The sequence below is a fragment of the Sander vitreus genome, chromosome 18 (assembly GCF_031162955.1).
Source record: "Sander vitreus isolate 19-12246 chromosome 18, sanVit1, whole genome shotgun sequence".
NCBI classification, from domain to species: Eukaryota; Metazoa; Chordata; class Actinopteri; order Perciformes; family Percidae; genus Sander; species Sander vitreus.
The window spans coordinates 11790573-11934751 of NC_135872.1; the positions used below are offsets into that span (position 1 = coordinate 11790573).

Here is a 144179-nt window from a genome sequence, read left to right on the forward strand (position 1 = left end):
TAGGACTGCTAAATAAAGGTTGAACCAGAATGTGAATATGTGCCATTGTTGGCGACCACGCCGCTCTCCCTCCTCCCAGTGTACTCCCCTAGGCCCAGTTTATGTGGCTGGCTTCTTTCCTCCCTGATTTTGTTATGTCTACAGTCCCCCCCCCCCCAAGTACACTGCACTATTTATGGCCTCCATTCATTTTAATGTACATGTGAAAGGCGCTGCCAAGTGAAAGAGGCATAGGGCAAGAGAAGACGAGTGAGAGCGGATGAGAGTCATGCAGCCTATTAAATGCTAACAAAAATAAAAAGCTGTGGTGAGCATGTTGGCGAATCGCAACAAACAAACTTGTTTAGCTTCGGTATTTAAATAGAGACTAACCAGCTTGCCTTATGCAACCAAAAATATCCCAAATAAATTTAGTTTTAGTCCTCCAGTTGCAAATCAGTTTCCACTCTCTTCCTTGACTGTTGCTGACTGGTGTTATAGCAACAGGCTGAGTTGAGTGAGCAGCTGTATTTGGATGTCGCCAAAGGCTGTACCAACGCAAACATCCACTCAGACCAACTGTCCATACAGGATGGGTGTATGAAGTGTGCCTTGCTGTGTACCCCCTAGCTTGCATACTTGTACATCATTGCTTTGTTTCTTAGAAACAGTCAGGTAACTAGCAACAGGTTGTCAAAGGTAATTGGGCCAATGGAATGAGGATATGTTGTTTTATCACATGTTAATGTCCAAAGCACGAAAACAATAATGATGTAAATTTATGAAGTAACATGTTCCTGAGAATTAGCCTCGAGCACCAATGTGTTAGCTGCCATGATGGGTAAAGGACGACACCGCTTTTCTTATTGACTTGCAAGAGCAAGCGTAATTTAGTTTTATGAATAGATTGAAACAAAGGTGAATAAATAAAAATGCCTATATAGATGTTGACAACCAGTGTGTCGCTAGCAGTGCCCTTTTGGAAGTTTTTGAAGCAATTTTTATGATGATACAAAGAGAAGTTCAATTTATTGATATGCAGCATGCAGCTGTTTTCAGCTAAAAAGCTCTAAAAACCCACTGTAGACTACTACTTACCAAGCAACAAACAACAGATGGACACAGTTAGCGACTAGCTGGTGAACATAGTGGAGCATTTAGCAGCTAAAGAGCCAGATATTTCCCTTAGGTGTTGGTGGAGACCAAAATGAGCTCTTCATTTTTCTCGGTTCATTACCGCCAAAAACTGTTGTATAACACGAAAATAATCTGCAAGAATGTGTATTGTGCCACCTGCATGCTCATGCACTTTCCAGAAGAGCTTAAAATACAAACATAACCGGACCCCCTTAACAAAACCTTGCTCCGTAGCACCACTAGTGGTTAAAAACTCCACGGGGTACCTTTTTAAAGAGCCGGTGTTTCACACGCATAGACTAATTTGTGGGCCATACAATCAACACTGGCTGCCACATTATGCGTTTTTTTTAACGAAATTTAAAACACGCAGAATATTCGTTCAGCTGCAAGAGTAGGACATCACTAATTAAGGAATTTCAAACAGGAATGTGGACGAGGCGTTTCAGGCAGTTGAGAAAAAGTGCTGTCTGTGAGAGAGAAAGCTCCATTTGGAGTGAAATGTGTGTTTTTTTTTAACTTTATACATCTATTACATACACAAAAAACTATAACACACTAAAAGGTTGGGAATATCCCAAAAAAAAGCATAAGGTAATAATGAATAATTAGCTACAGAAATGAAACCTGGATTTAAAACAGGAGTAAATGTTAAAGTCTGACCTGTAGCACCTTGTCACCCACACATACTAACACACACACCTGGCCAGCCTCCAGCTCTTGACTTAACAGTAGCTCCTAGTTGTCATCTCCATTGCTGTGTTTAGCAGGTCTGTCAGCACTCTTCAAGTTCAGCCATGGAGTGAAACACTGGTTCTAATAAGGAAAATTCCTTAGAGACGGAGGGACAGGAGAATCTGTAAAAGTAAGACTTATGGACTGTGAATGTTTGTGTTTGAGTGTGTGCACGTTAGGATGCCAACAGGTCTGTGTGGTAAAGCTTTTTGAGACAAAATGAGCCAATATTGTGGAGAGATATTTATATAGCTATAAACTGTGTCATTGTGCGCTTGTCAATTTGTGTATTCCTAAAGAGACCAGAGGGGGTTCTTACCCTAACGGTAATATAGCCTGAACAGGCCGCAAACATAAAAGTAATTCATTTCACTGAAAGAGAAAAGAGAGACCTTCCCCCTCCTTCCTCCGGCTTTCTTTTTCTCGCGTGTCCTCCCCCTCATTCAACTCTCCCACTCAGCAGCTGTTCCTCTCACTTTCTGCCCTCCTTCCACACGACCCTGCACCCATGCATGCTCCCCCAACATCCCCCACCGGCCCCAGTATAATGGCTTTGTTTCATTGCTGTGCAGCGTATGGCAGGGAAAACCCCCGTCTGGAGTGGGGCAGGGGTCTGACCCCTTCTGAATGCTTGGCTATAGCAGTGTGGGTGCCCAGATAAGCAGAGGATTAGAAGAGATGGTTAGACATTTGCTTTCTGAATGAGCGTCATGATGTTTTTATGCTATTAGTTTTGGCTCTCCCCACCCACACCCACTTCTAACACCTGTTTCAGATGTGAAACTGAATTGAAAACACATTTCTGCGCTGAGGTTGTATTAAAAGTGCAGGTTGATTTGTTTTACTGTGTCAAAAAGTGTTTGAATGTTAAGTTTGTGTTTTTTACACCTGTTCTTTACCCAGAACAATTTGTTCCTGTGTTAATGAGAAAAAAATCTCATAAGCTGTTCTGTAAATATCAGCTCCAGCCTATGTTTTTTTTTGGTTTGCTTGGCTAAGAAAAACATGTATCACATGTCTGCTCCAAGATTTGTCACGGTGCTGCCAAATGGACCGAAAAATCCCCAGTCAAAGACAGGAAACAAACACCATTTATTTGTGGTGTTGACAAACGGCCGTTTCCTGTACAGAGGAGAAAATATGTAGAGAGAGGAAAAATCAGGAGCAGCCTCTATTCTGCATTACCAGCTACATAGTACAGCACCCTCATGAAAGCACGAAGGATGTGTGTTTATCCTCAAACCACCAATCAGCATTAATATGGCCCGAAGGGAGTTAGGAAGAGCCCTGGTGTGTGTTTGTGTTAAAGTGTGTTTACTGAGGAAATGTTATATACACTGCTGTATGGATTATTGTCTCCTCAGATACTTCATTGCTCATTTGTTGTTGATTTAACTTCAGCTTATACAGCAGTCATTTTAAGATATTTCCTGCATAAACCATTGCTGAGATTGTATTTGCTTATTCTGCAAATTTATTTTGAAGGGTTTTGTGTCTTTTTCTGACATTGTCGCTCTATTCCACTTTTTAGACTAACTTTTATCTCAACAATTTTAGAAATAGGCCTATAAGTAAAGTCAAATTTGCTTGCAGTTTAATAACTTGTAGAGGATGTAAACTGTACCTAAACTTGCAGGCTTTTATTACATGTTACTGTGTACCTGGAACTAATTTACGGATATCTATGGTGGTATGGTTGAGTTAGTGGTTTGAGAATGAAACCCATAGTGGTTTCCTGTACCCCTAGTCTGCCCCACCACTGTACCCCTGAGGCCTTCTGGTGGAGAGTTGGGAAGATAATGATCTGATCTGTTTACCCCGCAGGGGCCATTTTGGGCAGCTCCCGTCCTCATAGGAAATAACAAACAGTAAATGGCTAAAAGTGACAGCAAAGTTTTTAGAATTACGCGAATTGAAGGTCATTGCATGTCTTGTGTGTGTTTTTATTAGGAGCTCAGTCGATCCTTCAAGATTTATGCAGCGAACAGACTTGTTGTTTTATGTGTATGTGACATGTGGTCTGATGTGCTGTGCTTGCTCTTCAGCTGTGAGCCGACAGCCTCTGGGCCATGGAGGTTATGAGCTGTCCAGTGGCTTTTTAAAGCCCCTAACTGGTTTCCTGTTGTATTAAAGCAAGACAAGAAACAGACAAGCTGTAATGAGCTGTCATCTCCAGCACTTAGCCAAATGTCTAACTGTGCCAATAGGACTAACATACGTCTGTGCAGGTTTGCAGGCGCGTGTGAATTAATGCATGTGTGGATATGCGTATGTGTGTGTGTGACTTGTGTTTGTTTGTAGGTTGGTGCTCCTATGTGTGTGTGTGTGTGTGTGTGTGTGTGTGTGTGTGTGTGTGTGTGTGTGTGTGTGTGTGTGTGTGTGTGTGTGTGTGTGAGTGTGTGTGTGGGGAGGGTGTGTGTGAGGGGGTGTGGGTGTGCAAGAATGTCAGGCTGTGTAACAGGTGGTATCAGCTTTTGGAGTTTGTCTCTCGGACTAAGAACAAAAGCAGTGGATATTTCTGAATGATGGCTTGTGTCTGACTGCTGCCTTAGTATTTGTGCAACAGGGCCAAACTGTATGTGTGTGTGTGTGTGTGTGTGTGTGTGTGTGTGTGTGTGTGTGTGTGTGTGTGTGTGTGTGTGTGTTCTTGTTTAACTTTATTCGTGGGGTCCAAAAACCGGGAGTCTAGTATACTTGTGGGGTCCCGACAGCTTTGTGGGGCCAAAATGCTGGACCCCACAAGTTTAAAGGGCTGTTTGAGGAATAAGACTTGGTTTTACGGGCTCCCTCCAAAAAGCTTTTAGTAGCTTATTTGGGGTTCCCCATTTCACGCGGCTTATATATGATTATTGTACCTTATGAGATTGTGTTTAATGATACATTGATGACGTGTGAAATAAACGTGGTTGGTTAAATGTTTTAGGATTAGAGTTAGAATTAGGTTATGGTTAGGGTGAGGGTAAGCGTTAAGGTTAGGCATTTAATTGTGATGGTTAAGGTTAGGGTAAAGGGGCTAGGGAATGCATTATGTCAATGATGGGTCCCCACAAAGATAGTGCCACGCACTATGTGTGTGTGTGTGTGTGTGTATGTGTGTGTGTGTTTGTGTGTGTGTGTGTGTGTGTGTGTGTGTGTGTGTGTGTGTGTGTGTGTGTGTGTGTGTGTGTGTGTGGTCAGCTATATGGACTGGCCATTGTGCCCTTGGCCCTCAGCAGATGTGGTCTGAACAATGAGCTGGGTAAATAAAAGGAAGTGATGTATAAATAGCCTCTTACATCTGCATGAGTGGAGTGCTTGTGCTGTGTGTGTGATCCTGTTTGATGTGAATGAATTGTACTTTAAGAAGTTGCACTGTATTGAGCAGTCCACAGGTGCAATTTGGTAAATTATCAGACAGTTGTAAAGTCCCAGCACTGCAAATTTTTTTTTATATGGCTTTGTTTTTGTAACTGGCGTCTCTTAAATTTACAAAGATATTTTTCTTTTGTTGTGAGTTAATCTCAGTTGAGAATATCAGATGATCCAAAGCTGTACTTTCAGAATTTTTCATCTGTATCCGTCAGCAATGCAATGTAAAAAAACTTTACAGTGCTTCATAAGCCTCACGACAGGTCTTTATGAGCAGTGAAGCTCAGCTAGAAATTTGTCTCTAAATCACATCCTCGTGATAAGTGCGCATGGGAACAATGCTTAAAATAAAGAATCCTCCTCCCTCTTCATCCAGCTTTCTCCTTGGCTCTCGTGTATCCAGGCCACATATAGACCCTGGCCATACATTCTCACCAGCGTCATCTCATACATGTTCATACAACCTTTGTTTTCTTGCTTAGTCAGTGTTGACTTTTCCTGGTTTTAAAGGCTGCATTACAGTTAAGTGATGTAATTTTCTGACCTCACCAGACTGTTCTCGCCGTTCTATCATTTGCCTTTACCCACCTAGTCAATGTATCCACATTATGATGATTATTTATCACAAATCTCATTGTGTAAATATTTTGTGAAAGCACCAATAGTCAACCCTACAATATTGTCGCAATATCGATATCGAGGTGTTTGGTCAAAAATATCGTGATATTTGATTTTCTCCATATCGCCCAGCCCTAGACTTAATGACCAATTAATTAACTGTAACACAATTAGAAATAACCATCAGTTGAAACCCTATATCAAGAATAATCCATAATATATATAGACGGTTAATTGATAAACTTTATAGTTTTAAATACAGTGTATTAAGCTGTGTTTAAGTTGTAAACTATTGTAAGTAATGTAAGTATTGTAAGTTGTAATCTATTTTAATTGAGTCATTTTAATATCAAATATTGCAGACTTGATGTGATGGTTTTCATTTCAAGCCATTTCTTTCTCTCTCTCTCTCTCTCTCTCTCTCTCTCTCTCTCTCTCTCTCTCTCTCTCGCTCTCTGTCATATCTTAGATCTGGAGTTCTGTTACAGCTGTGTGTGTGTGTGTGTGTGTGTGTGTGTGTGTGTGTGTGTGTGTGTGTGTGTGTGTGTGTGTGTGTGTGTGTGTGTGTGTGTGTGTGTGTGTGTTGGGGGGCCGGGCTCGGGGCGGCTGGGTGTTGACTAAAGTCACTGATGGCCTATATCAGCAGCACACTTCAGCTGAAACATAATACAGGTGGCGAACACTGCAGCAAACCTAAAGACAGATAGCAACAGAAAGAGTTGGAGGTAGATAAAGAGAGGTAGAGTTACAGTGGAATGCAAAAGATGTCAATATCTCAGGCTTTATTTATAATTGTTAGACTTGGACCTGTGTGACTTTTCATGTGTTGAGTAATTATGCAGATCAGCTTCAGCTTTAGATCCAGCACAATTTCAAAAGCACATAGAGAACAGTTGTTTGTATCAGTTTCAGCAGCTGATTTTGACCTGTCGCAAATAAATTGATAAAAACATTTTTTGGTACTTTGCAAATATTTGGACCGCTTCTGCACTTGTGCAATAAAACTGCATCAAATGTTGCTGTGTGCACTCGTTACCATTTAAATGCAGAAAACTCCAAATATAGGAATGTAGTTCTCCAAAAGTTTCCAAATGACCACAGCTATAATACTCTATTATCTCTAATTCATCTCATTTCATTTTCAGCAATTTGGGTCAGATACTGTGGATGCATACTATCTGCTTTGTTTTCTCCAGGGTGTAAAAAGTGCTGTCTGGGTGTTGAAGTGTTTATGGGGCCCATCTTCCTCTTGGTCCCATCTGGGTCGAGTTAAGACCTGTCACTAACATCTGTATTTTCTGTAAACACAGGGAACTTTTTCCAGTTCCAATTCCCTTTAACAACTTTATTTAGATGGACTGTAGACATATTTCTAGTCTTGGTGTCCAGCTGTTATTACAGTGACGTGTGACCTCATACTTTCTCTGTCAGCTGGAACACAGTTTGGACTCCTGTTTGTACAGTAGCTTGTAGTTGAGAGGCTGCAGATTCTTAAAAAAAACACTGGCCATGGATCATGTTGCTAAGCAACTATTTAAAACCTGTTAATACCTAAAATGAATATACCTCAACAGTTTCTCTTCATGTGTAAGCCAGACTTCATCTGTGAAACATCCACTTTAATGAATATGGATGGATGGTTATGCCTGGGCTCAAACGTGTGTTATCAATTGTCATCTTTCAACACAAATTTCCTTGTAATTTTGATTCATTAATGAGATGTATTCATAACAAACTTCAAAGAGTGCCAGTGAAAAGCAGGGCAACATTTGCTTTTAGGTTATACTGGGTACGGCACATCTAATGCATGCACCTACATTGTAACTGTATGGAAACTTTCAGAGAAATCATTACTTTTGAAGTTTGTAATGGGCCTAATCTCCCCCTGTCTTTAGCCAGATTTATGATGCGTCTTTACTTTGTGCCTAGTTTTAAGTCTATGTTTTTGTGTGCAAATTCCCTGAAGGAAGAAATGTGAGGCTGCTGTGTAAAGCTTTAATTTATTTATATTTGAAGTTCACCAAATGGAGTTTTTCCTCTCAGAGGGATTTATATGATCAGTGTGGATTTTCTGCCTGTTTTGAATGGCTCAATGAAGATAGGCAAAGCCACAGTTTAGGGCTTACTCCTAATTTTGAGCTTACTGGTTACAAAACCCACTGTTTACTTTATTATGGTGGGGCGAGAGAGTCAGAAAGAGAAAGAGACACAAATGGAGGAAAGTGAAACTATGGAGAAAAAGTTAGACAAATGAAAAGAAGGGATTGGAAAAGGGCAAAATAGGGGAAGCATTACAAGGAGACAGACGGCTGACGATCGGAGTAGGGTGGGGGCGTGGGGGGGAGGATACTGTTTGGGAGAAGAGCGATTTTCTTTTGGTACTGTAAATAATAGCCCCTGCTTGAGTTGGACGGCTTTCACAGCTCCTTTTGTGTGCAGTGACATCTTAGGTTCCCTAAAGAGAGGAGAGGGCCCGAGAGGGCTCGGCTTCCAGGGTTTTCACTGGCATGGGAAAGGCAGAGCATTAGCCCAATATGAATATGAGAGAAAATAAAGCCTCCACAGGTCAAAGGGAACCTGCCAACACGCACTCCTGGCTCTTTATCCCAGTCAAACCCACATAAGCAGACATGCAGGCATTTACACACACACACACACACACACACACACACACACACACACACACACACACACACACACACACACACACACACACACACACACCAGCACTCCCCCCCCCTGCTTTATCTTAGTCTGAGTAATAATATGTTTTGGCTCCTACTTCTGACAACAGCAGCCCAGTGGTTGAGTTGTGGCCTCCTCTCTGTTTCTAACTATAATGTAAAGCTTTTAATCTTAATGCCAAACACATGCACTTACTAAGATGCCCCATTCATATTTATAGCAGCGGAGGTAGTATCAGTTACACTTTTAAAACCACACCAAGAAATATTATTTTAATCTAAGTGTGTTTGTATTTCAGAGCTGCGAGTGATGACCTATTCAATAAATCACTTTAATGCTGATGTCAAGGCTTCTCTACACTGCAACACTATCAAAAGTCAGTGCCTCCCACCTTCAATATACTGAATCTAGTCCGTGTTTTAAGATTGCAGTTATTGTTACATTTCTTTTTCCCCTGCTAGATGTTTGGCACAAATAATGCTTGGGGCCTCCGGTGTTGGGCAGTGAGGCATTACTTACTAACATATTACAGTAATGTGATTACTTTTCTCAGGAACAAGAAATATAAGGGATTACAATTTTAAATGTAAGTAATAACATTATAGTTATTGATCTGAGTAACGCTTTTGTTACTTTGACAATTTGGGGTTCAACTTGTTTGCTTTCTTTTCAGGAGTTTGATGGAGGGTTTATCTACATTTCTTCAAATGTGTCCCTGTGTCAATTGTTCAGTTGTTCTTAGTATATGAGAAATCTGTCAAAAAAAAGACTTAAAGGTTATTTATTATTAAAATGTCCCCATTTCCTCTGTAAAACATTAAATATTTGAACATATCTTGAATTCAGGGGTGGTTACATACATTTACCCAAATGTGATTTGAGGTGACTCCTACCCAACACATTACACCTCATCTGATCGTTAGCTAGGTGGTAGTATCTAGCAAAGCAATATCACGGTTTGACATGTGTTTTTTGGAAGAGTGTGGTTGAGATCTAATGTGTTCATTTCTCCCTCTTCCTTCTGATCTAACAATGCAGGTGAGGCAGGTAAAGGTGGAGGAAAACTCTTCTACAGCTAGGTATCTCACTACAGCGCTGAAACTAAACAAAATAATTTGATTTAAACGTGTTGGTATGGAGGCTTTGGAGTTACTTAAAGGCAGAGTAATGAAAAAAAAAGTAATAAGTAATGTCACCAATGAATCCTTTGCTGTTCAGTAATTATTAATAAAGTACTTTTTCAGTGATATATAATAAGTGATTGATTAGCGGTATGAGTAGAACCCTAATGACATCAGAGAAACAAAGATCACTTGAAGAGAATATACAAACAAGAAATAAGTCGCGCTTATAAGAATTTCCGGGTGCTGTCAATTCGATGCTTGGGTGGAGGAGATAAAAGCGGAATGTTTGGTAACGCTGTAATGACAAAGCCATCACATGAGTATGATTCACCTGCCTGATGATGTCACATCCTGTTTCATTCCTTCATCAGTAAACAAGAAGCTAAAGACGGGCAGGAAATGGTGGTGGGGAACGAAGGGGGGGGGGGGGGCTTTCTTTCTTTGGGTTAGTTGGGGAGCTCCTGAGCTGCTATCTAATATCATATTTCCACTTTTATTCGGTTTTCCTGTTGGAGAAAACACACCGTCCAGTCGCTTCAGACAAAAATATGTTGAATATGTTTCCTTTTTCTATTACATACAGCTATTTCATTCTAAATGTCAGACTTTTGTGGAGAGGCAAGTCCCGTTTATTTGGATTAGGATATGACCCGTTTCCTCCTAACGATCACACAGTTGAATGTAGCGTATGACATCAGTGCAGGCTGGATTTTGTAAGACTGCAACTAACAAAATCATTAACGATCAATCAATTTGCAATTTTTTTCCCAATTAGTTGATTCATAATTTGGTCAGAAAATAATGAAAATGGCTCCCAAGAGTCATTACAACTTACAAAATGCAACTAGACTTTTGAAATATTATTTTGAATGCCAGAGCAGATCTTTCTAAGAAAAATGGGAAACTAACTGAAGTGTCAAACTGGCTTTAAATTTGCCTCAAATAGCGTTCATATATCCAGAGCTCTGCAAAATGCGGTTCATCTATCGTTTATAGCCTTACTGTGTATACATAGATTACTCAGTCACAGAATAAACAAGACATTAAGGAATACCTCAGCCATAACGTGTTGTCATAACCGTATTGCATCAGCTTTAGATATTTCAAACAATCACAGGAAACCGTTAAAGTCTAATTTTCTGTGTTTGACATGCTACCTGACACTTGGTGTAAACCCCACTGGTCTTGTCCTTGAAGCATAATTAAAGCATTGATAAGGACCAGTTGGCAGCAGGCTATCAGCTTGTTTTTCCTTAGACACTGTGCTATCGTCCGTCATTGTCATTGAGTGCAAGGTGTGGTGTATGGTTACAAAGGCTTGGCACTGTGTTTGTGGGTTTATCCAGGTTAGGATAATAGCAGCATGTCGCTGACCCACATCATCCCTGTTTGTATGGTCACTGGTCACTGCTACAGTAAGTCAGAGACAGTGGGGTTAAAAAAGTTCCTCAAGTTAAATTATGTATGCTAAAAGTCACTATTTATGTATGTTTTTAAGATGATTTAGGTCATTTATTTTTAGAGTTAAGTGTATCTTAGTTGGTTTCTTATCAAAGGTCAATGTTTGGCACCGCCTGTGATCCAAAGCCACCACGTGCAGTTTTGTTTTCCCTGGAAAAACGTAAGGCAGGTGAAAACGTGGAAGTGAGGAAGTGAGAAAGTTTGTGTGCTGACGGAGCCAGGAGCTACTTTATCAATCCCAGGAAGCCTTGCTACCAGGAGGCAGGAACAACAGCCACTGGCTCAGAGAAAGGGGACTTTCCTCCGTCCTGCTCTGTTAGGATGCAGAACAATGCCAAAATTACTCACATACACAATGACTACTGACTTGGATATTTTCTGTGTGTGCTCATACATACCAGCTCACAGCAGGTTGCACTTTGAGCTCTGAGCCCTGTGATCTCTGCTCGCTGGCTGTCTTTATTGGTAGTCTAACCCTTTACCCTTACCCAACCTTTTTTATTCAAGAAGCTCTGATATTGAAAGTGACACTGGGGAGTCAAGTACAAGAAAGTGGCTGAAAAAGTAGCTCTAAACTAATGCTGCATGTAATGTGACCCACATGTAGTGTTTTTGGGGTTAGACGAGACGGCTCGTCCTTGCGCTGCCCTCTTTTTCTTTCCTATTCTGCATCAGCTTTCTGTCTCAGCCACCCACACCCCCTCTCCTGTTTATCACTATTATCTCACATTAATTCTTGATCGTTGTCTCTCCTCTCCCTTTTCACAATTTTAGGGACCGCTCGCTCTCGCTTCGATTTCTGTCACTTGTGTCGCCTGCAATGCTGGCCACTCTCCAGTTCTTGTGGCGATCCCACACCGCAAAGTGAGAGAGGAGAGAGAGCGAGGGTCCAGTTGGAAAGAGGGAGAGAGACTAGTCTCGCAGCAGTAATTGGTCAGGAAGTGGGCTGCTTGGATGTGCAAGCTCTTCTCTCCCTCTCTCTCCCCCCCTCCCCTCCCAGTGGGCAGTTAGTTCAGTTTTCCTTGCATCTGTTCCCCTCTCTCTCTGCCTCTTTCCTCTCAGTGTCTCTCTTTCTCTCCAAACTGACCTCATAGAGGGGTGGACCACGGACCGGGCCGCCTTTACACGAGCCCTACCTACCTTTCTAAAGCCAGTCTGCGTTTCTAAGACTGTATGTGTGGTGTGAAACTTTTCGAACATGGATCTAACCTGTGACAGGATACTGGGATATCAGCAGCTGAGGAAAGGCTAATCGTGGGAATGGTCTCTCTGAGGTGAGTTGTCATTGTCTTTGTGTGGTGCAGCAAACTGCCATGACAGAGTGTGGCCTCAGTGTTTTTGTTTAATTTACTGTAAATGGTTCTCTCACAACATGCTCAGAGTTGCAGAGTTTTTTCTTTTCTCAACAGCCCAGATCTTTATTTAATCATAATTGTAGAGGTCGACTCCAAAGTCTCAATTTGGCATGACTCTATTGGCACCTTTGCCCGCTTGTCTGATTAGGAGCCGTGTCAGACTGCAGCACTTAAACTACCTGTCTGGGTTTAAGCTTGGGAGTCAGTGGTGGGCATAACAATGATGATGCTTTTTACCTTTGTGTATCTGAGAGGATGATCAATATGGCTTTTGTAAGTGTGTTTGTTATGTCGTGCCTGGTACACTGGTAACCTAATTAAACAATGTTTGCTGTGCAGTTTTAACATATTTTTGGATTAGAAAAACAAAGTTTAAAAAAAAGAGTAGCTTAAGTCTCAGAAATATCATAGCTTTAACAGATGTGCCCTATCTTCACAGGGAAAGTTTGATAATGAACATTGGATACAACAGAAATCACATTAGTCAGTTTTTACCTGACACAGTTATTTTATAGTGTAATTGCAGTACAATATTTGTGGCACTCTTACCCAAGTTTGTGTGTGTGTGTGTGTGTGTGTGTGTGTGTGTGTGTGTGTGTGTGTTCTCCTTTGTGGTGTGTCCTCATTCTGGGAGCTCTAACTGGAGCACCCAGCTTCTGAGGGACACAGATTCTACAGACCAAATGGGATGAACTCATTTATTGTCGTGTGTGACTCATGCAATAAATCTTAATGATTAAGATTTATGGTTTTTAGATGATGGTTGGTCATCTTTTTTACTGTGGCCCTGGTTTCTGGTACTGTATGCTGTTTGTACTGTATGTTAGATAAGACTTTACATATTTTTAGTCTAAGGTATTACTTGCGTGCCACAAATCAGATAGTTGCATTTGGATAATGTTCCAGTATTTCTAATCATAAAACTGGTTCAGATATTCTTGATGATAACCTGATGATATAGTCTTCATAAAATCAGGGATAAACATCCTCTATATACTAACTGTTGTTATACATGACTTTTGTTGTCTTTAGTTCCTTAAAAAACATAAAAAATAAAACAAATATAAGATCCATATGCAGCAGATCAGAAATATGTGTGGATATACAGTTTATTTCAAATATACCCCTAAATCAAGTTTATGTTTTTCTATTCGTTTGCTCTTAAAAAGACCATAAGTGTGCATATTAAACACATTCCTACTCCCTCAAGAAACATATTATTTTGTATTCTCATATAAATTGTAAATATAGTATAAGTATATATATACAGTAGTAGCTTAGTGTATGTCACGTGTTTCCCTAATGGGACAAAAGTCCCTATGTCTGCGCTCTGCTGGTCTCCTTTCCTGGAGCGGGACCCTCGTCCTGCATTTTAATCTGAGGCCAAACACAGCTTCCTCCGTACATCCGCCACACATGCTCACATACTCACTCAACACACACTAACACACACGCAAACACACACACACACACACACACACACACACACACACACACACACACACACACACACACACACATACATGACTAAAGAAACGAAGCACAATAATTTCTTTTCAGTCTCACTCAACTCAAATCTACTATATGCTGCACAAAGTCAATAAAAAGAAAGAAAAGGAACAGTAAACATTAACAATGTATTGTCTGTGTTGATGTGTAAAGAAATATCTATCCCCCCAGCCAAATAATATTCACTTCTAGGAAATGAAAGTTATAGTTTCTGTAAACCACCTGTTTTTCTCCTCCTCCTCCCGGTGATTTACTTTTTGTCGTTTATCTGCATCTGTTAATGTGAATAACAACTCGCTGCATAGTTGAATACTGACATTATTTCCCATCGTAAATTCTTTTCCTGGGTTCTGCTATGGTTGTGGTGCCACCCTGCTCTATCATTAGCTGCGGCTGTTGACCTTGTTGTTGTTGACGTAGCAGCTGTAGTTATTTCTGTGTCGCTGTGTTGTTTAGTCTGCTGGAGTGGTGAATACGCTCCTTGTTTTCCTTGACGGTGATATGGTCAAATTTTGAGGGATTCCTACTCTTATATAAACTCAATCTGGTGCCTCAGTCGAATTTCTGGCTGGCAATAGTCAGAAATTCCTGGACTTGTCCTGGCACTGGCAGCAGACTGCTGTGGCCCGAGGGAATATCGGCCGTGAATCTGGAAACCTCATAAATCTGGGAAAGGGAAAATCAATACAGGATATTGCTGAGTTAATCAGGATTGTAGATTTTACCAACCCGTTCTCACTCCCATCTCGTCAAATACTGACGCTTGGTCAGTGGCTCTCAGCGTTGGATACTGACGCAAAAATCACCCTTTAGCAGCAGCTCGACCACAGCGCTGTAAGATGACGTAGTATTAAGAGCGACAATGGTAGTGTGTAGTATAAAAGACCTAAAATTTGCATAATGAGGTTGGTTTGGGTGGTGGATAGGTCAAACAATACAGGACTTTCACCCAAGAGACCAGGGTTTGTGTCCTGTTCTTGTCCCGCGTGTCACTGAAACGTACATTTTGCAACCCCACCCACGATCTTTTCCTAAACCTAACTGTCCCGTTCTCTTGCCGCATGTCAATTAAACGTGCATCCTGACCCAGAGTGCCAAAAAGTGTTGCCAATAGTCCCGACCCAGAGCGCCAAAAAGTGATGCCAATAGTCCCGACCATGCACGTCTAAATATGACGCTAAATTAGACTTTTTGCATCAACAACATACGCCAAAGGCACCTGACCAAGCGTTGCTTTTTGACGCGATGGGAGTGAGAATGTCCATCCATCTTCATCCGCTGAGAATGTGTTGAATTTAAATTAGGGCTGTCAAACGATTAATTTTTTTTAATCGCAATTAATCGCTGAAGTTCTATAGTTAATCGCGATTAATCGCATATTTTATCACATGATTAAAATTCTATTATTTTGGATTTCAGAAAAGTTTTTAAGTACATATTAACAATCGAAAGCAATTCTTACCAGTGTATCTTGATTGGGAATCAAATGAATGCAAAGAAAGTTACTTTATGAACTTGATTTTAAGATTTGTAATTATTTATTTACTGTAAACAAAAGAAAAATGTGTGAATCTGTCATTATTGCACAATTCCTCCAAGTACCTAACTAAAAAACAAAAAAATCCCTATCCTTACTAGAGTCAATATAGTGTTTAGTAACTCCTAAATAATGTTGATTACTCACTGACGTCCAGTGATCACCGGTTAATGAGCAGCTCATTTCTGCACAAGTCTGTGTTAACACAGCCCATCTCCACTCTTACCCGGCGACAGAGAAACAGGCTGGATAGTCTATTGTCTACACTATTGTTTCCACAACAACAAAAACACAGCAGTCTCTGAACTCGTTGGGAGTTTCGTTGAAGTTGGATGTAGTCCAGTTTGTTGTCTAATGAGCGGACACTTGCAAGCAGGATTGATGGAACAGGTGGCCGGCTAGCGTTAGCTTTCCACCTAGCTAGGTTATACTCCAGGCCTCGTTCGCATTTCACCGCTGAGGATGTCCCCCTGTGATCGCCCGCTCCGACCGCTGCCCGCTACGGCCACTGCAGCTGCCCGCTGGTCAAATTAACCTGTAAGGCCACAGCAACCTCTTATTTCCGAACATTCATCTCTCCCCCGCCCCCCGAGGGCCGGTGGTCTAGCATCACGTTAACTGCACTACTATGCTTAGCTCCGTAGGTGGTAGCTCAAGCTTGATGTGCTTCGGTGATATTTTAATTCGGCTTTACACAATGTGCATATGGCTTTTGACTTGTCTACGAGCCGTTCGGGAGTTTTGGAAAATAAAAAGCGCCATTCAGGATTTCATTGCTGCTGTCTTTCTCCATCATGCCTGCACCAGCTCGATGTGTTAGGAGGAAGTGGCAGCTTGATGATAAGTAACAGTGCTGCAAAGGGTCAAAATAGTAGCCTGTTAGGCACGACGCAAAGCAGAGTGAAGTGTAAAATAAATTAATAAATGCCGGCATGCGAAAAATGCGATTTAAAAAAATTAATCGCATTGCGTCGGCCCTTAATCGCATCGCGATTAACGCGTTAATGCTGACAGCCCTAATTTAAATACGGTAGAAGTAATTAGCCGTGGCACAGAGAATGTTAAAAGTTTCTCACTGGTTGTTGTTGTTGGCCAGAAATCTGCTCATGATTTATGGACTCTAATAATCTAATAAGACAAATGTGCTGTACCTCATTACTAACTGGACAACAAACGGCCACTTTCTAACATCAGCCGGAAGTGAAATCTGATGTCGATATGTCACTAAAAAGAGGGAAATAAACCTCTTGAACCTCCCTGACCTGTCGTGAATACAAACTCACGCTGTGTGGCCAACATTTTTTCAAATTCACAGAACTAATTTTAAATACTTGAGAGATATCACCATTTACCAAGATGTCAAATGTTAGGGTGAATATTAAGCAAATGTGTATTAAATAATAGCCTGGATGCTCTTTTTTTACAGCAGCCATTTTGACTTTTAGCACAGATGTTACAAATATTCTTAAATACACCTTAGTCTATTTAAGTGTTCCAGTGAGCCATGACAGTGAGTCCCCATGGCAGACATGAGGGTGGTATCAATCTTCTTATGAAACACTCTGCCAGAAAGCGAATAAGCATATTTCCCAAAATGTTTGGGAATGTTGCGTCATTTGCTACTGATTAGTTGGGGTGAAACAAAGCAAAATATACTTCCATAACATTAACCATGTGATTTTTACTGTAACCATGACATAGAAGGTCCCCTAAACCATAATGAAGTAATCACTTCAAACCAAACCTTTAAGAAGTGCTTATTTCAACCCAAGACACAATCTCTCCCTAAATCTGAAAAAGTCGTAAACTAAACCTTAACCATAGTGTTGTCACATCATAAAACTGATTTATTTTTCAACAGTGATTATTAATGATTTGGGAGGAAACAAATGATGACAAATGATGTTGTGCTGCCGATAGGGGCGTCAGATCACAACACACTGTGTGATTTTGCCGTTTAATTTGGAGGACTTGCAGAATATGTCAGACTTTCAGACAGTGATGAATGAATTTTCAAACCTTAAAGTTAATTAATGGGGAAAATGGAGAAAAAAAAACCTGTGTGTTAAGGGGTAAATGAAGAGCTCAGGCGGCAAGAACAAAGAGTCTGTAGATGATCCATCTCACCAGTGACAAAGACAGACAGGGTCACAGAGGGAGGGGGGAAACTGTATATGAATGACTCCTCCACCCACAAACGCCTGTCATTAGTCACAGTCTCTCTGAGTCTGAATCTATTCCCCCAGTTTAGTCCACCTATGCACTGTATGCGTTACCACAGAAACAGACTACACTTTAAATTGTGGACAGCTGAGAAAATGAAGAAGCTGTCAGGCTGTCTGAGCAAGAGAGTCAACCTTAAATACACACACACACACACACACACACACACACACACACACACACACACACTGCCCACTGCAATAACAATCATCAAAAAAGTTCTCCGTCTGCCCTCGTCCCTCCAGGACATGCTTAACTGAATGGGGACAGTTTTTATTTTTGATTACACACACACACATACACACACACACTCTAAAACATTTTCAAAAGGCTGTGGTCTTTTAAGTTTGAGTTTACAATGCTGTTGATTGTGTGTGTGTGTACCAGTAAAAGTTGAATAGAGTGAGTATGAACCCTGTGACTTGTTTCACTGTTTGCAGTGTTTTGAGGAATGGAGTGGTTTATTGACAATAAGTATTTTCTTCCCTCTCTCCCGCCCTCTCTCTCTCTCTCTCTCTCTCTCTCTCTCTCTCTCTCTCTCTCTCTCTCTCTCTCTGTCTTTCCACATGCCACTCTGTCTTGGAGATAAATGCCTTGCTGTCGTCATAGTGACCACCACGGCGCTATGGCTCCCAATCATCTTGGCAACAACACAACTCTAAAACCATCAATTCTGACTCTGGGTGCATGGAGGAAGTTTGAGAGAGTGTTTGTATGCATGTAGCTTGTTGTCAGCCTTGAAAAGAAGGGAAATCTGTTGGGAAATCTGCCCTCTGAGTGGATAGGCACTCTAAAGAGACATCGGAGCCAAGCCTATAATAATTGACTTGACTGCAAGTAGTGCAGAAACTATTAGTTGATTTAAATAAAAAAAATGTTTTTAAATTAATCATTTAATGGACTACCCCAGCAATTTAGCAATGCACCTACATAGTCTGGGAACTTGCCAGGGACAGATTTTTTTTAAAAAACAGAGTCGGTAAAATTGATGCAGTGGAGGCAGAGATATCCTAAAAACATTGGATCCTACATTTCCCATAATGACACTTTGTGGTGTCTTTCGCTAATTGTTAATTTTACATTTCTTGATACAATGTGTTATCTAGTAAGCTTTAGAGGTGCTGGTGTGCAGATGTTTTTACCACTGGAAGAGCCAGGCTGTTTCCCGTTTCTAGTCTTTATGCTAAGATAGGCTAACCACCTCCTGGCTTTAGCCTCATATTATCAATCTTCTCATCTAACTCTTTGCAAAAAAGTGAATAGGCTTATTTCACAAAATGTTGATAAATGACAATCCTCAGATGATATAAATAATGAAAATTATCAGTAGTGAACCAAACGCTGCTGCAATCTTTGTTTCTTCAAGGGAAAGATGCTTAAGACTTCTTTTGCTGGATCAAATCTGCAGCCAGAACATAAAGTAGAGCTAATCTTTCATCCTCTTCTTACTGTGTCTACACGTGTTGCAGCATATACTGATTGTCATATCCAGTAAAAGAGGAACAATATTGTATCTCTCTGGTCGATCTCCTGCAGTGAGGCAGTCCGAGCATACAAGGGGCATCAGATAAGCCGGACTGCTGCTGTAGGTTGCTGTCATCAACAGGTCGTGCATGGCTGAACCGAGTTGTGTGTGTGTGTGTGTGTGTGTGTGTCAGTATATAGATTGGGAATGGAGGTTTAGGGGCTTCGTGGGTCAACGGAGCCTTAGACCATTAGAGAGAGGGGTCGTGCTTCTTGGGCTCTGGTCCTTATGTGTGTGTATGTGTGAGGATAGTCCAGGGGGTCTCTATTATTGTATTGGTGAGGAGAAGGGGGTGGTGTTAGCAGGACCCCATGCTGCTGGGACCAGTCCCTGTCTTTTAAAAGAGGGACGACAAATAGTCGACACATTTGCTTTAGTGCTTGAGACTGAGGGCCTATTGTCTCATGTGTGTCTTCCTTATGGGACCCATGAGCGGTCCTGAACTATAACTGCTTTCTCAAATTATACACCTTTTTAGAGCAGAAGTTCCCAACCTGGGGAATCGTGACACCTATGCGGGGTCACAAGATGAATCTGAGGGGTCCTAAGATAAGAACAAAAAGGACTCATTTCTGCTAGACAAATTTTCCTTTCATCTTTTTTCTTCTTGTATATTATTGGATAATTTTAGTTCCTCAGGCCTTTAAAAATAATTCAATTAAAACAAGGAAAACAGAATACATAGGCCTTGGTATTAAACCTTTATTGTTATTGAGTACCAACCAAAAATGCATACTCCGTAGAATTTAGCAAACTGTCAAGTGTCGAAAGTTGGCATTGAAACATGGTCAGATTCTTATTTTGAGTCTTTGCTCAAATATTTATAGTTATAGTATAGTATAGTTATAAATCATAAGTAAAGTGCTCTCTTTTATTAAGGTAAAGTTATTGTTCAGCTCCTTTTGTTAAGGCAACGTTAAAGGGATTTAGTATTGCACTTCCATAAAGGTCGGGGGCTTAAAAGAGACACATTGAAATTTAAGGAATGGTCACAATCGAAGCAGCAGAGATAGACATATCCTGACTTTAACTACGTAGTATTAGTACAACTCCAAAAAATAACCTATAATTACAACAATACAACTCAGTAGTGTCTTTTATTAAAATGCCTCACACGTCCATTTTGTACTGCTCAGTTATTTTTTCAAATGTTGGAAAGCTCCCCCAAAGCCAGAGAAAGCATTATACGACTGTTGACTGTGATGAATTTGTAAAAACTGTGTAGTGTGCCTTTAAACACAGACGCGCTGAAAAACTTTGTAGAAAAACAGTTTATTCCTCAAAGGGAACTACTATGTTAGTATAATTAATCCATTTCAACTGATGTTCATGTAGGTACGTCTTGAATCCCACTTTTGACATTTTGTGCGCTCTTTCTGTCCAGCCTTTCTCTGATGTGGGACACAATGAGCGGTGCAGTGTCTCGCAGTGGACGAGGAGCTTTTGTTTGAGCTGGCTCCCGGCCCTATTGATCAGCCGTAACACCCTCCGCCCCTCTCTCTCTCCTCCTTGTAAAGTATGTATACGTGTGTGATCTCTGGAGCTGTGCAGTTCAGCTGCCTGCTGAGCATGCAGCAGACGCACACACACAAAAGGTGTCGCCAGACCTACAAGCGCTTACAGACCGAGCTTAAAAGTTTTGATTTTGGAACGAGAGAAGAAGAGGCTGAAATGAAATGGGGTGGGGGTGGGGGGGGGTAAAAGAAGGGAAAGAAAGAGAGGAAAATGGAGAGGAGGAACTCCCAGCTCCTTGTAATTTGCTGTGGGAGAGAGGGAGGAGGAGTCTATGGGAGGGGAATACCCAGCAGGGAGGGAGCAGTAGAGAGCAGAGGCCATTCACTCTGACACACACACACACACACACACACACTCTCTCACACTCGCATGCAAACACACATATGAACACTTTTAGACACACACATGCAGGCAGTGGATGTGTTGCCATAGGAAAGAGGGAGGGAGAGAGATATTCAGACAGAGGAGATCCTTAGCAAACTGAAGTGAGAGAAAGAAAAGACATCAGCCAGAGGAGTGTATTTGAGTGTCTGTTTTGAGAAGAAAACCTGAGAGTGCATGTTCCTGTGTATATTTTGAATGAGCGGACTGCACATTTGCTCCCAGGAGAAAGGATCCACAATGATTTTGGAAATCTAAGGGAATTTTTCCAGGCTTTTGCTGGGAATACTGTTTGGAATACTCTGGATATGTGACCTGCTCGGGGAAGTCTGTTTTCCTTTAAACCTGGGCCTCACTTTTTTCTTTTCATATACTCATTCACTCTAATTTCTGTTGAATTGGAGCCAAGCCACAATGCCTACCGGTAAGCAGCAGCTTTTTTTAATTCTTCAAATATGCTCAATGATGTTTCCCAGCATGTTTAAATTATAGACACTAACAAGTTTTTTTCCAGAGATGAAGTGGTTCTCTGATGTGGTGGGACTAGGTTTTGCTGTCAAAGGTGTTGCATGTCTGCAAGCCTCATCAAATGGTATTAAACCATCTTCATGTAGAATACGATACACAATACATGTCTCTTTGGTGAAATGAGGAAGCTATTGATGATCAGAATAAGATATCATGTGTGGCAACACAAAAAAAAATATAGAAAGTGGATCTTTTCAAGTAGTCAAACTTCAGATAGCAACTTATAAATACAAGGTCCATTTACTAGCCATTGATGGTTTGGCTGTTTGTCTTAGTGGCTCTTTTGTGTGTGGTGTGTGTGTGATTTTTTTTCCTCAGCTGACAGCGCTGTGTGAAGTGCCTCTGCAGCGTCCGTTTCTCTGCAGTACTGTTGTATGAAAGTCTTCTGGTTGTTTTCTCACCCCTGGTGTTGAATGGAGCGTGTTTGCTATCTCGCAGACATCGCGGGTTAAAATCCTAATGATGCGGAGATGATGGTGCACACAGCTTTCTGTTGTCCTTTCACGATCCGAGTGGTTATACAATATACTTTGATGTTAGTTACAGATATAATTTTTAATGCAGTCACTGCAGAAAACTAAAAAAACTTTATGATGTGTTTCAGCTACATGTGGCACAAAGCATCCCATTTACTTCGTACATGGTCCCTGAATACATTTAAGAAAATAACTCTTTTTCACTTAAGGACAGCACATGTCAGTTTCCTCTTGCTGGGTGTAGGTTTGACCAAGTGTTGAGATGCCATTCTGCAGCCTGTGACCCAAATTAGAGCCTTAAGGGCAGCGGTTGGGGGTGGCTACAAATGGGTATAGGGGAGAGCAAGAGACAGAAAAGAGGAGGAGGAGGGGGGTATAATTACTGTTTAGAGCAAACTCTTTGGTTTAGAGGTGCTGGAGACAATGGACCCCTCCGTTCTTCTCCTCCCACCCTGCTATCCCAGTCCTCTGGGAGGACATCTGCCCCCCATCATGAGCACTCACGTGCTAGGAACCTCAGCCCAGTGAAGGCTGGATGGGTGGAGGGGAAAGCAGGGTGCAGAGTTGGGGGGGGGTAGATCCCTTCGGAGTAATCCATCTAATATAGAAAATAAATCAATAGTTTTCCAATCTCATGGTTCAGTGTCCACCCAAGTGTGTGTGTATCGCTATAGGAGCTGCAGGACTTCACAGAGTGTAACTGAAATGAATGCAGAAAGTCCAGTGGCGAGGTTTTTTCCCACTGGGCTGCAATCCAATCGGGTCAGAGAATGAGGCTAGTGTGTCACACTCTGAGGGAGGCCAAGGGTGTGTGCAGCCAGGGTCGCATGGGTATCCCGAGGGTGGGTGTGAGAGTGTGTGTCTGAAAATAGGGGGTTTAAGTTTGCAGGTGGACATTTTTTTCCCACAGAGTTTAAACACCGGTGCGGTCAGCTCAAACTACGCTTCACATTCTTCGCTGATGTCCACAGTGTCAATAACAAACAAAGAATCTCTACTAGACTCTTGGATTTAACTCTCATCTCATAAACACAACCTGAAGATAAGGGGGTGTTAATCTGCGTGTATACAGTGAAATGTGTGAATGCAACCGTGCAATGTTTATTTGTTTTAGTGGTTTTACTTTATCGTTAGAAAAAGCCATTTGTTGCTAATTAGCCTCCCAGCTGTGTGCGTGTTAGCTTAAACCATGTTTTGTGAGGCAATGAAAGTCAGAGGAGTCTATTAGGTCGCACCTCAAGTTTAAACTCCTGTCTTTACCAGCCATGACGTGTGTCCATGTTGAGATGTTTGAAATACTGTCTTGAGATCGTTGGAGCTTGTGCAGCTTGTTCTGCGCCAACGCAGTAAAGAAGGAATGCTTATTCTCTCTTCTTCTCTTTTTCCACCCATCTCCCAAAACATCTGCATTATAATATATGTCCTGGCCTGCGCAGCTCTTTGTTGGTCCAGTGATAAGTCGTTCAGTGGAAAACGCCTCCCGTCTCCAATCCTATCCTTTGCCTCTCTCCGATTCTCCCACCTCTGCCCTCTCTCTTCTTCTTCTTCTTCCCTTGGCTCCAGTCGTTTGGCTGTTGTGTTAAATCCTGAGTGACACTTTAAGGTCCTTAGCGTCAGTTGAGATCAGGCCTGCGTCTCTATCACAAACAGAGACGGACCTTTAAGTGGACGCGGCGGAAGATGTGAGGCCGTAACTAAACAGACAGTAGAGACTTAGGTGCTTCATTGTGCTGTTGTGTCACCGCTCAGACTGCAGGGAACAAAAACTCTAAGTAGTTTGCATTTGAAGATATTTTAAAAGTTGAAGATGGTAAGAGAATTTGGTAGATTAGTTTGAAATAGACAAAAACTCTTTAAGAATGAATTTACTACAAAAGGCAGAATTTAAAATGAGACCGAGCGAGTGGGATATAGAAAAGAGAAAAAGCAAGGGAGTGGGTGGTGTTTGACCTCAGACCTTTCTTCTCATCTTCCTACTTTCATTCCTTTGGGTCCTCTACTCTTCATTTCTCACTCTCTCACAGTCACATATGTCCTCTTCCCACCATGTTTTCCCATTACATTGTCTTTTTAAATCGTGTTAAGATGTTGCCAAAGTAAAGACAAAAGCTAATGGGCTATAACTCCATGAGTTGCTTTCACTTTCAACTTGTACTTGCATGAAAACAATCTATCCTTATGCTTGTCGTGCCATAAGACTGCATAAGCATTGAACTCAGCTGCCATCTGGTAGGCCTGTTGTAGCATAAACAAGAACACACACGGACAAACAAGGTTGATTAAAGGACCCATGAGCTGTACAAAGTGTGTGGTCAACTTACTCCTCTCTGGGACAAAAGCTTCAGTCTTTGTCCTCAAGTTCTGGTCATTTCCAGATAAATTAAACTGGGCACTTGTGTTGTTAGGGTTGGGTATCGTTTGGGTTTTTTCCAATACCGGTGCTAAAACGATACTTTTAAAACGGTGCCGGTGCCTGAACCGATACTTTTGAAAAGATTTTTTAATAATATGTATATAGTTAAAAAAGAAAAAAGGAGCACAAAACGACAGTCGGAGACATTTAAGAACAGCTTGTTTATTACTAAGGCCATATGGTCAAAATTAAATGATTTATTAAAAATGTAATAACAATAACTTATAACAATAACTTATTTCACCAGTAAATTGCTGGTAAACGACAAACACAACCACTAGATGATAAAAGGGTATTTTACAATAACTTTGAATGCACCACGAGGCTGGTGAGGCAAGTTTCAAGTGAACGCACCATCTGTGTTGTTTTTCCAACAACGGCAGCTGCCGACTATGTCTATGTGTTGGAATCCTCTACAGTGAAATACAGTCACACCGCGTTAGCTGTCAGCATTTTAACCATTCTGTTAATACATCCATGGTTTACTCAAGGGGGTAAGCTTCTCCTTACAACACGTACCTCCTAGGGATGGGCGATATGGCCTAAAATCCATATTGCGATATACATTGCAGCCTCTTGCGATAACGATATATATCGCGATATATAAATTATAATAGAACCATTTCAGACCAGGTTACATAGACCCTAAGGAAAACCAAACTGCTAAATGAATTTTTTTTTTAAAGAGAAAGAAACGTAGTATGTAGTTTTGAGAACATTTATTGTTCAAAACTGTAATTATACAACATAATGTTGCAGATAAATAAAATTCAAGTACACTAGTTGCAGAGACTTTGATAAAGAAAAAGCTTAAAGTATTGGGTGTCTTCTCTTTAGTGCAAACCATTCTAAAAGGCACTACACTTTAGTTTAAGTCCTTGGTTCTTAAATGCCACCCAAGATGCAGAGAACAGGAAAAACTGGTGTCTGTTTAGTTAAGGAACAGACACTGTACTGAAAATACTTTAAGTATTAGGTAAAGATGCACAGATACTTTAAATAAAAACATATTTCAAACAAAGTTTCTTACCTGCAGCCTAATGTAACGCATTTGAGCACACACACACACACACACACACACACACACACACACACACACACACACACACACAAACACACAAACACACAAACACACAGGACAGTCGGGACCTTTCCCGGTGGGCCGGTCTGATAATAGTTATACATTGCAAGTTGTTAGCAACACCATCCGGCGGCCTGGCACCGCTGCCTGCTGGTCAAACTGTGCAGCCTCTACTCAACCCGTACGGCGGGCGCCGTAAACTTCCCGGTACATTTTTTGGTCCCACTCCACCGCTGCACACACACACGCGCGCACACACACACACGGCCGTATGTTCAGCGGGAAAGTATGACGTCTGCAAACACCGGCTGCCAAGATTCCAATCATCCGTTATATAGGCTCCGTGAAAGGCTCCATGGTACGGCTCGACCACAGGTCCGTTGTAGCAGCTTAAATCCAAACCAAGTCCAAATAACGGATGTTGCACCGGTCTTTTTCACCAGCTGCTTGTTTCGCTTTCAGCCATGTTTACTCAAGATGACGATGACGCGTTGCAGCCGGTTGCAGCTCGTGGCTCTAAACTTCGTGGGTAGATTGCGTCATCAACATGAATTATCGCGATAGTGCAATATAATTAAAATCTCTATCGTAGGCCAATTTTGTATCGTTTATATTGCATATCGTCTCTATCGCCCATCCCTAGTACCGCCTATGGCGCCATTTTGATGCTAACAAGCACTCACCCCCCGTTAGCATCCCATTGACTACCATTCATTTTGACGTCACTTTGACAGCGACTAACTTTACATCTGAAGCGTTTAAAGACTTTATTTGTCCATTGTTTATTTCTAAATGTTTATTTCTTTTTTTTCTAAAAAAGGCTCCATTACCTTGTATCTCACGTTATGGCTCCGTAGCAGACATTTTTGTAAAAATAGACTAACGATTGTGTTATAACCACGGGACTTACTGTCGCATAGTAGAGGAATTACTGTATAGTACAGGAGAAGCTCGCAGGCAGTTTCGACTTACATTAGCTGTTTAAGTTACTAATGTTAACTAGCATTTTAGTTAGCAATAATTAGCCGGTGTCCATGTTATCTCCTTACAAAGAACGTAGAACATCATTTGCCCAAACTGCATTTTCAGTAAAAGGGGCAAAATTATGGAACTTTCTGCCAGACCACTTGAAATGTATCCCAATATTAGCCACTTTAAAAAAAAAAAAAATAATGTAAATCTGTATTTTTATTTGTAACCAAAAGCCCTACTAGGGACAAGTGTCGAGAATTAGCTTCGGCTAACAACACTATGATACATACATCAGATGACTGTTGAAGTTTATCAATGTTTTTTTGTATCTGTCCCTATCTAAATAAACCTTTAAAAACTACGCTCTCCGTTTCTCTGCAAGATTGGGAATGATTGAGATTTCTCTTGGCACAGCTACCAGAAGACTTACAACTTTCAGACAGGTTGCTCACGTCGTCTCTCTCAGTTGGAGGCTGCACAGTAATGCTCGGCGCTCACCGGAAAAGTGCTTCTAATAGCCTTCACTGGTCTCCGTCCAGAGCAACGGGATCTGTTGGTCCATTCTATGGGTTTACTCTAGCCGCTAGCTAACAGTAGGCTAACATTACCTGCTGCCAAGTGCATTGTGCTAACTAGCGTCACATGCAGCGATGTTTCAGTTGCCTCTAACGTCCGTTTCGGAGCATCAGAGGGCAGCGCTGGCATTTCAGTGGCACCGAAATCCGCGTTACAGTTTTTCTTGATTGCTTTGACACAGCAGTCAACTCAAACTCCACATTTTTCAAAACAGTTAACACACAGACCGATGGCACTCATGGTCAAAATGACACATTTTGTTTGCAAAAGGCTCTAACCGTGCCAAAACATTTAAAATATGCAACAAAAGCTAATTTTGCCTTCAAACAACACAACTTGCAAACAAGTGTATGAGCTCTTCCAATCAACCATTACACAGTAGACAACAAAATACTAAATACAGCACTCAGTGTGAATCAGTGCACCATTGCTTGTCACTGTAGCCTATTACTCTACGTAGCTTTCATGCCAGTGACATTTGTTGTCAAATTTGCCTTCTTGCAAAGAATTGGATCCAGAATCAGAAATGCTTTGATGCACATTTTATTGATTCCATTGATTCTTATTTTCAAACTGTGGCTGAAAACTGAAATACTGTAAATATTACACAAAATACATGTAAACCAAAATAAAATATATTAGAGTATAAGAAATTAAGAAAATAAAAATTAAAATCTGTTACAGTAAAGTATAAACATCTATTACTGTAGAGTATAAGAAGTAGCCACTATTGATAATCAGTCTCTTCTGTGTGATCAATAACAGTTGCCCGAATTTCATCAGAAACCTGAGCCCTTCCAACTATACCTCCACCTCGCACTCGGACTCCTCTTTCTTGGACCCCTCTACCTCTTCCTCTCACTCTCATCTGTCTTAGACCTCTTCCATCCATGTTGGCAAAGAAAAACACAGACGCTGCACCTTTAAGGCCTGCAGACTGATTGCTAATTGAAGATTTGTGTGAAGGAATGTCAAACAGGTGCTTCAGTGATGTCATACTGATGTAGGTAGTTTCTAATAGTTAGGAACATATGGTTTCTGTTTGGTTACCATAGCTAAAACAATGGAGTTTGGACTGCTTGAATGACATCCGTGTTAACTGTTCTGCAAAAGGGTGGGGAAAATGTGTCAATCCAATGAGAAAGGGTTAACACATTTGCAAGAGGTGTCATCTGCTCTGCTGAGACAGTGATGATGAAAACCGAGTGGATCCCAGTTTCTTTAAGCAGGTCAAAGCAATCAAGAAAAACTGTAATATTCGGTCCGGTATACCGGTTGTGAAGGCACCGGTGCCGTATTAGCACTGGATGTCGGTACCCAACCCTAGTCCCAGGTGGTGTTTAGCTTAGCTTAGCATGAAGACTAAAGCAGGGGGTGAAAGCTAGCCTGGTTCTGTTCAAAAGTATGCCTACTAACACCTCTAAAGCTCACTAATGAACATGTTGCATCTCGTTTTTTTAACCGGTACACAAATGGAAGTGTAGTAACGACAAGCTGTGGTTGTACAGGGAGTTGTGTGCTGGAACTATTTCCAAGGTATTAACTGAGCTTTAGAGGTGCTGGTAGGCGTACTTTTGGGCTTTAGTCAGAGCCAGGCTAGCTGTTTCCTGCATCTAGACTAAGCTAAGCGTATCCCCCAGCCACTGACCTAATCACAGATGTTTGAATGAGCATATTTCCCAAAATGCTGCTTAGACTTTAAAGTATAATATACACTCTCCTTTTAGTGCTGTATTGGTCCCCACTAATTCCTTAGGAAAATATTTGGCTTTTTAGCTGCTAAATGCTCTACTTTCTTTACTAGCTAGTTGCTAATGTTGTAGTATTGTTTGGCTTAAAAGGCTGGATAGCAACTGCAAAGTTTCCACAATTCCTTGTGGTTTGTCTCTACGAGTGGCACCTTTCACATTACAGATAGTCATTTGATCCATTGTTAAGTATTGATTGGAAGATTGATTGGTGCAGCTAACTGCTAAGTCTAAGTCCAAAAATCCTACAGAGCCCTCAAGTCCCTCTTCACTGCAACATTACGTACATGTTTTTATTTTTACAGGAATATCAAATGAAGTTAATTCCTGGTTACCTAGTTCCTAAAAAGGCAACAAAACAAAAACAAATTTGAAATACAAGCTGAAAAACACGAATGAGAGAGGAGTCTTATGTTCTGAATCACATCTTTCTCTTATTTTAATTCTGCTCCACTGCCGTGCCAAGGAAAGCAGGAAGGAATTAGAGCGTCCAAAAACTGAAGTGGCATGAAACTGTATTTTTCTCAGACAAGTTTGGAACTGATTCACCGTGCGTGTGTCCATCCAAATGTTTGTACTCCAAAGCCTGACCCAATTTTTAACAATTACAGATCAGAAAGGAGAAGGAATCTGGTGGGTGAAAACACACACACACACACACACACACACACACACACACACACAAACACACACCCTTGGCTTTTGGATAAGCAACATACTGCTTTCAAGTTACCGTACACAATGCACAAAGGGTTATATTATATTACATACCATGACACTAATAGGTAACTGACCATTTTCTTTGCCCTTTGACAAATCTATAATATATCTTTCCTTATCACAGTAAGTGATATATGTAAATCTATATTGTGTGTGTATGTTCCACACAAAGTGTATTAGGTTTATCACTCCAAAGATAACACTAACTGAGCTAATAACTTAATGGTCCTCACACCAGCTATTGCGGCTAGATATGGGCAGGCAGAGTGTGCACACATGCAACCTGTCCTGCACGCGCGTGCACACACACACACACACACACACACACACACAAACATACAAGGAGAGCTAATACAGAGAAACCATGTTTCCGTTTGCCGTGAAACCCAAACACCACAGAGAGAGATTGCTCGATCTTGTGTTTGTCCAGCCCCTCCTTCCTACCTTCCAGCTTCATGTTTGGGGCACACCCTGGCTGTTTCCTGGGTGAACTGGCTCTTGTACACACACAGACAACCAGCACCCCCACCCCTCTCCTACACACACACACACACACACACACACACACACACACACACACACACACACACACACACACACACACACACACACACACACACACACACACACACACACACACACACACACACACACACACAAGATGGCTGAGCTTTAGTTACCTCCTGTCCTGATTATGTTCAACCTTATCCTTGTAAATTATCTCTAATTATGCTCCTAAACATGCAGGTTGGGACTGTTTCCTGCCAGACTAGAGAGAGAGTAAATCAGAGTGTCTCAACAACCTGGCTTCTATCTCTGGCTTTCATTTAACTTGAAAAAGACAAAGGGCTGGGGCGCTTTATCATTTTAGCCCAAGTTTAATAAATTGAACATCAGGCCTGTCTGGAAGGCAAACCAGACTGAAGACTGAGCAGACAATGTACACAGAGGGTACAAAACACTCTTTAGGTTACAAGTAAACAGTAACATAAAAAAAAGGTTGAGATTGACTATTGACTAAGTATCCTTATTAATGGTAATGAAGATGCAAATATAGCTAACAATGATTTAACAAACACTTATATGTCAAACTGGATCGACTTGACCATCAGAACACTGTTCATGTTCATTCGTACCTGCGCATGTATATGACAATGTGCTTAAACTGATAACTTCCCTCCATTTGTGCAGTCAGTCCGACACGCAAGTCCAGCCAGGTTTAATGACTCCTGCTACACTTCGGTTACACTCTTTATGGTCACCTGAAGTGCTCTTTATTCTGGAGTGGTCAGCAAACAGCTGTCAGTCCTCTTTACGGCCCTGATGATCTTCACAAGTAGCTCAAACAGCACTAACAGCTCTGTGAGTGTTTTGTAATAGGCATGTGAAAATGTGGATGTTTAAGCCATAAACAAGTTCAAAATATTTCAAAGTATTATGTCGTATGCAGATGGATACAGAACAGCTACAAAAGAAGCCTGTGTTTATTTTAAGTTGCTTGTTATCCCTAATCATTGGGTTTAAAAACCAAGTGACAATGTGTAGTATGCCGGTTTCAGCAACAAAGCCTTCAGTACAAGCGACTTCCAGGGAGTATCCCTTAGCAATAAAAAAAGCAATAAAAAAAATAAATAAATCAAAGAGGGGATTTCGTACTGAAAAGACTCACTTTAGAAAATACCCACTTGGTTTGGCTACCTCTAAAAGCTCACATTAGATTTGGCTGAAGTTTGAAAGGCATTTATGCAAAGTGTAAAGACTGTGTCGTGCAAGAGAGGGAACAGGTGATGAGTTTTGAAAGGAGGAATGATTACAGTGACAATGAAGGGACAGATACGCTGTGGATCAGGCCACGCAGACCGCAGACTTGCATGCAGTTCTACTAATGCTAGGTTGGGTGTCTGCGTTTGGGTGTCAGCATGCAAAGTCCATTCAGTCATGAATTTTGGGCTGCATTGGGACAAAATTTATGTCATGCAAATTAAATTAACACTTTCTGGTGTGAGCAGACATTAAGAAAGAGGATGTTAAAAGAGACATTAACATCATCATTTACAACCTGATATCAGCGAGAAGAGACCAGGACAACAGGCCTGCATGTCAGCCAGCTGAAATAATGTGCCCCTTCTCACCCTCTTTATTTTTCATTAATGTCAGTTACATCGTGCCTGTCTGTCTTGATTCCTGACATTCTTTTCTTCCTTCTTCCTATTATACATCCAAACTCAGAATATGTTTTGGCAGGTCATAAAGTAACGTCAAGTTCACTGTGTCATATGAGCTCCACAGGACATTCCTATGGGCTCAGACCAAGCCTCTCCAAGCATATACTTTACTATGTAAAAATACACATTGACCAGCCTGTGTATATGGCTACAGACCACCAGGGCTCATATTTGCATTTGGAGCATATGTGTTCATAACACTCCCTATTCACACTAAAATTACTGAGTCTCATCTAAAGGGACCATGTAAGAGGATGTCACTAAGGCCGTTGTGTCTCATTACTTTTGGAGTTACAGGGAGAGTTCCAGACCTTTAAATTGCCTTAAGTGTTCATGTGTGGACATATTTTAATTAAATTCTAAATGTAGATTCAGGAAAGCCAGCTCCTCAGACTTTTTCTGAAACAGAAAGTTGAATCAAAATAGAAGATCCACTGAAGAATAAACACATTTAAGACAAAAGGAAAGCAAAGCCAGGAAATGTCAAACTGAAACAGGCAGAATAAGAAATGTTGCCAAGAAATGGTTTAGTGTTAAAATATCTTTATCCCAAGTGGGTGTAAAGCAGGTAGAATGTACTTTTGTGACAGGTTTGCACTCTCAAAAGCACAATTAGGTAGTAAAAGGTGCAAAGCTGGTCTCACAGGGACAAGAGGACATTTAATACAACATCTAGGGTTGGGTACCGACATCCGGTGCTAATACGGCACCGGTGCCTTAACAATCGCTATCTACCGGACCGAATAATAACGCAGATTTCGGTGCCTGATTTCGGTGCCACTGAAATGCCAGCGCTGCCCTCTGATGCTCCAAAACGGACGTTAGAGGCAACCGAAACAGCATGTGACACTAGTTAGCATAATACACTTGGCAGCAGGTAACGTTAGCCTACCGTTTAAACCATGGAGGTATTAAAAGAACAGTTAAAATGCTGACAGCTAACGCGGTGTGACTGTATTTTACTGTAGAGGATTCCAACACAGACGTAGTCTGCATCTGCCGTTGTTGGAAAAACAACACAGATGGTGCGTTCACTTGAAACTTGCCTCGCCAGCCTCATGGTGCATTCAAAGTTATTGTAAAATACCCTTTTATCATCTAGTGGTTGTTTTTGTCGTTTACCAGCAATTTACTGGTGAAATAAGTTATTGTTATTACATTTTTAATAAATCATTTCATTTTGACCATATGGCCTTAGCAATAAACAAGCCGTTCTTAAATCGTCGTTTTGCGCTCCTTTTTTTTTTTTTTTTTATCTTGTCACAAGTATCGGTTCAGGCACCGGCACCGTTTTAAAAGTATCGTTTTGGCACCACTATCGTAAAAAACCCAAACGATACCCAACCCTACCTGGGACTAGCTCTGACATGACAGTGTTATCAACTTTTTTTTCCCAAAATGTTAAACAAATTAAAAGTTAGATAAATATCTAGAGCAGGAACATGCGGGTTCTATTTCTTAACTTGGTATCAGTACAGTCATGGTTGCCAGAATCAAACCTGTGATCTCTCCATCACAGACCAGTCTAACAAGCATGCCTGCTGCTAAAGTGCTTTCAAAAGAGGTGTCACCATAGCAAAAAGACCTCCAAGGTACCTATTTGAAAGGTGAGAGAGCAGGATTCTTTGAGCTTGTTCTCAGTTTCACATTCCATGTTTTTGAATGCCAGTCTGTGATCTACGATGCTTTGAAGTGAGACGTGTTTAGGCTGAGCCTGTGCTGCTGGCAGAGAGAGAGCGACACTGTCCTATAGAGCATTGGATCTCAATGTTGCCACAATACCTGTGCTGCCGGGTCACTGGTGTATCAAGCTTTGGTGATAAAGACTGGTGTCAAACTCCCACTGAGCTGGTATGAGGCCGTCTCATGCCGTCCTTCCCTTGCTTGTCTGCTCTCTTTATTTGCCCCTTGTTCTTACCGTCAAAGCTGGCCTTTCTATGAAGCGAGTCCTTGGAAAACATTGAGGGGAAACTTGGAAGGCTTCTATTTGATATGCTGCATATGTGGTTTCACTTCAGCTGGCCTGGCTGTGGGGCCTTGGGAGCCGGTAATCATGTCTTAACAGATCTCTTTACACAAGGTTGTGGGGCAGCTTGGCATCAGCCTGACGCCAAATAGACCCCTGTAGCTGCACACACTACACAAACACACAAGCTTGTCTCTCTTCAATAGAAATAGGGCTTTCATTCATTGCCTCAGAGTGGAGGGTTCTCAGCATTACACTCCTAATCTTGTCATTAAACTCACACTAAAATCGTTTTTTCTGTCTTGCTGCAAAAACACTCACACATGCACATTTATCAAATACGTTAGAAATCAAACGTTTCTGTTTCTTGTGTTTGTGTGTTTCTTTGGGTGGAACTCAGGACAAATCTGGGAGGGCTAGTGGTCCGCGTATGGCGGGTGGTCAGTCAGACTGTGGTCAGTTGGAATGTCAGGAATTGGGATGCTAAACAGAAAGAGACTGTAAGAATATGAAACTGTTAAAAAGTTACTTACAGTGAGTCTTTTTAGCACTTAGTTTGAGAGAGGGAAATACAAGTCGGTGGCTGTCGAATATGTGAATTGAATTTGAATTTTTTTTTTTCAAGATTATTTTTTTGGGGCGTTTCCCTTTTATTTGAAAGTGGATAGATATGAAAGGGGGAGAGAGATGGGGTATGACACAACTCAGCCAACATGGGGCGAACGCTCTTACTGGGTGAGCTAGAGGCCGCCCCAATTTAATTAGAATTTTAAGGGCTCTGCGTGTGACTTTCCAGCATCAGTGAATCATTAGACCATTCATTTTGGGAGTCATGTCATTTCTGTAAACAATGACATTTTACACTTTGCCTGAAATACTTTAACTTATTACACTTAATATGTATGTCCGATGTTGTGCGCTGTGCTTTATAGCAGAAAGGAAAATAAAAATAGGAACGAGGGTGGTGGTGGTTCTTGTAGTTTTTACAAATCTAAAACTTTGAGTTTAGTTTTTAGCTTAGGTTCTTCCAAAGGTAGATATGAAAGGCCAACGTCATCTCAGTGCTTGCAAAGTAACCAGTAAATTAGACCAAGGCATATAGGCTTATGCACTTGACAGTGCTCTGCAGTACAACTTGAGCCATGAAGAACCTTGCCTCGCTGGAGCTCTCACAAGCCAGTGGTTTCATTTAAATACATGAAAGTGTGTGCAATTGTTGGTCTGAAAGAGAAATTAGAATACAATTGAATTGAATTGAAATTGAATCTCTTCCCTTCTCTCATTTCCCTCTCTAGACGATTATAACTACCTGCCTGATGCGTTACCTCCTCTTCCTGAAGTCCCGGACTCCGGCGCAGCCCTGAGCTCCGTTGACATACCGGCCCGCTGCCTCCGCAACCCGGCTTTCCGCCACACCTCCTCGCGCTACTGCTCTGCCCTCAGCATGGACTCCTCTCCCGACAGTGCCGAAAGGCCGATCAGCTACAGCTCCACGTCTTCCTCTGCTTCCTCCCGCGACAGTCATTGCTCGCTGGGCAGCCGCTCCACCCTCGTCCCTGCCCCTCACTGTAACCCGGTGACCTCAGACCGGGACTCCGGGGCGATTCGGTTGGAACTGGTTCCGGCCCGGCAGCTGGGATGCCGAGAGGAAGATGACAAAAATGATGGCGGGGTGGACACAGGGAGGGGACAAGGGAGACAGGGCAGTGGACAGACTGTGACAGAACATTCAGAGCCTGAGGTGGGCCCAGATGGAGGAGAGCGGACAGGTCCGGTGCAGGGACCCAGGTCGTATGTGGACCGGGTGGTGCAGGAGATACTAGACACAGAGAGAACCTACGTCCAGGACCTGCACAGCATTGTAGAGGTAAGGAACACTCAACCACAATAATATGTTAAATAAAAACAAGCTGTGTAAGAAATCCTACATTTGGCAGGACATCAAATGTAGAGTGAGGCCTTGAACACATTTGTGTTCATTGTGACGTGTATGTGAATTTAAAATGATGATTTAAAATTGAATGAGAAATAATCCAGATTCCTTCTTTGTTTTTCTTGTTTTATCGGCATGATTTAAATGATTAGACCTAAAGAGACAACATTTTTCAATATAATTCAAAGAGGAAAAAGCAAACATGAGAGTAAAGTCAGAAAAACAGTGTTGATTTTGTGTTGCACAAATATATATATATATCTTTTATATATATATATATATCTTTTTTATATATATATATATATATATATATATATCTTTTTTATGCTTTTCTGTTAATCATGTCTCGACCCCTGATGAAGCTTATCTGGTGACCCCCAGTTTAGGAACCACTGTTCTAATTCAATAAATAGAGGCAGAAACTGAAATGGGGGGGCATACAGTTTTATATCTTTTGAACGTCCCATCTTTGAACTAAAATGATTTCCTGATGACCCAGTTTAGACCCAAGCAGCAGAGGAACGCCAGGAGCAATACAGGGCTTTAAATCAACAGATAACACACATCCTTTATGTCTTTGTGGTTTTCCTCACACATAACACACAGCTCCTGTCCTGCTGGGAACTTCCAATACAATAAGGTCACCTGCACTTGCAGGTGGGGTTTGGCCGAGTTACACGACACCGGTGCCTTTGTGCTGCAGGCACAGGCACACATTCAAAACTATAGACGTTTTTAAACACACACACACGCACAAAATACTGTATGCACACACTCAGATAAATACACTCTTTTGTAAAGTTGGCTTTGAACTGCAAGGATACACATTGCCTCTTGTCAGTGCTTTAGTGGCTTTGTTAAGGAATGGGTGTAGTGGTTTGTATCAAAGGTTGCTCTCCTTTCTCTTCCCCTCTTTGTTTCCCTGTTCAGCTCTTTTTGGTTCTCTGTGAACGTTAAAATTCATATCCTCTGTGCTCAAATGTGGTGCGCACATGTGATGTGTGTTTTTCATTTGCATTCTGCAGTTTGATTTTTGATTGTGGTGTAAATTGACGAAAACTTGTGTATGGAAATTGTTGCATGTGTTGGAGCTTTTCCCACCTTTTCTCATGTTCTCCCTCTTAACAGTGCTTCCTCCCCCACTCTAGGCTGCCGGTCAAGGGCCATTATGTGTATTTGTGTGTGCATGTGTCTGTGTGGGGTTAGAAAGGTGTATGGCTGTTGTCAAAAGAGAGCAGGAAACTCATATTCCCAAGAGACGGGATAAGAAGTGGGAGTGAGGTTTAGTTTTTGTGATTTTGGCCTGTCACCCCTGATCAATGTCCTCCCCTCTCCTGCTCCTCCTTTCCTCATCTCTTCAGGACTCAGAGGTGAGGGAAAGGGGGAGAGAGAAGAGGAAGGTAGGGAGAGGGATTTAGCTCTGAGATAACAATACCCAAAGTAGGTTAGGACAACACTGAACAGAGCTTAGGAGCTGAACTTAATAACCCTCTACTGCCTCTACTCTGCAGACCACATATTGCCATTAGAGAAGCAGACCACCCAGTCCTGCAAGACCACACTTACATGGCAAAACAGCTAATTCTTCACCAGTACTTTGGAAAAAGTACGTGCATTTAGCCTTTCTTCACCCCTTTAATGACAGTTCCAGTGAGTGCACAGGGGATGGATTACACTGATTGTATCTTGTTTGAATAGAGCTTTTAACATGACAGTTTACCTATACTGAGGAAAAGACTCAAGCTGCTGGACAGCATTGACCCATCTATTATCAGCACCGTCCTTCATCCTTTATGAGCTGGTCCTGCAACTCCCGTTTCAATAATCCCTTTGCCCATGCTGCTTCCTGCAATGGAAGAGGGTGTGACAGCCTTAACACAAATATTTATCCAGACTCCCCTGGGCTCACCTGTGATTCATCTGTCAGCGGCGGTGTTATGGTCCACACACACTCATACTCTGCCTGCCTGTGTGTGAACTGTATGTGTGGATTTAGACTACTCACAGTACATGTGTAAGTATCGCATGGTTTGTCGGTTGGTGCAAGAATGAATGTGTTTTTACTGGGGCCCTGAAAGCTCAGCGTACTGCAACTTAGGAAAACACATACGACTAGACAAAAGACAAACAAATAAAGAAAATATCTTCACCAAATACAGAATTGTGTTGCCAAAACAGAAAACACAACTAAATGCAGAAAACACATCGAAAGACAGAAGACACAACCAAAATCAAAAATGATTGCAAAAACAGGAAACCCAACCAAATACAGAAATGCTGCAAGTTGCAGAGAACACAATGGACATTAGTTAGAAAACAACAGAAGTTTCCAGGGGAACTAAACATATTACACCTGCCATGTTGAGTGTCCCATGGAAACATCTGTTGTTTTGTAACTGTCTGTCATGTTCAGTGCAATTTGCAACGTTTGTGTGTTTTGGTGAAGATTTTTTCTATATTTTCTTTGTCTATCTATTTGCATGTCTTTCCTTGAGTTGCACTGTGTTGAGCTCTCTGGGCCACCGTACACATCTGTGTGTGAACATTGTTTGGGTGTTTGTTAGTTCTGCTTGATCACTCCTCCTCGGCTCCAACAGTGTGTGTGTAATGAGGCCAAATCCGTCATCCACAAACAACCTCAAAGACAAAGCTCTGATCTTTCTTCCCTCCTCCTCCTCTTCATCTCTTTTTCCCTTATCCTGCTCTGAGACCTGGAACGCATTTGCCATTTGAAGTTGACCAGGAATTTGGAAATAAACTGGGAACATCACTTGCAGAAACATTGAAAGTAATCAGATATGGATGTTTGCAGTCGTCTTTCTCTGGAGGAATGACTTCCTTCTGGGGTGCAGAGTGAGGGATATGTTTGGTTTGTAGGAAAATAGTGTGTACTTGAGAAGGTTAATTGTTAACATGAAAAAATATCAAGTTTGTACATGTTATGTCTGATGCTTTATAGGTAGTGAACCTGAAGGGGTGTGTGTGTGTGTGTGTGTGTGTGTGTGTGTGTGTGTGTGTGTGTGTGTGTGTGTGTGTGTGTGTGTGTGTGTGTGTGTGTGTGTGTGTGTGTGTGTGTGTATGTTGCCCATTGTTGAGCTCAGTCAGGCTTTGGCTGAGTGTGATGAGTGAAAGGGGTCAGGCCAGGTCAGATCCATGACCCCGTGGCTAATAAAGCATCACATTACACATCAACTCCGATAGTCAACAAAATCTAAACATGACCCTTTGCAGTGACCCCAAACACAACCACCAACATGCCAGTTAGTCTTATTCTGTAACTCAAATTCAAAATCTTGGCCTAAAGTGCTTGTATAACCTTTAAACCCCAAACATCCAACAGTTGGAGTTAACTCTCCAGACTTTAGCTGAGATCATTTTGTCTTTGCATCCCTCCGTTTGCCTAACCAAACACAATTTAATGGCTCAGGCTCAGCTATTATAATAATAATGATAATGATGGCTAAATACATAAAACATTACCAGGAACCGAAACCACCAGGGCAGACTGGAAATTAGGCAAACAGTCTAAAGGGAGTAAGCAGGGAGAGTCTCTCTCTCCTCTTTGGTCTCTTAAAACACAAGTGTTGTGTGTGTGCTGAAATGATCAGTGTGGGTGTGCGTTCAGGGCAGCCTGGTACTTTTCTCAGTGTTGTAATGTCTGTCCTGCCCAGTTGCAGACTGTGGTCTGGTTTGAAAACTGTTACTGTGCTGCTGCCACCATGATGCTTCCTGCATTGATGGTTGAGATCATTTTGTGGATGTGTGTGCACTGGTGTTTCAAGTGTTCTTTCCTGTGTAACTGTGTTGTCTGATGTATTGACTGGAGACTGTGACGACATAGTATGGAGTGCAAAGGACATATGTGACACAATAATAACAAAATAATTGCACCTGGAAGGAATGAAGTGCAACAAAAATGACTTCCAGCCTGCGGCAGGAGATGTGAATTTCTTACAAAGACTATCAGTGCATAAGAAGAAACTTGCAAATGAGAAACGTGGAGTTATAATCAGTGCCTACTGGCCACTGGTCCATCTGTCTCTCTCTCCCCATCTCTCACTTTCTTTCTGAGACATGAGGCTGGTGTTTAATCAGCACTGCTCACTGACAGCAGTGATGGAGTCAATGATAAGAGCCAGACAGTAAATTCCTCTTGAAAAGACTTTTAACGGTTTTCCAACATGTTAAACCTGCTGTCTCTTAGCTTTCACCTGACCCAGGAATTAATTTACACTAAACCAGATAACCTTTGTTGTTTCCTTATCAAGCTGTTTACACTAAACAACAACACAGTCATTGTCAAAAGAGAGTCGGCATAAATTGTATTGTGTTTTATGCGTTGTGTGAGTTGCATATTTTATGTCTTTCATTTATTCATTGTACAGCACTTTGACACACTGGTTGTTTTAAAGTGCCCTACAAATAAGGTTTTAATTGATTAATGTATTCATTTATAAAGGCTCTGACAAATGGAGTGAAAGTATAAAATCTTCTATGCAACCACAGCATAATGCTTCCTTCAGCTGTGTATCTGGAAGCTATCGTATCGTACAGCTAGAGGATTAAGCTTCAAGACTTTGTGTAATTTATTAATTGATGACAAATGTTCCACATTTTGTAGCTGGGACTGAGACACATTAGCCTGACATCGTCAGACCAAATCACAAATGCCAATTATCTGCCAGAACAAATAAAACATGAGCTTGCAGATTTGTCTAGTTCCCAGGCAAGAGTTGCATAGAAGAATGATATTAACAATTCAGCCTCTCTTTAGACCAGCATTAGAAAAGAATTCCCTTGCTAGACAGAAATTGTCAAAAACTACTAATGCTTTATAAAAGGAAAATGTAATTTCCCCTTGCAGGATCACTAAAGTATGTCTTAATCATATTGCTATTAAATGGTACTTAAGCAGCTAAAACAATGTAGGTATTTGTACATTAACATACAGACAACTCACAGAGCCTAATTATGGAAGAGTCTTTGTCACACCATGCCAAAGTGGTGCAGAGTCAAGTAGCACAAGAGATTCATGGGCTTTGAAAGCTACTGAGGTGAAGTCTGTAGGAGTCACAGTGTGAGTGGTCTGTCAAAATTGCGGTGTGTGTGTACCAAGGGTGGTGCCAATCAAAATGTCAGCCATAAAGCTCTAACACGAATACGTTCTGTCTGTTTCTCTCTGCAGGACTACTTGGAGTGTATCAGCAATCAGTCTCGGCTGGCCTTGAGCTCTGAGGATAAAGGCTCTCTGTTCGGCAACATCCAGGACATCTACCACTTTAACAGGTACAACACACTCACAGAGCTGGAGACTTGAGACTTGGGCTTGTGTCAGACAGACTTAATGCAGCGTTCACTTCATACCAGATGGATCAAAGAGATGGTAAAGATTCACATTTTTATGACTTGTGAGCGTTCACATCACAGGACGATTACAGCGCTGGTCGAGTGAGGGTTCAAAGTACTGTGCTTTGACAATTACATCTTGGAAGTTGATGTGAACATTATTTAAAAGTTTGAATATCGCACTCACGATAACTCCGATACAAAATGTATTCGACATTTGACTCGAAGACTTGAATGTATTTAAGGCTTAAAAGAAAAAAATATTCAAGTTTTGAATAAACAAAAACAAGATATCAACAGGCAGAACTTACATTGCCTCATAGTTTCAATATTTAATTATTAGGCCTCATCATTTAAAGGACATAATCTCAGTTAGTCAGTCAGTAAATGTTCAAAACAGACATGTTTAGTAAAAAACCTTGATCTTGACTCTGCTAATAAAGACTGGAGTCTCAAAACAGCTCTGGTTGCACATAAATATACAGACAGACTTTAGTCTCTCTCGTGTTCAACAAACAATGTCCTGCAAATAGTGAAACTGGGCTGAGCCATATGTTAATTTCTGGAAAGGGCGTTGTTGTTGTTTGTGTGTGTGTGTGTGTGTGTGTGTGTGTGTGTGTGTGTGTGTGCGCGTCTGTGCGTCTGTGAGACTGTGAGTCTGTGAGTGTGTGTGTGTTTTAAATAAGTCCCCGTCTGCATATTTGTCTCCTCTGGCACCGTTCTTAACAGTGTGTTTCTGTGTGTGTTGTGTATTCAGACGAGATGGCTAGTTTAGCATCAGCCATGGTGGTCTGGAGACACAAAAATGCACACTCTTTCCCCGCACCTATTCATTTCTCAGCTGTCACGCGCAGACAAGCTGGCTAGTAAACGGAAGCGTAAAAGCAGTTTGAAGCGGTCACAATGACCTCATGCTTCAGCCATGAAACAATAACTCCATCAGTGTGTGCACTTACACACACATAACACAGCTACAAACGGGAGCTGCCTGTTTTGAATTCATGGAAGTTTTGTCATTTGTTCGGAGCCAGGTGCCCTAAGACCTAATTTCTGTACCCAGGGTGACTCTTGCTCCTGAAACACTGTTTGGAACAATGTATCGTGGGAGAGTAGTTTATATTCTTGTGTAATAAAAACGTAGGAAATTATGGGTGCACATTTTCACATCAAATACTGATTTCTTTGAGCTCTGTGTTTGTTTCAGGGATCTTCTACATCATCTTGAGAAGTGCAACGCTGACCCTGTGGCCATCGCAGAGTGCTTTGTATCCAAGGTAAAGATAGTCACCTCCTCTGCCCCATTTTGTTCTACACCTTATACACGCTCCTCTATTGCTCGTTAAAACGTGTCCAAACAGCTGGTTCAGACACACGCACACAAGCATGCACGTACACACGCACGCACACACCCACACACACAGGACAGAAAATGAATAACAGGCAATGCGCTTTACAAGAAATAAGTTGACAAAATTCAGGTGAGGACGCTGCATGAAGTCATTTAGGTTTATTGAGGCCAGTAGCATTATTTTGGTGGTTGGAATGTGAGTTGTAAGTGCAATAGGACGGCATGGAGGAAGGACAACTCCCAAGGAATTTTAAAAACCATCCAAATACATAATCACCTTTTTTACTGGAGGGTGATAATAGCAGTGCTTCAAAAAGAAAAAGTAGACTCAGCAACTCTTGGCAAAGTATCACTGGTCCCTCTGTCTGTGTGTGTCAGCTTTTATTTTACTCCTGCTCCTCGACCCATCCATGCCCTAAAAAAGAAAAGATTGCATGATTATGTCCCATGATAATGTGCTGCATTCCAGCACTTCCTCTAAAACGCTTTACATTCCATCCCTCTCCGACTGCAATTACACCCAATACCACAGAGCAACTGTCTGACCATATATATACGTATATATATAAAAAATGAGTCCCAGTCAGCGTCAGAGACTCCCTACAGTAAATACAGCAGCTGTTGTTTAGACGAACCAGTTTTATAGCAGCCCACAGCACCACTCTTCATAATTAACTGAGATCCATAAACAAAACAGCGTGATGACATCTTGTTACCGACTGATTAATGTTACAGCATGATGAATTTATTTCAGATAATCCCCTAATCTGAAATACGGACAACCTACAGTTGATTTCTATTCTGTAGCTAGTACAGCATTTATTATAAAAACAGTTTAACATCCTTAAAGCCAGGGGTTAAATTGGGTCAAAACAAGCTGAAAGTAAGGCTCCACCTCTTAAAGTCCAAATCACATCCTGCCTGGAGCCTCCTGTCTCTGCTAACCTCTGTCTCATGAGTATGGTACTCATACTGCAGATGTCCATTAAAACTCTTAAAGTATAATTTTCTACCGTAAGAGCTTCTGATTTGCTGCTCCAGGTCCTATCCAACACATACACACACACCTCTGTTGTGTTTCTACCTGTTCATGTTATGCATAAATACAGTTTAGCTACAGTACACAGGTTTAATACATGCTGGCCAGGATTAAACCCAAAAATAGTGAATTAGATTTTGTCAAATTTAACTGAAAACAGATGTATTATAGCCCATACATATTTGACCAAACCACTATTACACAACCAGAGGCCTGTACTACGAAGCGAGATTTGGCGTTAACGAGCTAACTTCAGGTTCAACCCAGGGTTTTCTGTACTACGAAGGTGGATCACTTGTGATCGGGTTCAATCGCCGTGGTAACTTATGCTGAACGCCTAACCTGGTCGGGAGCAGGTTAAGTTGGAGATCAGAGATCAACCGGTGTAAAAGCACCGCCTACTGACCAATCAATACTCGATTGATAACGGCGTCACCGCTCTTAGAAGATCAGGCGGAGCTCGGTGGGTGGAGAGAGAGAGCGAGAGAGAGAGGGAGAGAGAGAGAGAGAGAGAGAGAGAGAGAGAGAGAGAGAGAGAGAGAGAGAGGGAGAAAGGGGTGCGCACATAAAAGTTAAAACATTTAGAGACCGACAACCCCGTTAGCATTCCCTGATGTGTATACTTATGAAATATATAGATTGTAATGGGAGGGAATTACATATCGGCTCGGCTTCTTGAGCCGTGTGTTGCCAATACGCCCATCAGTTTGAATTTTGTTTTTATATATTTTATTTGCTCTCACGATGGCTTCCCACTGCCTGGGCTGCAACTGAAATACTAGGCTAAAGCAACAACAGTTTATGCAAAGTGCACAAGTGTAATTATGGTCAGATCTTGGTCCTGACTGATGAGGAAGTGATATTAATAAGCGTTGTGATTTAAGCATCTACAGCGTCGGCTATTTTTTTGCCAGCTTTCCTTCCTGTTTTAGGAAGCAGCGACTGTATTGTGTTTGCCTGCAAAACCATGTCTGTGTTCTTCATATTTATGTGGAATTATAATTTCCTCTTCTTGTATAAAATATGCGGCTCTGGTAGATGTTTGCGATTGGTCGTGCTGTGCAAACACCGCCTCTTTTATGTGAACGCGCGCGCCGCTGGACTGGGAAACCCTGGGTTGACTGAACTAGTTGATAACCAGCGTCGTGATACAGCTTATGTGGGACCGCGGGTGTTAGGTTAGGTGAAGCCGGGTAACTGAAAGAAATCCAGGACATGTTGATCTCGCTTCGTAGTACAGGCCTCTGAAGTTTACCTTACAAAAACATATTTCCACTGAGTTAAAAATGAATTATTGACCTTTGAAATAGTTTGCAAAATAATCTCACCACAAGGTCTAGTAGCTTTGGAGCTTTCTGGAGCATCTACAGATGACGTTTTGCCAGTTTCTTGTGAGATTTTAGATATCTGAGCACTTTAAAGGCTTCTCGTCCATGTTGGCTTAAAAGCTGGGATTTAAAGTGCATTTTTGACCTTGGACATAGCACAAGAAGTTCTTTAAACGGTAAGAAAAAAGGGATATCTAGACAACTACAATCGTACTACAACTTCATCTGCTGAGGAAGATTGTCTGATACGAACTAAAGCTCAAGAGCAGCTGCTAATGTCTCCATGCTTTAATTTCCAAAATAATTTATTAGATTTCCTTATATATTCATATCCAATTCATATAAGAAATAGTTGAGATGAACAAACAGTAGTTGTTGATGGTGAGAGCTGTCTTTAGGCTTCTATAGATTTGTCAGTGAGTAGGTTTAATAGAGTTACATAAAAAGTACGAGTGCTCGGTCTACTTCCAGACCAACACCTAGAAATATTTAGTCACCACTGACCATTACGCCCCCTTTACATTGAGACATGTATGTGTGTGTGTGTGTGTGTGTGTGTGTGTGTGTGTGTGTGTGTGGCTTCATCATTTCACAGGGTGACTTCTGGTAAAAGGGTTGTAACCAGAATAGTTATTACTACAGAATAGAGTTCTTTTGAATTGCTGAGTGTTAGTTTTAGTTGCTAAGACCCAGAAAACCCCCAAAAACATTTCTTTCACTATCAGCTGTGAGATGCACGCACGCACGCGTGCTCACACACACACACACACACACACAGCTAATGCTTTTCTAGTCTTAGCAGCCAAGAATCACAACCCAGCACTGTTTGAAGAGACAGATCTAGATGTAAATCTCCGCCTCTCTCTCAGATAATTGTCTATCTATCCTCATGTTCCTCTCCGTTCGACTAAATCTTAACTGTGCTATGTGATGAGTAAGCCTTTAACACGTTTTATGGGTTGCTACATGCTGACTGAAGCACAGAGAGCACATAAACAAGATCCTAAGCTTCTTTTTTCTTCGTCCCTAGTAATTGTGTTGTGTTTAGTGCTGAGCTGATGACTCACTGTGACCTGTCCAGTCTCAACAAATCAATAAAAAAACTGCAGATTCATGACTTGCTCATTAAAAACGATCAGTGGGTGCTGATACAAATCAACCTTTTTTTATAGGTCCGTAGAGTAGTGATTAGCAGCCACCGCTGAAGAAAGTACAAATCTTTCTAAATAATTTGTATCGTGATACTCTAAAAAGGGATCATTTTCATCATGTATAGATGCCAAAACTCTCACATGCAGCATTTGGATATGATGATTATATGATTGAGCATAGCTTGTATATATTTCTAAAATGGAGGTATATTATAAATCTGAGCTATTTCAGGGTCTGCTGGTTTCCTGGTTGGCTTCACAGAGTGTGTGCAGACATGTCAACTTTAATAACAAAGTCCATGTGTGCAGGCGTGCATGCTCTGCACAAATTTGTACTCCATAGAAGCATTTATGTATCTTGTGGTCTTGAGTCCACGGTCAAGAGGCGTATTAAGAGTGTGTATTAGGAGTGTGTATTGGTTCGTGTCTTCAGAAACTGATGGTGGCACATCTGGTTGTGTTTAGGCCTGGAGACGAGCTCTGCTCTTCAATTTAGGACGGTTCCCACGGAGCACCTCAGGCTATTATTCAGAACAAATTCTGAGAGTCTTGTCTGCGTGCATTTTTGTGTGTGTGTGTGTGTGTGTGTGTTCTTCTGTTCAGTATATTTTGATGGGATGTTTGTGTCGTAAGCTTGAATTGTTCGCTGTGGCTTACATAGGAATGTATATGTACCTACAGCAAGAACCATAACGTACTGTAAGTTTACTATGAAGTGTGTGTGTGTGTGTGTGTGAGATGAACCAGGACAGACTTCTGTCATCTGCCCTGTGCTTATGTCGCTTCCTGATGGTCGTGAACATCCTGCGACCCCCAAATGTTTATGGACACAAATAGAGTTCAATTAGACTCTCACGTTATGAAACAGAAAGAGGTTCATTTTCAGGCCTCCAGGAGAGCACGATGAGAGGGAGAGATGAACAGAAAGGAGGAGGAATGTAAGATTATATAGGAGAGGGAAATATCCATAGAAGATTGATAAATAGATGACATGGAAAATGAAATGGAGATCAGTAGAAAGGGTGAACGAGAAGATTTCTGGGAGCAGAGAGAAAGAGGTTTATTCAACCTCTGATAAGTCATGCTGTCTCTGATGTCTTTGATGTTCAGAGAGGCATGCAAGGTGGGAATAGCCTCAATTAAAGGGGTGGCGATGATGTATGAGGGGATATATAATCTGAGCGCTCATGGCCATTGGGATAAACAGAGACTCAAAGGCCAGGACGCAGGCTAATCATAAGCTACACGGTTGACTTTCAATTAGTAGCAATTTATGGAGGAGAGAGGATGCCTTGTCTGTGAGCTTCGTGTGTGTGGAGCTGTAAACATGAAATAACCGGGCCAGTCATGAAAACTGCACCGGTCCACTGCAGATACAGTAGAACCAGTGAGGCAGAAAGGACGTTAAATCTTAACCTTAAAAGCATCGTTCAGTACCAGTGGTTTTCTATGTTTGAGTCCATTTATTAAAAGGCACTTTAGATTGCAACTCCATCATTTTCCAAACTGTGCTGCTGTGTTTCAGATATTTAAATCAAATTCTCTTGTTCCAGGCATCCATTGTGTTCAAATCATTTTCATATGATGTGGAGATGTATTAGTAGACTCTTGCTTTGGTTGTGTATTACAGCTTTGTGAACAGCAAGTCTGCATAAATGAGGAAACAGAGAAGACTTTTCCAATTAATTAAACTGTGTTACAGGGGAACAATAGTGTAACACTGACAAAAACTAAATGTAGACCTGATGTTCACTGGGATGTAATCAGTCGTGAGTCTGCTGATAGAATTTCTTCTTAATTTCTTACCATATGGTAAGAAATTACGGTACGGTATATACGGTAATCTGACCATACGGTAAGAAATTAATGGAAACCAGTCTAGAATGGTAAGAAAAAACCTGTTGCTGTCACGGTTTGTCAGGAAAGGATTGGACCCAAATGCAGTTTAGATGATTTATTAAACAAAAATGAGTCTTACACAAAGTCCTCAGGAAGGTAGCCAGGCAGGAACAAACAAAAAAAAAAAAAAACAGAATCCACAACAGGAAAGATCAGCACGGTACACAAAAACAGAATCCACGACAGCACAGAGACAGCATCCAACAGAAACCACAGCAACAGAATAAAATGATCCGACAAAAGACAAGGGAGACACAGAGACTAAATACAAGAGGTAACGAGGACTAACAAGGGACAGGTGATACAACAGGTGAAACAAATAAGACAATCACAAGGGCAGGAAACTAAAGACAGGAAGTAAACTAGACAAGACAAGGGAGACAAGACACAGAAGACTATAAAATAAAACAGGAAACAGAAAATCACAATCATGACAGTTGCATGGTCAGCGATAATAATTATAATAAAATGTATTCATATAACACTTATCAAAACCAAAGTTAGAAAGTTCTTTTTAAAGAACAAAAATACACATACAGTCAACACACACATGACAATATAAACCATAAACACATTTGATCAATTCATACATTCATGTACTACATATATTAATATACCAACCTGTGCACACTCATAAATACACACATGCAAACAAATGACCCAAATAAAGTTACTTAAAGCCTTATGATAAAAATACTTTTTTTCGTAACAATTTAAAAAAGGATACTGACTTTACAAATCTGAGGCAGGTTGTTCGACTTGAGGTGCAAGAGCAAAAACTTGCAAACATGCTTCATAGGCCTTTGATTAGTGTTATGCTTTAATTATATTGAGCCAAAAATCACATCAAAATGCTGTCAGAAATGCTTTCTTATGATGGTGAACATGGTAAACATTGTACCTGCTAGCATTGTGACTGTGAGCTTAACATTACATGACATCATCTTCTCTTGACTCTTGAGTTAGTCTTGTGTCCTGTCACTAAACTAATGTCAACTAATTTCTCCTTGGTGTTTTTCACAGAGTGAAGAATTCCACATTTATACTCAGTACTGCACCAACTACCCACGGTAAGACAGCATCCAAAGTGTGTATGTTTATGTCCGCTTATCAACCGCCTACTGTCCTATTGTACAAAACCCATCTTCTTGTTGTCATCTTATCTTGATCTCACCTCTGCATACCATCTTCCCAGCGTCTCAGGTAGCTCTATTGTGAATGTCGATCAATGCATTACCCTTTTCCCCTTCCTGACAAACTGACACGCTCCATAGAAGTCACCTCAGCAGGAGTCAAAGTGTCTACCTTCAGTTATGCCTCAGGGTCTCTCTACCTCCCTCCCTCCTTTGTGCCCCATTTTTTTTTCTTCCATTCTTTTATTAGCTGCCTATTGACAGAGTTACAGCTCATACTGACAGATTGGGCATTATAGTTGTCACCTTATCATATCTAACGCTGTTAATGTTTTAGTAAGCTTTGTGTGAGTGGGGTCCTATGGGAGGAATAATGTGGAGATTTTTGTGTCAGTGTGTATATTGTGTGTGAAACATGAGGCTATTCTTCATGCCAAGTTACACTGCACCTACCGACACACCTACTCCTCTGGCTACCATTTTTCTTTCACGTTGCATGATAAGAAAGGCACGTGGGGAAAAAACTATTTACAAGCTAATGATGACTAATTGAATGCTGATGTGTGTGTGACAGTGTGTGTGTGAAGGGGCTATTGTCAGCTGTTTGAGATAGACCTTCTCCCACATCCACAGCACAGCTGGTGACCCCAACCAAGGTCACACACACACACACACACACACGGGAGACACAACACAAACACACACACACACACACACAGAGGCTGCAGATGTATCATGGTCATGGTGCGCTCTAAGGTCGGGTTTCCTCCAGAACAATGTGAAGCCTGTGTGGAGCTTCACTGGAATTTAGACATGCAGACATACATGTGCGTGCGTGCGTGCGCACACACACACACACACACACACACACACACACACACACACACACACACACACACACTTCTTTCGTTTGTTAAAAAGGCTCTTTCTTCCCCAGTAGGTCACACAGCAAACTAGCTTCAGTAACCAGTAAATGCAGGTCAATTCATGCTGCCTCGAAAAAAATAAAAGCATAAAATGTCAATTGAGATTGTGATTTGAGGCTGAAATAGGACAATATTTTACTATCACCATTTATCGACCTTCAGTGGCATAAAAACAAAATTGAACGCCAACTGTAATTCAAAATTAATAGAATGTTTATTTTTTTGCATGTTTGTGTCTGATGTAATACACCCAACATTAGTCAGGGAAGCATGTTTAGGAAGAGATATTTTAATGGTCAGTATGAACAGGATGAATGATTACATCACTGTTTCAATGCACATATGGGCATGTGAGTATTGTTTTAAGGCAGACTTGAAAAAATGTGAACCTATCTTTTAATTGAAATTCCTCATGTGATTTTACCTTTGAAATTCAGGCTGTATAGACATACACTTTGATAATGTATTATTTTGCATTCATTTGTCATATATGTATCATAAACACAAAATGTGATGTTAATTTCAGCAAAAGACAGATATACAGACGGAGATCTTCAATCTTTACACACCATGCTGAAATCTCTGTTTTTTCCTTTTCTTTAGTATTATCTGTCAGGACATACATTACAACTCATCATCACTGTCAAATTATGGTTTACTACTCATCCCTGATATCTTATTCGCTGTGTTTTGTCTCCACAGGTCGGTGGCTGTGTTAACAGAGTGCATGAGGAACAAGGCGTTGGCCAAGTTTATACGCGAGCGCCAGGAATCTCTGAGGCACTCCTTGCCCCTGGGCTCCTACCTGCTCAAGCCAGTGCAAAGGATCCTCAAGTACCACCTACTGCTGCACGTATGTCTGTATCTGTCTCGCTCAAAAACACACTTACACGCAAACAATTATTCTTTACCCACAGAAATGCAAGTACAGGCACACCCTTGTAAGTGTATAGGACACTTAATGTTTTTTTGCTATACCAATACAAATGGATGTGTACGGTTGAATAACAGCATCACTGACTCAGCTCTCAGTGATTATCTCCATAGGAGAAGCCAAATGTTTAGACATATGGTGCTCAGTATGTATGTTCCTGTGTTTGTACGCCCTGTATGTGCTTGCGTTAGAGTGCATGTATACGTGTGTGTTTATGTGCAGGAACACACACGGAGGCCTGTATGAGTGCACCTCTGTGCATGTGCATATACAGAATGTGCATGTGCTGACTCCCAGCGTTTTGTGTGTCGTCCATGCAGGAGATAGCCAACCACATGGAGAAGGACACAGAGACCTACGAGGTTGTGCAGGAAGCCATAGACACCATGCAGAGAGTGGCCTGGCACATCAACGACATGAAGAGGAAACACGAGCACGCCGTTAGGTTGCAGGTACGACAAGCACAAAAGCACAAATTGAGAAAGATGCTATCAGTCTACAAACAAGTCTCCTGAATCCATGTTATGTAAAAAAATAAATGTTGAGCGTGTGATCTCCTCAATGACTGATCCTGCACACTTTTCACGTCTCTCATTACTCCAATAACTAAAACGGACGTGGTAGCTTTGAGCCTTTTCAAGGAGCCAATTCTTTTATTGTTCTGCACAACAGTTATGTGAAGTCTAGCTTTGAATCAGCCAAGGCTCTGATCCTCCCCACGTCTTACACAAGTCGCTTCGTTTTCCACTGGGCTAATGATGGCCTTGCATAAGGAGGGCACATAAAAGGGAAGCTTGTTTCTTTTATCAGCCGGGAGCCAGAAGGGTCAGATGAATGCAGAATGCAGGAATGTGTGTGGAAGCGTTCACTAGTCTGGAGAAAGGATTGCCTTGATAGAAATCTTCAGTTTTTGTTGTTTTGTTCTCTATATTATCTTTTTTTTTTTTGCTAACCTGTATGCATTTCTGTTTTTTTAGTTTTTTTAAGTGTTATTATTATCATCATCAATCTTTGAACACTTGCACTCATGCACACCCCCACTCACTATTTTCTGCATTTTCTTTTTTAACATTTTTTATCAGCTCAGCTTTATTTTTTGTGCGGTACCAGGTCAAATGTTTATTTTTTTGCAACAGGTTTTTAAATAAAATCATATGACTCTCCTCACTCTCTGTATTTCTGTGCTTTCTGCAGGAAATCCAGAGCCTGCTGACCAACTGGAAGGGCCCTGATCTGATTGGCTACGGAGAGTTGGTTCTCGAAGGAACGTTTCGTCTGCAGCGTGCCAAAAACGAAAGAACTCTCTTCCTGTTTGACAAGCTTCTGCTAATTACCAAGAAACGAGAAGAAACCTTCACATACAAGGCTCACATACTGGTCAGTTATTCTACTACAAGTATGACATTTCCCAAAGAGACACAAAAATATACAAACGTTTCTGCTCAGTAACTATATTTTTAACACGTCTTCCTTCCATACCTTTTGTATGTCTTTTCTGCAGTGCTGTAACCTGATGCTGGTGGAAGTTATTCCTAAAGAACCACTGAGTTTTAGTGTGTTTCACTACAAGAATCCCAAACTTCAGCACACGGTCCAGGTATAGCAACATTGCATAAGAGAGCGCACATCATCACAAAAGTCAAAAGTGTGAACGTAATTACATGTTTCGTTTGAACTGCACAGTTACCAGCAGCATTGAGCAAGAGTTCAATCAGAAAGTGTTAAGGTTATTGTGCAGGTGTCAAAGCTCACCTCGCTGAGTTGCTCAGACATGTTGAGTGTTTAGAGGCTAATGGCAGCCATTGTTGTTACCCAACCACTGTGTTTTGGACAAGCACTAAAAAATGAAAGAATCTGTGTGATGTAAGAAAGCCATGTTGCAAATGTTTAAAAGGTTTATCCCAACCCTCTCAGCTGCCTTTTAAAGGGCATGTCTGATATTATCTTCTCTCTGATGGTTTGCCCTCTGCCCTCAGGCCAAATCACAGCCTGACAAGCGCATGTGGATCTTACACCTCAAGAGACTCATACTTGAAAACCATCCAGCCAAAATCCCTGCCAAGGTAAGAGCAGCTTGTCTCCTTATAGCTCCCTCTCTGTTCATTGATGGCGTAAACACAGACTCCTTCATCTCCATCTTTCTTTCCCCCCCGCTTTTTCTCCTCACTTCCCTTTTATGTGCGCTGATGATCTTCCTCTCATTTATTTTCATTCGACCACAATCACTTTTCTGTGTCTTCACTGCCTTTGGCCATGTGCAAGTGGAAACTGACGATTCCTCTGCAGGGGTGAAGGTCATTGAGAAAGTTCACTGTGATTACACAAAGGCGTTACTTGTTAAGTGTCAAACTTGAGCACAATTGTTTGTAATGTGGCGCCACCTAGTGTCAAAGTTTATGTTCACCCATTATCCAACCTTGAACTCACCCTCATTTTTTTTATCTGAATTCTAGGCTAAGCAAGCAATTTTAGAGATGGATGCAATGCGTAAGTGCCAATTTATATATTTATAATTTAACAAAGCCACATTTTACAATATTTCTTCTGCCACAGCTTTAGCCATATTTATTGCATTTAATCATCATGTTTTTCACATCTTTTCTGTCACTTCTCCAGATCATCCCGGGTTTCATTACAGCCCTGATGGAGACAAGAAGGATTCATCTCAGACCAAGGAGGGTCCAACCCCTCGTAGAGGACGCAGGAAAGGTACCAAATTAAAGAAATTTACTGTATTTAACAATTACAGACATTGCAAGGCTAAACTTTAAGAATGAATCAATAATTTTTGACTTATAATATTTGACTTTCCAGAACCTCTATCCAAATTGTTGAAGAATGCCAAGCAGAATGCTGCCACAGACGGCGAAAAGGTAAGTGATAGCCAGAGATGATAAACAGTTTTCGGTTGAGAAGCATGAGTACACACACTCCCACTAAGGTTGGTTAATCCAAAAAATTGAAAAAACGTTAAATTCTTCTCTCCAGCGAATAAGTCTGGGTGCCACCCTGCTCTCGCCAATGTCCCAGCTGGCTTTGGGCACCATCGGTCGCAGCCGCAGCCTCATCAACCAATCACAGGAGTCCCTGGACCCCGGCGATCACTATGACCACAGTGATCGAGAAGAGGAGCCACATCAGCAAGATGCTGATGATGAAGATGACAGTGGCCTGGTGAGTTTAACCAGTGATGTTCATTACATATACACTTGTATGATTCCACTTTCATCTCTAGTCCTTCAAACATGTTGTTAATGCTGAAAACTCTGCATTCAGGGAGGCGGAAAGCGGCTGCGAGTCCCTGGCAAAAGCAGTAGAAAGAGGCTGAACCCTCAGGCATCTGTCGACAGTATAGAACAATGGAAGTCCTTCAACATGAGCACTTCGGACCTGCAGGTATTAATCAGAAATACACCATGGTAATTTAGTCTACTGTTTTTAGACTGCCTCAACTACGTGTAAAACAACAACTTCTGCTTTCCTTTTCCGCAGAGAGCCAGAGAAACCCTAGTAAGGGAAGGAAGTCGCCACCCACCGCTTCTCAGGACACCTAGAGTGACGGAGGAGCCTCCAGACACCCCCATCCCCTCTGTAATAGTCACAGAAAGTGACCATTCTGTGAGGAACATCTGGGCAGACCACCGTGCTCGCAGGGCCATGTTCCCCACCCGCCAGCGAACCATGCAGCCTGATGACGAGGATGAGGACATCTACCAAATGTTTGTCCCAACAGAGCAGAGCGCACCAGAACCAGAGGTACCCTCGGAGAGGTCAGAGGCCACCTCGTCGCCCAAGACAGCTCGACCCTGCAGCTGGCACGTTGAACAGGTGCCCACTGTGCAGATTGACCCTCCACCCAATGGGAGTAGAGTCCTGCGGAGGGCGAGCAGCGCAGGGGAGAAGGCTACAGAGGCTCGACAGAGTCCTGATGATGACTCGGCCGGTCACAGCAACTTGGAAGTGATCCACACTGAATCCTCCAGCAATGACCTATCTGGATCATCCTCAGCTGAGCAGCTGACGATAGACGATATTGAAAATGTGTATGACAACATCAGCTATGAGGACCTTAAGAGCATGGGCCTGGTCAGAAGAGACCCAGAGGAGTCACAGAGAGAAACTTCTACAGATGCACAGGGTTCCCAGGGCCAGGCAGCAAGGGTACTAAAAGCTCCAGAGGCTGCTGTGGTCACAGAGCCTATGATTGAACCAGACAGTTCCTTGGATAGCAATCGGCCCTCCACGCAGGAGGAGAGGCCATCTGGGACATGCGAGCTCAAGATAGTGGAGGAGAGCATCTATGACACCATCTGTTTCCGGGAGCCCCCATCAACAGAACTTAAAGGAATGAATGAATGCAACCAACTACAACAAAAGAGGGACAGTCTGCCGGCCTCTGAACAAGACCTGACTGAAAGCCTTGGGGTCTTTGTGTCCGAGGAGAGCCTTCACTTTGGAGAGGATGAGGGACCACCAGACACCTCCCATCCTGTCCCATGTTTCTTTGAGCCAGATTATTCCTCCTCGTCTGCCTCTGAGACCTTCTGTCAGCGCTCACAGAAAGGGGATAAGATGTCAGAGCAAGTCGATGAGATCTGGAACGATCTGGAAAACTATATCAAGATCAACGAGAAGAAAGCTGATCGACTCCCTGCTGCCTTCCCTGTTAGTGCCAGTGAGTCGCCTAAGAAGGCATCCTCAGTCAAAAACAGCCCTACAAAGAGCTCTGTTGTAATTAGTCCTCAAACTGCCAGCCCTCCAACCAAGAGTACCCAAGTACATCAGTCTAAACTCCCAACTGTCACCTCCACACCATCATTCACCATCCCAGTCATCAACCTCCCTGATCTTCTAAGTGAAGGCACCACTGCAGAAGAAAACCACAGCCCTGCTCCTACGTCACGCCCCCTTCCTGTCACCCCAGAGCCCCTCCCAGGCACAGTAAAGAGCATTCGTAACAGACTGGCTCGCCTCAGCAGCGGCAGCTTCCGCCTAGAGGATGACGACCTGGTGGAGCTTCCTCAACGAAACACCCCTCAAAAGGATATTCCCCTCAAGGACCTTCATAGCTTGTTTCCAGGAGAGTTGGCAGGTTTGGACTCCCCCCTGGCCTCCTCATCTCTCCTGCTGGGTGAGTCTGTGGACTTTGAACTGGAAAAATCAAAGAACCGGGTGTTCCTGATGGCACGGCAGTACAGCCAGAAGATCAAGAAAGCCAACCAGCTGTTGCGCATGAGGAGCATGGACCCTGGAGACGCTTGTACTCGGACCAGAGCTGAGAAGAAGCAGAAAGACCTGGCAGCCATCTTGGAAGAAAAGAAACAAGGGGGCACTGCCATAGGTAACCAAAAAACATTTAGCTCTTAGAACGATCATTTCTACCTAGTATTGTCGATTGTTGCGACTAAGAATGCACTAATCTGAACCCTAAAACCTGACCCTCTTCCCCATACCGAAACTCTGGGCATCTGCCAATACTCAGTACCAATCTGATTAGAGTGCTCTCTATTTCCTCCTTTCCTTTTGTAAGGTCATATAAAGCTTTACATCACGTCTTAACTATAAATTGAGACAATCATACACCATCATTTATTGATTTTAGGCTCGTGCAAATTTGATATCATAAAAATAACCTACTCACACCTTTACATGCTCTGTGCTCTCTCTTCAGGTGCAAGGATAGCAGAGTACTCTCAGCTCTATGACCAGGTAATGTTTAAGGATCCTCCCGGTCCTGCTGGCCCACATCACGCCCATCCAGGGCTGCCGTCTTCTCCGTCCATGCCTGAGACCTCCCTGGAGGAGGACTGGCTTCACTCCACTTACAGCAACGGAGAGCTGGCCAGCTTTGTCTCCGCATCCAGCGAGCTGGGTGATGCCCGGGCTTCTTCTACCCCGCAGCGCAGACTTACCTCCGCCTGCTCCATCCCTTCTCTCAAGACCTCCCCTCCCTCTCCAACCACCCCATCGTCCCAGAGATGGAGCTCGTGCATGTCGGCGCCAAGCGAAAAAGAGGAGCATGTGTACAGTTCCATTAAGAGACATCCTTCCTTTAATGCTCCATCTTCGCCCTCCTCCTCAAAGTCTTCCCCATCCAGTCACTGTCAGTCACTCAGCTCTCTGGGCAGCCAGCAGCAGCAGCAGAAGAACCAGTCTGGACTCAAATGTAACAGACCCACAGACAGACTCCACGGCCCCAGTCTGGGTCGCACTGGTCGGCAGAGTAGCCTCCCAGAGCGCTCTACCCAGGGACACTCAGACCTCACTTTACACGACGGTCAACAGGTGGTGGTCCTGAACCGTGCTTCTGCACTGAGCATACTCAACGCCACCCAGAACTACCTGGCTAATTTTAAGGACGATGGGGAAGATGATGATGACTATGTAGAGATCCGCTCGGAGGACGAGAGTGAACAGGAGCAGGACAGGTTGGCACGGCGGAACGGCAGCACGGCAGTCCTTTCCAATCAGGACCTGGGTCTTGTCCACTCCCAGAGTCTGCCATGCACACCGGCACACTCCTGCAACCCACTGATGTCTCTGGACCGCGAGCATCTGGAGAAGTACCTGTGGAGCGAGCCTCAGCAGAGCCAACCCAAAATCGTCCAGTCTCTGAGGGAGAAGTTTCAGTGTCTGAGCTCCAGTAGCTTCGCCTGAGTCTATCTGACAAATAAAAGCCAAATATATGTAAACATACAGCTTATAGCAACAAAAGGGACACTGCTGCTTTGCCTTGAATGCCCTCCTTCATTCAACATCATAGTCCACAAACATAACACATCTCTCAACATAGAGAACAAGTAATTTCTTTGATTGCAGCCATATTTGTAACAACTTATGTGAAACTCTCTGTTACAGTGCTTTAATGTAAAATACATGATAGGTTAATATTAATAGCAAAGCCTGCATGTGAGCTGCCTTAGCACTTCCAGTTTCAAACTGTCTTCTTGTGTGTGTTTCAAACAGATCTGGTTGTGAAACGTCAGCAAGTGTCAAAGCAAAGAAATGTCTCAGTCGCCGATTTAATTAATATTCAAAGGAATTCAAACTCTTTTATTGCTTTACTTGTAAGCCTTGTAGATATAATTGGAGTCATATTAATTGGTTCTGCTGGAGGACTTAGTGCCAATAAACTGTTGTACAGTTACCGTAGTTCAGAATATCTGTTACCGATTGTAAGAAATAAAATCTTGTTTGTGCGGTACTGAGGTACAAGCATCAAAATTCTGATGATCTTTGGCGGATCTTGACTCTCCAAGTTCTTTTTTTAAATTTGCTGTTAAGGTTATTTTAACTGCATTTTTAGCACTAATTAATCTTAACCTGTGTAGGAGCGGTGAACCACAGTGATGGCTAGTGTTTTTAATTGTGCTTACACTCTCAAACTGCTTTGAACAAGCAGCTTTTTCAAATTTGTAGTTCAAATTTGTGATCTTCCTATTTGCTACACATGCTAGATTGTCAGATTGCTTTTTTTAGCAATAATTATAACAAAAAGGTTGCAGCTGTAAAGAAAACATGTTGGCTAAGATCCAATAGTTTAAGTATAACTAGACTTAAACCTGTAAGTCTATTTGAAGTTATTGTATTTCACTCTACCTGCCACCTTTGTCATCAAACAAAAGGTATCACGCTTTAAAATTAAGAGAAGATGCTGATATTTTAGATAATCTGTAAGAAATCGGAGGGCTTCGTATTTATTTTGAATCTGTGAGTAAATCAGAGTTGTTTTTACATGTTATGGTCTATGGGCATCTATCACATAAAGTGTAATGTGCATCTCAACAAGTGGATGATTTTTTTTTAATCATACTAATTTTAACCTTTGTTTTTAAGAGAGACCACGAAGGAGAACATTAAGGAGAGATAGTTAAAAGACTACAGTACTGTATTTGGTGTATTTTTTTTAAATTTTATTTCAAATGATAGTCTGTTTACTTTGTTTACGTTATGGGACGCTCCCAACTGTCACACTACTGATTGCATCCACAGTCACAGAAAGAAAGTCACAACAAAGTTGGTAATCACTTTAATAAGATTCATACAACACAATTGTTTTCTCTCCCCTAGAAGCAAATCTGGTATTTACCTCTTTAAAAAAATAAATCACTAAAGTTGTACTATTTATTTGAAAACCTCCCTGTTATTTTGGTCCTTATCGCCATTAGCCACAGACAAGTTGTAAAATAAAGTATTTATTAAAAGATGGTTTTATTCAGATTAAGGGATAGACAAAATTTGAATTAAATACTGTGAATATTTTTTAATTGTAGGTTTTCTCTCACGCACTGCTTAAACACAAGTTCCAAATCAAAACAACACGTGAAAAGTTTAAAAGCACAATATCATGACCTAATGTTCATATCAGGAAACGGCTTAAAAGACAAGTTAGGAATATGAAGTATGTGTTTTTTCATTGTACATTTTGTCCTATGTTTCACTGGTGGGGATTGTCTGTCTTTGTTGACTTTTTTTTGCACTTTTCTGTCTTTTTTTACGTTTTATTTGTAAACACTTTGTAAAGATGTACATTTTAGGAAAGTTATTCTTGTATGCCATAGGTATGCTTTATAATGCTTTAATGTTTAAGTTAAGTGTAATGTATTTTTTTTAACTGCCTAGTTGTCATTGCAAAACAATGTATTGGAGGTATTAAATTCAGATTAAACTCATCTCGGTGTTTTTGTGATATCGTTAAATAAATATAAATATATCAGTTTATTATAGAATGCAGCAAATATGGATATTATCACACTCCCATAATTTTCAACATGATGCTTGGTGACCACTTGGTTATTACATTTTGGTTGCTATCTAAAGAAATTAAGAAGTTATGCCCACATCACAATTATTGTCCAAAAAAGACAAACTCAGATATGTGTATAGCCCAACCAATCATAGATTTTTGAGGCCAATGCCAATAACTGAATTTGAGAGATTAACAATTTTTATTTAATTTTATTTATGTAGAACAATATATATAATAATTTTATTAATTAATTAAAGGGTTTGTTTTTTTAGAGATATTTCTAAGGACACTTCATGGCTGAAAACTAATCTCGTCAATACTCTGGTGGGCAAACTATGAGAGGGTTTTCACGACGCGTCATCAGACCCGAAGTCGCCATGTTGGAGGTACTCCGCATCACAACAAAGCACAGGAACTGAAGTAGATCCCGAACGGTGTCAAGGAAAATGGTTAATTATTGCCGTGTTTTAGATTGTACCAATAGGTCAGACCGAGCAAAACATTTGGAATATTATCGACTTCCAAAAGTTATTAAAAACCAGGGGAGAGGAATGCCAGAAGTTATCAGAGGGAAGGAGGCGCTTGTGGTTGGCAAAGCTCAACCAGGATCTACGAGGGAAAACTCTGTCTTGTTCGGTCTTTGAAATGAAAAACAAACCCATTGAGAGTCACTTGGCTACACCTTGAGTATCACAATGATATCATACAGTTAAGGTTAGGTTGATTAAAGACGTTATTGCATTACTTACTTTGGCCTTCACAACACGGTTGTTAATGACTTGGTACTGCATCTCCCTCACCCATCCACACACCATCTGGTTATAAGCCTCCAAACTTTTGTAGGATTTAAGGTCTTCCGCTGTGTATGGGCTCGGCGAGAAAACCAGGTAGTTGACTATATCGGTATATGCAACTGAAGAAAGAATCACCGGGTCGCCATGGATCCAAGTAGGGATCTGCACCGCCAGTAAACTGTAATTTCTCAAAATATCGCGCCTTTTTTGTGGTCCAAGTCCGTCCATGCATTTGCATATTGGACGCGTTTTGATGAGCTCTTCTGTTGTTTAGACATAAAGTATTAAAGTATCCAAAGTGCACAATACTCCATTACTCCATTCAGTTGTTTACACCGAGTGCCTCCAATATGGCCGCGCATCCAGGTTACCGCCCAGAACGTGACGTCGGTGAAAACCCTCTATATGTAGCTACATTTGTATCTTATCTTATCTCAAACATATCTGACATTCTGTACTACAATTTCTTGTTCCGTACACTTCTATGTGATAATAAATAGCTCAGCTAATATATCCGGACATGAATAAAACACATACAATTTAATACAATACAATTCATACTTCCACAACAGGTGCACTATTAAAACATGAACGTTGTCACCATACATTCAATAATAATCAGAATCAACAGCAGAGGGCGCACTTGCAGCCCACCATAAAATATATACACATAAACAAGAACCAAGAAGAAAATAGACATGCTGGGAAATGTAGTTTATAGGAAATAACTTTACAAAGCATTATTTTCTAATTTGATAAGGGAACTGGTTGATTTAAAATGTAATTACAAATTCAAAGTTGAGATCCTTTACATAATTAGAAGCCCTTATACTGTAATTTCCGGGGGGTTTTGGGAAAGATTTTCTTCTCGAACCTTCTCCATTCTGCTTATTGCCGGTTTACCCATAGTGCACTGCGTAGCTTCCTTTCTTCTTGGTTGTGTGGTGGTCCAAAATGTCTCTATTAGATGGTCCGTTAAATGTGCTCGGCCAGAGAACAACTGGCGAATCTGTTCGTACTCAAAATGGTGAGTTGTGGTGCTCTTTTACTTGGTGTTTCATATACGCTTCATGTATTTTCTGTGCGCCACGAATGATCGACGGGAGAAGGGATTTCATTTACTGCAAGCGCCACACGTGTGGCTAATGCTAATGCTAGCTAACTTTTATGTTAACTTTAAGCCTCTGCTGCTTCTCTTCTGACATTCTGCAAAGTCTGCTATTTTTACACAATGTGCAATTTACGCCAACATTTAGTTGTGAAGTTGTAATCCCTTTTCAGTACCTTCCACTCGCATCACCATGAATGGACGGCTATGCTAATGGGATAGAAAAACACTGTCATGGTCTGAAGGTGTGGCTAGCTTACTGTGAGCCCCACTCAATAAAATGACAGAATATGTCAATGACCGATGTATTATTACAAGTTAAGTCAGACGTGTTACGTAATGTGCCAGCTGTCTTTAAATGCAAATAAAATGTCGTTATTTAGCTATATTATTTGGCACGGTTGATCATTTGTTAGCACTGCACTGCTGTGTACTAGGTTCGAGCCCCGGTCCAGGGACTTGGACATGTTCTCAGGGTGCTGGGTTTCCTCCCACCATAAAGACAGATAGCTACATGCTAGGATCTCCTGCCATTGACGTAGGTACCCGGGCTGCGCACTGCTCCTAAATAGTCAGGATGGGTTAAATGCAGAGGATGCATTCCTTGTAGGTGTAAAACTGTACTTGGTAAATAGAGGATATCTTATTCCATTATTTTGTGCTTTTAGCTAGTAGCAGCTTTATTCTTGTCTTTGCAGTCATGGCCGCATCATCCATCGCCAACATCGTCAAGAGTTCCCTGGGACCCGTTGGCCTCGACAAGATGTTGGTGGATGACATTGGGGTCTGTGTCACATTCAACAATATGTATTCCTTTTATTAGTCCTTTTTAACCCTATTTGAAACATTGTGGTCTGAGTTGCTCACCTGTCTCTCATATTATTGTGTGACAGGACGTAACCATCACCAACGATGGAGCAACCATTCTGAAGCTGCTGGAGGTGGAGCACCCAGCGGCCAAGGTCTTGTGTGAACTGGCTGACCTGCAGGACAAGGAGGTCGGAGATGGGACCACTTCTGTGGTGAGTAGGGTCAACAGCTGCTCCAATATGGTGTCCGAGCTTAGGAGTAGATCGCTACAAGCTCCTTATACTCTCACAGGGAGAATGCACTCTGCTTGGTAAACATAATTCTTGCTGTACACATACTACTGAGTTTAGTTTGTTTGTAAAAAAAATAAAATAAATAACTGTCCTGTTTTAGTACCATGCATCTGCCTTTTAATACGGATGTGTGGCTATGCTAACAGGAGAGAGAAACTGTCCTTCAGTGTCTGAAGGGGTTGAGCAGCCTTATTTCTGCCACCCCTAATGAAACGATGGTACAATGTGAAACGATGAAAAAAACTTACCTTTACCTGTAGCTTTTTTTTCTTTTTCTAACAAATTATTCTCAGTTGGTATATGAAGCCAATGTCAGTTTTAAGTTATGTATATAATGTGACATCATTTTAGGTAATTCTTGCTGCAGAATTGCTAAAGAGTGCAGATGAGCTGGTAAAGCAGAAGATTCACCCCACGTCAGTCATCAGTGGATATCGTCTGGCATGCAAGTAAGATGTCAACATTGAGAGCTACTCTTTACTCTGTTCAGAAGGGTTTCTGAATGGACCCAGATTATTGCTGGGTGCTTCAGATCTGTCCAGATGTTTTGACATGCATACTTGCCTTTTTGTTTTCCAGGGAAGCAGTTCGCTACATTAATGAGAATCTCACTATCGCAACAGATGAACTGGGGAGAGAGTGCCTAATTAATGCAGCCAAGACCTCCATGTCCTCCAAAATCATTGGAGTGTATCCTTTTTGCTGCACTATGCATAAAATGTTTTGTTGCTGGTTTTCTATTCCTGGTGTTTGCAGGCAGGGAGTAATTGTTTAAGTGAATAAATACCTATCTGCCTTAACCCCCAAGCCCTCAGTGATAGTGATTTCTTTGCTAACATGGTGGTTGATGCTGTCATTGCTGTGAAGTTTGTGGACAGCAAGGGGGTGGCCAAATATCCCATCAACTCGGTTAATGTGCTGAAAGCCCATGGCCGCAGCCAGAAAGAGAGCTTCTTGGTTAATGGTTATGCGCTGAACTGCACAGTTGGATCACACGGTATGTTTAGTTATTAGTGTGTGTGCGAGTTGCTTTAAATTCCCAAATTTAAAATGCAACAATTTACTTCAAAGCATTGTGTAATGCTTAATGTATTACCATTGCAGCCGATTAAACTCCCATTTAAATTTGCTGCTATGTCTCACCTGATGGCGTAAGCAGTGATACGCGTGGGAGACAGTACAATGGCTTTGAAAGGAATATAGATGCAGTAGTTTGTAAATTGCATCGCAACCTTTCTAGCCAGACAGAGTAATATCCCAAAGTAAAATACGTTTTAGTTATTTTGTCTTCATACTGTCAAGTTCCAAGGTGTTTCCTCTGAACTTGCAGTTTTGTGTTTTTTTTTTTTTTTCTCTAAAGAAATGGTTAAGCGTGTCGTCAATGCCAAGATTGCTTGCCTGGACTTCAGTCTGCAGAAGACCAAGATGAAGATGGGAGTCCAAGTCATCATCAATGACCCAGAGAAGCTTGACCAGATCAGACAGAGGTACATACTATTTTTCTCCTTGCACTGTCAAAATGCATCCTTAAGAATTTTCCCATTTAAATTTGCTGTGATGCTGAATCAATAGTTTACACAGTGATACGCGTGGGAGAAAATATAAGCAGCCCTGATATATGGCAGCAGTTTCTCTAAGCTGTTGTACCAGTATTGTGGGCTGGACAATTTTGTATTTATATTATATTGTATCTAAATATAAGTGCTGAAACTGAATCAATATTGGATTATGTTGCTTCAGGGAATCTGATATTACCAAGGAGAGGATCCAAAAGATTTTGGCATCAGGTGCCAACGTTATCCTGACCACCGGTGGCATTGACGACATGTGTCTTAAGTACTTTGTGGATGTCGGAGCCATGGCAGTGAGAAGGGTTCTTAAGAAGGACCTCAAACGCATTGCCAAGTCAACCGGAGGTAGGGTGGAAGTATGCCGACGTTTGTGCTGATTCACCTGATTGGCTTTTGTGTTACTGGTCCAAACATCTGTGTTCATGTTTTAATTTCTTGGTCAAGCCCTTATATTCAGTGCTTTAAACTAATAGTAAATATCATGGTGACGTGGGTTGTGTTTGTCCATCTTCAGCCACCGTCTGCCCTTCTCTGACCAATCTGGAGGGAGAGGAGACGTTTGAGGCCACTATGCTCGGCCAGGCGGAAGAAGTTGTGCAAGAGCGCATCTGTGACGACGAGCTCATCCTTGTCAAGAAGTAAGAACTGCAACACTATATAGCAATGTTTTATATTTCATACTAACTATAAAGTACTTCTAACACAATGCAGATTCATAGTCATGTCAGTACAACTGTAGGATCACAACCTTTCAGTGCATTCAACTGTACCTTTTCTATAGTAGTAGGCAGGAGTTGTCATTAGGGCTAGGTACTGAATTTAATACTTTTTAGGCACCGACCAAATTGCCTCAGAAGTATCGAAAAATGCCTCAGCTTTCAATACATAAGGAGTAAATCTTATCAGCGCCAGTGAGCCCATGCAGCATGCTTCTACCAAGATCTAATAATGCTGCTGATTGGCTGTCTAACATTACACGTTGAGAGGCAGGCAGGACAAACTCTAAGTTACGCACAGAGACAGGGCTCACGTAGGTAGGAGCTGAAAAATAAATAAGATTTGGGTCGTAATTGGTATCGAAAAAAGTAACATTTAGGAACCGATATTGAAATTTTTGAACGATACCCAGCCCTAGTTGGGATAAACTTGGACAATGGAAAGGGTTTGCATGATCTGTATTCCCTTATGTCTGTCTACAGATACATTTTCTACAGTCTGACACGTTTACGGTACTGATTCTGTTTTCTCCTTTTGAATCCCCTCAGTACCAAAGCACGCACGTCAGCATCCATAATTTTGCGTGGGGCCAATGACTTTATGTGTGACGAGATGGAGCGTTCAATGCATGACGCTCTCTGTGTAGTCAAGAGGGTGCTGGAGTCAAAGTCTATAGTGCCAGGAGGTGGCGCTGTGGAGGCAGCTCTGTCAATCTACCTTGAGAATTATGCTACCAGCATGGTGAGCCATATCCTATGAAAAACCTTCTTTTTTTTTTTCGTCAAGCATGCAGCGTGTGGGTATCTGGGGTTGTTTGTGTTAATTTGTTTTTTAAGCGATGATTAGATGTTGGTGTATGTAGTTTTGTTTGTAAGCCTGTTTTCCCCAATGCTAAGATGTTGCTCATCATCTGTTTCTTCAGGGTTCCAGAGAGCAGCTGGCTATTGCTGAGTTTGCCCGGTCTCTCCTAGTCATCCCCAAGACGCTGGCTGTAAATGCAGCGCAGGACTCCACGGATCTGGTGGCCAAGCTTCGGGCCTTCCACAATGAGGCTCAGGTTAATCCTGAACGCAAGAATCTCAAGTGGTGAGTCTTTCCTTACTGCACCAGTCATGAAACTGTAATGTCAGTTTCCATTTAGTGAAGTGGCACTATGGATTTAGTCTGTTAGTCTTTTTTATTCCTGTTCTTAACCGCTTTAAGTCGTATCATATTAAAATGAAACTCTTTGGGTTTGACATTTAAAAATTTTTTATGCATTATAGACCACTAATCAATAAATGAAGTAAATCGGCAGATGAATCGTTAATAAAAATGTTAATTGCAGCCCTAACCTCAACTTGCTGTTACCAATTTAAAACTATAAAATGGAGGCAAAACACTACAAAATAAAGATGCAGGATTTAAGGAGATTGTACAGTTTGATGATCCTACTTCATTTAAAAACAAGTCATTTCTTTTGAAGTTTGACTTTCTCAGCTACTATGTGAACTTGTGTAATGTGGGACATTCAGTATTTGACCACTGTTTTTGTCTTGTAGGATTGGTCTGGACCTGGTCAACGGCAAGCCAAGAGACAACCGCCAGGCTGGCGTGTACGAGCCCACCATGGTTAAGACAAAGAGCCTCAAGTTTGCCACTGAGGCTGCGATCACCATCCTTCGTATCGACGACCTCATTAAACTGTTCCCAGAGCCGAAGGAGGGCGGGCAGTCGTACCAAGATGCAGTGCAGTCAGGCTCTCTGGAGGGTTAAAAAGGCTCTGATTGGTCCTGATATGTTCATCTGTATTTATGCGTAAGGAGCTTTTCATGGCTGTCACTCTAGTGTAGGCCATGCACTTTGCCTGTTTACTGTTCTCCCACTCCCTTGCTTCCAGAGGAACTGTAAGTGATTTGTTTGTTTTTGGACACTTAATAAAGCTCCAATGGTTGTAAATGACTGTTGATTTGTTAATTCAGATTGGCTAGCTGTGGTTATTGTGCACGCTTTGATAAATAAGTTGACTATGGCTTATCATTCTTTATTGATATGTAGAACAGATGGATTACAAGAAACATTTTCACAGACATCATGCATATACAGGAAGCACGAAGTTAGAAGGCTAGCGTACTTAACATTATGGCACTGTTTCAGGGCTGCCGTTTGCTCTAAAGTGGAATGTTGATAGAATCCTGTGTTTACAGCAGTCTGAATCTGAGTGCTTGAAACTATCAAATTACACCACAATTTAAAAATGATCTATGGAGTCGGTAGCATGTCTTCCATACTAGGCACTAAAAGCCTTGCGTTTGCAGTTTGTTTCACTTTTTTTTCTGTACAGGTAACTGAAAACAGGTCCCCCTCATTGATTGCTTAACAGCAACTACAAATTGCAGCATGCCGCTTACTTGGCACATCTAATAGCAGCACGTTTAAGCTGTAAGTATACACTAGATTTACATTATCTAGACATCTTAAATCCTATAACATTAAGTCACATGCTACACAGCTATTACCTGAGGAAGGGTTAATTTAAAGTTCACAGTGAGAATGGCAAGCTATTGTTGGATGGGATCCAAGATAAGAACTGGAAGAACAGAGGTCAATCATTTTATATCATGTCCTGCAGTGTAAACAATTTTAAGTATCCCTTATACATTAAAAAGATGAGTTCAATCTGTGAAGCAGAATTAGGGTTTCCTCTCAAACCCTCTCTACGCACATGGCAATGCCCATCCCTCCTCCAATGCAGAGAGAGGCCACGCCCTTATGGCCTCCAGTCCTCTGAAGTGTGTGCAACAAGGTGACCAGCACTCTGCAGCCAGACATACCAATGGGATGACCCAGAGAGATGGCACCGCCATTCACATTCACCTGAGGAGGACACAAACGTGTTGCCATGCTATTCCAACTTAGAAATGTGGAGTTTACACACGTCATGCTGTTATTGAACACACTGGAGAAATGACCAGATGTACTGTTGGTGATGCCGGGGCCGCACAAGTTACCTTGTCTACATTAAGGCCAAGCTCTTTAACGACAACAACAGACTGGGCAGAAAAAGCTTCGTTGATCTCAAATAAGTCGACTTGGTCCAACTGCCAGCCTGCTTTCTCAACCTATCCAAGGAGAACAAGACAAGAATGACAGAATAATAAAAGGCAAAAGAAGCATTTCGCAAGTGTTTGTTCATTTTGGTGCTACGGATTTCTCACCGCTTTCCTGATGGCTGGGATTGGTCCAGTTCCCATGATAGACGGGTCAAGGCCAGCTTGAGCACACGATACGATTCTGGCCATGGGTTTTAGGCCACGTCTTACAGCCTCTGATTGGCTCATTAGGACAGTTGCTGCTGCTCCATCATTAATACCTACAGTTAAAAAAAATAGATTAACATGAAAAATAACATGCATTTAGAAAAAAAGCTGGCACTAAAAATGTCAGCAGTGGCAGACATCGGTTTGGTTAGTAAACGTCAGTGACATTGTTTGTGTCAAATGTTGGACCAACTTTCAAACCTGAGGAGTTCCCAGGGGTGACTGTGCCACTGCTGTTCTTAATGAAGCAGGGTCTGAGTTTGGACATGTTTTCCATGTTGCTGCCGTGGCGAGGAAACTCATCCATCTTCACCTCCACTGGACCTGAAGATAACAGATTGTTACAGTGCATGCACACTAAGGACACATGAGACAATTTCTCGATAGTTCAACAGTGAGCAACTCCTCGCCTTTTCTGGATGGCACCATGACTGGGACAATCTCTTGATCAAAATGTCCACATTTCTGTGCAGCCTCTGTTTTGTTCTGGGACTGGACAGCAAACAGGTCCTGCTCCTCTCGACTAACTTCCCACTGCTTTGCCACATTCTCAGCTGATAAAATATATTAACAAGATTTAATGCTCATCAAGATGTGTGACAATCAGGCTTTTGCCAATGTATATTCTCAGCCATGCACACCTGTGATGCCCATGTGGTAGCCATGGAAGGCGTCTGTCAGGCCGTCAGCCACCATTGAGTCCTGCAGGGAGGCATCGCCCATCTTCACACCTGCTCTCATTTGCAGCGTGTGAGGAGCCTTAGGTGGGACCAGGAAACAAACTGTTTTATACAGTCTTATCATCGAGGAAATATCACTCTTTTCACCCCTTGACCGCTGGAAAACATTGGGCCTTGTGCAAGAACATTTTTATTAACTTATTATGTATATATTATATTAACTACTTCTGTGAGCCTTTTTCGTGAACAAGTATTCCAAGTCGGATTCACTTAACACTCTAACTGCACAAAATCTTGTTTCAACTTAATGAAATCCACCTGTTCATGAGATTGGCTCGTGAGCATGACCAACACCCCTAATACTGCCATATAAGGCCACCTGAATAAAAAGAAGTAGAGTAAAAATGAAGAATTTCACACCGCGGAGCTTCAAGTCCTGCTGTTGGAAGCAGACAAAAAGATAAGATTAGCAGAGTCAGTAGTCGTATTTAGAGTGAGTGTTCTGATATAAAATGAGATGCTAAGAATAACAGATGCACAACACATCTACACCACTCAAGAACTTTGTTTATCCCTTACAAGTATGACAAAATTGATGAGTGCTATAAATTCTCTTAAATCACTCATACATGCCACTTAAAAACAGATCAGTTCACACAAGTGGTTCTTGCATGAGGCCTGTTGACTTAATTTTGTTGATACTTCTAGGGTTGGCTATCTTTTTAAAATGTTTAATACTAGAGCCATTTAGATATCCAAAGTGTGATACTGAAAATACTTTATACATTCATTTGAGTAATCTACATGTTTTCTACAAATCTATTTTTCAGTTTACTACACCATATTTCTCAAATATTAAACATTGTATACACACAAGCAAAGCAAGTAATACTTTTTATATAATCATATACTATCTGATCAATGCATTAGTATATTTATAATAGGCTTTTAAAGAAGATACCCACACAATCTATTATCAATCTGATATAATTGCAATTTCATATTCCTCTCTGACACTCCTTGTGTCATAACCTACCCTGCTCATACTCTCCATGCCCCCTGCCACCACCACGGTGGACTCTCCAGTCTGGATGGACTGAGCTCCCAGACACACAGCCTTCAGCCCAGAGCCACACACCATCTGGCAGCTCCAGGCCGGGACAGGGTAGGGGATACCTGCCCCAACACTGGCCTGACGTGCTGGGTTCTGCCCATGACCTTAAGGACAGAAAGGGGAAAAACAAAATGGAGACCAATGAGACAAGGTGAGTTTGATGGTTGAGTGAGTGCAAATATTGTGAAAGAGAAGCCGTATCTTGCCAAACAACAGTTAACACAACACATGTGATATGGGAAACAGAATATAAGACCTATGCCACACTTTTATCTCACTGATTTCCTGAGCTTTCACCTGCTGTTAGGACGTGTCCCATGATAACCTCAGAGACCTCTTCTGGTTTCACCCCAGCCCGCTTCAGAACATCCTTGATCACAACTGAACACAGGTCAGGCAGAGGCACTGTGGACAGAGCACCGTTTAAGGACCCTGTGTAAAAATAGAGTGAGAAAATATTGAAGGATGAGCACATAATCCGGGACATATAGGAGGGTTCGACGCACTGGAACACCATTCATTTTACATGGCGATAGGAGATAAGACTTCTTTTTAGGTTGACACCGCCCAAATAACTAATCAAAGGCAGTATCCAATGGAAGATCTTTAGGGACAAACTGTGGTTGTTTTGTTGGTGTCCGTTTTAGTGCTAAAATGATTAGCCGATTAGCTGATCAAACAAAATATTATTTTATCTTGGGAGCATTGGATGGACAAACTAAGTAACTTAAAGATGTCACCAATATCATATACGTAGATGTGGACACCATTAAAAAGCAACTCAAACACACCTGTTTAAACTTGCCTGTGTCGTGCTCATTGACGGTCGTGCTAATACATTGTTGACTTTAGTGGATACGCAGTGGTTTGTCTTGTCAACTTAAATGTATCACATTTTGGAGAGGAACACGCCCAACTAGCTCTGACACACTGGACATGTTGTAGATAACCAATGGTAGGACGCTCGTGCTCCGTGGCACTATGACCAGCCAGCCAATCGATGGCCACAGAACACTCCACACATGAGGGAGCCAATCAGAGCTCTACAAGACTCGGCGTATTTTATTGAATGACATCAACCACTTTGCCAAATTAAACAGCACAATTGATAAATTAGCTCATGCGACTATAAGTAACGTTACATACAAAGAAACACGATGGCTACATTCAAAATTAATTGCAAACAACCGTTATTTTGACCACCGAGACAACGAGCCAGTGTAACGTTAGCAACAGTAAAAAAGCAATGTTAGCAAACTGTTTTAAATGAACGCGTATGGCACTAAGAGGGATATTAAAACTTACCAATTGGTGTCCGTGCAGCGGAGACGATGACAACAGGCTCGGAGTTCATTTTTGATAAACGGCTGGTGTAAGTTGGAGAGAAGCTTGCTTCAAAATGTTGCTGCTGTCTGTCCACACCGTGAGCTCTGTTGACACTGCCGCCTGCCTGTCCTGTCAGAGCTACACAGATATGTGCAAGTGTAACTGGTGGGGAGATGCGCCACAGTGCCACCACGTGTTTTGGAGGGGTGTTCATTCATTATAATGGGCTGGATTAATTTAAATTTTAAGTTTTTATTAGTTATTTTTTTTAAACTCCTACTACTATATATATTCATATTATATTATGCTTTCCAAATAAGTATCTATGGTTAGGGTAATACTTGTATTTTGTTAAAACTTACCCAAGGAGCAGCCTTTTAGACCCAGTGGGGTAGATTGAGGCGTTTTGAAGAGTTGTTCTTCACTTGAGTAAAGTAATGGGTTTCCATATTAATGTATTGATGGGTAGTAATAATGGGTTTCACTCTGTAGTATTAAAATCTTTATTGGTATTTGGTCAGTACATGAAAAGGACTGAAGTCAGAATAATATGAACATCGCATATAAACTACTCACAATTCAACAGTCTTTTGAACAGAATTTTTTGTCAATGAAAAATTAAAATTGCATTAAAAAAAAAAACACAGGCCAACATCTAAAAATGACCTTGAATATTGCGAAGCTACTGTAATTCAGTGATTTTACTGACTTTTGACGATGAGTTACAACACCAGATGCCTGATTTCAGTGTCAAGAGCTCAAACGAGAACAGCATAGACATGCTCAAAGAAACAGCAGAATGAAACATACATCCACTCAATTCAAATCTAACATTAACCCATACCTGTTATATCCCTGTTTAGCAACACAAATGTGACAGAGGCATCACGATAGGCAAGGGGAGGAGAGTGAAAACCAAATATCTTGGACAGCAGAGCTGCGTTACAGACTATGCATTTGTTGCCTTGTTTGTATATTGTATAAAAAAAAAAGAAAAGACGGTACATGTCAAAATACATTACAAAACAGCACTGTCGCTCGTGCTGGAGTCCAGGCCGTTCTGAGAGTGCCGTGACCCTGCAGTCCTGGTGCCCTTGGTCACCAGGGCAGCCTTGTCCTCATGGGGGTCGGTGGTGGAGTCTGTGTCATTCGAGTGCTGAGTCAATGACGTCTCGCTGCCTGTCGGAGAGTCCACGCTCTCGTACCCTGCACTCAGCTGGCTCCCGAAACCCACAGGTCCTCCAACTCTCCCAGCAGCAGTCTGACTCCCTGAAGCCTCCTCAGAGTGGTTGGACAGTTTGGTCTCAGTTTCACCAGGGCTGGAAACCATGGGGGACATGGGGAAGTCTTCCTCAGTGCTGCTGACTTCCCGGTACAGGCTGGGTGTGGTGGTCTCGCTCCTCTGGGATGAGTTGCCATTGCTTGGTCCGTTGGAGACCCTCCCGTAATCTTTACCCATTGGTTCAGAGGGTGCGCTGGCCTGCTCAGGCTGGGTGGACGGTTCAGCGGACGAGCAGGAAGCAGTGGGTGAAGTCCTGCTGGTTCCTGCTCCGGCCAATGCCCCCTGAGTTTGAGACAGCTGCTGACGAGACTCTTTCAACTGCTGCTGCAGGACAAGGATGGTGCTCTGCATCCCCTCCACCTCTTCATCTAGCTGGATGATAAAGTCATTCAACTCTGGGAGAGACAGAGATCGGGAACCGAGAAAGAACAAAGTCAAAAAAATCTTATCGACAGTAGAAGAAAGATGTACAAATGACAAGCAGTCACACTTGGTAAAGTAAATATGGTCAGGCTGCGAGATGTGGATGCTGCTCGTGTTCTCACCATCTTGACTGCTCTTGAGCTCCTCGCTGTATTTCTTCTGCAGGGCCAACTCAGCCTCCAGCTGGGCGATGCGTCCCTGGGACATCTGCCTACCCAACTCCTGGTTTTCCTGAATCAGCATTCGACACTTGGCCATCAGTTTCTTCCCTGTTTGGCTGTAAGGGAAACAAGTCTCACATCACGCAGTGAACCAGGAGACAAACACAACAGGCAAAGAGATGCCATTGATCCTGTTCTAACTGCCTGATCTACAAGCTAAGGGTCAACTTAAACTCTCCAACCTGGCCGTCCCTTAATGGCTCTAGTCACAACAGGATTTTCATTAGGTTGGCAAATATCTGTTTTGTACAAATAATAGAAATTATTTTCTTGTAAAAGACCCAAAGTACAAACTCACACTTTTCTATAACTAAACGCTAAATAATGAGTACGTTTTAAAAATGTAGGATCCTCACTGTGGTTGAAACCCAAAACAAGTTACCTAGACCCACATTTCTGTCCATTCTTACACCGCAACTTAATTCACTATGTGCACATTGAAGAAAAGTGAGCACCTTAAAACCGTAGCAATTCTGTCGCTACCAAATTCTGAAATTTAAATGCACTTGCTACATCACCGAGTGGGAGGAAAAAGCAGAATACAAAATTTAACAGGGTAATATTAGAATGACACACTACAAGAAACCCTCCAATTTCAACATTAACCCTTAACTATGAGTAGCAAAAAAGGAAATATTCACTGTAGAACCTGGTACTGGTTTAGTGTAGTCATCCCTTTAAAAACACACAGGAGCAAGTGTTTCAACAGTAAAATCAGACTGCCTTAGGCGCTGCTTTCTCAACTTCACAACAGGTTGATGAATTCTCCAACAGTCCAGCACACCTGTTATTTTAACGTTAGCTGTTTTTGTGGCTATGCTTTACAAAAGACCTAATAAGAAGCCAAATTTGCAAACAAATGACAGGCATACACGTTATTTAAAACCATAACTAACTGCCATCTATTTAGTCTATAAATGCCTATGGAAGTCATTTGGCCAGTGGAAAAGGAAATATTAACAGTAATGGCAAATAACTGTCCCCTATAGAAGCAGTCATCAAAAGTGGTGAAAGCTCAGAAAACCATGTATGTTATTCTTACTTTTTTGTCATAAAAATGCTATTATACACTGAGCATTTGGTTAATTGCATTTACTGCATTTCTTCTCAATTGACAGTTATAACCATTCATTTCTCTAGACGACTGGGCAGACGCTTGCATGCGGGTGTTTTTAGAACTCAAAAGGTTCTGTATACACTGCCAGCTCAAATCTCACTGTCTCGCATAAGTGAGAGACCAGAGTATAAATTAGTTCTTAAAGACAGGAAAACAGTGTTTCATTCTAAAAACAGTGGCTTAAGATCTGTGCCACACAGGTGAGACAAGAATGATCTAATGAGCTATTGGTGTAAATGGCTGAGGGAGAGATTGGGAGGTCAATCACAAAAATACACAGAAATACAATAAATACATTCTCATCAACTCATAACATGACTTGTTAAAGACATTTGCAATCACAACTTGAAAACAGGACTCAGTGCACCTACAGCAGTGTGTTTCACTATGTATCTAAAGAATTAAGCAAAGCTTAATGCAAATATTTATACAAGTGTAAACAATCAAAGCCAATCATGGGTCTTGGTTCACACACACTGCAGTACGTGTTTGTTTCAGAGAAACAAGAGAAAGATCAAATTAAATGCCAATAAAAAGAAACAAGTCACAAAATATAACATGTAAATACACTCTACCGTGAGTGGGCCCATGTTCAAAGACACAGGCGACTGGACCCTCATCCCTGAACCATACTCCTCTGTGGACCGAGGATCTGGCTCCGCTCACAGTCTTAACATCATTTCTAGTGGCTCTCCCCCCCCACCCCACAGTCTTACTTTTAATCCTAGAAACTTTCCTCATGTTACTGCAATGTATCTAGACTGTCCAAAAAGTCTTTACGTTTCTCAGGCAGACTAGCGGGTATGTGTGGTGTAATCCACAGTTAAATGTCTTTATAAACCAAGTATTGGGAATTGTCTGTAAAATGTTCAATTGCTGTTTTAGGCTAGGGATGCTCCCTGCCTGACTCAACCTCCACCATAACCCCCCTATTTAATGTGTGAACTGTCTGGTTTGAGCTGAGGGGGCGGGGAGGGCATATCCGTGTCGGGAAGTGAGTGACCACCTCTTCAGGAACAGTCCGGACTCCTTCAGGCCCTTGGACGGTGAGGGGATACGAGGGGAGAGAGCTGAAACACAAGTGTCACCTGACCATTCTGTCTTTTCGCTTTAGGTTATGTGATATGTAGCTGGCACAGTGCAAGAGTACAAAAACAGCAGTGACTGGCTTTCTGTAAAGTCTGAGTCTCGTGGTGAGTACAGCATTTGTCAGCCTTCCACCCCACCATTGTTCCTGCATGCCTGCAGTGAGAGTGAGGGTGGGGGGCATGAGGAAGTCTTGACTTTTTTTGGGGGAGGGGGGTTATTTTGATTGTCTTTACCTATCAGGTGTAAATTTCCAGGCACTCAGTTCATTTTGGGCCTGCTCCAGTTTGTCTTTAGTCTGTTCTAGTTCAGCCTTCATTTTGAGGAAAAACAAGTTGATGGCTGGGTCCACCATGGATGACCGCAGTTGGGCCGCACTCGGCTGCTGGACTTGCTTGAGGTACTGGATCTGGGTCTGCAGGATAAAACAAACAGTTGTTACTTACCAGTAAAGTGTAGTATGTAACTTCCAATAAAGAACTTTTGATTGGTATGAGTACCAGTCCTTTACCTCAACCCATATTCGGGCAATGGAGCCACATTGCCACACAACTTTCCACAAAGCTTATTTGAATATATTTGCATGAGAGAAAGATGTAACTAGTATGCCTCAAAACTAAGAATTTAGCCATTTCAGTCAAAAAATATTCTACTACCCATTACAGCGCAGTGTTCAAAAGGAAGGTGACAACAGGGTTCCAAGTTTAAAACCTGTCTAAACTCTACCAGTGTGTGTTGTGTGCAGCTGCAAGAATGGCATGTGCTGCCATGAAGCCACTGGGTGATCCACTGAGCTGTCAATCTAATAAGAGCTAAGGATGCCATCGTTGACACACTTTAACTTTAGCCTACACACCACGATAATGAATGAAATCAATGAATACAACACATATTTTTTGCATCTCATAACATTAAATAAAATGTACTTTTTATGTCATGACCTCATAAAAAGTACATTGTTAGCAACCACTGCAATGGTTAGTTGCAGTCATAGAGTAGTGAGACAGCGCACTACTAATGAGCACTAAAGATAATAGAGCATCAGTAAGTATAGAGAACATAAAAATTCAGTTACACTCTATGGAGGTGCTGGGTCCATCAACAGTTCTGTCAGAAGCAGTCAACGTTAATTAAAGAGTGCATCAATAAAAACCAAGTTCCCAATAATATCAACAATCATTAAGAAGGTGGAGGAATAGATACATACTGTGCACTCTTGCATTTCCTGCTCCTTGGTGGCAAGTCGCATGACCAAAATGTTCTCCCTGCGTGCAGACTCCTGCTGCTGCTGCTTGAGCTTTTCCTCCGACTCCTTCAGCCCCGGCACATCATTGGCTAAGACGGTGAAGAGAAGAAGAAAATGCATCAGGAGAAACATCCATTTCACAAGCAGCCAAATACAATAGTATAGTTTGTCCAAGATACTGGCAGGAGAAATCATGTTGTATTGGATTACATTTAAGTAACAGCAGATGTACTTACAACATAGCTCTGTATATTTTGCCTCCAGGACCTGGACATATGCTTCATGCTGTTTCCACCTGAGAGGAGCAGAGCATGTGTAAACATTAACAGTTCAACCTATAGATCAAGTTTCTCCACAACATAATTAGCCTCCAATTGTAGAGCTGTTATCTACCTTGTACACAACTCCTCTCTGGTCAGGGTCTTCATGTCAGATTCACTGAGGCGAACCTGCAGAGAAGAAAAACAAACTGGTTAGCTAAAGAAGCCCATCAATACATTACGCTCATAATTACACATGAAGGGGCTCGTGACACATGCTAAACTAGAAAAGACGCTCACCTTCTTGGGTAGAGGCTCTTCGTTGGTCATTGTGAACTCTAGAAGTAAATATGAAAGAAAAAAACATAATTAATCACAGCTTGGTGTCGTATGTTGAAGCGGCTGCATCATCTTAAGCTGTAACACGTTGGCTGTCAACACTCAGTAAAATATGACATGTATGACAAGTTTATTAAAGTGATACAAATGTCGTTTCCGACTAAAAAATTAAACTAAAAGGTGTGCGGCAGCCAAGTAAACTACATGGCGTACAAAATAACAGTTAACATTAACGTTACCAGTCAATAAGAGCAGTCGAACCTAATGTTAGCTAGTGTGGCAGGAGGCAGCAACGATGGCAAGGAATAGAAATAAGCGAACCGAGGTTAACTCTCGGGGGCCAATAACATCTGGCATCCGCCAGCAAAATAAATAAAGGCTATTTTACTACAGTGTGAAGCTACCATATTTTCTTTATGTTCCGCCTGGCATCATGCAATTCTTGGCTCTGTTTTCGGCTCCTTGTTATCACAAAATGGCGGTGAAGGAAATGACTCCCTCCCTTGCGCTCCTTTTCCTGAAACTAGCGGGCTCTTGGCTGCAGATTTCGGGCCTTCGGCTATCAAAACACTTACCAGGCCCGTATCTTTCGACGTTTCTGGAACCTCTCGACTTCACGGATTCTTAACAAGACGCAAAATTACAACTACTTTAAAATTAGCTGTGAATTTATGCGTAGTTGACTCGCTTCACCATCATCTTCATCGTTGACGGCAGAACAGAATGGATCTGACCGAGCTGCCTGCTGCACTTGCGTTGCTGCAGAGTACAACCAGAGAAGGGGATATAAAAAAACAGACCTCTCACTCCGCCGCGATTTCCGGAATCTAAAACGTGGGTGGGACGCACAATACATAGCCTACTGTCGGGGGCCCTTCGTCCATCATTATTTCAGCTCAACAACAATAAACAGTTAATAGTTGTTTATTTCGGAAACGGTATGGGACATGGGATTTCCTCATGCCTCTATTTTTTATTTGTATTGTATTAAAGGTTAGGTTTGTAATACAACAATTTGTACGAGACACAGTTTGATGATCTTGATGTATGAGGATATTTGAAAGCGTTGTAGTTTGAAACAGTTGATTAATTAATAACAATTGTATATTTTAATAATCAATTGATTGATTGATCATTGCCAAAATGATGGTTCCAGCGTCTTAATCCTATCATAATAGGCCTACATTGAATATCTTTTAATTGTTGACTGTTGGTTGGAAGAAACAATCAATTTGAAGACATCTGTGGGCTCTGGGAAAAGGGGATTTCCCCCAATTTTTTTTATGACATTATATAAACCAAATTAGTTTATTTCTGAATGATGGATATGTGTGGTTATTTGTTAGCATGAGACATTTCTTAAAATGAGATGTGGGGATGTCTGGGCATCCTGATTTATTTTGTAAGTTTGTTGGCCTTTAAACAGGCCTGCTAGGAAATTTCAGCAACATTCACTTGTGTCAAATGTGTCCGATAATATTAAAGTCTGTAGTCCAGATGATTTGCTGAAATGTGAACATACCAATCACAAATACTGAGGTGTCGTTGGTTTATAATTTCTGAGTGATTCATTTTCCTCAACATAGACGATCTCTGGCATTGCCTCCGCTGTGGTAGAAGTGACGTTCACGTGATCCTTCGCAGCCTGCTAATACAAATGATTTACTATTATTTAATTATTGTGGCTTTATTTGATGTTGTTATGTGTCATTTATTAACACTTACATCGTATGTTTCAAAACGGAAATTAAATACAATATAATTTATACACATGGGCAGATTATTTTTATAACAATATATACAGTGACAAATGTTATAGAAGAGGGAGGGATAAAACACACAATATATTATGTTTAAATCATAGACTATATACAATATATGGTTTAAATAAATTATGACACATGACGCTATCGACATTTCCGAAATAATAACAGGAGTAACTTTGCTTCAGTTGTTGCTTTTGCGGTTTGCCTGTACACTCTCGTTAACACCCCCACAGGACGATAATGGTACGGTCGGCTGCTCTGTCAAATTTCAAGGGCAGTTGCATGTGTGTTTCTCTCCCATCTAACCTGCAAGTACTACTTTCAGCATGCTGTGCAGAGTTGGCCAAATGCGCAGGTAAAACGTATATCAATTTACTATACATTACCCTGTTCAAAAGGCACAAGGAATTAGGACAGCTGACTCCTGCTAGTATCGATAGCTCATGGACTTGAGACAGTTGTTTATTCAGAGCTAGCCAGGATGCTAACTTAGTTTAGCAGCTCGGCAAGGTTAGCTTGTGGCGCACACCAAATAAAGTATTTCGTTTAACTGTCGCATAGTCCTGCACTAATAGGCTTCTGTGTGAATTGTTGAAATTAATGTTATTTTCGGACATACTTGTTAATTCCTAGCGAACTCTGTGCCACCATTTTATTCAGTTAATATCTAACTAACTAACTAACGCTAAATTAACTAACGTTACTGCATGTTAATCTACAATCAACACCAGATATTTAGGTCACTACAAGGTAGTTGCGCAAGGGTTATAAAACTGTTGAACCCACCTGTGCCAGGCTATCTTGGGCTAATAAGCAAGTTATTTTTGTCTCTCTTTATATTTCAGTCCTATGCCAATTTCCCTTTCATGTTGGCTTCTCTAAACCTGACTAAAAGCAACATTTTATTTTCATATGGTAATGGTTAGTAAGTTTTACCTTTGGTTTGTTCCAGGTGTGCAGCCACCCTCAGCCAAACTATAAACCAGGTAGCTGTATCAAGACAGAAGCACACGCTCCCTGACCTGACCTATGACTATGGTGCCCTGGAGCCCCACATCAATGCAGAAATAATGCAGCTGCACCACAGCAAGCACCATGCAACATATGTCAACAACCTCAATGTTACAGAGGAGAAATATCAGGAGGCACTAGCAAAGGGTATAAACTCACAAAAACTAATCGGCAAATTGCATCTGTATAATAAATAAGTGTGTGTGGGGGTGGTGATGGGGCAGTGGATATGACACATGCCTTTGGTGTGGGAGATCTGGGTTCGATTCCAACTGCGATACATCAACCAATGTGTCCATGAGCAAGACACCTAGTTGCTCAATAGGCGTACGACCTCTGACATATATAGTAATTGTATGTCGCTTTGGATAAAAGCATCAGCTAAATGACATGTAACATCAAGTTGTAATTTAAATGTTGACTATCAGGGTACCATTTTTAACATGTCAGGAACATTGTTTTTTCTTTAACATTTATCCATATATTCTAAAAAATATTCTTCATTGTATTTTAGGAGATGTGACAGCACAGGTTGCCCTCCAGCCTGCTCTAAAGTTTAATGGAGGAGGCCACATTAACCACACTATCTTCTGGACAAACCTCTCTCCAAATGGTGGTGGCGAGCCACAGGGTAAGGCAGAAATCCATCCAGTATGAACAGCTTTTCTTCTCTTATTTTCCTACGCAGCTTTGTTTTGTAGTTAACTTAAACCTGCATTAAGCAGCACATGAATCTGTAATGTGAAACGGTTGCTAGTAGTGCTGGACCTACTGTAAGTGAACAGCCAGCTCTGTGCAGCCTTTAGCTCATTTATTTTTGGTTTATAATGCCTCACAAGGACTGTAGTTTTGAGTCTTGCCACCCACTCCATCCACCAATATAAAACCTAGCCATCTACTGGCAGTGAACAAGCTCAGACAAGCTGAAAATATACTACTATTCCAGCATAAACAGCAGAGAGTACAGTAAATATCTGGCTTGTGAAGCTAAAGTCCAAGATGTGTTAATGAGGATTTTTCATACCAAACCAGAGTTAAAAGTGGAATTAATATTGGTCTTACATTCATCAGGTGGGCAGAAACAAGACTCACAGCAACCTGTAAAGCTGAGCTCAGCATTGCGTTACACTAAGGTTGTTTTCTTTAAGTCATTCTGCCCCCAAGCGTCTGTCTAGACGGGTTATATGGGGACTCATCATTTAGAATACACAGTATTGTGTGGCTTGCCTAAAATTAATTGTGCTATATTTAATTTATTGCAAAAGAATTGGGAGCAATTATTTTCTCTGATTAGTATTTTTTGTCTAGTATGGCCCTGAAGTAGCACCTCTGTCACCTCTTGTAGGGGAGCTGATGGAGGCCATTAAGCTGGACTTTGGCTCCTTCCAGAAGATGAAAGAGAAGATGTCTGCTGCTACAGTGGCAGTACAGGGCTCGGGCTGGGGCTGGCTGGGCTACGACAAGGAGAGTGGAAGACTCCGTATCGTTGCTTGTGCTAACCAGGATCCACTGCATGGAACTACAGGTCAGTAAAAACCTCTTTAAACTAGATATAAGACGGGTATGAAACGGAGCCATCAGAGTAATCGTTTCCTGTCTCCGACCCTAAGGTCTCATCCCCCTCCTTGGTATCGATGTATGGGAGCATGCCTACTACCTTCAGTACAAAAATGTGCGGCCGGACTATGTTAAGGCTATCTGGAATGTCATCAACTGGGAGAATGTGAGCGAGCGTCTCCAGACAGCCAAAAAGTAGAACATAATCCTCAAATATCCCCTTTCACCTGGACCTGGGTCAAATAGTAGTTGCAAATAATTTTTCATTTTACGTTGCATGCATATCTGAGTGGTGGCATATTCAGATTTACAACAGTTTGGTCTTTCAGATGTTCAGCTGCATCAAAGTTGATTAAGTTAACTTTACAATATTTACACACACACACACACACACACACACACACACACACACACACACACACACACACACACACACAAAGGTTGAAGCAAACTTAAAAACTTGTTTGCAATTGCTTTATTATCTCAGGTCTGTACTGACCTCCATACTTTTTTCAAGCGCACAAATTGACCACTTTTCACATAAAGGCTGGCTATTTTTAATTACACCCAAATATTGGCTGCCACACATGTAAACTAAGTGTCAGATAACAAGTGTGTATATTCAGTGAGCTTTGTCTTTGTCAGAATAACTCACAATGTAATCACAAAATGTTATTGCAGTCCATGTTTTTGATGTAATATAATAAAATGATAGGATTTAAATTATACAAGCTGAATGGTTGGTGCGTCATTCTTTTCTTTCTATGTGCTGTGATAGATAATCTTTTTTTAAGATGCTTTTTTAAAACTGGTATGTCGTAGAAGGGCGACAATAAAAGCATGGTGATTGTAGTCACAGTGGCCAGCACAGAGGCTACAGTATAACGATGAAGATCACTCTTGATGGGTTTTAAACAAGTCGTGGAATTTCAATTAACAAAACAACATAGTCTTTAGAGGCAAGTGTAAGCATTTTTTTTTACCACATTTGGTGAGGCAAATATTGAGAAACCAGCCCATTTCAAAGAGCCCTCCCTGGCTGTAATTCTCAGCTTTCATCTTGTATGGCGTGACATGATTGCTATCAACATTTGTTTTCCCACTACTTTTTTAAGATTTCTTTTTTCTACTGCCTGGTCAAGTTGGCTTTAGTCCAACAAAAGATTTCAATTTTAGTTAGAAAAACAGTGCTTGTTGAGAAACCACATCCCTACTGATTAAAGTCAACTCTACTTAACAAGATGTGCAAACTTGAGGAAATGTAACACTATCTAAGGCATATACTGTGTGACCAGTACTGTAAAACCTCATTAATCTGTCTGAGCTGAAATATCAGACTGTATACTGTATGATCGGTTCTGCTTCTTTAGAGTGTTACCAAAAGAGGGCAGTGTTTTCTAAGGGTTCCTGCTGTAGAGTCTCTGTACAACACATTGAGTTGAATGCACCCTTCTTGTTTTGGCACAGAAACTTTATTATCAAGTGCATTTCAATGATGAATGTATGGGAGTTATATATTCATAGCACTGGTTCAGACAGACTTTCAAAAGATCATCACCTCTTCATCCATACAACCCACAGTAGATTTCAAAGGGCTTTAGCAGTACACTGTGTGTGACTCATGAGTTTTATGTTAAAAAAAAATAAAATAAAAAAAAGTAGGTTTCCACAAACAAACAAAATATTGAGGGCTTTACTTTAACTTTACAATGCTTTCCAGCTGGTTCTTGTCCCGTCATCTAAGTGACTCCGCTCTTCCCATCAGTGATTAGGACTGACCCGTTTGCCTGTGGGGATTTCACATTCCAGAGATCTCTCCCTTTTCCTGGAGGTGGTGTCATGATGTAGAGGTGAACTGGTTTTCAGTGGACACTGAGTTCAAGCACATGGTGACAAGACTTCAATTGCGAGACTGGAATTGGCACCCTTTTTGTATTAAGTTATATTACAGTTGATTTACACTTTGAAATTAATCAGTGAATTATGACATAGTTTGAATCTATTGTTGCGTGGATATTGATTGTTAAAGCTGACCTTCAGGTCTTTTGGGACTTAAATATCAAAATACAACTGATGTTGCAAAAACCAGCTGCAGCAGAAAGCCTGTGGAAACGCAGACAAACTAGTAACTGACTTCAGACTGCTTTTGGAATGAACGGCGAAGAATTGCTTCAAATGTATCAGAGCCATAAATACAAGTAGACAAACTTGAGTTGTTTAATTTTGGAGACTTTGCCAGCCTTTAAAAACGGAAGTCTCCCCATTTATAAGACGATGGTTTGTCTTAATGTGGCCACTTTTGCTCTGTAAAAGTTTGGGTGTGCCAAAAATGTTTTCCCTCTTCCACACTTCATAAAATAAGAGATGGAACTCACTCAGGATAAAGTTTCTTTAACCTCTGAAAGGGAAAAAATAAACACATTGGGAAAATGTCTGAGTTAAACCCATCTGAAAATAACAACAAAGAAGACTTTAAGCTATCTTCAAACACACTCAGATACACACTTTGCGAAACAAGAGCTCTGCTATTGGCGTGGTTTTCTCAGTGGGTGCACACACTTTTATTTTTCTTCTTGCATAACTCTGTTAATGTTGTACCACAATTGAAAGATAAATGTTGGGTGACCAAGAGAGAGAAAAACATAAAAACCTTCAAAAATAAAATCACTTATTCAGACATTTTCTATGCCTCTCTAGAATTTTGTTGGGTTTTTGACCACAGAAACCGTCAGACGGATTCATGAATGGTTGGATGGATTAACTCTACAGCAGATTACCAGCCAGGGGTACTTGTACCCTGGGATGGACCTCTGCAGTCCCAAGGGGGAATAGTAGGGGGATTATAGAATAGTTCAACTAATTTGAAAAAAAACTAAACTGTTATTAAAAAATATGTAACCATATACTAAGTCACCTGTAACACCTGAACACTACATATTGAGATTGCTTGAAAACTAGCGAGCGGAGGAGGCTAAGCGGTTAGCTTAAAGCAATGATAAACAGTTAAAATAATTAGGTAAATGTGATGGATAAATGGTGAAAAAGGTAAGCAATGGATCAACTGGTACGATTGCAAACTTGACCAAACTCACCTAAACACTGACAGTTCAATTGAATGAAAAGTTATTGTAACAAATCTACTTTTGTATTAGCAGTACTGTTAAATAACATCCAGTTTAAAAATAAATTGTAATTAACACATTTGGAACATGATGGGTGAGGGCGATGAGTTCATACTTGAGTTAATCTGACAGGGCTGTATGGCACATCAGATAAAAAAAGAGGTTGGGAATTGCATGCTCTACAGCAATCACACCTGCAGCCTCCAAGCAAATATCCAAGCTCTGCATACTTGTCATATGACTCTTTCTTGAATGGAGGTCTTCAATCCCTCTTGTCTCCCCATCGCTTGCAGCTTTGTCATCTCATTTCTAGGCTCCGGACTATCCTCCACATTGCAAAGCTGCCCCACATTGTTACTTGATGTGAACTGCTTGTGCTGTTTGCTCTACACAAGCTGTCATTGTCCCATTTAGACGGGAAAGCCATAAGAAAAAGTGAAGTGTCAACATTAAGGAGGTAAAACTTTCCAGCATTCGCCATCCGTTGTTCCTGGCAGAGAGGGTGACGGAGCTTTATTCGGGGCACCCGTTTGGGTCTGAGCCCGGGTCTGAGTGCTTTGGAGAGGGAGCTCTGCACCAGGCGCGGAGAGCCAGCAACCAGACATTTCTGTGGGTCTGAGGTAGCAGGGTTTTTTTTGTGGGAAGCTTTTGATACCTCATTCTGACAGACTGATTCATCATGGCTGATGAAAATATCAGGCAGACAGAAAAGCATCCTCAAGAGCTTGAATAAAGTATATGTGTATACAGTATATTTCATCAGCTCTCTATGACTTGGACTTTTCTGCCTCTGTTAGTGTCTCATCTGAGAGTTCACATTTCCACACCTGAAAATCTCTCTCTGAGAAAGTCTTTGCTGTGAAGAAAAGAGAGGAAAAGATTGTTTTAGCAAGAGGGCGTGACTGTGTCTGGGTAATTCTTTTCAGTTATGTAACAGTCACTGGGTCTAAAGGCTTGTGGACATCGTTTAGGCAGCAGAGTGTGATAAATCACTTGCAGGCCTGGGGTCATTGAGGTTTATGTGGGATTGATCCAAGCTTGACAAATCCACACGGAGATCACGGACTTTCCTTTTAAAAAAGAAAAGTGAAATGCTCTCCTCGCTGCCAAATGTAGCTCATACGACAGAAACTGTAGACCTAACATCCATGAACAGTAATTGCACATATTTATACTAATAAAGTCTCACCTTTTGCATTGGTTTATAGATCATTTTACAGGCTTACAAATCTGTGAAACTGAAGCAACAGCTTTGAACCTAACCCCGACACCTTGTTTGTTTTTTGTAATATTTCCTTTACCTGTATTTTCACTTTCCATAGCCATAATTTCTGAAGCTGCCGTCTCCTTTTCTGTATGATTCATCTTGGCAATTAAGCCTGTTGGATTTTGATTCAGTTATTCCACTGGATTCAATCAAGAGAGCGGATACGTTTTTCTGTCAAAATTTGGCTGTCTTCTCTCATCCTTTTGCTGAGAGTCAGCACTCAGCAGATCCTCTTTGGCTTAGGATGTCAGAGGGGGAAGAGACTGAAAAGAAAGGAGTATTAAGAGGATAGCCAATGACTAGAGTATTATATGCATCAGACTTGACTCCGTCTGGAATGGAGGGGACATCCATATTTCAAATCATATCAGTCTTTCCAGGTGGCCTGTACTTCCTTAAACACATCCTTCCTCCTCCTCTTCAAGGTATCCACAAAAGTGGCTGAGGTGACAGACAGTAGCAAGAGAGGCAACTTTGGTTTCTCTTTAGGAAAGCCAGGAAATAGCCAAAATTGCCATTAATTACCATGTGCCTGAAGGATTTACTGAGATATTAAACACATTAAACTAGAGATTATTGTGCAGAAAGAGAGGCATGTGTTTGGAAAGATAAAATCTAGTGTCCATCTATATTAACAGACCTGGTTAGCTATAGCATAGATTATATTCCGAGGCAGAATTTAGTTTTTTATTTTCATGTACTGCGTGCAATTCTGAAGTAGGTTTGGCTCCAATATTATAGACATCACTTAGATACACATGTTGACCCCTAAGAAATGATCTGATGTTCATGAAATCTTGGTACCAGTTCAGCAAAGAGTCAAGAATGTATAAAAGAAAGATAAAAGAACAAATGACCTTATCTATTGATTGACTAACAGATTTGATGAATTGTGAACAAGGCAGCATTCTGGATCCAAAGACTGACTGGATTGAACCTATGGATTGAACATGAGCCTAAATGGGTGGTGGGAGAGGTGAAATATCACTTTCAAATTGAAAACACTGGTTTAAATTCACACACTGAAGAACTCAACAGGCATCAGTGCTAACATTTGTGGATCATAGATCACAAAGGACCCCCGAGCATGTGAGAAGGATCCTGTACGTGTGTGACATGTCTCCTAATTCACACAAAGAGTAGCTATAAAAGCAAGCAGGCCTAATTTAAATGGACCGAAGACTAGTTCGGTGAAAGAACTTGATTTGCACTGACATTCACAACATCCTCTGCCAGCTGCAATGTATATGCAACAGTCTTTGCAATAAGATGACGATGATATACACTCACCAGCCACTTTATTAGGTACACCTGTTCAACTGCTAGTTAGCGCAAATATCTAATCAGCCAATCAACTAGAAGCAACTCAATGCATTTAGGCATGTAGATGTTGGTCAAGCTCCTGAAGCTTAAATCAAGGGGGAAAGAAAAGCAGAAGACCACACCGGGTGCCACTCATCCTGTCAGCTAAGAACAGGAAACTGAGGTTACAATTGGCATGGGCTCTCCAAAATCGGACAATAGAAGATTGGAAAAACATTGCCTGGTCTGTTGAGTCAAGATTTCTGCTGCAACAATCAGATCAGAGGTCAGAATTTGGCATAAAAAACATAAAAGCATGGACCCATCCTGCCTTGTATCAACCGTTCAGGCTGGTAGTGGTGTTAAATAACATTAATAACATTAAAGTATTGTTATATATTCATATATAAATCTAATTTTTTTTATTAAATGTAAGTTTACTTGTGACATCCTCAATTTTGTAACATTTGTAGGTGAAAATATGCACATGCTGTTTTGATCCCATTCAAATGTAAGAACATGTTTACATCCTGTGGCTATTAACAAACAGACAAAAAATATTTTTACATTTCCAATGGTAACTGTTGAGATCAAATGATGTAACGTTTCAGCTTTAAACCCGACCAATGGCATCCAGATCAAAGTTGCATGTTCATGCAGGCATATGAGGTAGAACATAGACATAAATTCTATTAGCCGTTCCTTCTGCCAACGCATTGAGCTGTGTCTGCAGTTTTTCCCTCTCAACCTTTACCAATACACTGTGGAAAGCTGGCTGTGTTAGCAGCAGCAGACTTGAATGAAGGAGAATCTCCACCTTCACAGGCTCCCAATTAAATCCTGCATCAAATATAAAATCCTCCTCCTCCCCTACAAATCCCTCCATGCTCAGGCCCCACTGTACCTCTCCGACCTCCTCCATCCATAAACCCCACCCTGAAACCTGCGGTCCTCAGACGCTGGCCTGCTCTCCTTTCCCCATACCAGACTCTGTAGCTTTGGAGACAGAGCCTTTGGTGTTGCAGCCCCATCCCTCTGAAACACCCTCCCTGCAGATATTCGAAACATCCCTGGACATTTGAATAAAAACTTAAACTTGTTCTCCCCAGCCTACAACCTCCCTTAGTATAGCCACTGTAATTCTGTAAAGTGTCCTTGGGTTTCAGGAAAGGCGTTCTATAAATAAAAGTTATTATTATTATTATTATTATTATTATTATAAAACACATTGGCTGGAAAACAGGCCCTTTGACAGATGTGCATGCTGGAGAAATAAGAATATAAAATGAGTTAATCCTTAATGTAAATAATTATGCGTCTTAACTGAAAATGACACACAGGTCTTTGTCCTTATGATGCATGACGTGTGATTTATTATATTATTCAATATTTTGAAGTGGCTTTTGCTTTTAAAAGCAAATGGACACAGACACGTCATAAAAAACGTTCATTTTAAGCATAACTTATTTGTTTTAAGCATAACCCTTAAATGTGGAAAGCGATGTTAAAATAGCATTGTAATTTCCTAAAAACATCACCATCAGATAAGTGGTGATTAGTGAAACATCAAGATCAAATAGGAGGTCCCGTTGCCTTTAAGATCCAATGTCCTGGATGATGAAAAAACAGTTAACTATCATCTCATTGATGTATAATGGGACTTTAATCATAGCAAGCTATTCAAATCTGAAAACTGCTGACTTCATACGGTATGTCATACATAATGAAACCATGCTGGACAGAAGAGACGGTTGTCTGTATTTTTGCAAGAATCCATCAGAATCCATTTATCATTCTGGTCTGTTATATTTCATTGTCTGTCTAAACACATCTCCACATGGAAAACTAGGAGCATAAACCAGGATGGAAAAAGTGACAGACAGAAGGTTTTTTGAAAAAAGAAGAAGACTTCAGGTCAAAAGCTATTTCAAATGTCGCAATGGTAGATTTTTCACCTCCTGTCCACAGAGTTTGAAAAAATAAATAATAGAAAAGATCCCACGAAGACATCTAATGGAGTTTTCAGTCTGATACGTCTCATTTCCTCTTCTTGTCTTGTTTCACCTGCCATAGGCCTTCAGTGGTCTGATTCCTGTTTGAAATGGTGACTAAAAAACAAAGAAAACTGTCCAAAATCGGGAAGAAAGTCTAGACTGCAGTTCTGTAACAAGAACCAGCCTTTGATGGTCGATCAATTTAAAACCCTCCAATGTGGCATGAAGCGTTGGTTAGTTGCTGAGGCCAGAGAGGATGGCAGGAGATGAGGTTTGGATAAAATCAAGTGACATGAAGGGGCAAGCCTGGGGGCAAAGGTCAAAATTAGAGTCAGTTATATCAAACTGTAGATATGGTGAAGGTAGAACTGTGTGTGTGTGTGTGTGTGTGTGTGTGTGTGTGTGTGTGTGTGTGTGAGTGAGAGTGAGTGAGTGAGAGTGAGAGATTCTCCCTGCCAGGAGATTTTCCATAGTCACTGCTGTATTCAGAAACAGATGCAATATTGGCAGTCAGACCAGTAGTCGGGTAGAAAGTCTTCAAAGCATTCTTCCCGCTGTCCCAGTTAATTTCACACTCACCCACTTTCTCACTGCCATTCCTTTTTTTAATACAGCCTACTTGACTACACTGATTCCTCTTGTTCATTTTACTCCCAGTCTCGGCCTGTTTCTCTTCTCATTCTTCCACTTTTTTCTTTTCTGGATTGAGCTTCCTCTCCTCAGCAGTCGTGTGTTTCAAAACAAACATGCTGATTAATATTAGTATTTAAGAGACAAATTTCTTGCTCATTGTTCATTTCCTGCAAGCTGACATCCTCCGCTTTGGTGCCAATCTTTCATTAATGCAGGACAGATTTAATAAACAAGTAATTCATTCTCACGCCTTTTCTGTGTTTGTCTGTTTCACTCACTATTCCCTTTGCTCTCTGTCCATGTGAGGTGATTCAGCATCACTGTAAGTCTTTAAAGCAGCATGTGAGTGACCTTATCCTCACACATCTGCTGCAGTGTTTCACCAACCAGGACACCATGAAGGGCTTCAACACTCTGCAGGGGTTATGATCAACACATGCAAACACATACTCTTGATGAATGAATTAACATGGTGTACACATATTTATCCATTCAGACACAAAAACACAGCACATTTGAAAATACATAATTAGTAATTACTTTTCATATTTACAGCAGGTTTTCAAGGAACTTCCTTATAAACACCCACACAATAGAAACACTCTGACTGTGGAAGAAGTCAACATTACATCAGCTTTTAACAGCTAATTAGCAGCATTAGACAGACCTTGTTATAGACATAGCTTTGCGTCAAACAGTATAACTATGTGTGTGTGTGTGTGTGTTAATAATTAAATACTCCATTTAGTCCATTTAGGCATGACTGACCTGAAAGGGCCTATTTTCAGCTTTATAGATAAACAAGTCTAAGAGCCAAGCTAGCCTCTCTGTGAGGCTGTAATGTTTTCTGTAAGGTCTGTTAGATAGATAAACCAAAGCTGCCAAAATACTTTGGGTAGAAAATCTAAATGATGATGATGCTAGATGAAAAGTCAGGGTATGTGAAAAGACCATGAGTGTCTGCAATAAATTGCATGGTAATACATGTAAAGTTGCACCCACAACCTCCTCAAACATCCTTTGTTGTGCTCCTTTTGTTCCTCCAATGAGCTTCCATTTGTTGGCCATTGTCTTGCCTAGGCCAGCCAGCCCAACTAGCTCCTGCTGTGATGTGACTTTTCCATCCAGAGCTGTGGGACTCAGCCAATCAGCCTGAGAAGAGCAACATCACCTGGCTCCACTGTGATTCATAAAACACTAAAGAGGACCTCTTATATAGCATTTTCAGGTTCATACTTGTATTTTGTGTTTCTACTAAAACATGTTTACACTTTATTTTTCTCATACTGCCCATGGCTGCTGCACCTGTATTCACCCTCTGTATGAGGCACCCTGTTGGAGTGCCTGTCTCTTTAAGCCCCCTTCTCGAAAAAGCCCAGTCTGCTCTGATTAGTCAGCTTTCCGTATCAGCATTCCTGTTGTTGCGGTTTCTGTACAGTTGGTGGCTTCAACAGAGTATACAGCAGGAAAAACACCTATAAAGGCTTTAAAACCAAGCCAGTAATGTGACCCGAAATTGGGGAGAGTTTAACGACATAGCAGCCAAGATTGCAGGTTTCCCTGCCGTTAGCATGCAGCTACTATAGTTAGCAGTGGACAGTAATAGAATATAGCAGCACTTTTTACCTTCAAAAATCACAGATAAAGGCTTTTAAACCAAATACTAAGTAATGTGACCCGAAATTGAGGAGAAATAAACAACATTGGTAGCCAAGATTACAGCTTCTCTGGCGTTACCATGTAGCTACAGTACTTGTGGCAATAAAACTGCAGTAACGTTAGCCTAAAGGCTCTGACACACCAACCCGACGGCCGACCGTCGGCAGAAAAGGCAGTCGGACTGCTCAGTCGGCTCCTCGAGGTCAAAAAAGTGCCTCGGAACACACCGAAGCGACGCCGACTTGAGTGTTCGACGTTCTGCGCGTGCGCGAGAAGTAATACGTCTCCATAACAGCAGGCGGCGCTAATCTGTATTGTCGCCCAAAAAATGAAAACCGGAAATGACGGAACATCTCTCTAGACCTAGTAAACACTAGAACTAGAACAAAACAGGATCGTTGTTGTCATTACTTGCTGAACAGAAGAAAATTTGATGGCTAGTAATAAGAAGATACTGGGGTTGTCAGTTCCGGTTTTCTCGTGCACTGATTCACTAGTCAAGGGCTAGCACTCCACCAATCAGATTGGTCATTGAGTCCGACTGCCCACTGGCCTATTCAACAAGTCAAATCGGCCAAAATGAACGCCGACGGCTCCTCCGACTGACAAAGGCACGGAACACACCGAACAGACTCGAGTCACCGACCTCGCCAGACTGTCTGATGGCCGATAATCGGGTCGGTGTGTCAGCGCCTTAAAAAAATGCTTCAGTAGCCTGCCTGGAGCAGATGACCAATCATAGCAACCCAGTTTTGAGTTACGTGACACAGAGCCAAAAGTAAAAAAAAAACATTTAAAGTGGAGCGTTCAAAACACTGAGGAATTTGAGGTTTTTGCTCATCAGGATTTACATTTACCTCATTATTTGAAGCTTTGGCCATGTTTAACGTGAAAATCTGACATCTAACATTATAGATATGACAGAAAAGATGGAAAAGCATAATAGGTTCTCTTTAAATAAAATATTGCCTTGGAAGCCTCTTTTGGAAACTGCACTCTAAATGTTCCATGTATGACTTCCCTTTCATATGAGATGGCTTTTCAAGATGTGATGCTTTTCTTTTTTTAAATCCAGATTTAGTGGTGTAATGCATGGGGCAAGAAGGGAGCAGAACAAAGCATATCTTCAACCTCTGGTTTCAAAATGTATTAAGACATTGGACGACTATGCTGTTTGGATCAAGCATCACTTCTGTTCGTTGAGTCGAGTGTAATCATGTTGTGCTTTTGCATTGTTTTTGAGTCAATACTGTTTCATCTGTTTGGGGCGTTTGCCTGCACACACGGAAGTACTTGTGTTTCTGTTTATTCCACATCTGTTAGTGTCCCACTGTGTATAAATAAATTGTGTCCCTGAAGTGCTTTCCAATGGCAGTTAAATGATAAGTAACAACGTCTGACATGAGCGCAAGGACCAGACTGGTTACGTCTTTGCTCAAAAGCTCCCGCCTGTAAATCAGGATTGTTTCTGTGTTGTGCTCTCTGAATGTCTGTCTGTTTCCTCGGCCACTGGCAGAAGGGTGTAACATTTACAACCCCAGAAAGTCAGACTGGGTGGGAGTGAGTATAAAAGACTCATGTAAATGGACGCAAGTCTCAGAATTTTTTTTCTCAAGGCTCAAGGCAAGAGGTGGTGAAACAGCATTTGCAAACAGTTCTTCTCTGTTTTTTTTGATGCTTTAACTTGCGTGAAGCACCAGATGAGTTTTGACATGTCAATACAATGAACCACGAGTAAAGTTTAGCATGCCTTTTTAGCAGTTGACCCTCCCAACACCTTCTGACGGGTTTACCTCTGTGACGCTTTAACAGGTTTAAAAAAAATTCTAATAATGTTTTGCAACAACTGCCACCCCCCTGCTAATGTTGGGCCAAGGCTGATTGACTTTGAGGGATCACAGCAGCTGAGAGGCACTGTTCAATAGCCAGAGACATACGGGAATAAATTCCAGCAGAGTAACGCACATATTCCAAATTCATCTAACACATGGCAAAAAGGAATAAGTCAACTTGTCAGATTTTCTCAGGTCTGAAATGAGTTGGGAGAGAGAGAGAGAGACATAATAAACCAACACAGTTTCCATACCACGCTCCCATGCAGAGACATGTCTGCTTTACGTTATGCAACTGCTCGTCATGCCTTCTTTTAATGTGCGTTTACAATATAACCTTTTCTGTTGACTTCACGCTGTTTTACTGTATGCACGATATTTGATTTAACATCCCTTCAAATTACCTTATGTAATTAAAGTTTTAGCACCAATTTAACAGTGTATTACATTATTTGGCTTAGACATGAGTCATTGCTGCTGCATCAAAAAAGGCAACCTCCTCATTTATTATAATGAGACCACTGTGTTGGTCTCCAGAGGGAGGAGAGAACGATACTGCCTTGAATACTTTCCAGAGATGCAAAATCCTTCTTCAAAGAAGTACCTTTAGACCGCTGTGCAGTGTCTTGGCGTCTGATAAGCCTTCAAACTGAATTCCCTGGTTCGTATTTTCTCTTCTCTTGTGATTATCTCCTTCATCTGAGGAGAAACAAGGAAACCACATAGTTCCCTTCAACTTCAACTTCATTTGTGTTCCTGCAGGGCGATTGAGTGTGTAACATAAAAGACACATAAACAGGGGGAACAACAGTAGATACTGGAACACAGCCGTTACAGAATAAGAACAAAGAAAAGAAAATGACTGTGCAAGATGCATGGGTAGCAGCATCTAGGTAGCCTACACAGGGAACGAAAAGGGTGTTTGAATTATTGACCTCAGATTTATTTCACATAACAGGATATTAACATTACGTTAGTTAGAACAGTGCCCATTCAAAATGTGCCTGCTTGTAATGGGCCGATTGCTTGGCATGTGGTATTGCCGCTTGTAGCATTTTCCAGAACCAAATTGTACCCAAAAATTACTTACAGAAGGACCACGAACCACTTAATATGCAACTCCACTGTATAGCCTACTACTGATTTACAGTGTACTTCTACATCAGAGGAAGACATTGTACTACTACATTTACCTGACAGAGGAATGTCGAAGATTCAGAATTTAATCAGAAAATATCTCAATTAAAATGTTGCATAATCAGACATTTGCCTCATGAAGTCATGGCAGTGTGCTACCCATCTGGCCCGTTATGAGAGAGAGAGGGAGAGAGAGAGCAAGGGGGGGCTGTCTTTGCCCAGTCAGCTCCGAGCAGTGTTGGGGAAGTTACTTTTAAAAAGTAGTGTTTACTCGTTACTCGTTATTTCTTAAAAAAGTAATCCGTTACTTTACTTAGTTACCCCCTATGGAAAGTAACTTTTTACTTTACTCGTTACTTTTACAAGCAGGGGTCTCTGGCAGAGACTGAAGTTAATTATACAAAAACTATCTTTGACCATAGAGCCAATCTATGGTTTATTAGTGAAGTGTCTGAACTACACTGCAGACTGGATTCTCTACTCACAGAGTGACGGCTGATTCATTATGAACAAGTCCAGCGCGGATTGAACACACATCAGCAGGTCATCGGCGTTACACGGTGTTAGTGTATACTATGTAATGTCTGTATCAACTTGTACCGGGGTCCGTGCATTGTCGTAGACACATGCAGCCTCTTTTCTGGAAATCCTTGCGTGTCCGTGCAACCGACACAAGTCCACAACGGTCCGCTGGACCACCACATCCATCTGTGAGGTTCTCAGCTTTGTGTCTGCCTGGCTAAGAGCGCCGTCCAGCAAAAAGCCACGAAGCTTAAAAATCTCTCAAAAGTTAGCTTTGGCTGCTTCTCGCTTGCCATGATTGCTCTTCTACCAGCCTCTGTCACGTCCATTGTGGAGCTTGTGAGCGCGCAGCTGAGAAGGCAGTGTCGCTGTCAAATCTGTCCCTCGGAAAACTAACGTTGCGGCGAATTGGAACGGAACTACGTTTCATTACCAAATTTTCAGTAGTAGCGCGTTACACTACTTTTTACCTGAAAAAGTAGTTACGTTACTGTAACGCGTTACACCCAACACTGGCTCCGAGATAGTCTCGTATTGACATACCTATCTGCACAGCGCTGTGGAGGAAGCTCCAAGATTAGGTCTGTTTTAGAAGTGTTGAATTTACAGCTCACAGCAACTTAAAGGGGTGGTTCAAAATTTTGGACATAAGACCTCATTTCCAAGTTAGCCAGTGTGTTATTTATCAGTGGAGACCGTTTTCAACACTTTTCATCCAGTCCTTCCAGTTGCAGAGTTCACTGGTGCTAGGCTAGCACAGGTCAACAGTATCTGCTAGCCTGCCACTAAAAACAGCCTTACCCACTCCACAGTACATCTGAGGCAAATAAATTAGAACGCCAGAATATCAATGTAAATGTCTGTTGATAAAATAATGTTAGAAATAAAACTACCCTTGCATCTCAATGATCGCATTACATTTTGAGGGATTAGTTTTTCAGCAGCGGCGGAATTTTACTTTGCTCCGGTTAGTAATACTGTGCCGAAAAGTAAACAGAGAAGCGCACGCCAGTCGGGACACCTAGCTAGTAGTAGCTTAGTACATTGGTATTGAAGCATTGGATTGGAAACTAAGGACTAGGCAACATGGTGATTCAGTGTGCATTTAGAAATTGTAAAAATAAATCAAACAGATGGGCACCACAAAGTTTCCACAAATTTCCATTGGGAGATCCAGAAAGGAACCAACTGTGGCTTCTTGCTGCTGGCTTGGACATCAAGGCAGAGACTCTACTCAAGTAGCGAATGTGTAGTGATCATTTTAGACCAGACGACTTTGAAAAACCCCACAATCTAAAGGACCACAAGTCACTGACAACGAATGCGGTTCCATCCGTCTTTCCAGATGCACCAACAGCTACTGATGAACAGGTAATAACTTTTGGTAGGCTACTCTAGCTAATAAAGCTAGCCCCTTTCATAACGTTAGCCTAGCTGCTACTGATAGATTGAGACTGACAACGTTAGTGGAGATAACATTACAGTTCAATGCATTGTGGAGAGTGACAACGTTAGCTAAAAGGTATAGCTACACTCTTGGTAGATACCTGGCTGGGCTAACCGCTAACTTTAGGTAATTGCTGACAGAAAAGTCATGTAAGCTTGGACAGTTTACATGCAAATTGCAGCGGCAGGTAAATAAACTCATGTGATTGTCATGGAAACCGGCTTTCTCAGTAGCCGCTGCTGTAGCCTATGCTACCAACTATAGGGAACAAAGTATAACTATTGCAATGTGATGCAAGGGTAGTTTTATTTCTAACATTATTCTATCAACACAGACATTTACATCGATATTCTGGCGTTCTAATTTATTTGCCTCGGGTGTACTGTGGAGTGGGTAAGACTGTTTTTAGTGGCAGGCTAGCAGATACGGTTGACTTGCGCTAGCCTTGCACCAGCGAACTCTGCAACTGGAAGGACTGGATGAAAAGTGTTGAAAACAGTCTCCACTGATAAATAACACACTGGCTAACTTGGAAATGAGGTCCTATGTCCAAAATTCTGAACCACCCCTTTAATACAATATAGTGTCTGGCTTTTGTTTGATATTCAGTTTTTATTTATTTGATAGTGTTGGCAAATGGCTTTTTATTTAGTTTAAAAGCTGGGCTTTTATTGTGAAGGTAGACACGGATAAGCCAGTGTTATGATAGCGCCTTTTTTTCCAACCTTTTTTAACACAACAGTTGCGATGTTCCTGTCAGCTATCCGCTTGTGCTCCAGGAAAGTGAAGAAAAGTTTGCTTGGTATATCCAATCATGTTACATTGGAAGCAGCAAAAAGTGAACCACAGTCAAAGCCTGTAAACCCCATTGATAGCACTCTCATGTCTGTGCGTCAGGTATGGAGCTTAGCTCATCTTAGTTAACTCTTGGGAAGAAAGTGAATTAACATATTTCCCAAAATGCTGAACTATTTTTTTAATGCTGAACGTCTCCGCAGTGTAAATGTGAACCACTGCTGATAAGTTGAGAAACACATTGAGAGTAACAAATTCAATTCAGTTACAGTAACAGATTTCACTGCCATATTTGCACTTGCCTCTGATGTTTGTGAGTGTTCTGGAGTCATATTAGAGAAGTGTAAATATTAAACTAGACTTACTGATTATGATGAAATCATTTCTTTGAACAATAGGGGCCACCGTGTTGGAAAGTTAACATAGAGGAAAATGAGGTCCAAAACAATAAACTTGTCAAAGGTAGATACCCCTGCCAATGTTGTGTTTTGATTATCAAGAAAAGCAGCTCCTGGCCTTGGCCTCCACTGGAACGGCCTTTTCCGATGACGTATTTGTATCTGCTGCAGAGGTGGAGGATAATAATGAAGTAATAGAACATTTGAGCAACTTGGCATTTGACAAGAGCAGTGGAGGTGATTTAATGAGCCTTAATGCCTAAGGCCTGGAACAGTGTCAGATGAGCACACAATCAGATAGGTGGGTATATACTGACGTTAGCTCAGCTGTCACTCACAAAAAGATATAAATTAAATACGTGTTTACCCCATTTGGGGTAACACTTTACTTTAAGTCCACCTAGTTAGCATTTATAAGCACTATACAAATATTTAATAAATGGTTTATAACCGACTATAATATAGTTGTAAGCATCTATAAGGACATGTTTATCAAGGTGCAGTAAATTACTTTTTACTACGTTTTACTATAATGTTTTTCATTATCTGTTTAAACACCAGTCTGTACTTATGGGTGCCCACAGGAGGAGTTTAAGTTGTTGACAAATACATAAATAAACACTTAATCTAAAAACAACTACACCATAGTGCATTATTAACCATTTATTAAGTATTTGTATATAGGCCTACTGTTTATAAATGCTAAATATGGGGACTTACTAAAGTGTTACCCTTTTGGGCCCTCATCTACTTGATTTAGTCTATATCCATGACGTTCCATATCGGATTTCACTCTTTTCGGCCAGATGTCCGTTACCTTGCACTGTCTTTGTGATGTAATTTTAAACTCTGGTTGATTTATGAGGACTGTGGTTAACTGCTCCTCAGATCTCTGCAGGGTAAATCCTGACAGCTAGCTAGACTATCTGTCCAATCTGAGTTTTCTGTTGCATGACCAAAACAACTTTTAAAACGTACACGTTCCACCAAAAACAAGTTCCTTCCCGAGGCTATTTTGCAGCGGCACCGCAGCTTTTCTCCCAAGACGATTGTGATTGGGTTAAAGAAATGCCAATAAACTAGAGCACGTTTTTCTCCTATCCTGGAATGCTGTGTGGACTAGCCAGACCCTCCTCCGCAGCGCTGTGGAGGAAGGTCTGGCAAAGCGAGACTAACTTGATTTAAGACTTATAGGTATCTAATGCTGGTGTGGTGTTTTGATTAATTTTATTAGTCAGGAATACGTTTCCAAAAACTTTTGGCAAATATGCTCATTACCTTTCTTGCCAACAGTGAATTTAGAAGATGCCGCTCTCATATATACAGTATCTGTTAATATGAAGCTAAAGCCAGGAGACGGTTAGCTTAGCTTTACATAAAGTCTGAAAGCAGAGAAAAAAACAGCTAGCCTAGCTCTGCCACGGGCTTACTGTCCACACAAGGCACAACACACTTTTACACTTCGCTTTTTGTATCAATTAAACAAATGAGACAAAAAATGTTAATTAGTGATCTTAAGAGGTGCTGGTGTGCAGATTTTTTTATGTTTCGACAGAGCCAGTCTAGCTGTTTTCCCTTAATGCTAAGCTAACTGTCTCCTGGTTGTAGCTTCATATTTTACTGACAGATATGAGAGTGATATCAATCTTGGCAAAAAAGAAAATAAGCGTATTTCCCCAAATGTCACACTATTCTTTAAAAATCTAAGCAAATGACAGCTCATTTTCCAGTTCAGTGCTTCCCACTGTGGGGCAGTGCTTCCCCCCTCCTCCCAAACTCCGCGTATGGTTTGTTTCAAAGTAACGATATGCTGACCGCTCATGTTTCTTGCCATGTCAGACTTCTTATGACGGATGGATGGACACAATTCCGAAAAACAAGATAATGTAAATTTAATGAAAGTGAAATTTGCTTGCTGTTCTGTCTTCAATTACATGTGACAAATTTTGTTGGGAGTGTGAAACAAGCAAGCATAAATTAAACTTGATGTTCCCTTTCTCAAAGAGTCTGGGTATTAGTAACTTCCCTTACTTACAGGTTCAGTTCTGTTTCCCTTCTCTCGCTCTCCCTCTCTCTCTCTCTCTCTCTCTCTCTCTCCTGGCCATCAGGAGGTTTGGAGCTTCATTAATCAAACTTAGTGTCTAACATTGACTTCATTAGGGGTTAAACAGGATCTGTAAAGAAACCACAACTCAGTCAAGCTCTTGCACAGCCTCTTTATCAGATCTATATAAGCTGATCATGTAAGATAGGATGACATAGTGTTTTAGTTAGCCAAGAAAAGCCATGGGAACAATTACCCATAATCCTAAAACCTATCTTTGTGGTTTATGGGCCAATATAAAGAGAATATTATCTAGAAGCTGCTGGATTAGGAAGGATTTGCTCATATAATTGAGTAAGTGTCACAAAGGTCATGTGTGCTATGTATTGACACAAGTGCAGTTGTTTATGTGCAGCATGCACATGTGTCGTTGCATATAATGACTCATGGGACATGTTAAATGCACCCCAGACCTCACACACAGTCACAGAGGAAGGTCAGTAGCAATCAACGTCAATGCTTAAGTGTAAGTAAACACCCTGTTCTTTTCCTGAGTTAAAGATGTCTAAGATCTTCTCTGTTTTTCCAGGTTTGTTTCCATCACGTGAAGTAATTTACATCCACGTCATTAAATGAGTTTAGCTGTTGACAGAATTGGAATATGCTGCAGCACTTTCTCTTATCCTGACATGATTACCTGGATTTGCCTTAAAATAATATATCCTTATTTGACTGCCTGGTATGCTTTGTGGGTGCCTGAAACATAAAACAACAGGTCTTTCATAATAGATGTGTTTACTTTTTAAACTGAATAAATGTTGGAAACATTTTCTGGGCAATAGGAGCTGAGTAGACTTCCACAGTGTTTCACGACATGAATAGTATGTCTCAAATTTCTGAGCTCCCTGTAACCATATTGTGTCTGCCTTTCTTTTCCTCCTGCAAAATAGGAAATGAGACACTAAACCTAAAAGGAATAGTTCAGAATTAAAGTGGGGTTGTATGAGGTACTTATCCACAATCAGTGTATTACCTACAATAGATGGCGCTTGGCACACCCCCAGCAGCTGTAGACCAGCAACTCCCATGTTCTGTGAGGTACTGTAAAATGATTATTTTTGTCAAAAGAGTCTGGTGGCTTTGAAGAGAGCATAACATCTTTAGTTCCCAGTTGTAAAGGGCTATCCTTTAAGGGATAACAAAAGTCTAACCACTGATAATCTGAAAAGATAATTATGGTTTTTGACTCCTCTACACTCACCTTTCAATTCCTCCCACAGAGTTTCTTAGGTTATTGCGTGACGTGACCTATCCGCATGCCAAAAAATGATATAATTGCAAGGCTTAGCAGGCTGAGTTCATAACGGACTTTTACAATGAGCTCAGAATAGTTAACAAAAAAGAGCCCCAACCTTCATCCAAACCCCAATAACAGAACAGTGAGCTGAGAACAAAACAACCGGGTCTGTGTCACTGCAGCCTGCCTGTTATGTCATCTTGGAGTTTGGTAAATATTATGTCTCTGAGCAATTGAGAATTCCCAGATCTTTAATTTTCATTAGACCTTTTTTGTCATGAAAAAGTTGTTCAGAGTGACAGGTCATTTTCTCCGTATCTGTTGTTTATGGCTCCCGCCATTCCAACTGATACTGCAGAGGATATTCAATATTCCCCCGGATTCTCTGCATATCCTCTCTCCTGCCAGTATGCTTTCTCTTCCAATACATGTAACACTTTTTTGTATTTATCCTTACAGAGCTGAAACCATAGAACTGTATTTTCTAAGGGCCTTACAACCTTCCTGTTCATCATGAGTAGTATTTGCTTAAACCAAAACAGCAACAGAAAGTGACAGATTGAGGTTCATACTAATAAACAAAAGAGCTCAGGTTTAGCCTAGAAATTGAACTCTTTTTCAAAATTCCACAAAAAATAAAGCATACAGGAAAAATGAAGCCTGTTGCAATATGTCTCATGGTTTTACTTACAGTATATTTGAAATGGATACAACAACAAAAAACACTTTCACAATCTATTAAGTATCGCTTATTTAAATTCTGCACACAAATAACAGAAATTAAACATGACATTGCTTGTATCTGCTTGTACCCTTTTTCCTCTCTTTTTTTGCTTTTCTCTTTTCAACCTTCAACTGATTCTTCTTGCAATGATTTCAGCTCTCTAGAATGAAGTCTAACTTTTTCCAGCCCAAACAGCGTGTGACCCACTTCTATCAAAAAGAAACCAAAAACAAGCAACATGTGGAAAACAGTTAGAAGACCTACATTCTTTCAAAACCACACAGAATTAAGCAATTATGTGGCATATTTAAATGTATGGAAATGAGCTTTATCTATATCAATACAATAATGCCAGGAGTAGCTTACTGGCATTGAGCAGCCGGTTTGAAAAGTAGCTGAATTTATAATGTAAGATCCATGTGTGGAAAGTCAACTGGGCCTGGACTCAATCAAGTTGGCGTGGCCTTTTGCCCTTTTTTATATAAAGGATCTGCAGTTTTGCTTTGTGCACAGCCCTTAACTGAAAACTCAAAGGATTTGACACACATTGGAAAATGGCTGACATATGATGCTTTAGTGGTGTTTCATTATGGATGGATGTCATGGTGTTAGCTCGGCTGAAAAGATGCAAACTTTCAATGTCTTTGGACAAATGTAAAAGGCTGTGTGTGTGTGTGTGTGTGTGTGTGTGTGTGTGTGTGTGTGTGTGTGTGTGTGTGTGTGTGTGTGTGTGTGTGTGTGTGTGTGTTTGTTTGTGGATGCTGATGGCGCTCACCATTTCATCCTTTTGTCTTCTGATGTCAGCTTTTGGCTTCTTGATCAAATCACAATCCAATTCTTAATCCAAAGTAAATTTTTCATAAGAGGAGAAAATACAACAACACATGTGATCCTACATTTGATTAGCCAAACTCTGTCTATAACATTGGAGCACATTTTGTTTTCCTGAGGACCACCCTGCTTAGATGAACACAGACTCCACCTAAAAGATTGCAAATGTGATGTAAGTCTTAAATAGGCTTTTATCAGTATTAGCTTCACTGGGGAGAGCTGCTGCAACCATTTATAATCAAGTCCTGATACACTATTTCAAGAGAGTTTTGTTAATATGAGAACAATTCAATTAATATTATTATTATTATTTGCAGCAAAAAGTTAAAAAAAAGAAAAAATAACCTACAAGAATGTAGCTCAAGCCTTACATATTTCTCAGAGCTTCTCGTAGGCAAAGGTTCACAGGCATCTTTTGGTTTCAATTATACTTGTTCAGATTTTGAGTTTACATGTTTCTTCTTTTCTACCTCCAGAGAGGAGTTGGATCAAATAATTGGCTTGCTTAAGTGTTGGCTCCTCAGTAAACCTCTGCAGTTACCCATAACAGCCTTCTCAAGACATTTACATGCATCTTCGGAGAACCGTAATTCTTGCTTCAACATCACATATCTGAGTGTTGTTTATATCACTGTGCTTCTACTGGCATAAGGTTAAACTTAATTTACAGTCAACACTCAACTGACATGCTACTTAACTGACTTAATTGACAGATATCACTTACCGTTGGCAGGTGCCATTTAAAATTGTTATACTAGCAGATACAGATCCTTCTCGGCAGCTGTCACTTGGGCTAATGGTCCAAATGTCTGCTGTTCATTAGTAATGGACCGTTTTCACAGCAGACATTTTGACTTGTCATAGCAGAAAAAGCACAGGTGTAATTAATTACATTAACGGATGAGGACTGCATTTAATTTAGGTGCTCAAGTTTTAGGCCTTTTCTGCATGCTTTCTCACTGGCATTGCTTATCTTGTTCAGATGCAATGAAATAGCCTGGATGCCAGCCAAACTTAGCCCCGCCCACAACATTTGAGGTCGGGAAGTTCGGTCTGGACTTGATCCGTTGTGGAGCAACTATGCTCCAACCAGAGCCGTTCGGACCAATCAAATTGTCAGGGCGGGCTTTATACGATGATGGACAGATGATCAACAGTAACGTAATCAACCACGTCACCAAAGAGCGCTTGGATTGAATTCTGAGAATTGAGATGTGTAGATTCCGCCATCGCGTCTGTTATAGAAGATATCGACAGCGCATTCATTTTAAAATCCTCAACCTGCCCGTCTCAGCTCGAGTCAAACCAGCTGATGGTGTCGCTGACACTCAGCTGTTCAAGTCCGCCCGAAAGCACGGTAACGTGACTGAAGAGAGAGAGCGACCAGCCCAGAATCAGAGAAATAAAATGTGTTTTTGCCGATTCATCACTAGAAATGCAACTGTAGCAAGCATCTCACTATCACTTATGTTATCCGCATTCATATTTACACGAAACAAATGATACATCCAGCTACAAAAAAGTGTAAAAGTCAGAAGTTAGGACGGAATTGCAAAGAGGTTGCTATGGAGACGATACACCTTCTCGTCTCATTGGTGTTAAGTTCTGTTGACAGTTGAGTTGAGTTCCATTGCTCTGATTGGTTGTAGGTCTATCCAATTGAGTGCAGAGGCATTTTCTTTCCTGGTTCCGTTGAAACACGCCCCATAATCACAGCCCAATGGAGCAGTATCAGACTCATATTCTGACTAGAATCTGAGTATGATGACGTCAGGCTAGCAATGAAATGAAGCACTTCTTTTTTGTTTTTAATGATATGAGGGTTTTATTAGCATGCTACGTTGAATTATTTCCTCCAGCTACAATATAAGCTCAAAGTTTTGAACAATTTTTAATGGCAAGTAACTTACCTAAATATTAACATCATTAATCTTATTAATCACACCTGTGCTTTGAGTGAGTCTAACACTAGCAATGGATAGTTTTTTACTCCCTAAACGTCAAGGTGTGGAGACTTTATCAAAATCTGTAAATGAAACTGAGAGATATGGTGAACTTGTCACCAACCGGGACGAAGAAAAGTGGCCGGAGGAAGGTGATCTGACCACGGCTGTGATTGCTGCTGGGGATGCTTATAACGTTACCCTGCTGTACATGACATTAGACCAGGGGATCGCACAGCCAGGCCACAGTGGGTGAGTCAGCTGATAGGGGTCCATGCAAGAGCTTTACTCTTATCGCTGTCTCGTAAAAGAGCATTACAGTGAACATGTGTTTTACAGAAGTGTGAATAAATGGATCACCGAATCTCAAGTTATACAGCGCACTGGACATTGGTTTATTTTTAGCCCAGAAAACGCATTCGCCCTCAGTGGCTTATTTAGATATATTAAGTCACTACAGATATGACTACGTTATTTTGACCATACGTGCAAGTGTGAAAACTGTGTGAGGATACATGCGCGTGTGTGTTTATGTGTGTGCTTGACTATGGGTGGTGTATTTGGCCTGCTGCATTAATCTTCTGAGCCACTGTATGAGAGCTGCAGTAATGATTGTTTGAACCCAGCTTGTTGGCTGGTATTTGAACTATGTTTGGTGGGCTAATCAGAGTTCTATGGTGCTGTTGTATCGGCAACTTTAAATCAATCTCTCTTGTGCGCTTGCTTAGTTAACCGCGGCGGAGGTGGGTGGGCATCTGCGCGAGTGTGTGTAACGTTAGCCTATTTGTGTCAAGGGAAACTCAAAATTTCAGAGCACCCTCACTGAAACGTCCAGCAACCCCAAAGCACCAGCAAAAGAACATCTCTGCCGCCGCCACTGCATGGATGTATTAAGAGAACTGGATACAGCGTTCGGCGGGAAGCCCCGTACATTCCAATGAGAGTTGCTCAAAAGCGCATAAAGCAAACACATTAAACGTGTTTTCATTGTTCCCAATCGTTTACATGCTTAGCTAAATAAACGATGGATGTATTTAGACAACCAAGAAGATTTAATTATTATGTTGTGCTACTAGCTAGCTATCTAGCTACTAGCTAGTGCTAACTACTACGGTTAGCCTGCAGTTTCGTGAACAGCGCTTCTCTTAATAACATCCATGGCTTCATCTCTCATCCACGTTACAGGCTTTACAGCATACATACCATGGATGTATTAATAGAACACATGGTGAATTACAACCATTAGCATTAGCATTATCCATTATCACAGCTACAGGACCTCGGGAGAACAGTCATATGAGAATGCGCAGTGCAGTCTACTCGCGTCCATTATGCATGTTCATAATGCCTAGTTTAATAACTCTGGATTCGGCTACTAGTAAATGTTAAAAATGTTAAAAACGTGACGTTTTAAACAAGGACCTTTTAAGTGTTCGGGCTGGTAAGTTGATGTACCCCCAAAAAAAATATCCGCTGAAATATAGTAGTTTCTTTCGCCATGCAAAGTCTATGTAAAAAGTCTTTCTGGGCCATGGGGTGCAGTTCCACCCTTATCCGCTAAGCCCATGGTGGCTTTAAGAGATGGCATATTTATTTCTCGATAGGGGTAACAAAATACATGATAGAAAATGCCAAACATAACAGAAATACAATGTCCTGAAGCAATTCCGCCAACTTAAATGATTTTCTTCAGAGGTGTAGTGGTAAAAAAAGAGGTGGGTAAACTATAAATTCTGTGACATAGGTGGACCACGACGCGGTCACCTGGTAAGGTGGGCCACTGCCTACCAGGTGTATGTGTATCCTGATGACATCGCTATAGGCTATCATTTGATGGTACTACTAGTTGTTTGCAGATAAGTTAGATAAGCTAGAACGATAACATTAACTAGCTGACTAGCAAAGGGAACTTGTTGTCACTAACTTTCAGTGGCTTAAATGCCAGAGAATGCATGAAATTACATCAAGTTATTTATCTGACAAAATATCCTGAATTTTACTTGTAACATGGGCTAATGGGAAAAGGTAGAGGTGACTTGTTGAGTCAGTGGCATGAATCTACCGTGAACCAAATTAACCTCAAAAACATGAAGTTTAGTACTGTTTTCCGAGCTCACTCACTTTGGGCTTGTAGCCTAGGCCGTTTGCTGGCATCAGGAGGAGGGCTGCTGTCTTGACGGCGCTTAAAAAATTGCCGGATATCCCTTTTTACAATTCATTCATCATTACATGAGACATGTAGGCTAGTTTGGGGGGCTAGTGACTGACGAATCTTGATGCAGTCTGCTGGTTCCTGCTGGCTACGCAAGAGATGCTCAATGGTGTTTTAAGCCCCCAATGTCGACTTCAAGGCAGCGCTGCGACCACTGACTTCAAGGCACCTATCCTAGTGCCTTCCAGGCGACGTTGGGGGCTTAAAACACCAAACACCGCAAAAGATTGGTCAACACTGAAAGTAATGCAGCGCAATATGATAGACTTCGTCATAGGTTTAACAACCTATGAAACTAATAATGAACAATATGAAACAAAAACGACATAAGCTTAATTTAAAATGGCTTAGGAACTATAGGCTATTTAGAGGTGGATAAACACAATTTAGAGGTGGATAAACGCACTTTGGAGGTGGGTAAACGCTATTTCCGAATTTTGGGAGGTGCGTAAACGGTGTTTACATGCGTTTAGCCTCCACTACATCCCTGGTCACGCTGCCCTCACGCTGCCTTCACTCTGATTGGCAAGCTTGTTGCTTGTTGCTGGCATTGAAAATAAATGGCAGCCTGCCGCTTTTTCGCTGTCTTGTAGCTAATGTGACTGAGGCGTAAAGGCTAGCACAGCCCAGTAAGTAGCATAGCTAGCACGCTTACTTTCAAATTGAAATGCTCCCAAAACTTTTTTCAGCTTTTTGTCTCGGTCTCTTATTATATCTCTCCTAATTGTTTCCCCCACTTTGACTGGTAGCATCCATAGACTCTTCACAGCAAGTTGAAAATTACTGACAGGCATATAGTACCTAGCTGTGGAGAACTATAGCTAGCCAGCAAGAGATGTTTTCTTTGGAGTAACTATGCACCAAACTAGAGATAAGAGGACATTAAAAGCTTACATTTGACAGTAAATGAGGAAGAGATACTTATGCCCCACATGATTCCTGGAGTGTTGCTATCATGTTTCCCAGAAAAAACTCCTGGATTAGGAGTTTCAACATCACATGATCTAAATGGTGTGTTTCAGGTCTTTCCAAGAATCAATGTCTCGGGGGAGCAGAGTGCAGAGTTTAAATCTTGGACCACACTCCTGTTTTCCTGCTTGTCTTATAGCTCTGCGTCGTTCGTTGTATTGGTTATGGTTTATCTATTTTTCTTCTTCCCCCTGACAGCAGTCATCATTTCTGACTGGGACACACACACACACACACACACACACACACACACACACACACACACACACACACACACACACACACACACACACACACACACACATACACAAAGTATGACTTTATCCTGTCTAACATCTGTAGCAGATGTGGTAGTCTTCAAATTCACGTGTTTATGAAGCATGTTTGTCCTGCTGTTTTTTCCCCTTTTCCCTTTCTTTTTTCTTCATTTCCTCTTAGTCTTTTTCTCAAGCAAAAAACACTTGCATAGATGAAGATAAATTTTCAGGGTGGGGTTTCCCATAGTGCGTTGTATTAAATATCATTATTCTCTGCTCAGGTCAAATGGCACTGCAACCTGCAGCCAATGAAAATATTTTGGGGCAAAGGGAGAATCATCACTCTTTCAAAACACATGTACTAGAGGCGTTCATCAACACACAGCATACCTGGAAAATATGCTTAAAAACTGACAATCATCAACCAAAGCATTGACAAATCAGTCAGTAATCACTCCAAAAACAACCATTATCGCTTCATCAGTGACCAGGGGAAATACGTTATGGCCTCTCAGAACTCTATCTGCATTTAATGTCTTTCAAATCTGACTACCATAACACATCAGAGCCAACCTCAACAAACTGCCGCATGTGCTCTTCAGATAAGGGACCTTTGATACTGTGCAGAGTTTAAGTAAGGAAGGTAAGCTGAGCTGCATCAACTCTGCTTAATGTAATGGACTAAAAGTATTGTTTTGGAGAAATTCTGCATTCCTACTGCAATATTTCTTGCACTAACTTGAGTGAATGTTGAACCCCATTCTTGGCTTAAATCCCAACAGAGTAAGTATAGTATTACAGTAGGTGTCATGTATAGAAAAATGATAAAGTCTCTCGCCTTTTGTGGGTTATATCTTATTCCATTCCTGGAGGAATGATGGGTATTAATAGGAGTGATACGTTTTCACGGTTTTGCTTTGAGGCAGAGTTGTGCGTGTTGAAAACAAGTAGCCTGGCTGCTACTCAATGTTATAATTCTTTTCTCACTGAGTCAAAACCAACAGTTTTAATCAGTTTTAGGCAAGCACTGAAAAGAGTAGCACTGGTTCTGCTGTTGGACTTTACGGAAAGAGCGATCAATCTTGTTAATTTTAAAATCTCATAACTGGAGTAGTGATTAATTGGCAACACTTACAAAATGGACCTCTCCATTCATTAAGCCTCATCTGTGAAATATTTTCCACCTGGTTTATTTTGGAGCCACTTATGATCATATCTTTTACTTTTTTTTATCAGTTATTTTACACAGATGGACTATAATTCGTGTTCAAACAAGACATTAAAATCTGAGCGTCATAATTGGCTTTGAGCATGAAAATGAAAGTCTATGCCTTGTGAAAGATTTTATCTGAAGTTAGCAGCATTAGAAGCAAATTCTAACTCATCCGTCAGGTAATTTGATTAACACTCAAAGTTATTCGCTGTCAAAGTGACGTCAAAATGAATGGCAGTCAATGGAATGCTAATGGCGGGTGAGTGCTTGTTAGCATCAAAATGGCGCCATAGGAGGTACGCATTGTGTGTTAATCCTCTACACATGGCTGATGGTTTCCTCCACGTTTGCTCCCTTGCCAATGAATTGGTATTTTCTCTCTTTCCACCTCACCTGCTTCTGTCCACAACATGTTGTTTTTAACATTTCATCTGATTTTAACAGTTGCTGTGCCAGCTGGCTCCACCAATATTGTTCTGTTAGTCAAATCTTCCATTAGGTTGATCTGTATCACGTGTGGAAGCTTTTGCTAGAAAAGAATGTGGCAGCAGGAGAATATGATGTGATTCATTTTCTGGATTGCTGTGGTTTATTCAATCTCTCACAATTCCTGAGCAAATATTTGATCTTTTATTCTTTGTCCGTATACTTACAAAACTTACACAGTAACTTTTAATGAATTCTGGTGAATACCAAAAAGGTGTTAAACACAAATAAACAGTTTGATGGTTTAGGAACACAAATAAACAAACAAAAAGTAGCTGTCAGAAGCTGTTACATTATGAAATACAAATCTCATGACTGAAAATTAACAGACCTATACACACCTTGAGTGCCCATTCTTACAGTTTGCTTTGCAGCTTGTGCTTTGTTCCAATGTCACTGGTTTGACCGTGTGTGTGTATTATTGATGAGATAAATAACGCTGGGTGAGGACCTGTCTCTGGGATAGCCGGGAATAGTACAAGGACACTTTAAGACAAGAGTTACACTAAGCAAGAGCACACATGCTTCTTTTTTCCCCTCATATACAGACTGCTTAATATAAAAAAAGTGCATTGTAATGATAAACATTAAGTTGTTTAAAAAGTACTATATTCTCTTTCTGTGAAGCTGTAATAAATTCGTAGTGGTGTCATTTCACTGTGGCAGGCAAAAGTCTGTTTTTAAGGGCAAGACCAGTGAAGGTAAGAGCCTGCAGCAGGATGCAGAAGGGTTGCCTTTGGTACGATGACTCCTAATCCTCCTGTGTTACCACTTCCCGGGGATGGGCACCCCGCATTCATACCAGCCCACGAATGGATGGGCTGTGCGTCGGCCAATAACTCCAAATGAAACTGGCTCCTGTCTGTAGGCGCGATAAAATCCTGCAAAGGAAAGAATTGATAATGTTGTCCATAGCCATTTACAGAAAAGTATCAGGAGACTTGCAATAAAGAGTGAGCATGTCTGGATATAATCATCATTTAGCACTTGATAGCAATTACTTAGTTATTTCTCTGCTTGACTTCATGACAATTCTTCAAGAGACTCTTACATCTGAAATCATGACATTTGTGAAGCTCTATTATTTTCTTATTCAGTACATCCTATGAAAAACTGACTTGGTCCTACTAACAAGTATGGTCTGTGAATCCAAAGTCTGCTCTTATTCCTCTGTGCCGTAGAGCTTCATTTTGTATCAAAAACTATATATAAAAAAAAAAACCCACATCAATGAGCACTGGTTTATTTTGAATCAATCCCACATACAACGTCCTGTCCTGTCCTGTCCTATCCTGTCCCATCGTGTCCCAAATTTGTATTAATCTGCAGCAGAAACTAGTACACATGCACTATTCACTACTGGTTGAGTAATGTTTGCTAAATACTGCAGTACCCAAGGTAGGAAAGTCAGAAAGTATTGACAGACGAGCTGATGCATCATTAGTTGTAGTTTTTGCATTGGCTTTGTTGACAATAAGAACATTATAGAACTGGGACAGCATTAACTTTTACAGTAAATATAAGCCAGCACACAGTATCTACAACATTGCAAATCAGTTTCCAAAAAAGCAAGGCTTTCACAAGGTTTCTGGAAAATCAAATCCAGAGGGCAAAGAGTAAGCAAATATTGTAAATTGTGAAAGATTATTGTTTTCTTGCGTTGTGGTGAGTTGTGTTGGATTTATCCCAAGCAAGATTAAAGTATTCTCATGATGTACTGATATGACCTGAAAGCAATACTTGCTAGGAAGTTATGGCATTAGTCTAGGAAGTTAAGGTACAATTAGAAAAATGGTCTGCAGTAATGAAAAACATTTGGGATTTGGGCTAAAACATGCAAAACCCTGCTAGGTGCTTTAAAAAGTATTTATTTAAACATTACTCTGATTAGATCAATGCAGCTGGACCACTTAGGAGCCTAAGGAGACTGTGTGGAACAAATGAATAGGTTAGGTCTAAATATCAACAAATGTGCAATTTGTTTACCTTGTGCTGAGGGCAGATTATTTGAGAGGTAGGCCGGACCTGTCCTTCCGTCCCTGTAGGAGTCCACAAACTGGCAATGGTCGTCTCCCTGGCCAAATGTATCTCCTATACTGTAAAAGGGCTCTGTGGAGGGAAAAGAGGAAGTAGGTATCATAATTAGGATTTTATTTTTTATGATAGCACTGGGAAAAGTACTGAACTGGTTTTATATAGAAGTGAAGTAATCACCTCTAAGACCATCTCCCATGAAGATCTTGTATCGCAGAGAGTTACACAAAACCACACCCACAAACTTCCTGTACCATGTACGTTTGACGTACTGGCTGCCCTTACAGCTGCTGTGGGCTGAGTTATACTTGAAGGTAAAGGGGATCCAGATTGGTTCGCCACCTGAGGAGCAGAGGAGGAGATGCATTATGGTGGTAAAATATGCATCTTATGAAAATCCACATCATGCAGAGAAGGGTGAGAGCATAGAGAGACTAAAATCCATTTTCTATGTAAAGCTGAACAGTAAAAAATAAAGCTGTTATTCTTACGGTTAAATATGAAACAGTCAGTTCCTAAAGTAGCCAGAAGGCAGCCAAATCCAGTTTTTATCTTGAACCTAGATGATGATTTGTCCATCAATGATTTATGGCCAAAATACATGTTTAATCTGCTGATCCTTTATGAACCATCCAGACCTCTCAGATTGTCTGTCAAAAGGCTGCCCACTGACTTACAGTATCTCACAAAAGTGAGTACACCCCTCACATTTTAGTAAATATTTTATTATATAATTTAATGGGACAACACTGAAGAAATTACACTTTGCTACAATGTAAAGTGTTAAGTGTACAGCTTGTATAACAGTGTAAATGTGCTGTCCCCTCAAAATAACTCAACACACAGCCATTAATGTCTAAACCGCTGGCAACAAAAGTGAGTATACCCCTATGTTAAATTCCCATAGAGGCAGGCAGATTTTTATTTTTAAAGGCCAGTTATTTCATGGATCCAGGATACTATGCATCCTGATAAAGTTCCCTTGGACTTTGGAATTAAAATAGCCCCACATCATCACATACCCTTCACCATACCTAGAGATTGGCATGGTTTTATGTCGGTTAGCCTAATAGCTAGTTTGATTTGCATTGAGAGATGATTTTATGGAAAGTACCCCATGCCAATCTCTAGGTATGGTGAAGGGTATGTGATGATGTGTGGCTATTTTAATTCCAAAGGCCAAGGGAACTTTATCATGCATAACTTACCTGATGCATAGTATCCTGGATCCATGAAATAACTGGCCTTTAAAAATAAACATCTGCCTGCCTCTATGGGAATTTAACATAGGGGTCTACTCACATTTGTTGCCAGCGGTTTAGACATTAATGGCTGTGTGAGTGTGAGTTATTTTGAGGGGACAGCACATTTACACTGTTATACAAGCTGTAAACTTCTTTACATTGTAGCAAAGTGTAATTTCTTCAGTGTTGTCCCATTAAAAGATACAATGAAATATTTACTAAAATGTGAGGGGTGTACTCACTTTTGTGAGATACTGTAAATCAAGGTTTAAAACTCTGTTTACCAATATCTCTTAAAAATTTGGGATAATTCATTTATATTTTGTGCCGCACTGTAATTTGTATTCTCCTGTTTGATCTGTTTTTTTTTCTTCTTCAATTTAGCTTATCTTCTGTTTTATTTTACTCTGTTTAAATTCTTGTGTTTGTTTTATATCTTGTCTTAATGTCTTGTCATATCTCATGTAAAGTACCTTGAATTGCCTTCTTGAGGAAAGGTCTACAGAGGATTCAGGGAGGGAGGATTATTTTACATTAAAACCTAACATACAAACATCTTTGACAAGGACGCTCTAAATTTGGTGATGAAAGAATCATGCTAAACAGGACATTTTGTAGAAATAAAGTTATGACTGCTCTCTTGTGAACAAACTATGTAATGGGTACACTGTTTCTAAAATACTTAAAACATATATTTGGGATATATGTACTGCAATGTCTTACATAATACTTATTGGCCAACATATTGTAGAGCTCGCGGCTCTGCCGCACGGCTTGCTAGCTATATGAATGACGAGGACACGGTGGCCGAAGTTAAACCGGAGGGCCGAGTTTTATTACCCTAGAATACAGGCTAATAACGGGGTTGGAAGAGTGCCCCAAACAACAAAAAGGCTGGTGGCCGTAACTAGCTAGTAAGCTTAACTGTTGGTAATGTTAACACTCAGGTGGTCTTTTCTCAGGCTTATCTCTGTCTGACCCCTTTTTCCTTTCCACTCTCACTTCCCTTGTCTCCCCTCCCCTTTTCTGAACCTGACCAATCAGCTGAACTAGGGGCAACATCTTCCCCCCAATGAACACCCCAAGAGTCTCTCCTATGTTAGTCCTGCAAAGTCGCTCCATATACAAAGTGTGATGTTTCTGCAATAAGCTGTTATTGGCTGATGTATCATCCTGGCTTATTCAGAGTGATGCTTGCCTAGCAATCAGGGCTTTTTAGAATTATGGATCCCTCTTTAAAACCAGCAGCTTCGGTAAGATATGGCTTGTTGACCTTAAATTAAAGACGTGCAGTCAGTGTATGGACTTACCAGGCGGTCTTTCGATGAGAAGAGGATCGTCTGAAAGAAAGAATGCAATCATTTCACAAGGGAGGAAAAGCACACAGGCAGCACTGCAAGTTTAATGCATTCACCTGATTTTGAGAATGAAAGACCCATAATGCACGTAGTGCAGAGTACATCTGGTAGTCTGCTTTTACTGCAAGGATGGTTTTATATTTGAATGTCTTGCACTGCAATACAATGAACGTCACCATGACATTTTTCTTGCATGCTGCAGTACAGAAAATTAAAGCCAGTTTGACTGAGGGTTGACCTGTAGTCAATAGGGCGTCTCTAAGTTTATCTTTGCAGGCGTTGACAGGATACACACCTGATTCGGTGACATAGGTGAGTGTATCGCTGAAGGGTCCCAAACCAAACACATTCTTGGCCTGCACTTTGAAGTAGTACCTGAACAAAAACAAACCACAATGTAAGGATTTAATGACAGATTTAGTAGTGAAAGTGTCATCCTGCCAGCGTTGTTGTGACTGGATGAAGGTGAGGAAAATGTTAATGACCATAGCAGATGACTGGGCATGCTTCACTCAGGCTGATTTAAGAGTAGTCTGTTTTATATTCATATGAATCCAAAGTGAGCGCAGCACAATAAAATTGGTATTTGGCTTGTGTTGAAGGGAGAAGAAGGGAAGGAGATGGGAGGGAAGGGCGGTGAGGGGAAAAAGAGACATTTAGACAAGTGGAGATTAACAGATAGAGGATAGAGGATAAGAATGAAAGACAGAAAATAAGGGGTAAACACAGTAAATACATAAAGTAAACACAGGGGTAGATGTATGCTGAAAGGGAATGGATGCATGGGAAGAGGTTGAAAGCCAGAAGGAGTCTTCAAAAGAGAAATTTCTCACAGAGAGCTTTAATATGGCAGTGAGCTCACTTTGTCTCTGGGTGGTGGAGGAATTATTAAATCCTATCAGATTAAAAACACCAGTGACAACTTTGAGAGTTTGCAAACTTTTTCCACTGAAGCTGGCTGTTGTGTTTGTTACAGCATATGTATTCATTAATGCCTTATTGTGTGCATATGTGCTCCCTTTCACTCTGCAAGGTCACATACAGTAAGTTCATGGTCGGTCAAATCCAAGCCAAAAACTTTCACCATGTACAGCCACGAGGCCTGGATCCAATCATTCCAGCCACGTGAGAACAGTGACCAAAATATATATCACCCAGAGAGAGAGAGAGAGAGAGAGAGAGAGGGAGAATACGGCAAGGCAGCTGCAGAGAGATGATGTAATGAAACAAGAAATTGGAGAAGGTAGAAAAAAAAGAAAATGTGAGTCAATTTAAAAACAGAAAATAGACCACAAAATGCTACATTGAGCCGAGCTAGCCATTTGAAACTTTCAACACAGAGAGCTCTCAGCTTCATTTAGAGAATCGCTCATGTGGCAACTGCACACACACCATGGGCCAAATTCAGCCTGGCCACATTACATGCTCCTCAGTATATATGATAGTTCAGCCACAAAAACCTGCAAACTTGTACTATTGTAAATCGTAAGTGGATTATAAATTGATATCTATTCTTTTTTTTTTAAGATAATTATTTGGGCATTTTTAGGCCTTTATTGACAGGACAGCTAAAGAAATGAAAGGGGGGAATGACATGCAGCAAAGGGCCACAGGTCGGAATCAAACCCGGGGCCCGCTGTGTCGAGAAGTAAACCCCTATGTATGGGCGCCTGCTCTACCAACTGAGCTATCCAGACGCTCAAATTGATATTTATTCTAAAGGCATTTAATGACATTCATATTGTTTGAAAAGAAGTGGAAAAACAAGCATGAATGTTTTAATTTAACAATGTATCATAGCATATATCTTATATACAATCTTTATTTATTTAGAGATCAAGATTCCGTTTGCAAGAGACCTGGATACAGCAGGAGAGACAGGAAGACTACGGCTGCAACTAAGGATTATTTTTATCGATTCATCCGGTAATTTTTTTATGGTCTATAAAACATCAAAGAACAGTAGAAACGGCCATGGCTATTTCCTGGAGCTCAAAGTGACGTCATCAAATGTCTTGTTTTGTCCGACCAACAAAGTAATTAATATTATAATTAATTTATAATAATTCAAGACAAAGAAAAGCAGCAAAGTCTTGTCCACATATGAGTTTGAATACATATGTGTGTGTTAAGGACTATAGTAGCCATAAGGAGCCTGCAGCATGGGAAATGCCATCACTCTCGCATGAACCATTTTGGGATCAACCGTAACCACGGGAGACGCACTATCGTGAATACAAACTGGTTGCCAGGGAGGGAATCCCATGGAAATCTCATGGAAAACTTTACCCGATGCACACAGCTCTGTTTGTGTTGAGCAGCAGGTGTTTCCTAAGGTGAGACACCTATCATAACACCTCAAGCAGATTCGTGCCTCCACCGGGCAAGAGGATGAACTCACACATCTGAAACAGTTTTTCCACCGGATTGTTATTTGACATATAGCTTGATAGCAGTTTCACCTGTCTGCCATGCATTCAGCTGTCTTCTGATGCATGCCAGTGCTTCATCAAGATGTTTTTATGGTACATACACAATGGTCCCACATAAAATTGATCAAAAACTACATTTGCTGAGAAACTAAAGAAAAAAACTTTTACTGTGTCATTTACACTTATGACTTTCAAGCTTCATGCACAGTGTTCAATCGAGCAAAAAATAGGTTTTTAGGCAAGTACTCTCCCTTCCTCTCTTGGGTCTACGTGCTAAGAGCTGTTTCCATGCATTTATTTTGAAAACCGTAACCCGTGTCTTGTAAGACAGTGTTTTGGAAACACGCTCTAATAACTGCAACAGACCCAGGTGACTGTATCTCAGATAATGTGTGCTGAATTTACGTTCCACTACATTTTAGAGTTTTACAGCATGTCACATGTTGGTGCAGATTCAAATGTGGTTTTTGACCTGCCTCCATTTAGCCAAGGTGATTTACTTCACTCTGAGGGTTGACTGATCTGTTATACAAGCATTACAGTATCAGTATCCAACTCACACTCTGCTCTGATCAGTGTCTGCATGGTTTGATATCAAAATTAGAAACATATAAATATGCTAAATAGGCTACCAACAGATACATGCATACATGAACTCAGCAGCAACCTCATCATAAACATTACATGCAGGTCAGAGTAAGGGATCTTTTAACCAAGCAAATCCTTGTTTGTAAGTTCAGGTTCTCTTTTTCTATGACACCCATTATGTGTGAGACGATACTGTGTGAATCACTGAACCTGAAAGCGGTGTGCATGTGCTCACACCAACTTCTGTATAAGCGTGTGTATTGTATGCATGCGTACACAATGTTATAAACATGCACCAGGTGGTAATGTGTTACCTAGAGTTGGGTTTGAGGTTCTCCACAGGTAGGTGCGTCCCGCTGGCGGGTCGAGAGGACCATCTATTGTTGAGGACATCATCATATGAAGCACTGTGGACCATGTAGCCTGCAGGGAACAATATAGAATTAAAGGGCAAAGCTCAAGTTGTTCGAAAAAGATAAAATTGGATTCACTCTCCTGTTCATATAAAGTTTTAAGTGAAACACAACAATTTGCTAAGGGTCAATATTATAGGAATCATTTGACATTTTGAGACTTAGAGTTAGATGAGACAGTCGATACCACTCTCATGTCAATAAGATAAACATGAAGCTAGCACCAGCAGCTTTTTGTTTTATCAACCTTGAACTCGCATGACCTATGATTATTTATAAAGTATCAACATTTATTTAATGCTTTCAATTATTTCCTGAGAGTAGGTGGTCCCCCATATACATTTAACTCTGAAGAAAAACTGCCGCCCTGGCATTTTCTGTAGCTCATGCTGACTGTCCTCCAACCTGGTCGTCTGTTTTCTTCTTCTTCTCAGTCACGCAGACCATTCCTTAAAATCCGGTAAGCAACCTCAGGTCACGCAGCTCTAGATCATTCAATTTGGCTCTGCCGCACATTAAACTACCAACTGTTTCTATTGGACTTTTGAGTCTGAGTTTCTATTTTTATTGGAGCCTCACCAACACAGCTGGCTGCTGACAGGAGTGAAGGGAAATACTAGCTACTTTGTTTTTCTTCTTTTGGTTTTTTATTCCTAGCATTCTATGTTAAACTGAGGATAGATAGAGTAGTGTATAGACTTGATCTTTTTCTGCTTTTGGTATAAATGTATTAAATGTTCTAGAAGGAGTTGGTCCTTTGAGCCAAATGCAACGCTTATTATACTCAGTGACTGATGTGCATGTTTTGCCCGAAACCTTTAAACAAAAGGTTATCAATGCAATGTAAATGCTCCAGACGTTGGGTTCAGGTAAAAACTCATGCCAATGTCCCTCATCTGTTCCAGACCACTTGTTAACAGCTGTTTCCATCCACTTGTTTTGAAAGCTGTGACTCGTAACTCGTAAGACATGGTTGTGCAAATACGCCCAATAAGTAAAACAGCTCCTTATTATTACTGTATATCTGCATGTGTGAACTGTACACCTGCATGTGTGTATCAGATCATGTCTGCTGTATGTCTTGCAATACAATACTACATTTTAACGAAATTCACATTAAAAGTTATTTTTATAAAATATAAAAGGTAAAGGTTCTCAGAGTTTGGGTCAACTTATCTTTGATATCGCACATAACAGCAGAGAAACATCAGTACATCAGTGTCCCGACACTTTAGAGAAATGACTGTATGGAATGCAGCATGGTATGTAAGATAAAACAAATTCACAGAGAAAGTATTTGAAATGGAATCAAATAGTGATTAGGTGCTAAAATGTCCAGACAAATGAAGTGCAAAAATGCATTAAAGTAATATGAAGTGTCAAGATAGTGTGTAAGCAGAGAGGAAACACCAAGGAGAACAGATGGAAAGAAAGAGGGGAAAAAAACACCGGTAGCCTACGGACTGACTGTCTGTTTTACACATCAGTGGACAGACTAGCCCACAGCATTACCAGGAGCTTGTGTTTACCTGCCAAAGAAAACATACTGGCTCTCTAGTTGGCCAGACTGCTACCTCTGATAATCCACCACGTCTCATACAGTATGCTGTTATCTTCACTCTCTTCTGTGTCCCTTTTTTCCCCATGTGTCACTTTCTAGGTCATAGGAATTTTGCTCTGCAGGAGCTAAAGAGTATTATTCCATCTGTTTTTTATGATTTATTCAGAATGAACTGCTGGAGTGGGTTCTTAAAATCGAAGTCAGAAGGGATGCTGGTAACATGTTAAAGGCATATCCTGAACCACAACACGTGAAAGGTTAAATAACGGCAGACAAGTATGTGTGGACTGTAACGTTAGTCTAAGTAATACATGAAACAAGGTTTAATGACACCCGACTGGAGAATTTGTCTCACATACTGCACTAATTAGCATTTTCTTTTGCAGGATGTATGGATGGAACTATCACAGCATAGAAATAAAACTTAATTATTTATTACAAGTCAAAACACCAAGGATAAAGGTACTGTTTTATAAGAATTTTTTAATTTTAATTTTTTTTGAACTTTCTTTCTGGAAAAACATATCTTACCTGACACCATATCATCTTTCAGTGGGCGGCCCCAGTCCAGGATGATAAATGAGTGGCAGCCCTCCATGGCGACCACGGTGAAGTTATGAGGCTTGTTCTTGGGAGGCTGTTTCTGATTGGCTGAAACACTGTCCTTCTCTATCAGGTCTTCTAGGATGTCGACCTGAAGATACTCCAGAGCCTCCGTCAAGGAGCAAGGAGAAGCCGGGTCTTTCCGGATGTAGTTCACATAGGGAGCTGAAGCCAGGAAAAAAGTGATGGAAAAGAGTTGAGAATATTGATTTTGCATTATTTATAAAACAATCATTGATCTTAATGGTCATACTTTTTAATTTTGTCAGTCATTTTGAAATAATTTGCGGTTTGTTCATAGTCATTTATAAACAGGGGTGTCAGAAGTCACCTCCCTATCTTTCCTTTCCTCCCCTTTTTGTCTCTTTTGTTTGTTTTCAGACTCTGGAAATGCCAGCTGGACCTACAGCTGTGAAAGCTTCAGATATCCCACAATTCCTAGTCTGGCTGATTTGGAGGGAACCACTGGAGCCTGGAGTCGCTCCCACCTCCCCAGATGATTGACCCTCTGCGAAGGCCAAGAGTCTAACACATGTCAGTATCTACACGTCTGTGAGGCTGTATGGGTTTAGGCTGTTACAAACTCCTACTGTATGTGTATACGCAATCATGTGGCTCATTACGCATTCATACACTGAAATACATGATCTGTCGTCAAGGTGAGCACATGTATGTGTCTGTCTATACACAGGGTGCGTGTAAGGCTGCATTTCTGTACAGTGTCCACATGTCCAGGATAAATGCAGGCCCATGTTCACAGAAGATCCAGATGTTTTGCTTTGTTCCTGTGTCTTCTTCTGCTTGTTGAAAACCAAATCCAAAAACACTGACAAAAACTGCTGTGTGTGAGCCAGGCGTGGATCAAATATCACTGGGAAACAGTATCAGGACAGTTCACATAATGTCAATTCTGGTATCAGTCTAGTAAGGCATAAATAAGCATTCTAATAGTCCAAACATCCTCATACTCATTTTCTAGTCCAATGTGGCAAACTCCATCCATCTGGATTTGACTGTAAAGCAGATTCACGCAACTGCTAATAATTATTAGTTAGTACTTTCTGTCCCACGTCTTGTCTTGAGCAAAGATTATTCAAACCAGATAAAGGGGGGAAGTCTCTGTCAGACAGTATATCAGTAGACTGGCAGGCTGCTGAAGTGAACCTGAAATATATTAAACTAATAAATAGGAAAGAGGATGTCTTCATATTGAGCCAACACAGCCTTCTCTCTATGCTGAGGGCAGCTCCTTAACTTTTTATGTTTTCCACTGATCTCGCTCTTGCCTGGTTTTATCTCAGGGAGAGTAATAGCTTTCAGATGGCTCTATGTGAGGTGATCACAATTCAGTCATTGTTTACCAAGATAAATGGTGCCCAGAGTAAGTCATGTAGTTGTCCCACTGTTGCTTTTCCCCACAAAGATCAATTTAACAGTGACAGTGACACATTGCATTTAATCTGTCATTAGATAAAAGTAAAGAAACAATTACTCAAGGTTTTATTCACATTGCTACACAACTTGCTTCTGTGGCTCTTAGTCAAGTCACTGCAGTATTCTTACATGTTGATAGAACTTTTCCAATTCCAGTTATTACAAGGCTACAGCTTCTCTAACTTAATGAAATAGTCGTAAAGTAAGGTTTTTATATCTTGGTTTTTAAGTAACTAGCAATGATATAAGTGGAATAATCCACTGTGACTTGTACAGTTATGAACTAAAACTTCCAAAGCTATACAGTGAGCACTTACTGGCATGGCAATTTGAGGGAGGATGAGGTGGGATGCTATCCCTCTTGTTAGCAAAATGTGTTGAATATGTTAGTCTAATCTGCCTGACTCATAGATCATTTATCTGACTGAGGTTTGTGCAAGTTAGAATCTATGGTCCCGACCATGGCTCTGATATATCAGAAGCCTAACTGTGTATTGATAAATGCCTGGCACTGTCTGTGGTGCTAAAGTAGCAGAAGGATTTGCAATTGTGAGTCCCGCCCTTTTGTCAGTTTTGTGTTGGAGGTGCTTCGCCAGTCGCGTGTACACAAAATAAACCGGGTCCATCCCCACTGTTAAAAATTAACAAAAATCGCCTACTGCTTACTAGTATTCATCTGTAAATGCTTGTACTATTAAAGTCTGTGGTTACAATACTTTCACAATTGTTATTTCAACGGCTAAAATATAACAAAAACTACAGTCATTAAACAAAGCACTATTGAAAGGATCTCTGAAATTATGTATTTTTAGAAGGTTGGAGTCAAGTAGATGCTGTTTTTATTTCTGTCAGGAGAATATTGTGGTCTGTTTGTGCAACCAGATGAGGTGATATGGTATGCGAGGCCAAAGTAAGCACATAGGAACAGTAAAAACAAAGCAGGGGGCTGAAGTTAACTGGGATCAAGTCTGGAGACCTTGAACAATTCGTCCTCAGTGAACTTTGTTATTATTTTCCAATTTTGGATGCATGGAACCAATTTTGAACTATTAGAGGTACACTTATTCCCAAAAATCGTTGGTTGAGTGCTGCAATTAGCTACATTATGATATGGATAAGGAAAAAATAAGTTATACTACAATAAAGTTTTATTTTTTGGCCGATGGTTACTGTGAGGGTCATATATTTATGAGGTATTGCTGAGAAAGCCAATATAGAGGTTCAAATTTATTACTCTCCCACAAAACAAAATAGAACTCCCATCAGTGTATCATTATTTACAGCATAGCGAAACATTCATCACACCCACTCATGAACAGTAACACAAAAGAAAACATGTAACCTTCCGACGCCAAGCATGCATGGTTAATCATGCTCTTTGACTTTCTTTGCAAGAGACGTATGCTATTTATTTTTCTGTCAGTCAAAGATAATATGTGTTTTCTTCTGGTTTTTACACTCAACTACACTTACAGGAACAAATACAAATAATATATATAATTATTATATATATAATTATATAATTATATAGTATAGTACTATATTGTATCTATGTATACTATAGTATAGTATACCAACAGAAAAGTGTAATATCTTGCTCCTTGGCAGATTAAAGTTTGAAAAGCGATCCATCATGCATAATGGAAATGTGATATTAAATATACTGTTAAAATTTGAACCAAACAGAGAAAGAGGAGAGGACATTTATGCAAGAGTACCTGTGAATCGCTTCTTCCCACTGAGGTCAAACTCAGATGACGGGCCGTGGTTGGAGGGTTTGGTGTCAGGCTCCGGAGTCGGGATTTCTGTGGTGGTGGTTGTGCTGGTGGTTGTGGGTGGCAGGGTGGTCTGGACAAAAAGCTCATCTAGCAACAACACGTGTCAGTGAGCTTTTGATTTAAATAGATTTATATTATTTACATCCTAACTCAATAACAAGTTGCTGTGTTTCATTTATCCTTTAATTGGCACCATGATCTATGGAATAAGAGTGTCAAATTGGTTCAATTAATTGTGGGCAGATGTGAGCTCACTTTGAAATAACCCCTTTTCCCCTAAACACCCAAAGCTGTATTCTTATGTAATGTTTTGCTACCCATATTCTCCATGTGAGGGGGACTTGAAGACAACGACCACTTCACAAGTCTCCAAGTCTAAAAAAAGGGGAAGGGATTCAGTGGGTGATATCCAATGTATTGCTTCTGCTTTCATCACAGTTTTTTCCTGGGCCGCATCATTGGGCCTTGGCATTACATCATGGTCCACACACATGCAACCAGCTTTGAGCCATGGCAGGGAAATGCTAAGAAAATATTGTAATGCCCAATTTGTCTTTTCTAGCAAAATCCCCAAAAAGAAAGAAAAATATAAAATGCTGCTCACATGCAACCGATTCCTTGAGAAATCCAAACACCTATAGTGAAATTAGTACAAAGGCTCACATCAACCAAACGCTACACTTTTCCATTCAGTTAGTGTTTGGCTGAAGCTGGGGTTCATCTATTACATTACAAAGCAACGTTAAGTACAGCAAATACATTGCATTAAATCAAAAGCCAGGGAATTCTCATCAGCTTAGTAATGTAGTCCACAAGGTCCAGTTTTGGGAATAAAAGTGATTAAAAACAGCCCATAATGGAAAATATCCAAAACCCCCAGCCATGAACAAAGATCAAGCCAAACAAATGTACAAGAAGAGAAACAAAGTGAAGACCACAGGCAAAGCAAAGAGGAAGAGACAGGAAGAGCTAGCAAACACATCCACTGACAGATAAACAGTCAACAAACAATGAACATATAGTGCAGTTCAGTCCATCCTAGCCCAGTGGCGGTAGGCCGGTCCGAAGCCAAACTCAGCCAATACCTTTCTTAAGAGCTAAAGCATCAGGCACCATGGTCACTGAAACCATGTGGTCCATTTCCATTCCTGAGGATTCCTCTGTCAGAGAAGTAGAACAAGCTGTAGCATCAATCTCACATGAGCATGTACACATTTCTGAGCTGGCATACACACATAGACATGTACACCCAGGCAACCATATAGAAAAATCTACTTAAATACATATTGTAGGTACAAGCACATATTTTGACACCAACGTAACCCTGGCTGTCTCAGTTTGCTGTTTGTGTTTGTTACTGCAGCATTAATAATGGGCACTCTAAGGGACAGAGCTTCCACAGTGGAAAAAATACTATGATAAATAATTATCATAGTATTTTGTTACAGTGGGAAAGTTTACTAATTTATTATACTGAATGTCATCATAACATTATAATGAGTTTTTGCGGTATAATGACCTTTATCCATTATTAAAATGGAAACGATATCCCAGAAACTACACTAAGGATATATATCAGCATCAATATGGTTCTTTCTGAAAAATGTGTAGGATCCACACACTAAGAATCTATTTATTGCTTGTTAAGATTGTATTGTATCGGTCTAGGCCGGGCTGGGCCCTTGATCAAGCATTTGTGTTTTTTTAATCATTACTTAATTAGCCTAATTCGGTGAGGAGAAAGCTATGTCTCTCCAGCTTCTCCCGTAGCTCCGGGTATATGTCCTGCACTGACTTGAGTGTGAGGTAAACTGTGCTACATCGTGTCTCCCCCATCTGCAGCACTGTTGTCGGCCAGTGCGTCAGCATGCAGACCGTGGCGAAGGACAGTATTAATTAGGTGATCGAGACAAGAAAGTCTCCTATATGGTTCCAGGGCTTTGATTATGTTGCTGCCTTGATCTGTTACCCACACTATTCGGCTGAGGGAGCTAGGGTCAAGTTTTTTTTTACGTTTCTTCATTCGGATCCATTTGCGATGAATAAACAAACAGCGCAGCTTAGCCTGCTTCGTCCTTGTTGCATTATTCATTAAGATAATTCTAAACAGATTTCTGTAGTTCAAACAACTCAGAATTGTAGTTGAGAACATCAGTTATAACGGCCCACGTATTAAAAAATTGTCGGGTTTAAATCGGGCTCGGGCTCATAATTACAGTTAATTATGAGGATGAACAACATGTAAGTCTCCACATCTGGGGTCTGGCTGTGGTATCAGAGTACTGTGGCTTAAACACACTACGACGCGTGCATGGGCTTGGGTAGGGTCGGGCTTGATTTTGGGCCCGATCTAAGCTCTAATGGCAATATGCAACTGACAGCCCGTAGTGTGTTTAAGCCACAGTACTCTGATACCACAGCCAGGCCCCAGATGTGGAGACTTACATGTGGTTCATGTGGTCTTACACACACACACACACACACACACACACACACACACACACACACACACACACACACACACACACACACACACACACACACACACACACACACACACACACACACACACACACACACTGAGCAGATCACACACACACACACACACACACACACACACACACACACACACACACACACACACACACACACACTGAGCAGATCACACAGTTAAGACACACACAGTCATAGAGTAATAGAGCTTTGTGGGTACAGACAGGAAGCACTTATGGCCTTGGTCTAGATGGATATTACAAACAATACAACTGAGAGATTTGGTGAAGTCATACCTACTTTGTATATATGTTCACTATTCTGGCTCTAAAATGCTTCACTGAACTTCAGTTTTGTGGAAAAGCTATTTACTTTGCAATATTGAAAGTTGGGGCACTGCAGTATTTTGTTTTAGATCAATCTTTAAAATGCTATCTGCAGTTATTTATGATGGATTTTGAGTACTTATGTCTTTATTAAAGTCTCACCTTCTGGATAACAGTCCAATATTCCTTCTGGGTCCAGCACTGGATACCCATATTCATCTGTTTTGGAGAAGGTTCCAGGTGGACAGGTTGGGTATGGTTGTGCAGTGGTGGACTCTTCTATGATCCACTCAGTGGTGGTGGGTTCAGGTGTGGTGGTAGGAGCCATAGTGGTGGTGGTGGACTTGAGGTGAGGAAGGTCCAAGCCAAGTACAGGTTTCCCTCCAATCATGAGGATCTTGTCTTTGGGGTTGACTACAGGCCGGCTGTCTCGGCCGTGACCAAACAGAGCCATACCGTCCTGGTTTACCAGGGGACTGCCCATGTGGTCTGATGGTCGGTGGAGTGGAGGAGCAAGGAAGAGTGGAATTAAAATATTCATGGATTTCTGTTGAACAGTAAGCTAATAATAAGAATGTTTAAATTTATTTTTTAATATACGTGTTGAAGCTGTTTACTGTATGTTTAAATATCATGTAAGATTGATTGAAGCATATTACCAAAAATCGTGCGTCCATCCTCTCCAACCACCACTCTCTTAGGTTTGCCCTGGGAGTCCTGGAGAATTTGTCCATCCTGGTTCATAAGAACCCCCTTCTCCAAGTCTACCACCTGGAGAGACAACAAGATTTGCTAAATCTATACAGCAATCTTTATAGATAAAATGTGAACAATTGCCTCATCCTGACTGTGTGATCTGGTAATGTTATACTTGTATTCACTACTATTTCTTATAAACAGATTAATTCAACATTATAATAGAAACAATCGATCTGTGCCATATTAAAGACATCAGTTCAACATTTTAGTTTCGGTGAGGTTTAGATGAGAAGATTGATACCACTCTCCGATATGAGAGTGGCATCAGTCTTTTCATCTAATTTGGCAAGAAAGCGAATAAGTGTATTTCCCAAAATGTTTAATTATATCTTAAAGGTGATACAGTACAGTACCTTCTACAGTATGACATGCTACAACAAGCCAGTAACACAAGAAAGTACTTAATTGCTTTACAAAATAAGACAACTATTACAACTATGGTTACAATCAGTTAATTAAACATAGTTACCCATTTGATTCCATCAGGTCCAGTGATAAACCTTTGAGGAACGGCCTTGCTGGTTCCATGAGAGGATGAGGTCTCTTTATCACTTGTTGCTGTCAGGTTGGGTCGTCCATTTTTACCTAACAATTATACGATTTAAGCAGAGTCATTTTGTTATCTATCATTTAGCTTTTTGTGGCAGCAACTTTTAATTACATCGACTTTACCGTTTCCATTGGCAGGCTTGGGTTGTCCTCCATTGGTTGGTTTCCCTCTAACGATGGGATAGCGAGACCTTCCCCCCTGGCCCCTAAAGTTGTCTCCAGATAAAGATGCTGAGGACAATGATGTAGACTGGGAGTTGCCTCCAATTAATCCGCCTGTCTTTGTCACAGTAGTGCCACTGCCAATGTCACGATCTGAGGTCAAAACTGGCTGGGGCACATTTAAGGAAGAAGAGGAGTCAGATGATGATGAGGAGGAATCAGACTTTGAAGAACCCAGCCTTGAGTTCTGTGCTGGCTGTGGTCTGATGGGAAGCCTAGATTCACCATTTCTGTTAGCAATCAGAGGAGAGCGCACCTTACCGTTCACCCCCATACCAGGACGACGATAAGATTGAGTGCCTCCAGATGGTGAGCCAGGTCTTGTCCTGGAAAAAGATTCCCTTGTATCCACGCTATCATTGTCCTTTATGTTTCTGTTAGGGTCAGCTGGAGTTATATTCTTTTGGGCCCCTGTGGGGTCTGCAACTTTATCATTTTTCCCACTGATGTCTCTACTCCTCTCATTGAGATAATCTTCATTATGACTGTTATCATTGTCATTAGAGGTTCCTCTATGGACATGCTCACTTGAGCCTCTGTGTCCACCTGAGGAATGATGGGAATCAGAGTTTGAAGAAGTGGCTGCTGAAGAGGAAGATGATGAAGAGGATGAGGTAGCGAGGTTTCTAGTGTCACTAGATGCTGTATTTTGATTGGTCAAAGAAGGCTTAACTGAACCCACTCCCACCCCATTCTTTAGTAAGTTTTCAGTCCCCAGATCTTCACTAATCTGCTGTATCATGGATACTCCTGCAGCACCTGTGGCCCCTGAAACCCTCGTGGGTGTCCCCCTCAAGACGGGTCTGCCAGTCCCCATGGAGGATGATGTCCTGGTCAAGGGGGTCCTACCATCCTGCCTGGAAGATGAAGCTCTTGTCCCTGAACCAAACTTGCCTGGGTAACGGCTAGCTAGCCAAGGGAACTTTTCAGCAAATGAGGGACTAATTCCAGTACGAGGAACCACAGGTTTTACATTACTTCTCATCTCCGTTCCCTCTTCGTCGTCTTTCTCTTCCCTCCCTCTCTCCTCTGTGGGTTGTGGTATAGAGCTTGAAGTAGGCTCTTTGGTTACTTCTGCGTCTGTGCTTTTGTAATTAGTGTCTCGCTCAAGTGATGTGTGCGAACTCTGTGTGTTGTGTGAAGTTGCAGAGCTATGAGATCCTCTGTGTGAAGTTGACTGAGAAGAGCCTGCTGTGTCTGTGTTGGATGGGTGGTTTGAGCTGCTCTGTGAAGTGGATGGATTGGTGCCTGAGCTCTGCAAAGTTGTAGAGCCTTTAGACCTAGACCCTGATGTGGACTGCGATTTGTCAACATTATATGCATCTAATTTTGCCTGGCTGTGGGTTCCACTTCCTGAAGGGGACCTGGATGTTGATGAATTGAAAGTATGTGATGTTACATGGTTTGGGGTCCTGTCTGGTAAAGTGGACTGTGATGTTGCTGAACTACGTGTGTTTGAAGTTGCTGGGTTTGAAGTCCTGTTCGGTAAATTTGACTGTGAGGTGACTGCAGGTCTGTAACCATTCAGCATTCGAGTTGAATTCCCTCTAAACAAAATTCCAGGACGTCTTCGAATGTAACCATATCTAGAGCCCAACCCAGACCCATTGCGCCCCGCTGAAGCCGAACCTCTACCAACAGATGTAGCCTCTGTCTGCTGTAAATTGGTTTCTTTTACCACTGTAGAGGAGGGATTTGTTAACCTGGACTTATCGTAGATGTCTTTGCTCTCTGGGTATGTGGAAGCCACATAGTCCTTTCTACTGGCTGCAGACTCTTGAATACGTGAGGAGGAGGATAATGAGGTTGTAGAAGGTGAAGTAGAAGATGAGGAGGAATCAGAAGAAGAGGAGGAAGTGGATGAGGCGGATGAAGTGGAAGAAGATGAAAAGGAAGAAGCAGCCTTGGATCCTGGTTTTTGATGGACTCTGATCTTAATGGGCCTTCTGGGTGGTGTATTTGGACGAGGTTTAGTTGGGGATGGCGTCAAAACTTTGAGGCTGGGGGTCTCAGTAGTCAGAGCCTTTTCATCATATCCCACTTCATCTTCAAATTCAGGGGAAACATCGTTGTCTGGTTCTTTTCTCTCCAGTACAACCTCCATGGTTGTCGTCTCTTCTACCGGAGATGGCGTAGTGGGGTTTTTCTCTTCTTCTACTTCCTTATCTTCTCTATCTTGAGCTTTTCCTCTGGATGACCCTCTGTTCACTGTGTTTCTGACTGAGCCCCTTACAGAGGAGAAGATGCTGTGATAGGAGCGTGACTGGGAAAGTGGGCGTACACGGCCGTTGACAGGTGCAGCAGGGCGTGGCTGAGGGGTTGTGGTTGGTTCTTCTGTCGCATCTGTTGACTGCAGGTCAGGTTCATCATGGTCAGTATCCTGTTTGGAAAGAGTGTATCTAGTTCTGCTGCTGTCCTTGGTTTTTGACAACGAAGAGGCAGCGCTGCTGGCTGGCAGTAGACAAAAATTGTTGTGAATTTAGGATTAATCAATTTTGAATCATACATGCACACACATACTGTATACAGTCAAATGTGCTTACATCTTGGCATGACAACACTGAGGACCTTGCTCTGTGGTCCCTGACCCCTCCTGTTGGTTGCTCTAATCTTGAAGATGTACCGGTCTCCTGGTGTGAGGCCATCTATGGTGGCTGTGGTGCCACGGTACGTCACACTTTTCATTCCAAATGGCTTCATAGCAGGAGCATAAGACAGGATGTACTCTGTGTGGAGGTAGAGCGTGAACAACTGTTGTGAAAAGAGATTGTGTGACCATTCAGGAGAAACTGGCCTTTGAAAATCTGAATTCAAAAGTTCATACAGGAAATGTTTGCCCTTTTTCTAACAAACCTATATGACAATGGGTATGCATCAAGTTGATGTGACCTCAGCACTCAGTACATGACCCAGATGTATTTTCCGTATTTAGTATTTTCATTATTGTATGAACCAATCAAATTATCTGACATAGTAAGTCAGAACAAAAAGATCATGATCACTGGACACACTAATATGGGGGGCACTATCATTGCAGACATATAAATAAAGCACAAATGATATATATACTGATTTCTTAGCAAAGTTAATTTATTTATTCCTCCTGGCCTCACCTCTTATCCTCCCATTGGGTTCTTCAGGTGGATCCCATGTTGCTACGACAGCAGTTCCTTTGCCTCGTAATGGCTTGACCTCAAAGCTCTCTGGTGGCCCAGATGGTGCTAACAAGTGAGGAAAACACACGTGAATGGAAAGACAGCAGTGAGAGGAGGAGCAGCAGGACAGAAACCAGAAGCAGCATAGAGGTAACAGGGTGAGGAAATTGCTGCTTAAGGAATGTAAAAACAACTAGTTTGTGCCAGGAGGCTTTTACTGAGGGAGGTTTTGCTGCCATACATTGTCAGGAACCTCCTCTTGAGATCATGTATGGAATTGCAGATGGCTATCTGAGCTGTGAGCCAGACAGTAAATGCTGACGTTCCAATGAATCGCAGCTCAGGAGCTGCTATGATAGTACAAAAGCCATAATCGTGACAGAGCTGCAGCCAAAGCTGGAATCAAATATCACATGGGAGCAATGGGCAGTGAATGTGATGAAGTGTGGTATGAGGAAATAAGTAGAAAAGAGCTAACTGACAGAGTTATGCAAGACGGAATTTGATATTCCTATTGACTCACTTCTCATAATTTTTCCTAAGGTGCATTGCGACCTACTAAATGATAAGCTATAAGCAGCAGGCAGTGGCTGCATGTGCATACCTGACTCAGGGGTCCTCTGAAAGACGGAGACACTCCACTTTCCCTGATTTTCTCCCTGAGAGATTCTGACAGAGAACTCATACATGCCATCAGCAGACAGGGAGTCTATCATTATCCTCCTCTGGGTGCTGTCCTTGTACTCCCAGCGTGCTGACTCACCCTTCTCCCTGTACCTTACTGTGTAGGATCTGGGTGAAGAAAAATAGGGATGTTTTATTCCAGTGGAAAGGGTTAGAATTCTCTCTTACTCAGTCAATCTTTGCCTTTAAGTCACTTTCTTTCACACACAATTTAACAGTTCCCACCTGATTACCCCGGGGCCGACCTTCCCCATCTCAACAGCAGGGTCAACCCAGGAGATGAGGACTGACTGAGGAGACATGACCCTGACACTGATGTCCCGGGCCTCGTACTCTGGTGGCACTGGACACACAGACACACACAAGACACAGAGACAAACATTTCTAGCTCCAAACCAATATTAAAATAACCTCTGAGATTATTGAATTTAGATAAATGGTTTCTCACATTTTGGCTAACATGACAACCAAATATATTCCAAATTCAAACTTACATAGATATTGATGAGCTATTTTGAGATATTTACAATGAAAAAAAAGACAATCAATGTGTGTAGGAATGCAGTGATTCTCAATAAACCTGAAGGTACCTGGTGTGGTTGTTTTGGTTGCGACTGCTCTGCTGGCGGCTGCGCTCTGGCCCTGGGCTTTCTGTGCCTGCAGTGACACCACATGAACGGACTCAGATGCTATGAATAGAAAGGGATACCAGGCACGGCCAGGGTTTACACTATGAACACTAAAGATAGTACAAACTAAATGTATACATTTAGCTCATTTTGATTTAAAACAAAATCACAAAATATGATCTGCAAAATGTAGCTTTACCCCTTTAATCTGGTTACGAGTGTAAAATGTGAGTCCTCTTACTTAGTTTTTGTGTGTTTCGGTTTCTCTGGTCAGATTGAGGTTTGATGTGGTGTTGGCGTCTCCTTTCCAGCGGGGGAGCTCCTGCCAAAGCTCTCTCAGGTTGCCTGGGACCTGAGGAGGACTGAGGGGCCCTCCTGTGTGTCCGTGTCTTAGACACGCCTAATGGGTGAGCTGTTCTGTCCACCCTAGTGGCCCGCTGTAAAGAGGGCTGATTTCTGGCAGCAGTTTGTAGAGACCTGGCTGGACCTGTTGGTGGATGATAATGGAGGGGAAAAGTCAGAGTGCACCAGAGTTCATGTTACCTTTTTGACCCCATAGTTCATTCATAATCTATGCTCTGTGCTGGATTTGCCTTAGGGAAACTAACTGCCTAATTGCTCCACTGAAGATACATCAGCTCAGTGATAAACACATAATTACATGTCACTTTCATCCAACCATATCAGTTAACATGCACAGTTGTCACAAAAGGGACATGCCATTGAAAGACACCAAGTCCCCTGTCATCTGCTCCAACTTCTGGCGTCCTGCTTCTTGCTTCAATTGCACCCTAGAGTGACTCCATCTTGGACAACAACTCAGACATTGACTTAGACAGTCAGACAATCCCCCTCATTTGGCTGCAGTGCTGAGCGATAGCATTGGCAATATAACCAAAAAAATCTTCCTTTTTTTTCTTTCCTCCCTTTATCCCTCCTTCATCCGTTTCTCATAATCACTGTCAGATGAAAATGATCTGCCCTGTTTCCCATCAGGATAGCTGCATGTACAGCTGGACATACTGACAGGTCAGATTTGATTTAAAAAAAAAAGTTATAAGGAGAAAAAAATGCTGTGATGTAGGGTGGGTCAACTAAGAGTAGTTTGCTTTTTACTTTGGCTTAAAAAGGGAGAGAGGGAGAGTTTTAGTGCTGGTGGGCTTCCACCATGACACTTTATATGTGGGGGGAACAAAAATGAGACAAAGAGGATGTGAAGGGGAGTATGAAAACACACTAGAAAAGTTTGGTAATGCAACAACTCTCTCTTTCTCTTCTCTCCAAGATTCTCCTGCACCTGTACAAGTTTCATGGATAATCTGTTCTGTATGTTCCTCTTGTTTGTCTGCAAACGTGACAGCAAACTGTTGCATATCTATTAAAGGTGTAATTAGTAGACATTGAAATGATTATTAATTAATCAAATTGACCATCATAATGGAAAATGAACAGGAGCCAATTAAACGTAAACTTGAACTTAACAGGATCACACCAGTGTTGTTATCTCTCATTCACATTTTTGACTGCTACTGAGGTAACACTTTCAGGAATAACAATAATTTCGGCCGATCCTCTGTCTTATACCCACTGTACCTGTTTGAGTGTCTCTCTTCGTACTGACTGACTTGAAAAAAAAGACATTTGGTTTTAATCAGCCTAAATCTTATTTTCCTTCTTCCTCTTTTTCTCTCTCTGGAAAGCTGTCACAGTGCATAGTTTGGCGTGGGTCACCACGCCGCGGACCACTAAACCATTGACTCCACAAGTGCTCTCACTTGCCAAATCCTTTCTGTCTCTCCTGGAAGCTTGATAGTCCGAGATGCTGTGAGCCTGGCCTCCAGACAGACAGATAGACCACTGCTACAGCGGAGACCCACCTCAGTGTTCAGGCTGATGCTGAAGAATGTCACTGTTTACTCCCTCCTCAAAAACTAGCTGAAGAAAGCAAGGCTGTCTCTGACATTTCACCACCTTCAAAAGTAAATCTAAACTTTGCAACTTTGCTTTGGTAGAATTGGTTACATTGCTCAGTTTAGCCAGCGTTTATTTATTTATACAAACAACTTGCTGTGGCAGAGCTTTCCTGGAAGCAGATATAATCAGTTTAGACATAACCGACAAATACAAATACAAGAACAAAAAAACTCAGAATAGTCAAAATATCAATATACAACACTTATGCTCAATGGCTTTGTTCATCATTTGCCTTCATTCATTCATTCATTAGCTTAACAGGCTATCACCTACTTCAGTAAACAACTTGATTTGTTAACTGGGCTAATTAGCTGACCTAAAAGATAACCAATGAATAGCATTTGTCAGTTGTCAGTAAGGTTGCTAGCTTTATAGCAGTTGCTAATGTTTGGCATTTTTAATATAATGACTTGGAATGTTAACTGGGATAATTAACATTGCCCGGCCTGGTAGCTAGCTAGATAACTTTAGCTAATGTAACGCTAAGTATGCTAGCAAGGCTTCATGACATGCTATGTCTTCTTTTGCCCCTTGCCTTTCACTGGGAGTTATTGAAGCATTACTTTGCCAGAAACACATGGGTCTTTGGCTCCATTCACTGAGGTTATAAACTCAACAAATATGATTAGCTGTGTCTCCAGAGTGGCTTTGCCTCAAATAAATACAATTGAAACTCCAGTGCAGCATGGTGGTTTAGTGGTTAGCACCATCGCCTCACAGCAAGAAGGTCCTGGTTTCAATTGCTGGTCCTTGTTCTTTAAGTCTGGAATTTGAATGGGTTTTCTCCATGTTTCCTACTGTGGCACAAAGACATGGCAAGTGAAGTGGAGTGATTCAATTGTCCATGTGGAACGGTATGAACAGAAGTGTTTATTTTTGTTTGCCCTGTGATATTTGAATAAATATTAGAGCTGGGAACAATTCATTATTGATTTTCTTTTCTATTTTTCAATCATTCATTTGGTCTATAAATAACACACAAGCATAACAAATGTCAATCATAAGTTCATAAACCCCAAAGTGGCATATCTTTAAATTACTTGTTGTCCAACCACAGGTCAAAAGGATCATAAAATGATATAAAACGGGAAAAATCTACATCCACATTTGAGAATTTGAAAACAGTCAATGTGAACCATTTTTGCTTGATAAATAACTATTAATTATTAATTAATGGAAATTGTTGGCAGTTAATTGACTGTGCACTCATACTACTTACTTACAAGTGTAGTGGCGAAGGCTTCCCTTAGTGCAGGTAAATGTGTAGTGGAGTTGAATGCAGCCTTGGCCTGACCCCTCCCATGGCCAACCCCCTAATCAGGGCTGGGCTACATAAGGCACCTGTGCTCCTTTGTCCTGTGTCTGTCCCTGCTGTGGCTGTGGCTAGTGTTTGTTGCCCGCAGGTATGTGAAAGGCACATTTCTATGTTACATTTCATATACATTTCCAAGTTAAACAGTTAGTTAATTAGGTGGAACTCGAAGGATATAGACTAATCAACATTAGTCTATATCCTTTGCATTCCACTTCTGGGATGGCTCTGGTGCAGCAGGAAATTCCGCCGGATGCATGTAATTTCCATTTCCTTCCGCTTTCTTTGTGTTGGAATTTTAAATTCGGTGATTTTATGAGGACTATTGTTGACTGCTCCTCAGATCTCTGCAGGGTAAATTGAGACAGCTAGCTAGACTATCTGTCCAATCTGAGTTTTCTCTCACATTACTATTTTGCAGCGGCTCTGTGTGGAGTTTAGCACCGATGACGATTCTGATTGGTTTAATGAAATGCCATTAAACCAGAGCACGTTTTCCTCCCATCCCCGAATGCTGTGTGGAGTTGCTAGACTCTCCTTCAGAGCGCTTTGGAGGAGGGTCTGGCAAAGCGAGAATAGTGGTTGATCGACTTTTTGTTTAAACCGCTGCTAGCAAATGCTTGTTGCCCCTCCTGCCCTGGGAAGGTGATTTTGGTGGTGAGTAGGTCCATGGTTTTAAATGGAATTTTAATATATAGTAAGGTTGAGCCTGGTTCAATGTATTCTCCCTTCCTTTCCAGGTTCCTCCTGACTTCCTATTGCTGTTTTGCCTTTTGCCATTTTCTTAGTGTTTTGCCCTAATTGTGCATAATTTGTTTTGGTCTAGTTTCGCCCCTTTGGTGATCTTATGTTTGTCTTTAGCTTGTGTTCATCTAGTTTAGGTTTGATTTGCATTAATTGTACTGCCCCTTTATTGTTGGCTTTTTGTGAGTTTTCTTTGCTTATTTGTTTAACTAACTGGGTTACTGTATATTTGTTTCTGATTATTTTTGTATTTAGTTTATTTCTTTCAGAGCAGGGTGCCATCTTGTTTGGAAGCTAGGCAAACGTGGTGAGGTTCCTTCACTGTTTTGTGTGTGAGTTATTGCTGGGAACACGGTATACACTGCATCATTTTTCTGTGAGAAGATCTGTGTGACTTGATGTGTTGAGTTGAGTGAGTAGCGGTGGCACCCCTGAACACTCCTCAGTGTAGTCTGCCTCACCACAAGTTTGTTTATAGGTTATTTTTACAGTCTGTTGAAAACAGTGACTGATAAATGTGATAATTAAAGTGTTGTTCACTATTAAAGGCAACACAACTCAATTAAATGTTAAATTTGCATCACCTGCAAGAAAAACACCTAGCTGAATAAACAGGAATCTGAGTCAGAGACCAGGAAGTGTTTTTCCCAACTGATCCTATAGGGACCGAACAAGTGAGCCCCAAGACATTGCATTGTGACTTTAGATTTGGCGGTTCTTTTTAGGGACTGTTTGCTATTTATTTAAGGGGCCACCGGACGAGTTTTGGGACCTTTTAGCTAAAAAAGACATGACCCTCCCCTCAACAGTAAAAACATTTCTACGACCCTCCAAAACAACTTGGAAAAAAAGGATTGACCCTCACCCAACAATTTATCAATACATTCTGTACTGGTTTGCGTTTGGCAAATATATACAGATTTCCATTGTTTTTTTGTTTTTTTTTACAGCTGTGACACAGACTAAACCTCTGCATTCTGATCTGACGCATCACACTCCTCTGTTATGGTGTGGTGGCCATTTCAGTAGATTTACTCACTAACATTGTTGTGGAAACAAAATAAGCATGGAAACTAAATGCACAATTCCTGCGTTACTGCATTACTTCAAATACTAAGTTACTCCTCTAGTAAACTAGTATTCACATGAAATAAAACAATAAAATATTGAGACCATTCAGCAAGGCAGTCTGGGTAATATTCAACACACAAACTGGTTGCTATGGACTCGTCACTAGGCTTTCTCCACTTCGCCGTTTAAACTAAATGGAATAAACGTATAAAAGTCCAAATCTACACAAAACCCGCAATCAATTAGTAAGCTGACATCAAATGTGGCATTTAGGAAACCTTTATTGCAACCTTGGCACGGTAAGATGTCCAGACATAGTGCAACAGTCATTTTCGTTTTTTGCGTCCTCCTGCTCCCATCGTCAGCCAGGTAATATTGTTTTTTACTAAAGCAGTATATGAAATCTGATGTATTACCTACCACCATTTAGTTGTTTTGTGTTATTTAAGATATTTATAAAATATCTGATCATGCCAGAATTATTCCACTCAATTTTTAAACAATGCAATTATCTGTTTCAGCCACCAGGGGGGCAGCTCCCCCTGCCCCATATGTCTATGGCCTGCCCCACAGCAAACTCATGGGTCAGACCCATCTGGTAGCGAAGGAGGGTAGAGACTGAGAGAGCTACATGGAGCTACATTGAAAAATATGCACCAAACAAGCCACTTTGAAATTTTGCTGTTTCATGAATACAAAAGTTGGGTGACCCCTCCCCCCCCGGACTGAAAAATGTTGGATGACCCTCCCCTCAGCAAAGAATAAAAAGACACGACCCTCCCCTATTTTCCTCTGGTGGTCCATTCCATAAATACCGAACAGTCCCTTATATCCATGATGACAGCAGATAATTTCAGCAAACTGCTTTTAATGGATTTAACTACATACTTTTACATGTACAGCTGTTCACTGAGACATACCACTCTGTGGTGTTGGTAAAGATGCCTTGAGATCAGGTTTACCTGCTGATGTGTTGCTGACAGGTGCACCTCCCAACACAGCAAAGCCATCCAGGTTAACCCATTCAGGGTCTAAAATTAAAACAAACAAAATATTGGTTAAATGATGTTGGCAATAGAAAATTTGTAAGCAAGCCCTAAATTATATAGATTTAAAAAGAAACCGAATTTACTGAATAATTTCTACCTGATGAAGACATGTTCAAGTGGAAATGGTATTTTTCTTTTTTGTAGTCAACTTTTAAAAATGCCCTGCCACACAAAACCGTTTTTACTTGCATTTTTTGAAATATGTTAGGTCCATATGTGTTTGTGTTATGTCGTGAATGTGAAAATGAACTGCCAGTCAGCTCTAGCCACTGAAAAGAAATAAGCGGAGAAATCAGGCCAATTACAAAAGCTGGTCAGTCTGACATCATGTTGCCTGAGCTCATTACTATTCATGAGCTCACCCAGTTGCGCTGGGTAAAGGATGCTGATAGCCAGGCTCTCATTAGCTAGCTGTTAGCCAATCAGAGTCAAGCAGCTTAGCTCGTTGAATATTAATGAGAACTGGCAGAAATCGAGCTGAGTCTTCCTGCAGGCTTTCTATACCATGCTAGAATGGCTTGAAACAAGGTAACCAAGGCATTTTTTCCACAAGAAATGTTACAGAGTCCATGGTAGAACTTCAGACATTACCACAAAGTAATGAAATACATGTGGCAGGGCACCTTTAAATGTGCATGATTTGCCATTTCCCCTTATCCCCTTATTATTTACTCTCCATCTCGCCCCCTGTTCCTGATAAGTCATCTCTCCATTTTTGTTGTTTTAACAGCATCTGGCCAGACACAATGATGTTGAGGCAAACAGCATGGTGTTATTTATGATGACTGATGCTGCTCTCATGCTGCTTAGGGAACAAGACACAATCTGCAAGGAATTTCTGGAAAGGCAATACTGAGATGCTGCTCGGTTGCCAGAGACTGCAAATTGCACCGGAGCTGGAGAGACCACAAGGCCGCCACAGCACACAATGGGACACACACACACACACACACACACACACACACACACACACACACACACACACACACACTTTAACATACTGACACCCTATACAAGACAGTGCATGATTCAACACTTGGCCCCACCCTTTCCTCCACCACTATCCCCACTAAACACACATATGCAGTATATGTGCAGACACACACACAAAGTGGCCACAACAAAGGGGGTTGGGTTAAAGGAGCTGAGCTGGGTTTGGATGTGGAAATGAAGGGTTGGCTGCAGACTCTGAGCCGCTGATGAAGTATGGCTCTAAGAGGCCAAGGACAAAATGGAATAATTACAAAAGCAGGCTAGACTATGTCAACACGGCAAACTGTATGTGTATAGAAACATAAAGACCTGTCTTATGTTTAACAAGGCAGGATTAGGAATTAAGAAGCCATTAAGACCTAAAGATAATGTCCTACTAAAACCTAAAATAGCCACTGTCTGCAGAGCCAAGATGATGATGATCGCCAGTCACGCACACCACACCACAGTGCTCTTTCTGTCTTGCAGACGTGGACGACAGCACATCCAATGATAAACTAATCCTCTGATAAAAATCCATCGTACATGCACTCGCACAAGTGTGCGTACACCTCACCTCCTGGCATCTCTGCCTTGCACACAGCTTTGCTCATCGCTCCTCATTCTTGGCACTTGTCTTGAGAAAGTGCAGAGCTCTGGGATCTGAAAGCTTACTCCATAGTTTAAGCCAAACCTCTTACTTTTGCTCTTCGTCCATCTATTTTCCTCTTAATGATTTTTTTGTCTAGCAATGCGACCTCAGGTCCATCAGAAACATATTCATTGGCTCCCACTTGATTCGTTCATGTCACTCTATCTCAAGCAGTCAGTGACTTTTCTCACATCTTCGTCTTGCTCTCACTTTCTTTTTTAAATCTTTCTATGTTTCTGCCTTACCTACATCCTCCAGTAGAGGAGAGCGACTGTTCTTCCGGCGGTGAGACCTCGTGGGTTTGTTGGAGTTGATGACGAAACGGTCCACAGGTCTTCCGTCCAGATGAATAGAAGGCTCCCAGCTCTCCCTCAGGCCCTTATCCACAGATGTCTGTTTCCCATTGTCTGACCGCAGGGGCTTCTCTGCTGCAAAACAAATGACGTCAGGATAAATTGGGTCTATATAAAGCTTATTTTAACAATCTTCTTTGTCTTTATCCCTTATGTTGAAGGCTTGTTGCCCCTACAAATTGTAGCAGCAATAAACTAAAAATAAAAATAATCTTCAGTAGTAAAGTAACTGACCTTATTCATCATGCGCAAAATACTGGTCTCGTGCCTGAGCACTTGCATGGATGCTGAAACCTCAGCTGACTCAACATAAGTAAGAAAAGTGCTTTAATACTTGTTTACAACCCTGACCCAATACCCCTGATCCATGTACGTGAATTGAATTGTTTTTCTCTCTTCAAAGTCAAACAATTATTAGCAAATATGTATACAGCTAGAGAAGTAGCTCTCAAAGAATCTGAGCAGTGAATAGGATTCTGCTGGGAAAACTAATAACTCTAATTAATAACACAAATGAACATTAACACTTAGCTAAATCATCAACACCCAAAAAGGAGGTTAGGATGGTGCAGGGAGCTGCGGCAGCAAACAATGTTGGTATAACAGTAACAGTGATTAAGTGACATATGATACTGTACAATGATACTGAAGCATATATGATTCCAATCAGCCAATACAAGCCTGATTTTACTGCTCTGTTTGAGCTAATGCTGTGCTCATAACTATGCTGTTACACTACATTTGTGTGCCAGTGTGCTTTTTTGTGCTGGACATGTATTTATTTTATAAGAGCTTTTGTTCTTGCTGAAAAACAGATGCCTGCTGCTAAAAAAAGGTTATCTGATCAGAGCGGTGAGGGTGAACCGAACTAAAAGATGCTAAAATGCTCCAAAGAGGTGAGGGGAACAGCAGAGTCTGGTGATACATTTCTGTGCCATTTATTCTGTTTTTATTACAAACGTATTGATTAAAGCAGCTTTACTTTAAATCTCAAGATCGAAATAGTAAGTATTCAAGCATTGGCTACGCTGTAAATGGAGGGGATTTGTAGGTTTTATTGGCACCTGGTCATTCATCGCTGTCACATATAATTGTCAGTATTGTCTGTTCACATTATAAACAGCTGGCCCTTATGTCTGTCTGTGCTGGCCAAAGGTTTACAGCAGCCATTTCAGTTTAGCATCATCACAAAATAACTCCATCGCCATGAATTCTTGTTGTCTGCAGGTGTGCGCCCAGCTGGATCTGCACTTTCATTTTTCACATTTAGAAATAATTGCCGCTCAGTCCTCATGTGCTGCAGTTTGCAGTTGGTCGCAACTCTTTGGAGGTCTACAATGTTGTCTGCTTAACTCGGTGTTAAGTTATTAATAACGCGCTGAAAGAACGCCTCCTTGCTGTTTCTAGGGACTCTAGACAACACAGACCCTCAGATACAGACTTTATGTGCCTGGTTGGATGAAAAAGTGTGAGTGTTTTCCCAAAACAAAACAATACAGTATATCCTCTTTATATCCTCATTAACGTAGGGTTACAATGGAGTCAATTTTATCAGCTGTTCGTGGCAGACTCCATTGACATATCATTTCAATCATTCCAACCCTGTTTCTAATAAGGCCATGTATTACGTAGGAAGGGATCTGCTCCTCTGTCCAGACATCATTCTGAGATTTGGCCTCTTTGAAAATGTATGATCCAAGGGCAAACCAGATATTCCTGATTAAATCAAGACTCCTTCGAGCACAGTAGAGGCATGATTGCCATTCAAGAATAAACAGTTTGAGGAGCAGTTAAGCAACTGAGTGGTTGTAACATCATAATCTTATGGACGGAGGCTGTAAGGGCGTTGCCATGGGTCACCAGGGCAATAATATAACATTTAAAGACAGGCAGACAGTTAGAGTGAGATTGAGTTAGACAGTGGAAAGTATTAAGTATGTTAAGAATGAGGGCAGGGCCTGAGGGTCATTATGTCACTGTCTTTTTAGAATAAAAGTGTGTGTGTGTGTGTGTGTGTGTGTGTGTGTGTGTGTGTGTGTGTGTGAGAGAGAGTGTGAAAGAGAGAGTGAGACAGACACACATACACGTGTATGTGCATGTGTAGTGTGGTACGCATGTGGTACAAGAAGCATATGCAGGTGAGCCCTGAGGTCAAGGACTCTTGTAAAACTGTTCTAGAAAATACTTGCGCTCATGCACCTGCAATGTGCTCCACTTTTACAAGAGCACCTTCTCACCTCGCACACAAAATCATAGACGCTGACCCCCCGCTCACCCCTAATAAATTTGCCATTAATCCCTAATAACTGTCCTCTTCCACAAACTCCCATCAATAACCAGGATCCCCAGTGAAGGTGTGTGTGTGGGGAAGGAGGTATGTGTGGAGAGGTTAACAAGGTAGTGTTGCAGTGTCGAGCTAAGATTGTCTGTTCTGTAAGTTCTTTAGACTGAAGTCATATACAACAGTACATGTTTAGATTATAATAATAATTTGCTGTTATGGCAACAACAAAGACTTTTGAACTGACTGAGGTGTCTTTTCTCTTCAATTACTGTAGGTACTAGAGACAATTGATGTAAAAGTTTACACTTTCCTATTTTTGAGATTTTTTTTATATCATTGCAGCACAACAAGCATTTGACAGACATGAATGAAACCTCAACGATGTCTTACAGTGTTTCTTGGCAGGGCCTTGTTGATTTTTGTTGTTAGTATTAGGGATATATACGCACACCATGTGAATTTACCCCCTGGTATCAACAAAGTTAATAAAAAAAATGTTATTAGTCTATTTGTTATGATTGTGTATTTGTTCTGTTTCCTGTTTTATTTTGGTAGTCTGTTTTTCTGTCTCGTCTGGTCTTGTTTTACTTCCTGCCTTGTGTTTTCCCGCCTTTTGTGATTGTCTGCTCTGCCCTGATGTCTTTCACCTGTCCCCCAGCCCTTCTGTCTCTTGTTTCCTCGTTACCTCTTGTATTTAGTCTCTGTGTTTCCTTTTTCTGTTGTTAGGTCATTATTTCTGATTGGAATGTCTGTGTGTCTAGTCTACCCGTTTTGTCTTGGTGTTCCTGGTTTCTGTGATTCCTGTTTTGCCTTTGACTTCATTTTGAGTTACCCCTGCCTGTCTGCCTGCTTGCTTGCCTGCCTGCTTCTCTCTGGATTCAAGGAGGTTTGCCACATGTTGGAATTGTTTGTTGGACTCTGGAGGACGCCATTGCCACTTGGTCGAAGCCACAAACAAGAGACGCTGATTCACTGGGCACACTCTGGAGAGCGCACTGCAACCACCACTCACCACTGGATCCCCTGGACACGACACCCCCTTGGCCCTTGCACTATTCACTGTATATATTTATCTTTATTAAATCACTTAAACGTATTTCCTGTGTCACGTCTGCTTTTGGGTCCAACCTCCAGTGCCGTTCCGTAACACTATTTGTCTTATATTATATGTTGCTGTTAGTTTTTTTTTTTTTGCTCAGTCTAACTTGAACTTAAGTCTGATCGGTTAGATTGAGCCATAAAAGCTATCAACCACCCATGACATTGGTTTAAAGGGCTGGTTTACGAAATAGATAATTCTCACTTATCACTCGTAAATCAGTAAATAAGGCAGATAGTTTTGGTTTTTGAAATATCTGTTTATGAGAGTTCTGATGCCACACAGACAGTTAAATTGAATTCATTTTTGTGGTGCTCACAGCTTTGAAAACATTCCACAGTAATGTATCTTTACCAAAAACTGTTACTGTAACTAAATGTTACTCTGGACAATTCACAGACCTCACTGTCAACGGTTTTCAGTGGAAATACTTTCTACAAAAGAAACCGTGCCATGTTGACAGCATGCTCTGTAGATTATCATGAGTAACTGATTCTGGACATTGATGTTGCTGTTGCTTTTTTTTAAATGTATTTTGTGTCTGTGTTTTTAGCCCCACAAAAAAATCCCATTCACCTTCATTGTATTGTGGTGGAGTCAAATTTTTGTCCACAGTGTTGAGTGTGTGAGTGGATTTCCTCAGTGTTTATGCTAAGCTAAGGATCTTCTGGCTGTAGCTG

At 41.2% G+C, this 144179-nt stretch overlaps 6 protein-coding genes and 1 non-coding gene across 10 annotated transcripts in view; 4 read left to right on the top strand and 3 right to left on the bottom strand.

Annotated features, from left to right (window-relative positions):
• Window positions 1–12120: 12120 nt before the first annotated feature.
• On the top strand, window positions 12121–59546 carry LOC144533072 (pleckstrin homology domain-containing family G member 1). Of its 2 annotated transcripts, none has more exons than XM_078274186.1 (17): window positions 12121–12361; window positions 35133–35704; window positions 40956–41056; window positions 42321–42390; window positions 48905–48951; window positions 50643–50793; window positions 51195–51326; window positions 52069–52251; window positions 52376–52471; window positions 52851–52937; window positions 53328–53361; window positions 53491–53583; window positions 53689–53747; window positions 53863–54048; window positions 54151–54270; window positions 54367–56215; window positions 56546–59546. In XM_078274186.1, the coding sequence occupies exons 2-17, from the start codon at window positions 35282–35284 to the stop codon at window positions 57529–57531; spliced, it is 4617 nt and encodes a 1538-aa protein (XP_078130312.1). In that variant the 5' UTR covers window positions 12121–12361; window positions 35133–35281; the 3' UTR covers window positions 57532–59546. The 2 variants fall into 2 exon arrangements, with proteins under 2 accessions (XP_078130312.1, XP_078130311.1); XM_078274185.1 differs by lacking the exon at window positions 12121–12361 and adding an exon at window positions 21067–21556.
• Window positions 59547–61329: 1783 nt separating this feature from the next.
• On the top strand, window positions 61330–66876 carry tcp1 (t-complex 1). The gene is made up of 12 exons (XM_078274372.1): window positions 61330–61444; window positions 62224–62309; window positions 62419–62547; window positions 62980–63077; window positions 63208–63318; window positions 63444–63625; window positions 63989–64115; window positions 64369–64544; window positions 64714–64837; window positions 65465–65657; window positions 65839–66002; window positions 66458–66876. The coding sequence occupies exons 1-12, from the start codon at window positions 61372–61374 to the stop codon at window positions 66669–66671; spliced, it is 1677 nt and encodes a 558-aa protein (XP_078130498.1). The 5' UTR covers window positions 61330–61371; the 3' UTR covers window positions 66672–66876.
• Window positions 61686–61823, top strand: LOC144533900 (small nucleolar RNA SNORA29). Its single transcript, XR_013503484.1, has one exon. It is a non-coding gene; the product is annotated as a small nucleolar RNA SNORA29 (small nucleolar RNA).
• A 47-nt stretch (window positions 66877–66923) lies between the features above and the next one.
• Window positions 66924–71469, bottom strand: acat2 (acetyl-CoA acetyltransferase 2). The gene is made up of 9 exons (XM_078274373.1): window positions 71315–71469; window positions 70307–70441; window positions 69932–70113; window positions 68857–68974; window positions 68626–68769; window positions 68417–68539; window positions 68114–68268; window positions 67907–68017; window positions 66924–67772 (listed from the first exon to the last, which is right to left on the bottom strand). Exons 1-9 carry the CDS (start codon window positions 71361–71363, stop codon window positions 67602–67604), a joined length of 1188 nt encoding a protein of 395 aa, XP_078130499.1. The 5' UTR covers window positions 71364–71469; the 3' UTR covers window positions 66924–67601.
• A 355-nt stretch (window positions 71470–71824) lies between these two features.
• Window positions 71825–78087, bottom strand: wtap (WT1 associated protein). Of its 2 annotated transcripts, none has more exons than XM_078274549.1 (8): window positions 77885–78087; window positions 77271–77308; window positions 77104–77159; window positions 76947–77005; window positions 76672–76799; window positions 75701–75879; window positions 73163–73317; window positions 71825–73012 (listed from the first exon to the last, which is right to left on the bottom strand). In XM_078274549.1, exons 2-8 carry the CDS (start codon window positions 77298–77300, stop codon window positions 72354–72356), a joined length of 1266 nt encoding a protein of 421 aa, XP_078130675.1. In that variant the 5' UTR covers window positions 77301–77308; window positions 77885–78087; the 3' UTR covers window positions 71825–72353. The 2 variants fall into 2 exon arrangements, with proteins under 2 accessions (XP_078130675.1, XP_078130676.1); XM_078274550.1 differs by lacking the exon at window positions 77885–78087 and adding an exon at window positions 77714–77851.
• Window positions 78088–79316: 1229 nt separating this feature from the next.
• sod2 (superoxide dismutase 2, mitochondrial) lies at window positions 79317–82380 on the top strand. Its single transcript, XM_078275138.1, has 5 exons — window positions 79317–79430; window positions 80028–80233; window positions 80601–80717; window positions 81432–81611; window positions 81697–82380. The coding sequence occupies exons 1-5, from the start codon at window positions 79402–79404 to the stop codon at window positions 81840–81842; spliced, it is 678 nt and encodes a 225-aa protein (XP_078131264.1). The 5' UTR covers window positions 79317–79401; the 3' UTR covers window positions 81843–82380.
• A 27468-nt stretch (window positions 82381–109848) lies between these two features.
• Window positions 109849–144179, bottom strand: part of fndc1 (fibronectin type III domain containing 1) — a 39113-nt gene continuing 4782 nt past the window's right edge. The window contains exons 2-22 of one of the 2 annotated variants that reach the window (XM_078275102.1): window positions 140009–140191; window positions 138053–138121; window positions 132231–132476; window positions 131951–132049; window positions 131586–131703; window positions 131281–131468; window positions 130635–130742; window positions 130065–130247; window positions 127423–129972; window positions 127220–127335; window positions 126651–126762; window positions 126154–126480; window positions 124258–124332; window positions 123113–123259; window positions 119889–120125; window positions 117698–117806; window positions 114659–114738; window positions 114316–114345; window positions 111942–112103; window positions 111714–111836; window positions 109849–110608 (exon numbers count right to left, since the gene is read on the bottom strand). In XM_078275102.1, the coding sequence (XP_078131228.1) occupies window positions 110493–110608; window positions 111714–111836; window positions 111942–112103; window positions 114316–114345; window positions 114659–114738; window positions 117698–117806; window positions 119889–120125; window positions 123113–123259; window positions 124258–124332; window positions 126154–126480; window positions 126651–126762; window positions 127220–127335; window positions 127423–129972; window positions 130065–130247; window positions 130635–130742; window positions 131281–131468; window positions 131586–131703; window positions 131951–132049; window positions 132231–132476; window positions 138053–138121; window positions 140009–140191 (5378 nt within the window). In that variant the 3' untranslated portion in view covers window positions 109849–110492. The remainder of the gene's footprint in view (window positions 110609–111713; window positions 111837–111941; window positions 112104–114315; window positions 114346–114658; window positions 114739–117697; window positions 117807–119888; window positions 120126–123112; window positions 123260–124257; window positions 124333–126153; window positions 126481–126650; window positions 126763–127219; window positions 127336–127422; window positions 129973–130064; window positions 130248–130634; window positions 130743–131280; window positions 131469–131585; window positions 131704–131950; window positions 132050–132230; window positions 132477–138052; window positions 138122–140008; window positions 140192–144179) is intronic. The other variant, XM_078275103.1, reaches the window with a different exon arrangement.

What these genes read in the sequence shown, in the direction of transcription:
- sod2 (XM_078275138.1), top strand. Translation starts at nt 79,402, where the DNA reads ATGCTGTGCAGAGTTGGCCAAATGCGCAG. An exon ending in AGAGTTGGCCAAATGCGCAG is followed by an intron (nt 79,431 to 80,027) that starts GTAAAACGTATA and finishes GGTTTGTTCCAG; the next exon opens with GTGTGCAGCCACCCTCAGCC. An exon ending in TCCACTGCATGGAACTACAG is followed by an intron (nt 81,612 to 81,696) that starts GTCAGTAAAAAC and finishes TCCGACCCTAAG; the next exon opens with GTCTCATCCCCCTCCTTGGT.
- wtap (XM_078274549.1), bottom strand. Translation starts at nt 77,300, where the DNA reads ATGACCAACGAAGAGCCTCTACCCAAGAAG. An exon ending in AAGAGCCTCTACCCAAGAAG is followed by an intron (nt 77,160 to 77,270) that starts GTGAGCGTCTTT and finishes TCTTCTCTGCAG; the next exon opens with GTTCGCCTCAGTGAATCTGA. An exon ending in AGAGAGGAGTTGTGTACAAG is followed by an intron (nt 77,006 to 77,103) that starts GTAGATAACAGC and finishes TGCTCCTCTCAG; the next exon opens with GTGGAAACAGCATGAAGCAT.
- tcp1 (XM_078274372.1), top strand. Translation starts at nt 61,372, where the DNA reads ATGTCTCTATTAGATGGTCCGTTAAATGTGCTCGGCCAGAGAACAACT. An exon ending in ATCTGTTCGTACTCAAAATG is followed by an intron (nt 61,445 to 62,223) that starts GTGAGTTGTGGT and finishes TTGTCTTTGCAG; the next exon opens with TCATGGCCGCATCATCCATC. An exon ending in GAACGCAAGAATCTCAAGTG is followed by an intron (nt 66,003 to 66,457) that starts GTGAGTCTTTCC and finishes TTTGTCTTGTAG; the next exon opens with GATTGGTCTGGACCTGGTCA.
- acat2 (XM_078274373.1), bottom strand. Translation starts at nt 71,363, where the DNA reads ATGAACTCCGAGCCTGTTGTCATCGTCTCCGCTGCACGGACACCAATT. An exon ending in CACCCCTGGGAACTCCTCAG is followed by an intron (nt 68,269 to 68,416) that starts GTTTGAAAGTTG and finishes TTTTAACTGTAG; the next exon opens with GTATTAATGATGGAGCAGCA. An exon ending in TTGGCCTTAATGTAGACAAG is followed by an intron (nt 67,773 to 67,906) that starts GTAACTTGTGCG and finishes TGTCCTCCTCAG; the next exon opens with GTGAATGTGAATGGCGGTGC.
- LOC144533072 (XM_078274185.1), top strand. An exon ending in TCGTAGAGGACGCAGGAAAG is followed by an intron (nt 53,584 to 53,688) that starts GTACCAAATTAA and finishes TTGACTTTCCAG; the next exon opens with AACCTCTATCCAAATTGTTG. An exon ending in CTGCCACAGACGGCGAAAAG is followed by an intron (nt 53,748 to 53,862) that starts GTAAGTGATAGC and finishes TCTTCTCTCCAG; the next exon opens with CGAATAAGTCTGGGTGCCAC.